The sequence below is a fragment of the Pan paniscus genome, chromosome 12 (genome assembly GCF_029289425.2).
Source record: "Pan paniscus chromosome 12, NHGRI_mPanPan1-v2.0_pri, whole genome shotgun sequence".
NCBI lineage: Eukaryota > Metazoa > Chordata > Mammalia > Primates > Hominidae > Pan > Pan paniscus.
In genome coordinates, this window is record NC_073261.2 from 92,372,677 (window position 1) to 92,516,855 (window position 144,179).

Here is a 144,179-nt window from a genome sequence, read left to right on the forward strand (position 1 = left end):
AATTTCTCTAACCTAACTGAAAACCTCATTTCTTTTACTTTAGAAGAGTTTTAGGTAACCAAAAGAGCTCCTTCATCTTTAGAGTCTCTGGTCCCTAACAATTTTCTTTCATTAATAACATTTTTTATCCCTATTCTTGTTCAACAATAAAAGTTGGAATTAAGAAGAATAGCTTTTATGTTTTATTTTCTTTTGTTTCAAGGATGAAGTAGTTATTAAGTGAAACAAAAAAATCTGCCTCTACCATTATATTTTAGTGTTCTTTTTTAAAGGAGGAAGGAAAAATTAGGTTTCTTCTGGAAAGGAGAATTGAAATATAACAATGCCCACTTCTGTGCAGTTTGTGAGAGACTGACATAAAAAAGATCATTTTTCTTTTCTTTGTATCACAGTCTTAACTTTGTTCCTAAAAAATGAAATCCCAAGATGATTTGCAAATAGAAATTTGCTTTCCAGCTATAGGGGTTGGGTCAGGTTTATCCAAATTAATGTTCCTTTAAGGTAGTGTAAATAGAAACAGCCACCTCACTGATCTTTCATGATCTCTGTCATTTCACAAATCTAGTCACTTGCTCCAATAATGGATGAATGAGCTTTGCCTAATCTATAGGCTTAGCTAGAATAGGCCAAAGGTAATCACAAAATCTATATGGAACAACCATTTTGCCCCAGTGTAGATTACAACTGAGGCTCCTGAATTTTGATTTTTTCCTAAGTTAAATAAGTGCTGATGAAAATATTGCAAGATTATGACAAAAGCAATGAAGCAGTCATGCAATGGCCTGGGCCAAATTTGAGGTAAATATTTATTCATTCCTATTCTCACAGAAATTATGCCTGGTGCCTAAACTCCCTGAGCCATGTGGGCTTGGCTGTCTGAACAAGCCTCTTCTGTCATAAGGTCAGTACTTAACCTGATTACGCCTTTAGGCTAATCTCTTTTTAACGTGGTTATAGAAGAGGCTTTTGGAAAAATTAGACTATCTACTGGCCACTGATTACAGAAGATGTGCATTGGCAGAGTTAGAAGGAGACAGGACACAGGAGTTCCAAGACTGGTTTCACCACATACTGTCTGTGACCTTGGGAAAGAAAATTTAAAAATTCATATGACTGGAGTCATTTTGTAGTATTTTATTTATTTTTAAAAGTCCAAGTATTGAACTCCACCCAATTCATTTAACTATTCAGTGTACTTGAAATGATGATTCTCACAGTAGCTATGAAAATCAAATTGAAAAGACTATATGAGAAAATGGCTGGTAAAATATACCAGGCATAAAGGCTTTGGTATGTTCATTATTTTGACCATTAACAAAAATTTCACAAGAAAAATAATTTTATCAATCTTGATAACATAGATACTCCTATTTTATGTAACCACTATAGTCCTAACTTTTGTATTTTGAGACCCACTAGGGAATTATTTTTAAAGCAAATTATCCTTCTATAGCATGCCAATTACATTCTGTCACTCGAGATGTTAAAATGAACATGTGTGGTATACACATACGCATTTCCTGCCCTTACTGTATGACTTTGTGGCACCTCCCACTAAAGCAGGCAGAGTATATTTCCCCACCCCCATTGACATTTGGGCATGTTTCCGATGGAATGTCAGTGAACATAACGGGAGCAGAGGCTTAAATATGCATTCATGGCTTGGCTTGCCCCCTTGCCTTCCTATCACTAGCCAGGAGAAGAATGTGTCCTAATATCCAGATCCAATAAGAATGAAAAACACATGCAGTAGAATGGAACCTGAAGCACAGCCTGAAATAGAGCCTCTCCAGCTGACCCACATCCCCTAAAGGAAGAAAAATAAATGTTAGTGTTATAAGCCTCAGTGATTTTGACGTCATTACACAGCAAGACTAACTAGTAAAAAATGCATGGGCCATATTCTAGAGTTTTTAAAGAACATGTAGAATATAGACCTTCCTTGCAGGGTCAGTTGGATTAACAGAGCATAGAGGAAGGGAAATCTGGCTGTGAAAAATGAAAGATATCTCTTAAGAGTCTTGTTTATTCTGTAGATACGGGGAAGGATTCTTTAGTAAGTTCAAAGCTAAAGCCTACCGTGCTTTTGAAAAACTGAGAGTATAAGGTAAAGATCAGCCCTTACTATTTCCCTAATGCAAAGAATAGCACATTGTACCAAATTACATTTCCTTCAACACTATATGTCTCCCCTATTCTTGCCAAAACTTGATATATCAAACATTAATTTTAACAAATCTGATAAATGAAAAATCATGTTACTTTGACTTACTGTTGATTTTCATATGCAATCATCCATCAGAATCCATGGGGATTGGTTCCAAGAATCCCGGAGAATACCAAAATCCACAGATGTTCAAGTCCCTGACATAAAATGGCGTAGTATTTCCGTGTAATCTATGCATATCCTTCTGTATATTTTAAATCATCTGGATTCCTTATAATACCTAATACAATGCAAATGCTATGTAAATGGTTTTTATTCTGTATTGTTTAGGGGATACTGACCAGAAAAAAATTAGTCTGTACATGTTTAGTACAGATGTGACCATCCATTTCTTTTTTTTTTTGAATGTTTTCAATCCACAGCTGGCTGAATCCACAGATGCAGAGCCCACAGATAGAGGTGAATGTACTTATTGAACATTTGTATTTATGTGTCTATCAATTATCTTCTCGTATCATTTTCTGTATATTATATTGAATGCTATAGTTTTGTTCATACCTACAAAAATTACATTTTAAAAACTTTTTACCCTAAAATTCAACTGTGAGCAATTTATCCCATAAAAATGTGTTTTAAAGAATATAAACACATATCTACAAGTAATTCACCAGGGCATAATTTAAAATAATTCACAAAAAATGTTGTAGGGAGGGGGAAGCCCTAAATTTTCTTTGAAACAGAAATGATTCCATTATCACACAGTCATTAAGTAAAATTCTAAGTGACTATTAAAAACCTGTTCCATATGTGATGGTATGAAACAATATCAAGATTTTTTGAAGAAAACCCAAGGAAATTTTAAAAGCAATTGCTCAGAAGAATTGAAATAGGAAATCCAGATGGGAGAGGTATCTGGATGGAGTATTTTTACTTTATGCCATTCTGTACTTTTTATAATGAGAACATGTTATTTTATAACAAATAAAGAAACCTTTTTATATCAAGATAAAACATATTCTTCAAAAAAATTTTAGACCTAGAAATTCAGACTGGCAAAAGAAGGAAACTAACACAATACATACAACTAGAAAAATGATTAGCAATTCCATTGTTGAATACCCTTTTGTTATTTACCTATGTATATCAATGGATTTTTATGCTGCATTGTTTTGCAATCTATGTTTTTCACTTAACAATATAATTTTCCAATATTAATAGTCTCTACAGCATTATTTTTGATATCTATAAATCTGCCCCTTGTACTGTAACATATTTTGCTAATCGTTTTCTTCTGGCATTTTTTTTTCATGTTTTCACTATAATAAATAATGCTTCAATAAAATTTATATTGCTATATCTTTGTATACTTTCCTAATGATTATACTAACACTTTCATATATATTATTTTTCACTAACAGCATCATCAAAACTTCATGTACAATACCACCAATTGTGCCGCTGGTATTTTATGCACAAAATTGAGGTCAACAGAATGAATTTTGATGCTCTGTTCACTAGAGGAACACAAATTGTGAGGAAAAGAATGATCAGTGCAAACTTGCTAGGACTGTCACCCAGATTCTCCCAAAAGAGACTTTTCAAATCAGGCAAGCAATGTTATTTTTAAATGAAAGTTCAAAAACATGTTTAAGATAATATATTGGTTGTGACCAAATTTATAACTTATCAAAATTCTGTTTTTGTGAGTTTCACATATGTTTTCTAGAACAGGTCAAACTATTAAAGAATACCATTATTTAACCATTTTGGACCAGCAAAAATGAAAATTTATTATACAATCTAATGTTCTATATTTTTTTCTAAGAATAAAAGCCACCTATTAAATATTTATGGTGATAGCTTGTTGTTCCAGATTTTATTAAAGGTTTTGGGTCATGGGTATGATTTATGGCTTACTGGGACCTAGATAAGAAATATGATTTCCATCTTTAATATTATATATGGGAAAATGTTTTACAGCATTGATTTCTAGGAACACGTTCAGCATAATTGTCACTTCTAGAAGTTATAAAAAGAAAATTATAAATAGTGGGCTATTTTCCTAATTTTGTGAAACTGTACAAAATTTAAGAATTATTGGACAAAAGATATTTAGAATCCTTTATAAAATGTGAGGGAATAGGAATGTTAAGATCAGTATACATTTAGTGATAGGACTACTATATTTTATCTATGAGTTTCCTTTTTACCGCATAGGAACAAATAGATAAAATACTGAAATATTTATCTTAATTGGGCATTCTTTGTTTCTTTCACCAGAATTCTAAGATAAGAAAACAAGCTTTTCCCTTTGGGACCCACTTAGTCATTTTGATAGAAAAGCATATTTAACTGCTGTCTTTGGAATATTCTTTAGTATATTTTTGATTTAAAAAAATCTATCCTTTACTTGCACATTACAGTTATGGAGATAAAGAGATAGCTCCTTAAGTACTAATGCGAAGAGGGGAATAAAAGGAATGGAGGCAACGTCACTTGGGTTCCCAAAGCATCGTCACCCTACAGAGACAGAGTTCTTGACTTTGCCATTAGCGACAGTTGGGGCTGTTAAAGTCAAATAAAAATATAGAAACAAATCACTATGCAAAGTGTTTCATTTGGGAATGCATATAAAAACAGAATCACTATTTAGGGCATACATACAGAATGGCATGGTCTTTGGCATGTTTGAAGAACAAAGAAAAGGTTGGAAGTTCTATTAGAAAGGGACATGTTACACATTCTTTTGAAAGGAAGCTCACTGGCACTAGTGAAGTTTTGGGGACCTGACACTCTTTAATTAGTGAATGACAGTGGTAGGTAAAACTGGTCTTAACGTCCCAGCACAAATCTAGTCCGTATCAGCAGCCACTAGGTAAAACTGATCTTAAGGTTACAGCAGGCCATTTCAGCAGCCAAGCTGGTGGATCACTCTTGGAGCAAGTGCTATGTGCACCAGACTGCTCTCTCCCCTGACCTTTCAACTCTGATTTTGTTGGGTATGACAAGAATAGCCCAGTTTGTATAATCAAATTTCACATTTCCCCATTTTGATCAAGATCTTTCTCTCAAAGTGTCACTGATTAACTATTCTGAGATTAGGCGTAATTGTCCCTCACTGCAGGGTCTGAACCCGTCCGAATTGCTTCTGTCCTACTTTTGGGGGTTAGGTATGAGAGTCCATGTCAGGGACCTGGGCCACATTTAGCAAAAGAGAGGCCAAAAGGAAAATCTTTCTCATTGCCGCTTTGCCTGGAGTTCAAAACTGAGTTTCACTGTATTAGACCCACAGGTATTAGCAGTCATCTCAAGACATGGGGCTAACATTATCTTGTTGGGAGTGCTGGCTTTGCAAAGAATGGTCAGGCAAAATTAAAAAAAAAAAAAAAGTTTAATATGAAAATGCAAAAAGTCATTAGTGACAATACAATAAATCCAGTTTGAATAGTCCTAGATTATGAATTTAAATTTTAATGCAACCAACTGAACAGATCAAAAAGTTCCGATGTATCTGGTGAGATTTGTTGGAGCCAGCTAGCTTGGGTTTTCTTTTATCTTGTATAACTGTGTTTCTACTTTCCCAGAGGAATTTATACATGCATAGCAAGCAGTGTTATCAATTATACAACCACCACCTTCTCAGCTAATAACTAATGCAGGCAATCATGTTATCCAATGCCACTTTAGCAAGAGATTCTAAGAAAGTTTATTGAGCTACAATAGCCTTAGGTATGGAATCTGCTATAGACCCAAGTTTCAAAGGTAAATTTCTGATTCATGCTCCCTCTCCCTCTCTCTCCACAGTCTCCCTCTGATGCCGAGCTGAAGCTGGACTGTACTGCTGCCATCTCGGCTCACTGCAACCTCCCTGCCTGATTCTCCTGCCTCATCCTACCAAGTGCCTGGGATCGCAGGCGCGCGCCACCACGCCTGACTGGTTTTCGTATTTTTTTGGTGGAGACGGCGTTTCGCTGTGTTGGCCGGGATGGTCTCCAGCTCCTAACCGCAAGTGATCTGCCAGCCTGCGCCTCCCCAGGTGCCGGGATTGCAGACGGAGTCTCGCTCACTCAGTGCTCAATGTTGTCCAGGCTGGAGTGCAGTGGCGTGATCTCGGCTTGCTACAACCTCCACCTCCCAGCTGCCTGCCTTGGCCTCCCAAGGTGCCTAGATTGCAGCCTCTGCCCGGCCGCCACCCATCTGGGAAGTGAGGAGCGTCTCTGCCTGGCTGCCCATCATCTGGGATGTGAGGAGCCCCTCTGCCCGGATGCCCAGTCTGGGAAGTGAGGAGCGCCTCTTCCCGGGCGCCATCCCATCTAGGAAGTGAGGAGCGTCTCTGCCTGGCCACCCATCATCTGAGATGTGGGGAGCGCCTCTGCCCCGCTGCCCCATCTGAGAAGTGAGGAGCCCCTCTGCCTGGCAGCTGCCCCGTCTGAGAAGTGAGGAGCCCCTCCACCCAGCAGCCGCCCCGTCTGGGAAGCGAGGAGCGTCTCCGCCCGGCCAGCCGCCCCGTCTGGGAGGGAGGTGGGGGAGAGCCCCCGCCCAGCCAGCCGCCCCGTCTGGGAGGGAGGTGGGGGGCACCTCCGCCCGGCCGCTGCCCCGTCTGGGAGGTGGGGGGCACCGCTGCCCGGCAGCCCCTTCTGGGAAGTGAGGAGCCCCTCTGCCCAGCCGCCACCCCATCTGGGAGGTGTACCCTACAGCTGAGAACGGGCCATGATGACGATGGCGGTTTTGTCGAATAGGAAAGGGGGAAATGTGGGGAAAAGATAGAGAAATCAGATTGTTGCTGTGTCTGTGTAGAAAGAAGCAGACATAGGAGATTCCATTTTGTTCTGTACTAAGAAAAATTCTTCTGCCTTGGGATGCTGTTAATCTATAACCTTACCCCCAACCCGGTGCTCTCTGAAACATGTGCTGTGTCCACTCAGGGTTAAATGGATTAAGGGCGGTGCAAGATTTGCTTCTTAAACAGATGCTTGAAGGCAGCATGCTCCTTAAGAGTCATCACCACTCCCCAATCTCAAGTACTCAGGGACACAAACACTGCGGAAGGCCGCAGGGTCCTCTGCCTAGGAAAACCAGAGACCCTTGTTCACTTGTTTATCTGCTGACCTTCCCTCCACTATTGTCCTATGACCCTGCCAAATCCCCCTCCGTGAGAAACACCCAAGAATGATCAATAAATACTAAAAAAAAAAAAAAAAAAAAAAAAGAATTCATCTGGGTAAGAGAGACTGCCAAATAAGCAGCCTAGAATTTTTTTCTAACAACAAAAATCACTCAGCAAAGGAAATGAGTCCATACTATCATTTACAGGTAAAATTCATAGTGACACTATACCAGCTACTAACTTCTGTATGTAATTTTAATCACTGCCTCAAAATATTGTTATAGTGCCTTAGGAGTGGTCTAATACAGTATTTTAATTTCTATTTTTGCAAAGATTACACTGATGCTGAAAAAGAGAGCTTTATCCCATATTTGCCTCTACAGAGTAGTAATAAAGCAACTCTGACCTTAAAAAAAAAAAAAAAAAAAGGATAAATTTCTGATCGTTGTTTTTAAGTGGTTAACTGCAATCCAAGAGAAAAAGTATCTAAACAGCTGAGGCCTATCCCGCTGGATTTATGTCTCCCAGTAAGGTATATCTTTTAATGGTGTTAAGTTAAAAGGTACCAACCAACGTTCAGATTTTGTTAATTTGTGTTGAATCCGGAAATATCTTAAACCACACTGGCATTTTATTTTCCATTTGTTGAGACATGATGTTGTCCATGCTTATGATTGACTGTTAAATCCTCCATAAATAAAAATGTACTTTGATGAAACATAACAGTTAATTCTATGTGGAGTACCTTGTGTATTAATTGTTACTCATAGGGAGATGTCAGTGGTATTTATCCAAGGTTCTATTATTGAGTTATTACATTGTTTGAGGTTATCAGTAATTAGAAGACCAGGATCATCAATGTTTTTGAAATCTGTCAAATTGTTTTTCTCTTGAATCTTAATACCATACCTTTTCTTTCACAATCTTAGTCTAATTCCAAAGTCTTTTTTGTAGACTGCTGGTACTGTTAGGGTGAAGCCAGGAATCTCAATATCTGGGTCCAAAAGTTTGACTTTTTACAAAGGACTGGATACAAAATTGGAACCACAGTTACATTGGGAACATTAACAAAATCTGTTATGGGGTAGACTAAAGGTTTACTTATATCATGACAGATCAAGGTTTTTGGTAACAAATCCAACAATCAGTAATGGCTCCTCCTTGTACTAGATTGGAAAGTGCAAATTAGAGCATTGTCTTTCCAGGAAAATAAAGGCATATAAGAAGAGACCAATAATAAAAGGGAAAGAATACAGTGACCTGATCTAGGCATCCTGAAATAGCAGTCTACTGTAGACATCATCTACTTCAATTCCAGGTAAATTTTAGTCTTAAATCACCTGTTGGAGAGTTGGTTCAGTCAGAAGTAGGGACCATTTTTAAAAGAGAGATGTAAATCCAAGAGTCAATGTCTTTGAGTCTGATAGCATAGGGATTGGTGAAAAGGACTGAATATGGGCCCTTCCAATGTGGCTTGAGAGAATCCTTACGTAGGTGTCTTTTTTAGTAGACAAAGTCACTAGGTTACAGATCATGGTACTGTAGGTCCTTGTCTCCCAGGAGAGTACCGTGGGAAGACTGTTCTACCAAAGTATGATTTTTATCCATCACTTTAATAATGTCTTTGCAATACTGAAGTATATCTCTTTGCTGTTAACTAAGAGTCCAAATAGAGGGAGTGAAGTATATAGGAGAGCCTGTGATTATTTCAAAAGCTAAAAGTTTCTGAGCTCTAAAGGGAGTGGCTCTAAAATTTAATATCAAAGGAAGAACTCTAGGCCAAGGAAGGTATATGGTTTCCATAAATTTGGCCAACTGTATTTTAATAGTTCCATTTGTTTGCTGTACTGAGCCAGAAGACTAGATGGTAGGCACAATGGAAATGCTGTAAAATTGGCCAAACTGAACGTACCTGCTTTATTAAAAGACTGGTAAAGTGGGTTCTCCAGTCATTGTGAAGTTCAAGGGGAGTTCCAAAAGTGGGAATAATTTTCTCTGCAAGAATTTAGGCCAGGGCTTCAATTGTATTAATGTTGAGCACCACTATTTCTTTGAGTCTGCTTTCCCGATACAAATCTGCACAATAAATTATTAGAATCACTCCTAAACAGCCTGCTGCCCTATCTGTTCGCCCCCACCACAAGATCCCACACAGCTGTTATTCTCTTTATTTAAAAAATCACCCCTATGTCCGGGTGCGGTGGCTCACGCCTGTAATCCCAGCACTTTGGGAAGCCAAGGGCAGTGGATCACCTGAGGTCGGGCGTTCAAAACCAGGCTGACCAACATGGAGAAACCCCATCTCTACCAAAAATAAAATTTCTTTAAAAAATTAGCTGGGTGTTGTGGCACATGCCTGTAAACCCAGCTACTTGGGAGGCGGAGGCAGGAGAATCGCTTGAACCCGGGAGGCGGAGGTTGCGGTGAGCCAAGATTGTGCCATTGCACTCCAGCTTGTGCAACAAGAGTGAAACTCTGTCTCAAAAAAAAAAAAAAGAAAAAAATAAATTTTAAAAAATCACCTCTATAAAACTGTTTCAGCTCCTTTGAGGGCTCATTTTAAGTGATAATAATCTCAAAATAATCTTAGGAAATGAGAGAATTTTTTAGTCAGTAGAACTTTTTAGACCACCTGACCATGGTCATTACTTTGTCCTTTTCTTTAGTAATTATCAGTGATTCAACCTTCTTTGGACTGCCTGTGATAGTGATAACCTGAAAACAGATTTCTGCATTACCAGGTCTTTTTTCCCAGTCTTGTGGAATTTTCAAAAGAAAATGAAAAAGACACGTGGAACTTTGTGTTACAATTGTATAATCATTAGCTATTTAAACTTTGGTTGTTCACAAGGTGTCATAATTGATAATTCTTTTGGAATACATCTTATGGAGATTGCTACATTATTTATCAGCAGGTTATTTATTTTATAAAGCCCACGTAACCTCTAGGAAAGCAAGGAATTGAAAGGTTATATCACTGCCAAACTAAAACTGTTCAACTTGTCAGTTTCAAACAAAAAATGTCAAAGCATATTCAAAAGAATCAGTAATAGAATTATGGAGCTTTAAAGAGCCTTGGCTGGGTGTGGTGACTCAGGCCTATAATCCCAGCACTTTTGAAGGTCGAGCAGGTGGATCACCTGAGGTTAGGAGTTCGAGACCAGCCTGGCCAACATGGCAAAACCCCATCTCTAATAAAAATAAAAAATTAGCTAGGCATGGTGAGAGGCACCTGTAATCCCAGCTACTTGGGAGGCTGAGGCAGGAGAATTGCTTGAACCTCAGAGGCGGAGGTTGCAGAGAGCCCAGATCATGCCATTGCACTCCAGCCTGGGCAACAAGAGCGAAACTCCACCTTAAAAAAAAAAAAAAAGCCTTAATTTACCTCAGGAAAGGAAAAATGTAAAAACACTTAGTAAACTGTAAAGTGCCATACAAATCTATAAAATATGTATTGTCCTCATCCAAGTAAAGCCCCTCATTTTATTAGTAATAGAACAGAGAGATGAAGAGATTAAAAAGATTCTTCAAAAGCTTTACAATGCTTTTGAAAAATCATTAGGACTATCAACAACCACCCTTAGGCTAGTTCTCACTAACTTTAATCCACAATTACTGATCGAGCTTCAGCAGTTTTTTCTAGTCATTCTTGTTTGACTCAACAGCTGCATATATCACTAAACTAGCCTAGAGACTGTAAGAACGTGCGTGTAACAAGCATTTTTCAAATTCAGTACAACTGCCTATTTTCTCATAAAAGAGATGAAACAGAATACTTGAGGATACAAGATTTTTCTTAATCTGGCTGACCAAATACTTTTAGGCTCTAATATTTTCTTTTATAGTTGATCACATTTAGCTATTTAAACATATATACCCAAGATTAACCTCTCACCCCACAAACTATTAAGAGAAGGTGAACAAAGATAGAAAAGAGAAAGCAATTTTACCTTAAGAGCTCAACAGAAGATGATGTTTGGATAATAAATAAAATTATTACAATACTCCCTGGAGGAATAGTTTCAAATGTATTTACTATGCATCTTTTATTTTTTATTTTTTGTAGAGATGAGGTCTCACTATGTTGCTCAGACTGGTCTCAAACTCCCGGCCTCAGGTGATCCTCCCAAAGTGCTGGGATTACAGGCTTGAGCCATTGTACCCCCAGCCTATTATATACTATTTTCATTTATTCACAACTAATGGATTTAGTCACTTCCAACAAGTTGTTTTTCTGCCTCCCTAAAGTTCTAATTAAAGAACTCCTGCTATTTTCATAGGGAGACCATTGCAGACAAGATTCTCATTACTGGAATGAAGAAATCCAGATCAGCAGCACTCTTAATATTGTTCACTGCTTCTACAATGCTAATTTTTGTTTGCATAGTCTATACACTAATTAGCACAGTCCTGTATACTGAGTCTTCAATAATTGCTCAGTGATAGCAGAAGAAAGATAGCTAGTAACTGATGCTGTGGGTTTAGCTTGTCAGAATGCTTAGTATTCTACATTCTCGATTTGTAAAGACTGAAACCCTGGCAGCACACACACAAAAAGATAAAATGGAAGCAAGCAGAAAGGGTCAAATTAAACAGCTACATCTGCCTTATTTTTACATAGTTTTTGTACCTATAGTGTTGATTAGAGTTCTCCCCTCCAACCTCCAAAAATGTCATTATAAACCAAGATTAGGTAAGAAATTGAAAATGTGTCATATGAAGAGAAAACAAAAAGAAAAAAATACTATCTCACACCAGTTAGAATGCCAATCATTAAAAAGTCAGGAAACAACAGGTGCTGGAGAGGATGTGGAGAAATAGGAACACTTTTACACTGTTGGTGGGACTGTAAACTAGTTCAACCATTGTAGAAGACAGTGTGGCGATTCCTCAGGGATCTAGAACTAGAAATACCATCTGACCCAGCCATCCCATTACTGGGTATATACCCAAAGGATTATAAATCATGCTGCTATAAAGACACATGCACACATATGTTTATTGCGGCACTATTCACAATAGCAAAGACTTGGAACCAACCCAAATGTCCAACAATGACAGACTGGATTAAGAAAATGTGGCACATACACACCCTGGAATACTATGCAGCCACAAAAAATGATGAGTTCATGTCCTTTGTAGGGACATGGATGAAGCTGGAAACCATTATTCTCAGCAAACTATCGCAAGGACAAAAAACCAAACACCGCATATTCTCACTCATAGGTGGGAACTGAACAATGAGAACACATGGACACAGGAAGGGGAACATCACAGACCGGGGACTGTTGTGGGGTGGGGGGAGAGGGGAGGGATAGCATTTGGAGATATACCTAATGTTAAATGATGAGTTACTGGGTGCAGCACATCAACATGGCACATGTATACATATGTAACTAACCTGCACTTTGTGCACATGTACCCTAAAACTTAAATAAAAGAAAAAGAAAAAGAAAAAAAAACCTGGCTATGCTATCTCTTCAACGACTCCTGCTGGACTTTGTCTCCTTGGACACCGGCTACTGAACAAATTGATCCCTGACATTTTTGAGCACCAGGACTGCATGGCTGATGCACGTTCACAGAGAACATTGATTTTTACCACCCACAAACCAGAAGAGTAAAGTAAATAACATTCATTTAGTTCCTCTCCTGTGCTTTTACATACACATCTCATGGGATCTTCCAATTAGTCAATTAGTCAATTAATCAACACATCTTTCCAAAGAATCATATTCTACATGTATGCTCTGCCCTAGCGTTGCTATGGTGAACAGAGAGACATACCCCCTTCTGATTACAATTTGAGTTTCTCCTAGCTGTTAAATATGAGGTAGGAAATTGGTCAAATGCAAGTATTTGGTTTTTAAACCCTGCTCTTTCTACTATATCACTCTTCTTTCTGGGCATTTCAACTCATTCTGGGTTATACAGCTCCAAAAGACCTATGTCCCTAAATAAGGGTTAAGAAATAAAGACAGAAATAAGAATATGATTTTTAGAGTAGTTCTTATTTATGCCTTAGGAATCTTGCTGCAAGAAAGTAGAATTATTCAAATGGATCCTATGTCAGTTGCCATGATCCAAAGAGCAGTGGGTAAGGAGTTTTCAAGAAGGCCCTAGGAAATCTATGAGATAAAACAGAAGGCATCAGGTCCTATAGGCTGAGAAACAGGCCTGGTGTTGACTGTGAAGGGAGACCTATTTCTCTAAGTCTTCAGCAACTTTCATGAGCCGAAAAGACTGTCTAATGCCAAAATATTAAAAATGGCAAAATTCTCCTTACATTTTTATTTTTTCTCTTACAAAGTAGTCACATAAGTCAGCAATAAGTTAACACAAAGTGTTGTACCAGGTCACTCCACTCCTTGATAAAAATTGCTATAATATGACATAATCATGGTCCAAGTGACTGAAACTAGATGACTCCCAAGTATAATTTGCTGAATCACAGCTTCAGAAAATCAAGGTACTTCTTCATGAGCACAAAATCACTAGTGATATTCCAATCTGACAAAAAGTATATGAGGCTTACCGCTGTGAAAAGCATGTGGTAAAGTTTCACAGAAGAGGAGCCGCCATCCTTAACCTTGGTGGTAAAGTTAGGATCCTCCTCCTGGTGCCTATTCCTTCCTTCAACTCATTTCAGTCTCATAACCAGTCATATGCAAAGGTTCCTTTTCAGGCTAAATGCTAACACATTTATCAATATGATGCAGCAGAGACCTGCTTTCCTGGCTACTTCGCATGTTATTTCACTTATTACGTAACACGAAAACTTCCCTGTTTACTAAGTTTATGTATTAGTCAGGGTTCTCCAGAGGGAGAGAATTATAGGATATATGTATATACGAAAGGGAGTTTATTAAGGAAAATTGATTCACACAATCACAGGGTGAAGTCCCACAACTGGCCACCTGCAAGCTTAGGAGGAAACCAGTAGTAGCTCAGTCTGAGTCCAGAAGCCTCAAAAGTAGGGAAGCCAAGAGTGCAGCCTTCAGTCTGTGGCCAAAGGCCCAACAGCCCCTGGAAAACCACTGGTGTAAGTCCAACAGTCCAAAGGCCAAAGAACCTGGAATCTGATGCTCAAGGAAGCATCCAGCATGGAAGAAAGATGAAAGCCAGAAGACTCAACAAGCCAACTGATATGGTTTGGCTGTGTTGTCCCCACCCAAATTTCACCTTGAATTGTAATAATTCCCATGTGTCAAGGGTGGGGCCAGGTGGAGATAATTGAATCACGGGGGCAGTTTCCCCAATACTGTTCACTGTTCTCATGGTAGTGAGTAAGTCTCATGAGATCTGATGGTTTTATAAATGGGAGTTCCCCTGCACAACTATTGCCTGCTGCCATGTAAGATGTAACTTTGCTCCTCCTTCACTTTCTACCATGGTTGTGAGGCCTCCCCAGCCATGTGAAACTGTGAGTCAAATAAACCTCTTTCCTTTATAAATTAATCAGTATCAGGTATGGCTTTATTAGCAGTGTGAGAACAGACTAATACACCAATGTATCCCACCTTCTTCTGTCTGATTTTTCTAGCTGCGCTGACAGCCAATGGGAGGGTGCCCAATCACATGGAGGGTGGGTCTTCTCTCCCAGTCCACTGACTCAAATGTTAATCTCCTCTGCAACACCCTCATAGACGCCCCCAGAAACAACACTTTCCCATCTATCTAGGCATTCTTCAATCCAATCAAGTCAACACCTAATATTAACCATCACACTTCTCAACCACAATTTTTATCTTTGTTATAAAATCCTTGAAGAAAGTCACAGCCTGATGAAAGAGATGTTTCTTATTTTCAAAGCAAAGGGGTTCCCCTAGGTGGCAAGATGGCCCAATGGATATTATTCTCTCACTTATCAGTAGGCCACCTCCTTTAGGGAAAAACCATTTAACATAAAGATTACTTTCTAATACTCCTCAGCTTAAAACTAATGCCTTCTAAACTATGAGCTGAGGCAGGACTTTGGAGGGGCAGAGCAGGCTAGGGCAAAGCAAGGATTACTTAAAAGGCATATAGTTTCCTCAGCCCCGAAATGCATTATCATGGAAAGAAGCAATTTTATTTAAGCATGGTCCCATTACAAAACATAGACAAGGTGAAGAGCATGGGCAATAAGATGTTGGTGTGATGACATTTTGTCCACAGGAAAAAAGAGGTCCATCTCAAAGTCACTGAATCCAATAAGTGGAAGAAAAACCTCTCCCCCACCCCACAGTTCTTCTTGGGACTGATCCTATATGCTATATGATCCTATGTGCCTGTGTGATTGATATGCCAGAAGGAGGCTTCCCTTTGAGTTGCTGCTGGCTTGTTGATAGAACTGAATGCAAAACAAGCTATAAAAATTCCTACAGAACTCAACAGAATTTCCTCACCAGCAACAGAACTTCCTCAAATAATCAGTCCCAATTTCCTGTATCTTTTCCAGGATTCGGGAAAAGTAGCAAGTTGATTTAGCCACAGACCAGCAAGCAAAGATCTGATTGCCCTCGGTTGGTTCAGATCCTACCTATGAAAGGTTGGTTGGTAGGTCCTTAAGGACATATCTGAACTAAGGCCATAATTCAGAGTTCCTTTCAGTTATCAACTAAAATACCTTCAGTAAACTACCCCACAAATGGCTGAGTTAAAAATTACCTCAGAGTGTCTCCAAAGTTACTTTAATACAAGACCCATTAAATAAAATAGTTAAGGATTCATGCCTGGATTGCCCTTTAATAAAGTTTCATTATTTCCTCATATTTATAAGGACCACAGTTACAGGGAAGGCTGACAGCTCTGGAGTTTTAACAAACTACCACTCAAGTCCTAAAGAAAATGAAGACCTCAAAGTCCTTTCCCCAGTCTCAGAGTGAATTATGAATTGCTGACCTACACTAGTACAGCCTTCAACTTAAAAAAAAAAAAATTAAAGAGGCAGAACTTGGGAATAAATCAGCCTTCCCCTGAGGGCGCAGGACAGAGATGAAAACTCTCTTGACTTCTTTGAGTTCTCCCAGTGTGACAACTAGGACGCGAAAGCTGAAAAGAACAAAGGCTACCTGAGGTAATACAAATGTCTGCTCTGAAATTTAGGCTGTCACATCACAAAGGAAAACTGAGATTTGAGAGTGATCTGGTGTGATTTTTGTCATCACAAATGTTCTGACTTGCCAAGAAGCCCTACGGAGCAATTGTTTTTAACCAGGGCGTGCACCAGAGTCAACTTTGGATCTTTTTTAAAAAGCTATTTCCTACCTCTGTACTGCTGAAGGGTCAGTGAGCCTGAAGTGAATCTGTGTAATTTTTCAGAGCTCCTTAGAGGATTGAGAACCACTGGTGGGGAGGCTGATTAATTTCTAGGACGATGGTGCTTCTCAAAATTAAATGTGCTTGTGAACAATTCCACCACTGCACTCAACTCTAAGATCTTGTTAAAATGCAGATTCTAACTCTGTGTCAGGGATGTGGCTGAGTGTCTACAATTCTAAGGAACTCTCCTGTGATATTCATGCTGCTGGTATAGGAACCACCTCTATGTGGCAAGTCAACAGGCTTTGCATCCCAACTTCAGAAGGCTGCCTTCAGGAGAATGGGCATGGGGTGGAGGCTGGGAGACCGGTGTTGCTGTTTCATGTGTGGTTTGTGGAACAACCACCCAAAAAATCACCTGAGGTATTTACTAAAAATTAAGATACCAGGGCCTCATCCTCAAACATACCCAGTAAGAGTCAGTTAAACAAGCTCCCTAGGTAATTTGTTTTCATACACACCAAAATTTGGAAACTTCTAAAAGTTAAGGAATCATCAGCAATAGATAAGTAAAGGAATTACGAGTCCCATAACCATTCAATGATACATTATAAATTAAAACTCATTATTAATTTAAGACATTGCAGTCTCCCCTGTTTCCTAGTTAAAACTGTGGAATGTAAGAGTTTGAAAACAATACAATCACCTTGATACATGATTTTTAAGTATGTACAAAAGAACAAACAACACCGCAAATATCATTAAGCTTGCTTATGACTATACTCTCATTGCTGTGGACTAAATGTTTATGTCCCCCCAGAATTCATGTGGTGAAGCCCTAATCCCCAATGCAATAGTATTTGGAGATAAAGCTTTTTGGAGACAATTAGGTCCTAAGAGTGAATACCTCATAATAGTGTTAGTGCCCTTATAAGAAGAGACACAAGAGAGATGATCTCTCTTTGTGTCATATGAAGATACATCAAGAAAGCAGCCATTTGCAAACCAGGAAGAGGGATCCCATCAGGACACAAATCAGCTCACATCTTGGTCTTGGACTTCCCAGCCTCCAGAACCATGAGAAATAAATGTTTGTGATGTAAACCACTTGATCTATGGCTTTTGGGCTTGAACTGAGACACTCATTCATGAAACTATTTCCAGAACTTAGACTTGGGGGTCACTTATGATCTACTCTAATCTGTTTTCCCAACTGCTTTTCCATTAACACCACCCCCTCCTACATACCTTCTTTGTCTTCCCTGCATACTCTATGTATTCTGTTTTCCCTGTGAGAAAAAAAAAATCACTTTTAATTTTTTCCAGAAAATATTGCTCTGTGACTGATACTCTGAACTCCAAGTCCTTGAGTGTTATCTCTGACACCAAAATATAAACTCACAAAATGGATGAAGCAAAATGCTTTTCTTCTCCATAGTACTGATCAGAAGCAAAGCCATTTTCCTGCATATGAAAAAATAGAGAAAATACACATCTGCAAAAAGTTGAATGGATAGAGAATTTTAAATTAAGGTTGTAACCTGGCATTACAAAATGAAAGCCTGGAAATTTTTAGTTTAATTGAATAATTCAGGCTTTAAAACATTTTCTTGTCCTATATACAGGATGGAACTTTTAGAAGAGTCACACATAGACAAAATTTTATTATTTTAAATGTATTAAATATATAATTATAAATACAGTTTGCAAAATGTAACGTTTAGAGCGCTATTCATATAATTGACAATTACAAATATGAAAAATATTTTTAGCAGGCCATTCCACATAAATTAATGTGAAAAAGCCATCGTACTATATCATGCTCACCTCTTCATTCCTACTTTCTTTTCAGTCAGGTTTCCTGTGTTCAAATTTCTTCTTGGTAATAATAGCAGAGATTGTTGTAATGAATGATCATGGGTCAGACAGGAGTAGGCCCACTCCACCAGGAAGCACAGCATGGTTACTGTCTGAGTTTGCCAGAGCTGCTGTAACAAATTGCCACCAACTTGGTGCCATAAAGTAATACAAACTTAATTTCTTATAGTTCTGGAAGTCAGAAGTCCAAAATGGGTCTTACCCACTAGCAGGGTTGGCAGAGCTGCATTCCTTCTGCTCTGACAGTTTCCTTGCCTTTTCTAGGTTGCTTTAGAGGCAACCTCCCATTCCTTAGCTTGTGGCTTCATGCTCCATCTTTAAACTCTATCACTCCAACTTCTGCTTCTCTCATCACATGTTCTGTCTTTCCTCTCTGCTTTCATCATCAGATCATTTTCTTTTACTTTGACTCTTTTGCCTTCTTCTTACAAGGTCCTTTCTGATTATATTACCTGAATAATCCAGGACTGATTGCCCATCTCAAGATGCTTAACTTTGTAACATCTGCAGAGTCCATTTTGCTATATAAGGTAACACATTCACAGGTTCTGGGGATTAGGACATGTACATCTTTGTGGAGAGTGGCATTACTGCACCTACCACAGTTAAAGAGGTGAGGATTGAGGAATGAGGAGTTTCTGACAGGATAACAGTTCGTGAAAAAGAACAGATGCTCTGCCACTCTACTGCTATTAACCAGATCTCATGGTTTTTGTTTTTTCTTTGCCTTCTAAATTATTTAATGATATCATACTTTGAAACTGCAGAGAAGATAATACATTTTTATAAAAACACACACCCAGCAAGTTTTGGTCTTAAAAAGGGGAACTTCTAGAAGCAGAGGGAAGTCTGGTTGGTGTAGCGCCAACTCAAGCTTTCATGGTTTCTTTGGGAAATAATCTCTTGAGGGACTGCTACCAGCACAACACAATTCTTAGAAAGTGTTACTCACCCTTTAATATTCTGATTCAAGCATGGAAATCTTCTCCCTTAAGATCCCTTAGAGCACTTTTGTCAAACTTAAAACACTAACAGTTGATTTTATTAACTGTTCATGGGTAAAAAAACAAAGAACATCTAAATGTCTACATAATCTGGTTTAGATGCCACCATTCAGTCTTCAGCTTATTAGACAAGATCTAAGAGGGGGCAAAAATTACACCTCTGATATGAACTTCAGAGATCAAAGTAGATCATCTAAACCAGATTATGTAGACATTTAGGGTTCACGTCTGGATATTCACTCTTCTCAGAGCATAAATCCCAAGGCAATGAAGCTGCTTCCCCAGCATCCCTATCAAAAGAGGGTAGTTTAAGTTTTCTGCCTAAAGCCGTGCCTTCACAAGATGATAGACACATGGAACTGTCATTCTTAGCTTCACTACCTTCTATCTACAGTGGCCCTTCTACCACTAGCATGCACATACTCACCTCCATTAAGGTCTTAGTCTTGCAAACCTACATCAAGGTCAAGGATTTAGTCTTATTCAGGTTTAGTCATGAGAGGATAATCAGGATTTCAGTGCAAAATAGATGACAGCAGTTTAGAGAAGTCTCTAAAGAGAATAGGTACATATCCAGTTTGCTCTTGGTGATTCCTTCTTCTCTTGCCTTATGTTTCCTTGGAGAAGTATCAAAATTTCGTTCAAAATATAAAATGCTGAGGTGAAACTTCCTGTCTCTCTCCAACCACTTATGCAATGATTGGAGGTGGTGGAACTCACTGGAATTGATAAGGGCCTGATATTCAAAAGGACAAATTTCCCTAATGCAGTGGATTGCTACCTTGGTTTTATATTGGAATCACCTGTGAGCTTTAAGAACTACCACTCACCACTCAATTCTGATATAATTGGCCTGGGTTGCATCTATTGGGATTTTAAGAGCTTCCTAAGTCATTCTAATATGAAACCAAGGCTGAGAGCTACCAACTTAGAGCAGGATTTCTCAAACTTTGCACTATGGACATTTTGAACTGGATAACTGTTCATCGTAGAAGGTTGTCCTATGTATTGTAGGATATGTAGCAGAATCCTTGCCTTCTACTCAGTAGACAAATGTATCATCATCTCCTCTGAGTATTGGCAATCAAAAATATCTCCTAAGGGGTAAAATTACCTCCAGTTTAGAACCACGGCGCTAGAGTGAAGAGGGCTATTTTTCAATATGGTTCAAACTCTTCAGTTTTGATTCTTGTGAGTTAAAATGCAGCCAATAAGCAACAAGTACAGGGCAAGAGCACTGTGGTGGCATCAAATGTCTAGATTTCAATCTAGGCTCTACAACTAGCCAGTTAGGTAAATTGCTCAATTTCTCTGTGTCAGTTGGGAAATCAGGCAAATAAGAGAACATATATTGTAGGATTGTTGTGGGAATTATATAAGCTTATACCTGGTAAGACCTTTAAAGAATGCCACTTGTCAAATAGTAAATGCTCATTAAATGTTAGCTTCTATTATTATTGTCTATGATCCATATCCATCAAGAAAACAGACAGACCTGAGACTTGCTCTAGGTTCTACCAGCGATTGAACAGCATAGGGCATGTCCTGGCAGGTGAATTAAAATCCAGGCCTGCTTTGTCTGATAGCCCAGATGGTGGGAGTTTTTGGCCAACTGATTCCCTGGCCAATATAATACAGATTTGCCTCTAATTGGCTATCAGTTTCTTGAGTCTAGAGAAGAATCAATGGCTCTTACACTCTGCTTACAACTTCCTCGAGTACACATGTAAGCATACGCAAACACCCACACATGTGCGCACAAACACAAAATGCTTCCAAAATATCGTATTTCTTTTTATTACTATGGCTTATGAACATTGTTAACTGATTCATATGTTTACCCTAAATATTTTGAACACCTACTCACTGCTAAGGCAGTACATAAGGCTAATCTAATCTAATCTCATGGCACCTTTTTTCTGTGAAAATTGATATTTAGGATTTAGCAAAACAACTGAAGTCTACCTCAGCACAGTAGTTAAATATCTATTGAATAACATGTGGTAATTATTATTGATCATATGCATGTAACTATCCATTTTTATCAAAGACTTTTCAGTTTTAATATCCAACTTATGCTTATGTTTACAATCTAAATAGTGAATAGCTTCAGTATACAGTTATTTGGCTATAGTAACTTCCATCCCTTACAATCACAATTCTGTACAAAATTTCACTTGCATGGAAGGAGTAAGTTCAAGACATCTACTGTGCAACAGGGTGACATAATACATAGTTAATAATAATGTATATACTTGAAAATTGCCAAGGGAGATTTTAAGTGTTCTCGCCACAAAAAATATGAGGCAACACATATGTTAATTATCTTAATTTAGCCATTCCACAATGAATATGTACTTCAAAATACATTGTACAACATACATATATACAACTTTTGTCAATAAAAATTAATTTGTAAAATCATAATTCTAAATTGATATTTAGATTGAGTACGTTACCCAAATTTTTTATTTTTTTCAAGTTTTGAAAACTTCATCCATTCAGTAGACATTTGTAACATTTATTTGTTTGGGCTAAGTTCATTTTTACTCTCTCTAATCTTATTCATCTGAAATAAATCTAAAGTCCTAAAAACAGGTAACTTCCTTTGGATCAAATCATTCTGAATGTTTCCCTTGTCTCCCCCTTCAACCTGCTGTCAGATTTGTGAGGGACAGAATCCCAGTCTCATTCTCATTTAAATTCTCATAACAGATGTGAAAATGCTTTATAACTGTAATGAATTGAACATATGTCTTAGGTGACAATTCTCCATCAATCTCTCATGTTTCTCCACATCCAGGAATTGACAGGTATTTCACGAAAGTGAAGATAAATAATGTTTCCCTCCCTGGAATATTTCAGGAAAATAAAGACCTCTCCTTCCCTTCTCTGGGGTGTGTGTGTGTGTGTGTGTGTGTGTGTCCCCATACGGGAGGATGAGCAGGCTTGCTAGAGGTGCCTTTATATGATTGAGAGTTTCTTGGGCTCACCATTCTCAGCTGTGACATAGATTCACTGTGTGTGCAGCATTCATCCGGGCCTGCCTCTGTCTCATCCCTATGCAACTTGGGAAGGGGGGGAACTGAACTTTTAGAATAAAAGCAAAATAAGGACATTCTTAGACAAAGAAAAACAAAGAATTTATCATCAAAAGCCCCTCGTTATCTGAAATTCCTCAGGTATACTTCAGACCAAAAAAAAAAAAAATCCCAGATGAAATTTAAAAGTAGAAGAAAAATAATAAACAACAGTAACAATGAAAAATAAGTGGGCAGATCTAAACAAACATTGACTGCATAAATCAACAACCGCAACAACAACCTCAACGAGTGCAACAATAATTAGCCACGGGTAGCAATAATACAGGGAAAATTAAAACACTGAACAACAACGACACATAAATAGTAAGGGTGAAGATCAGAGTTAACAAAAAAAATACTTGAAGATGCTTGTGTAATTCTGGAGGAAAAGAAAAATATTAGCTAACTCTAGACTTTCACAAATATGCATGTTAAAATAGCTAGAGTAATCACTAAAAGAATAAGATGGATCATATACTTTCCAACAAATAGAGGAGGGAAACTAGGAAAAAACTACAAGAAGCCTCACTCAACCAAGTAATGACAAAAAGGGAGAGGTAAACAAGAAACATAATGCATCATACACACATAAAGAAGATGGCCAAATGCAGCAGCTCAGGCCTGTAATCCCAGCACTTTGGGAGGCCAAGGTGGGCAGATTACTGAGGTCAGAGGTTCGGGACCAGCCTGGCCAACATGGTGAAACCTCGTCTCTACTAAAAATACAAAAATTAGCCAGGCATGGTGGTGCACACCTGTAGTCCCACCTACTTGGGAGGCTGAGCCAAGAGAATCACTTCAACCTGAGAGGTGGAGGTTGCAGTGAGCCAAGATTGTGTCACTGCCCTCCAGCCAGGGCCACAGAGCAAGACTCCGTCTCAAAAACAAAAACAAAAAAATGCATAAAGAAAACCTCAAGTAAATCAGAACTTATTATCAAAAGCCCATTTTTAAACTAAAATCAAAGAAGATTTTCAGAGAGGGTATTTATTCAGGGAAAGGATAAAGCATTACTCAGAAGAAAAATACTTCATTGTATATGCATAATCATACATGACTGAATTTATACACAAAAGCATGTGAGAGTCTCAAGGTATTTCTACAAACTACTGAAACCAAAAAAGAAACCTTTTTCTCTCATAATTTCTGAATGTTTCCAGGGAAACTTATTTGCCTGAATCAATATGCATGACTGCTATAATTTTTTACTTTACCTTGAATGTACAGATTTTGACCCTATTCAAAGAGCTTGATATCCAGCCAGAGAAATGGCCCACAGACCATAAACTCTACAAGTGATGTAATTCTGGGGAAAAAAAAATCTAACATAACCCTGAGATCAAGCAGACCTCTATGATTTTGTCTTATTTCAAATAATCCTTAAGGGTAACAGTGCATAATTTGACCTAAAGAATGTTTCTCAGCCTCCTCCAATTCCCAATCAGACACTTGAACAAGTATTTCAGAGACAAAGAGAATCTCTCTTCTGGCTCTTCTTTTCAGAGGCTGACCCTTCTGTTCCACTATGGGCAAGAAAGAAGCTGGAAGTTTAAAACTGTGATGATTTCTGTACACTGTAAATTAAAAACAGAGGTTATCTTTTCCAAATTGGCAGGCGATTTAATCTTTCTTCTTAAAGAAGGCAACAAATTCTCTCCCAGACTCCAATGCTACTGTGCTGTTTGAAATTTGCGAATAACAATGTATGTGCCATACCTATGATTCTTAAACTTCTCTTTAAGAACTTTATGTAATGTCTATTCATCATGCAGCTTTCTGATCCCCACTTTCAGAATCTCTGATGAGGGGAGACCCCCTGTGTGATTCAATGCAGATCATCCAAGGTGCCTATCAGTAGCCTTGCTTATCACCTGGCGCTTATTAGAAATGTAGAGTCTCAGCTCCATCCCAGACCTTCTGAATCAGCATTTGGATTTTACTAACATTCTCAGATGATTCAAATACATATTGAAAACTGAGAAGCAATAAATTAGGCATCCCTCTGCGTTCCTGTTGTAGTTTAAGTATGAATAAGAAAGAATTTCTATGGTCTTAACAGCTTTCAGAAGTTAATTTATTGGTAGAATAAACAGTTTAAACTAAAACTTTATACATTTTAAAACAGGATTAAAGCCATTTATTTTAACTATAAATGACACTGGAATAGTGCCCTGACTCCAGTAAAATGGTGAGTTAGGAGCTTATAATAGTAATAGGTTTGGTTGTTAGTAAGACTTGGAAAATAGAGGATTAAACAAGTCGGAAGTTTATTTCTCTCTCAAATAAAAGCTATTCACATATGCATTGACCAGAGTTGGTATTTTGGCTTCACACTGCCATCAAGAACACTGGCTCTTATCTGTCTGCCTCATTAGAATGGTTACTGTATCTTTAGCTGTCGAGTCCAAGTTCCAGCCCATAGGCAGAAGAAAAGGAGTAAAGACAAAGGGGTTGCCCCTCTTTGTAGAGTGTGTTTCTTGAAAACTCATACAACACTTTTGCTTATGTATTAGTATTCCTTACATATGCCTACAATCTATCCACAAGGAATATTAGGAAATGTAAGCCTTTTGTAGCCGCACTGCCTGTACCCCCAACATATCAGCATTCTATTAATTAAAGAAAATGAGGCCGGGCGCATGTGGCTCATACCCGTAATCCCAGCACTTTGGGAGGCTGAGGCGGGCAGATCACGAGGTCAGGAGATAGAGACCATCCTGGCTAACACGGTGAAACCCCATCTCTACTAAAAATACAAAACCAAAATTAGCTAGGCGTGGTGGTGGGCACCTGTATTCCCAACTACCAGGGAGGCTGAGGCAGAAGAATGGCGTGAACCCGGGAGGCCGAGCTTGCAGTGAGCCGAGGTTGCACCACTGCACTCCAGCCTGGACAATAGAGCTAGACTCCATCTAGAAAGAAAGAAAGAAAGAAAGAGAGAAAGAGAGAAAGAGAGAAAGAGAGAAAGAGAGAAAGAGAGAAAGAGAGAAAGAGAGAAAGAGAGAAAGAGAGAAAGAGAGAAAGAGAGAGAGAAAGAGAGAAAGAAAGAAAGAAAGAAAGAAAGAAAGGAAAGAAAGAAAGGAAGGAAGGAAGAAAGAAAGAAAGAAAGAAAGAAAGAAAGAAAGAAAGAAAGAAAGAAAGAAAGAAAGAAAGAAAGAAAGAAAGAAAGAAAATGAGAGAATGGATGTTGGGGAAGACAACTGGCAGCTTCTGACACCGGACCCACTTGAGAGTCCAAGAAGGCCTACAGACAGCCCCCATTTCAAAACATCTGGTGTGTAAACCTGTATTTACAAGTGACCTGGCTCTACCATTTGGGGAGAAACGTAATGTGAAGATGAAATAGAATAGAAGAAACTATGCAATAAAACAGAAAAAAGCAATAACATGTGTGATGGACTTTTACTCTAATAAGGCCACTGAACGACTCAGCTCTTCAGGGCACATTTCGTAACGGAAGCACTTTCTGGAAATCGGCAGAGCACAGCTTGCATGCTTAACAGTGGTCCTAACCCAGGGACCCACCTATTAGCTCATCTGTGCAAACTTCGTCCCTTTTATGGCCTGATGTTTTGGGTTTTGGTGGTTTTTTTCCTTTGCATTTTTTAGCAACAGTGTTCAACATTCCCCAATTAGCAATCCAAGCATCATCTTTTTAAAATATTAATAGCTGCAGAATGGTTATGGGCCATCAGTCATTCACGAGTGTGAATGGATTAATTACATTAATTTTCTAATGGCTGACAAAGATCAGCTGCTTTGTGGGAAAGAGACTGTAGTTTGGGGCCAGAGGAGGTCAGTTAATCATTTTAGAGGCCCAAACCTTTGTTCTGCCCTCTGTTAAAATGCTGCACAGGTGTAGCCTGAAGTCACTAGAGGCCGGGAGGAGAGGGGCCTAGGATATTGAAGAGGAGTACAGAAAGAAAGGTAAATTGATGGAAAATTAAAACTTTACTATTTAAAATTTGTTCTAAAATCATCAGAGTACCAGGAATTGTTAAGAAAAAAAAAATTCCATTTTATCTTCGGCTTCATATTATTCCTTGCCATCAGGGAATACCACAGAGTATACTTAGATTGATGTTACAAGCATGTAGTTTGGCTACATTGTGGGTTCAAAATCATTTGAAGGGTAGCTTGGGGATTAGCTAGCATGTAATATGTGTGTTTGATAGAAAATGCATAGCATTCCCAACAACCAAAGAGGAAATAAAAATTTGCTTCATCATCTCTACATAAACTAGGGATTGCCTTTATCCAGCACATTTCTAAACTAGTATATTAGTGTTGTTGTTCTTGTCATTGTTGTTGAGGAACTCTTTTATAAACACAATTGTCTGTAAGAGAATACATGTTAAACAGAAAAAGGGGAAGGCAGTTCTGGATGAATCACAACCCAGCAGCTCAACCTCCAGCCCTCTCCTTCAAGAACAGACATTGAGAAACACCTTTCTGGACAAAGAGAGACCAGTGTCTCAAAGTAATACTAGAGCTTAAGTTTCTTTAGTAAGAAACATAAGCACCCCCTCCCCTTCCTTCTGCAATAAGTATATAAGCATGTTGGATGATGGGGATCAAAGGTGTGTTTACTGGAGCTATCGATATCCAGTGTTTATTTAAGCATAAACTGCTAACACTATAGATTTGATCTAATTTTACATTTTCAAAGAATTTCACATGCATGAATCTTGTATAGCACAGCAACCCTATGAGGAAGACAGTACAGGTATGACTGTGCTCATTTTATTGATAAGAAAATTTAAGTGGCTTTAAAAAGTTAACGTTGCCACAAAGTAATAGAGATAGAGCAAGGGTTCAGATCTTTTCATTTTTCAACTTTGGCCACACTTTATAATCACCAGGGACACTTGTGAAAGAGAAATGCCAAGGATGTGGGGAAAATGGCAGCAGTGGCTCCCTGATTTTTAAACACCCAAAGTCCCTCCTCCCCCATCCAACTAAATCTAACAGAACAACTGGGCGAATAGATGCAAACACCCACAGGCAACAGCTACAACAAAACCAGTAGTATATAAGAACCCCAAAATATACACAAAAAAGTGGATACAACCACCAGTAGCAAAAACCATGCGTTGTCCACACCACGCGAGAGAAACGGCAAGAAAGCAAAGCAACTCCTAATGGCTCTGAGAACTGGAGAGCCCTCAAAGTGCTAACAAACACTTATTTTAAAAGTGTATTTCACATTGTTGGTGGGACTGTAAACTAGTTCAACCAGTGTGGAAGTCAGTGTGGTGATTCCTCAGGGATCTAGAACTAGAAATACCATTTGACCCAGCCATCCCATTACTGGGTATATACCAAAAGGATTATAAATCATGCTGCTATAAAGACACATGCACACGTATGTTTATTGTGGCACTATTCACCATAGCAAAGACTTGGAACCAACCCAAATGTCCATCAATGATAAACTGGATTAAGGAAATGTGGCACATACACACCATGGAATACTATGCAGCCATAAAAAAGGATGAGTTCATGTCCTTTGCAGGGACATGGATGAAGCTGGAAACCATCATTCTCAGCAAACTATCACAAGGACAAAAAACCAAACACCACATGTTGTCACTCATAGGTAGGAATTGAACAATGAGAACCCTTGGACACAGGAAAGGGAACATCACACACTGGGGCCTGTCATGGGGTGGGGGGAGGGGGGAGGGATAGCATTAGGAGATATACCTAATGTAAATGACGAGTTAATGGGTGCAGCACACCAACATGGCACATGTATACATATGTAATAAACCTGCACGTTGTGTACATGTACCCTAGAACTTAAAGAAAAATTTTAAAAATAATAAATAAAAAGTGTATTCCAATCTGGAAACCGCTGCAGAAGCAAGTGCAGCTTTCACTAGCCCCATACAACTGTGCGGGACAGAGACCAGTGTAAGATTAGATGTGGCACCGGCAAGCTAAGCCCTGTGAATTTTCAAAATGAATAAAGGGAAGCTACCTCCCAAGACAAAATCCCACTCTGAGGAGAATGCCATTTGAATAGGACAGGTACAATAAAGCAAAGGGAAAGAAAATTCAGATGAAAGTGGAGAAAGGGTGCACCGGAGTTAGATCTCAGAATTCACTGAAGCCATTATGATTACTACTAGTAGTCACCGCATGGAAACAACAGATTAGTGCTAAAGCCCTGAATCTAGAAAAGCTATCCTGGACCACCCTTTCTGTCTAAAATATACAGAAACTTATTTGTTTTAAGCATGAACAAAAGAAAAGGAACGTGATTAAATCCCATACAAAGGTGTTTTTTAATCAATAAGGAGCAGAATCTAATATTTCTAAAAAAGTGAAAGGATTTATAATAAAGTAATAGAAACTATTAAATAACAGCATGAAACAGAAGTAGAAACACCTGGAAATGAGGTGAATAGAAAACGGGAAGCATGAAAAGATAAGGTGACAAAATTTAAGAAAGAGCATAAAAGAAAAAACCATTTTAGAAATGAAGACTGAACTTGAAGTCACTCAAAAGTAAATGAACATAAAGAATAACGCCTTAAGAAAAATAGAAAGTGAAAGGAAGAAATGTTTTAACATCAAAAAGAAACACTGAAAAAGATCTAAACTATTCTTGAGAAAGATATAGCTATCGAAGATAAGCAAAAAGGATCAGACATTGTACTAAGAATCCCCAGAGAAAAGCAAAGCAAAGGCAGAGAACAAATACGAAGATTATCAATCAAGAAAACTTCCGTGAAGTTTAAAGATATAAAAATAAGAAGACTTGAAACTTCACATGGAAAAGGTATACCACATACGTGGGAAAATCATCATAGCACAGCCGTGGCATATTCTGATAAAATCATCAGACTTTAAATAAAAAGAAAAAATGTCTAGCACTCCTGCCTCCAAGTCACTTCTATGAAAATCAGGTTGTCATCAGATATTTCAGCATGATATCAAAAACAAAATGAGGCAACACACATAAGAAAACGTGAACTAGTGTATCATCCAGCCAAACATAACTCCAAGTAAAAAGGGCACAGTTATTAATTTACCAAGTAAGCAAACCACTACAGCCACAACCCTCGCAAAAAAGAGAAAGCACTATTTCTCTCAAGAAAGTTTCAGATAACCAAATGTCTAGAAAAAAACTGGCATAATTTCTGACAGTGAATATTAACTATATATTTATCTATAGAACTAAGATAAAATGATGGCTATAGTGGAAAAACTAACGTTTATGATGGCTACACATTGACGGTATAATAAAACAGGGACAGAGAAACAGGAACAGACATGAAAAGAGAAGGAACTTACTTATTGCCTTCTGCAATAAAGTTTTCTGCATAAATTGCCTTCTGGGAGTAAAGGACATTTCAAATACAGGCATACCTTGGAGATATTGCAGGTTTGGTTCCAGACCATTGCAATAAAGTAAATATCCAAATAAAATGAGACACACTGGATTTTTTTTGTCTCTCAGTGCATATAAAAGTTACATTTACACTATGTTGTAATCTGTTAAGTGGGCAATAGCATTATGAATAAAAAAGCAATGTATATAATTTAAAAAATTTATTGCCAAAAAATAATAATCATCTGAGCCAGTTGTAATTTTTTTTTTTTGGTGATAAGTCTTGATGTCGATGGCTGCTGACTGATTAGGGTGGTGGTTGCTGAAGGATGGGTGACTGTGGAAATTTCTTAAAATAAAACAGTGAAGTTTGCCACATCAGTTGGTTCTTCCTTTCATGAAAGATTTCTCTGTCATATGCCATGCTACTTGATAACATGTTACCCACAGTAGAACGCCTTTCAAAATTGGTGTCAATCCTCTCAAACCCTGCCACTGTTTTATCTACTAAGTTGACATAACATTCTAAATCCTTTGTTTTCATTTCAACAATGTTCACAGCATCTTCACCAGGAAGAGTTTCCATCCCAAGAAACTACTTTGCTCATCCATAAGAAACAACTTCTCATCCCTTCAAAACTGATCATGAGATTGCAGCCATTCAGTCACAGCTTTTGGCTCCCTTTCTAATCCTAGTTCTTTTGCTATTTCCACCACATCTGCAGTGACTTCCTCCACTGAAGTCTTGAATTCCTCCAAGTCATCCATGAGGACTGAAGTCAACGTTTTCCAAACTCCTGTTAATGTCATATGTTCTTAATGGCATCTACAATGCTCAAAATCCTTTCCAGAAGCTTTTCAACCTACTTTGCCCAGATCCATCAGAGAAATAATTATCTATGGGAGGTATAGCCTTATGAAGTGTATTTCTTAAATAATAAGACTTGAAAGTTGAGTTGACTCCTTGATCCGTGGGCTGCAGAATGGATGTTGTGTTAGCAGACAGAAAGACAACATTAATCTCTTTATACCCCTCCATCAGAGCTCTTGGGTGAACAGGTGCACTGTCAATGAGCAGTAATATTTTGAAAGGAAACTTTTTTTTTTCTGAGCAGTAGTTCTTAATAGTGGGTTTAAAATACTGCTGCAAACCATGATGTAAACAGATGGTGCTGTCATCCAGGTTTTGTTGTTCCATTTATAGAGCACAGCTAGAGTAGATTTAGCACAATTCTTAAGGGTTTGAAGAATTTCACAATGGTAAATGAGTACTGGCTTCGACTTAATGCCACCAACTGCATTAGCCCCTAACAAGAGTCAGCCTGTATTTTGAGGTTTGAAGTCACTGACTTCCCTCCAGCTTTGAAAGTCTTCAATGCCTTCTTCTTCCAACAGAAGGCTATTTAATCTATTAATATATAGAAAATCTACTCTATAATGTAGCCATCTTCATCAGCGATCTTTGCTGGATCTTCTGGATAACTTGCTACATGCAACTTCTATGTCGGCACTTGCTGTTTCACCTCTTTTATCTTATGGAGATGGCTTCTTTCCTTAAGTCTCATGAGCCAACCTCTGCTAGCTTTAAGTTTTCTTCTGCAGCTTCTTCACCTTTCTCAATCTTCACAGAATTGAAGAGAGTTAGGGCCTTGCTTTTGATTAGGCTTTTGCTTAAGTGAATGTTGTGGCTGGTTTGCTCTTCTATCCAGACCACTTAAACTTTCTCCATATCAGCAAAAAGGCTGTTTTGCTTTCTCATCATTTACATGCAGCACTTTAAACTTTTCCTTTGCCTTCACAACTTGGCTAATTGTTTAGCACAAGAGGCCTAGCTTTGGGCCTATCTCAGGTTTTTGGACATACCTTTCTCACTAAGCTTAATCGTTTTTAGCTTTTGATTTAAAGTAAGAGACACATGACTCTTCCTGTCAGATGAACATTTCGAGATCACTGTAGGGCTATTAATTGGCCTAATGACAATGCTGTTTTGTCTCAAGGAATAGGGAGGCCCAAGGAGAGGGAGAGAAATAAAGGAATGGCTGGTTGGTGGAGCAGTCAGAACACACACCTTTATCCATTAAGTTCACCTTCTATATGAGCAAGGCTTGTGGCATCCCAAAACAAATACAATAGTAACATCAATGATCACTGGCCACAGATCACCATAACACATATAATAATAAGTTTGAAATATTGCAAAAATTTTTTAAAATGTGACACACAGACACAAAGTGAGCACATGCTGTTGGAAAAATGGTGCTAATAAACTTGCTCCGTGCGTTGTTGCCACAAACCTTCAATCTGTTAAAAAAAAAAAAAAAAAAAACACAACATATGGGAAGCACAATAAAGTGAAATACAATAAAAGGAGGTGTGCCTGTAGATGATGGGGGCGGGCGGGGGGAACAGAAAAGAAGTTAGTACTAGGAAATTTCAAAAATTCTGGCAGGAGGGAACAAATAAAAAATAGCCAGAGAGAGGAGGAAAGAGAGAGAGAGAGAACACAAGTACATAAAATAGAATACACAGTGAAAGGGTATGTATACATAATCATTATGAAAACCAATATTACAGAACCAGAGGTCAAACATACAGATCATATCAGTAAATATAAAATGAGATTAATTTATAAAAGGAAAAACATTCACATTGGCAAACAAAGCAATCATGCTTTTGGTGATAGCGTTCGCATTGTTACTTTTAGGCAGTTGTGTGTGTGGTAAGGGATATCCTGATTCCTATGGTTGCATCATATATTACTTCAAAATGTATGGTTTTAAAACATGATGACATTGATAAAGGGCTTATATCTGGATACAAACAACTCAAAAATCAATAAGAAGGAAAAACTTCAATTTTAATAAATGTGCACTAGATTATAACAGACACTACACCACAAAAGATATACAAATGACAAATGAGCACATGAAGATATGTTCATCTCTAGATATTAGGGAAATGCCTATTAAAGCCAACATGAGCTACCATGACACATCAAACGGAATGGCTAAAATTTAAAAACAACTCAACATACGAGTGTTGGTGATGCTGTGGATTACCTAGAATTTTTTTTTTTTTTTTTTTTTTTGAGACGGAGTCTTGCTCTGTCGCCCAAGTTGGAGTGCAGTGGCGTGATCTCGGCTCACTGCAAGCTCTGCCTCCCAGGTTCAAGCCATTCTCCTGCCTCAGCCTCCCCAGTAGCTGGGACCACAGGCAGCTAATTTTTTGTATTTTTTAGTAGAGACGGGGTTTCACCATGTTGGCCAGGATGGTCTCGATCTCCTGACCTCGTGATCCACCCACCTCGGCCTCCCAAAGTGCTGCGATTACAGGCATCAGCCACAGCGCCCGGCCTGGATTACCTAGAATTCTTAAACATTCCCTGTAGCAATATAAAATATTGATAAACCGTTTTTAAAACAGTATGGTAGCTTATAAAATGTTAAGCACACACATAGCATATAATCCAGCCATTTCACCCCTAGTTACCCAAGAAAAATGAAAACAGATGTTCAGACAAATACCTGCACATGAACACACATACCAACCTTATTTGTTAAAAATAAACAAACAAACAAAAACTAGAGGCAATCTGAATGCTCATCAAGAGATGAATGGGTAAACAAATTATAGTATAGCCACACAATGGAATACTATTCAATAGTAAGAAGAAATGAACTATTGATAACTCTATAACATGGATGAATCTCAAAATAATAATGCTAAATGAAATAAGCCAGGCCAAAAAGAGTACATAATGTATGATTCAATTAATATAAAATTCTATAAAATGCAACTAATGTATAATAACAGCCAGTCAGTAGTTGCCTGGAGACAAAGAGGGGTGACAACCAGGGAGGGGCAGCAAGTAAGGATTACACAGAATACAAAGGAGAGGAAGGAAACTCTTGGACTGATTTGTTGTTTCATTATCTTGATTGCCCTGATGGGTTCACAGTGTATGTACAAGTCAAAACTTACTGAATTATGTGCTTTAAATTCCACAGTTTTTTATGTCAAATTATATCTCACTAAAGCTATATAATTAAAAAGGTAAGAGAGAGGGCTATACTTAAAAGCAACAAAGCATGAGTAATTTAATACCAACAAAATGACATTAATTTTGCTCTTGAAAAAAATACTTGGGCAGCTCTTAGTGGAAATAGCTTATTTCTGTTCCAATCCATGTCACCTGAGGAAATGGACTCATCTAAAATTTTCCTCACTTACAACTCTGGTGGTTGATCCTGTCAGCTGACATCATAGGTGGGACTGTTGGCCAGAATGTCTGCAGGTGACCCCTCTGGAACCTGGACTTCCTTAAAACATGTGGCTATTTCCAAGAGTAAGCATTCTGAGAGAAAGTCCAAAAGAAGCTGAATCACCTCCTGCCTACCATGCAGACATCATACAATGTTGTTTTTGTCTCTTTTTATTCACTGAGGCAGACAGAAAGTCATATCCAATTTCAAGGGAAGAAAACTGACTCCACATCCGGAAGCAGAAGCAACAAGATTCTGGATGCACACACAGGATTGGAAACACTTTTGTGACAATTTTTAGAAAATTCGATGTGCCACATGGGACAAATAAGTGAGTCCCTATATTAATGTAATTAGAAACTGACATTTTTGGCATGAAAGAAGGAAGATTCACAAGTAAGAGTAATAAAATTAAAGAAAAACACCATATTCCTGAGTTCTAAAGTATGTTTCTATTTTTCACAAAACTATAAAAATCCCATAACATAGGAGAAAATCTAGGTGACCTTGGGTTTGGCAATGACATTTCAGATACAATACCAAGAGCAAGAACTATCGAAGAAATAATAAGCTGGACTTCATTAAAATTAAAAACTTCTGTTCAGCAAAAGACACCGTCATAGAACGAAAACGTAAGCCACAGGTTGGGAGAAAATATTTGTAAAAAGCAAAGATATATCTAATAAAGGACTATTATTCAAAATATATAAAGAACTCTTAAACCTCAACAGTAAGAAAACAAACAACTTGATTAAAAAATGTGCCAAAGGCCTTAGCAGACTCCTCATCAAAGAAGATATACAAAAAACAAAGAAGCATATGAAAAGATGCTCCATGTCATAGGTCATCTGGGAAATGCAGATTAAAACAACAATGATATACCAATACACAACTACTAGAATGGTAAACATCCAGAAACAACAACACCACATGCCAGCAAGAATGTGGAACAACAGAAACTCATTCATTGCTGGTAGGAACGCAAAACGGTACAGCCACTTTGGAGGACAGCTTAGCAGTTTCTTACAAAACTAAATAGATTCTTACCATAGAATCTAGCAATCAAGCTCCTTGGTACTCAACAAAACGAGTGGAAAACATGTCCACACAAAAACCTGCACATGAGTGTTTATAGCAGTTTGATTTACAGTTGTCAAAACTTGGAAGCAACCAAGATGTCTTCAGTAGGTGAATAAACTGTAATATATCCAGATGGTAAAATATTATGCAACACTAAAATGAAAAGAGCTATCAAGCCATGAAAAGATAATCAGGAAACTTAAATGCGTATTACTAAGTGAAAAAAAGCCAATCTGAAAAGACTACATACTGTAGGATTCCAACCTCAGGACATTCTGGAAAAGTCAAAACTAAAGAGCCAATTAAAAGACTGGTGGTTGCCAGGGTTTGAGTGGGAAGGTGGATACATAGGCAGAACACAGAGAATTTTTAGGGCAATGAAACGACACTGTATAATACTATAATGGTGGATAATGTCATCATACGTTTGTCCAAACCTGTAGACTATATGCCAAAAGTGAACCCTAATGTAAACTATGGACTTTGGGTGATAATGATGTGTCAAGGTAGGTTCATAGATTGTAACAAATGCACTACTCTGGTGGAGAATGTTGGTAACAAGAGAGGCTGTGCACGTGTTGGGGAAGGAGGTACATGGGAAATCTCTGTATCTTCTGCTCAATATTACTGTGAACTGCTCTAAAATGAGCAATCTAGTAACAATGAGCATGTCAAGCAATCAGATCTGTGTCTCTAATTACATTTCCTCATAAAAGGAACTAGGGCTTCTTAGAGAAATGGCTGTTTTTAGGAATGTTTAAGATGAGCTTTCATACCAGAAAGCAAGAAAGCAGTGACTATTAGGATTGTGTCCAAAGGGCTGAGAATCCAAAATGAAGAGGATACCCTGGCCATTGTTGAGACAATTTAAGCACAAATAAGAAAAATATTTGCAAGTATTAAAATATATCAAATATTTAAGAATTCATGCATTCATAATATCAAATTTTAAACCTCATTGGAAGAAACTGGTATGTGGTCTCATTTGAAAACTAGCAAATAAGAGAAAAGAATCAAGGAGTTTTCCTTTCTTTACTGTATAAACTATATAATCTCAGGGTAATTAGATAGTTGATGATGGAAAACTTCATTATACAATGAACTATTGCAGCTAGTAAGTAAAAGGAAAAATTGAATTAGAATAGCATCATTTTGTAAACTAATTCAAAAATGGGTCTGGGCATTGATCATCAGAGGCTGTTAATATCTCAAAAAGAGAAACAACCAGAAATATTTTGCCTACTGATGGGTGTGCCCAATAACATTCACAAAACAATCTTTCCAAAGTGATCCAATTTAAATTCTACCAAGCTTTTAGCTCTAACTATCAATTTACAGGAAATAAAGAGAACAGAGGAACACATGAAATGAAGTAACAGAAATTAAATTATTCCTAACCCTTTGGAAAACTGCAAACAAATGACTCACTCTCTTTTTTGCAAGAAAAAGAGATGGAGACGTAGGCTATAGATTTTAAAAGATGTGAGAAACACATTAACCGATCTCAATAAATATACCTTCTTTGAATTCTGATTTGAGCCAACAAATTATAAATACATGGGACAATCTGGGAAGTGCGAACATTGGGAGGATATTTGATTATACAAAAGAAGTAAGTTAAACTTTTGGTGTCCTAATGGTATTACAAGTTTTCAATGAATTATCCTCTTTTAACTACACATACATCCACACTAAGATATTTTTCAGATGAAGTCATAGCTAGGACTTCTATCCAAATAGCCCAAAGGAAGGGGTAGTGAAAGTGGGGTTGACTATATATAAAACAAGTCTAACAATGAATCAGTCATTGTCGATGCTGAGCAATGGTTACATCATCCTGTAGATTCATTATTTTATTTTTTTCACTTCCACATATATGTTAAAGATATTCCAAAATAAAAAGTCTAAAACAAGTACTTAAGTAAATAATTATACCCTCATCCCACTGCCAGATATTCTGATGTAATTGTTCTGTTAATATCCCGCTTTTGTTTTTTTTTTAAGATTGCTAAGGAATTCTAATGAGTAGCAGTAAAGGAGAATAATCTCATTGAGCTATACACATAGACAGATATACTCATACCTCATCATAGCATGGGAAGAAACCAGGTAGCCTGTTATCTAGGTGACTGATGGATTTTAGAAGCCACAAATCATAACAGAAATGAGTACAGCTTGCATGTTTATGAGTACAGTACATACACAAATATAAATATGGTAAACATTCCTGCTTAATGGGAAGACTTGCCAAGTGCAATGAACTGTTGTCTGTGGGGTTTCACTTTTGTGCTTGGCTGAGCTGGTTGGAGTACAATGAATTACAGGGGAAATAAAGCTCAGTCATTCAATGACAAGGTGACTGAGGCATTTTCCTGGAGAAAGCATGCAGCAAGCCTGTATGTGGGCCATTTTGGTTATAAATAATTCAACTAAAGAAATCTTCCTCACCTTTCATGGTAACAGTAATTGGTAATATCATATGTGATATTTTAAAGTCCCTCTTGATTAAATGCCCGTATATATGAAATTGAGTAACATTTGAGATTTGAAACCACATCATATATCATACTCATGGAAAAAATAAACACATCCTGTTTTTCTTACTGTGCAATTGTAATACATATTAATACTGCTCTCCCTACTAACTGAAACAAATAAAACCCTGAACCTCAACAAACTGCCTTTTATTAACACTATTATTCAAAATCACTCCAGCAGGTTATAGCACAAGAGCAATTTTTCCAAAAAAAAGGCCTAAAATATAATACAGAGAAGACAGTCCTCAAAATATAGACTACCATTATACATCAGAGTCCTCAGTAAACTAGCCATAAGTTTTCTTCCCCTAAGAAATTATTTCCCTAAATTGTTCTGCTTACAGTATATCTCAGGGAAATAAAATCTTTAAAGTATTTATCAACTATTGCTGACGCATGTTTCAGAGATTGGTTGAGTACTTACTTTTTCTTTAAGGAGAAAATTCCAGAAGGCACAATTTTAATCAAAATCTCACAAGGCGGCACATATCCAGTCAGGATCCAAATGATGGAGTCAGAACATTAATAAAGCTTGGGAACAGTTTCTTTTTAGGAGCTGGAGGTGGTCATTTCATCTCAAAAGGCAGAGGGTATTCTGGTCTGACATCCAGCTCAACTAGCACTCATCATTCTCAACCTCAGTGGCCCTAGTTAATAAAAGTATTGATGTGTCCCTGCCTAACCTACAATATTCAAAGCTTCACTTGAAGACTTGAATAGGCTCTTAATTTTTCTCCAAGAACTTCTACAGGGCCCTTTCTTGAAAGCTATGTTTTCATATCGAAAGTGAAAATGTGCTATCAGCAATTTTGTTTTTGAGGGTTCTATACATGAGAGTGCACGTTAAGTAGTGCCAAGGGCCCAGACCTTGTATGTGATAGGCTACATGACTGCCTGTAGACGTTTTATTCTCTTGAACCCCAGCATCTGCATTTGCAAAATAGGAGTCAGATTATCTCTCTTCTAGGAACAGCTAAACGTTAAGAAGAGATGTTGTGCACTGTTCCATTTGTAACGAGTGCTCAATCAACGTTTATTCTCCCAATTCACCCACCCCAATTAGAAGAACTCTTCCTAGAACAAATAATTACAACCCTTGTTATTAAATGCCTTGCTAATCTATCTAGCATTCCTCAAAGTGTATTTCAGCAACTTTATTTTCTTGGATTACAATTAGATGTCCACAGAGCCACTGAGGAGGGTAAAAGTACTGTCTATGGACAAGTTAGCTGAGAAATGCCTGTTTTTATGAATGCTTAGAGTTTTTTAATTGCTAACTTAAATTGTGATCCTTTGGTGGGGTGTAGGGACAGTGCAAAGCATGCTACCTTTCCCAACATTCTATGCAACAGGAACTGGTATGGTTTGGATCTGTGTCCCCACCAAATCTCATGTCAAATCATAATTCCCTATTGTTGGAGGCGGGGCCTGGTGGGAGGTGATTGGATCATGGGGGTGGAGTTCTCATGAATGGTTTAGCACCACTCCCTTCTTGGTACTATATAGTGATAAAGTTCTCGTGAGATCTGGTTGTTTAAAAATGTGTTAGTACTTCCGCCACCCCCAGTCCCGCACCTGCCATGTAAGATGCCTGATCCTGCTTTGCCTTCTGTCATGAGTAAAACTCCCTGAGGCCTCCCCAGAAGCAGATGCTGCCATGCTTCCTGTACACCTTGTGGAACCATAAGCCAATTAAACCTCTTTTCTTTATAAATTAACCAGTCTCGGGTATTTCTTTATAGCAGTGTAAGAATGAACTAATACAGAAACCTTCTTGTCAGAAACTCCTATTAATAACCCAAGGAACTAACAATGTTTTTTGGAAAACAATGTGGCAAGACCAAATGAGTCCTGAGAACTATGGGCAATTATTGTTGTCTCAAAAGATAAGAATGCTTTTTTGGTATTGTTTCTATGCATGGGATTACTCATAAGCACCACGGGAATGAAATACCTTCAGCAACTCACTGTAGAGCTATTGGGTAATTTTATTTTGTTTAGCCTTTGGATGACAAAAAGCAAGTTGTTCACTCTTGTGAACAATACAGTGAATAATTACAGTACTTGCTATTGACAAATGAGCATGATTTCTAAAGGTACAGTGGTCACTTTAGTCAGAAATATAATTATCTAGACAAAAGCGATTTGATGTTTTTATACTTTTAATAGTTTAAAAGCAGGTTTGGGAGAGCTCAAGGTCATGGAAACTCTAATTGTGTATGTGCTGGTTCAGATACATATAAGCAACCATTCTGAAAAGGCAATTTGGTTTAACAAATATCTGCTGCATACTTGCTATATAAAAGGTACTAGTTAGTAAACTAATAATGGTAATAGAAGATATGCATTACTTTGGACGAAAAATTATAATGAATCTATATTGTGAACTTATGTATGGTGCAAAAGGTTATGCTGGCTTTTCAGGTAATCATTCACTCTGAGCTTCTGCCACCTCTGCGATTTCGACATGCTGCAACATTTTAGTTTCAACTCGGCTTAGCAATGCCATTGCAAAAACCATTTCAACTAGCGTTCAAATAGAATGGAGTATGCGTCCATTGCCAAATCAACTCACTCAGTATGTGCTCTCGTGGTTCAGTTCTAGAGCAGCTGTGGTCTACTCTGGAGGAAGGGTAAATGAGATTACTTGGATTGAAGTAGCTTCCAATCTACATACTTAAATGAGAAACATACAAATTAACCATGCCCAGATGATCCCAAGTATGTTCAGGATTCAGGAGGTTGAAGCCAACTCACCTTGGTAGGTAATTACCGTCTTTCTGGTAGGCAGAATCGTAAGGTAGTTCTCAAGATTCCCACCCCCAGTGCACATGCTCTGTATAATCTTCTCTCCCTGAATATGAGTAGGTCCGTGAATATGAGGGATCTTACTCCCATGATTAGGTTAAATTAGCTGACAAAGCTGAAGGGATTTTGCAGATTTAAGTAAAGTGCCAAGTAAATCAACATTGAGTTAATCAAAAGGGAGATTATCCTAGGTAAACCTGACCTAACCAGGTGATCCCATAAAAGGGACTGGAGCCTTCTGGAAGAAAGAGCTTTGAACCCACAGAGATTCTCCTGACAGCCTTAGGAAAGCAAATAGTCATGTTATGGAGAGGACCAGATGGCAGGTAAATTCTTTTCACAACCATTTCTGGCAGTATCCTTCCTGTCCGTGGGTTTAATGCATTCTCATCAACACACATGATGTATCCATCAGGGCCCAGGCAAGAGACAGAAACCACATCAGTTATTTGAACAGGGAAAATTTAATACAAAGATGCCTTAACTAGATAAGTAGTTAATAACTAGAAAAATGAAAGAATAAAAAGAGATCTCTAAGGTATAATGAGAATAGTACCTGCAAGAGGCAGCTATCACTCCAAAAGCCAGGGAACAAAAGGAAGAGATTGGAAGTATTAAAACCTACAAGGGATCCTGTGAAGCTGAAACTCAGCCATTTGAGAAAAAACTGCTGGCCTGCTGGTGTCTCTGAGCTTGGAGGAGGGCACCACAGAACTTGGACCCAGATTTCTAAGAAGAAGACAAAGAAGCTTTTTCCTCAGGTGCTGGAAACTTCAATCTGGGTTCAGCTGCTTCTATAGGAAGGTGCTGCTGTAGCTGGGGCAAAAAAAAAGTAAGGCTGAAGTGACATCCCCAAGAACAGCAAGCAGACAGGAAGTTCACAGGAAGCAAAGATGAAGGAGAAAATCTCATTTCTCCTGCAGCTCTGAAGTCTCCCTCTGGTATCTCCTGTTGGCAGAGCGTAACATGGACCCAGCTGGAAGCAGACATGGTTTCAGAGTTGCTCTCCAGCAACCCGAGGTGAATTTACAAGGGTGAATGTGGAGCCAAGAAAAAATAACTTAGTAGCTGACACACATGGTTTATATTATTTTTTCTATCTCTTATTCTGTCTCCCAGAATGTCTTCTAAACTTTCTGATACCTGAAAATCCACAATAAAGTTTCTCCCACATGATATGAAGCTCACACAGAGTCCATGAAGGTGCTGTAGAACACACGCTGCCATAACCAAAGCCGCTGTCTCCTTCATCTGCTACCACTAAATTCCCAAAGAATCCAAGGGCTGAAAGCCCCAGCCACTATGCCTGAGCCCTCCAGACCCAGAAACCACTCTGTGGATTCAGCTGAAATAAAGGAAGACACCTACTTCTGTGTTACACTTGGTTGCAGAGTTTGCCTCGTGCTCCCACTGTCTGAGAGAGAGCATGGAAACACTAACCCATTTTTGCTTGCAGCTTTCTATCACTAGGACCAGAATTCATTGTACTCGTCAGAGAATTATCAAGAAACAGATGCTATTATGAGACTTTATCCTTGGTTAATACTTGCGCACTCTGGCTTTCTTTCCCCTTATGGTGAATTATCTAATTGTTTAAAGCAAACCATGCCAAGATGCTACTAGTTATGAGCATCCTTAGATTTAGCCTGGATTCAAAACCTCTGCTACCTGGGATAATGTACTATACAATGTTTAAAGAGCATTTTATGAGGCAAAATAGTTACATAATTATGAGCAGACTCTAGAGCCTGGCTGCTTGCATCCAAATCTTGACTCCATTTATAACCTTAAGCAAGTTAGTCATTGTCTCAGCCTGTTCAGGTTACTACAACAAAATCTTATAAACTGCATGGCCTACAAACAACAGAAACTTATTTCTCACAATTCTGCAGACTGGGAAGTTCAAGATCAAGGTACAAGTAAATTCAGAGTCTGGTAAGGGGCCCCTTCCTTGTTCATAGATAGTGCCCTCTTGCTGTTTCCTCACATGCTGGAAGTGGGTGAGAGGTCTCTGTTGGTTCTCTTTATAAAGGCACTAATCCCATTCATGAAAGCTTTGCTTCATGACCCTAATCACCTCCCAAATCCCCTATGGCCTAATACTATTGTCTTGGGCTTTAGGATTTCTACATAATACGCAAGGGAGGGACGCAAACATTCAGACTATAGCAATTATTCTTTCTACGTTTTGGGTTCCTCAACTCTATAATGAGGGTGATAACAGTAGTACCTGCTACATAAGATTGTAGTGAGGATAAAATATGTCAATGTAGGCAGAGCACTTGGAGGAGCGGCTGCCACAGTAAGTGCTTCATAAATGGAAACTGTTATTTTGCATTCCTGTCATTTTGAAAATGTAACCAGATATCATGTTGTCATACCAGGATAATTCTCACTTCAGCACCAAGATCTCTATTTCATCCACGTGAAATCTAAATTTTGGAGTTCCTCAGAGCTCTGTGATGGATTTTCATTTTTTCCCCTGGTCATTTTCTTTTCTAAATGATCTTATGCTTTACTCTGACTATATATCATTTATGTGTCATCAACTCCAAAATTTATTTCTCACACACAGATCATTGTTCTCATCTTTAAACATACACATGTCCCATTACCTACGTGAAATATCCACTTCGATGGCTTATAGGTATCTGAAGCATAACGTGCCCACAGTTGAATACTTAGTAGTCCATCTCTCCTCGAATCTTTTTCTCCTAAGTTTTTTCCTTTCCGGTAAATTGTGTTGTAGTTCATCCAAGTGCTCAATCTAGAAATCTGGGAGTCATTCAGGATTTATTTCTCTCCATTAACATCCCGCACTCAATTGATTAATATTTTCTGCCACTTTTTTCCTCCAAACTATAACTCAATCCAATAATCATTTCTCTTCCCATACCATCATCATTTCTTACATAGACTATTGCTTCTATTCTTTCTGCTACCACAATTATTCTCCACGAATCAGCCAGAAAGATCATTTTAATGTGTGGATCAGATCATGAGGTCCTTCTTCTTAAACCCTGTGATGGCTTCCCATTGCACTGAAAATAAAATTTCTGCTTCTGATATGTGGCTCCCAGTGGATTCTTGTGATGTGACTCCTTCTTTACTCTGCAATCTTTTAAGTCTTCCTGGACATCTTTCAGTTCCTTTTACCTCCGAGGCCTCTCCTGCCTGTGGGTCTTCATGCATGCAGTTCCCTCTCCGTGGGATGCTTTTTCTACTTCCTGTAGCTGGCTCAATCTCACCCTGAGGTCTTAGCTTAAGAGTCAACTGCTTGGAAAAATCTTTTCTGATCACTGTGTCTAAAGTGGGTTCCTTCACCTACCATGTCATTCCTGCTCTATTATTCTCTACCATGGCACTTAATTCACTTTAAAGCATGTGTAGCAATCAGTACAGCTTGATACTTTTATATGCCATTGTCTGTATTCCCACACAAGACAGTTCTATATCCTTTTGTCCCCTACTAACCTATGTTCTGCTACTAGCACAGTGCCAATCTCACAATACACATTGAAAAAAAAATTTGTTGAATGAATAAACATACTATGGCCCTTCTCCATGAATGTTTTGGTGAAAACAACAGAATACCCAGAGAGAAAGTGGATACAGTCAAATTCCTCCTGTGATGGTTAATATTGAGTGTCAACTTGATTGAAGGATGCAAAGTATTGTTCCTGGGTGTCTGTGAGGGTATTGCCAAAGTAGATTAACATTTGAGTCAGTGGACTAGGAGAGGCAAACCCACTCTGAATCTGAGTGGGCACCATCTAATCAGCTGCCAGCACAGCTAGGATCAAAGCAGGCAGAGGAACGTGGAAGGACAAGACTGGCTAAGTCTTCTGGCCTCCATTTTTCTCCCATGCTGGATGCTTCCTGCCCTCAAACATCAAACTCCAAATTCTTCAGCTTTTGGACTCTTGGACTTACACCAGTGATTTCTCAAGGGCTCTTGGGCCTTCAGCCACAGACTGAAGGCTGCACTATCAGCTTCCCTACTTTTGAGGTTTTGGGACTCGGACTGGCTTCCTGTCCCCTCAACTTGCAGGCAGCCTGTTGTGGGACTTCACCTTGTGATCGTGTGCGTCAATTCTTCTAATAAACTCCCCTTCATATATTCACCTGTCCTATTGGTTCTGTCCCTTTAGAGAATTCTGACTAATGCACCTTATAATTAAATGGTACAGCAGCCAGGCGCGGTGGCTCACGCCTGTAATCCCACCACTTTGGGAGGCTGAGGCGGGCGGATCACGAGGTCAAGAAATCGAGACCATCCTGGCTAACACGGTGAAACCCCGTCTCTACTTAAAAATACAAAAAATTAGCCGGGCGTGTTGGCGGGCGCCTGTAGTCCCAACTACTCAGGAGGCTGAGGCAGGAGAATGGCGTGAACCCAGGAGGCGGAGCTTGCAGTGAGCCGAGATGGTGCCACTGCACTCCAGCCTGGGCGACAGAGCGAGGCTCCGTCTCAAAAAAAAAAAAAAAAAAGGTACAGCAACATGTTTAGAATATTAGTGTCATAAAGTTTAAAATTCATATTTCCCTACTTTCAATTCCAAATACATCCAGATTACTGATAAGCTTAACCCTGAGTCTTAATATCTGATGTAATTTCCTATCACCATACCCAGTAGCTGTTGCATCTTGAGACCTCCTCTTTTTGGGACTAGTCATACCTGCTGGTTCAAATTATACCAGATAAATTTCTAATACTTAGAGCAAAGGCACAAAATTATATTTCTGGATTAATCAATAGTCACATCTTCTGGTATGACTGTGAAGAACGATTCGAGATCCTAAAATGATTGTTCCCAATATTCTATGCCAAATACATTTCTCTTTTATCCCATATACAGACTATGACTCATGCTACCATGTTTAACCTTCCTCTTCCTCCTTTACTGAGGTAGGTCTACCAGTAAATATCTTGAAAAAGGTAGGAAGTACAATATTTAAGAGTGTAAAGTTTTAAGTCTATGTGTATCATACTTATTTATACCCAGGTCAAGAACAAAGTGGGATATACACAAAGATTGTTTTATGGTGAGATATGTTTAAAATGCCTACCTAGAAACATCTCCCCCAGTAATATTCCATGCAGCCTCTCCTCTTCAATACAACCATGCCTCAAATACTTCTATTGAAAATAAAAGTTCACTGTGGTCTACACTGCCCTCTAGCGGCCATTCTCTATCTTTCTCCTCCCTACCTAAGCCAAATGTTTAGGAAAGAGTTGTGTCCACTTCCATACATTCTACCCTGTCATCAAAATACTGCCCTTCTGAACCAGCACAAGTCCAATGACTAACTGATGTGGAATATAAAGACCTGGACCCTCATCCCAACTTGAGGCAACTCTAAAGGCTCATCTAAGTATCATGGTTCCCAGTAGGTCAGCTGAGGCCTTCACGGAGCCTGCATCACAACCCAACTTCCACCTTAGCCCAGTTGTTTCTTCTTCCTCCTACCAGTGTGGATCTCAACAATACTCCCTGATAAACATCCTAGGCATTAATTTTCATCTTAGAAGTCTGCTTCCAGGGAACCCAACCTGCAACCCAAGTCTCTAATATTATAAGCATCCTTTAACTTTTTTTGTATCAGTCTTAGCAATCATAATTTAATATAAATGTATGTGTTCTTTGATCAGTGTCTTTGTTCCCATGAAGCTCTATGCTCCTTGAAACAAGAACTGTCATTTTTTGGCTCACTACTGTTTTCTCAGTACTTAGCACAGTGTACTTGGCATATAACAGATGCTTGGTGAATAGCTCGTTGTTGCATGAGTAGGTAAATAAATTATCTGATAACTCATCATTAGAAATTTATCTCTTTGCATTGTTATTGGGTTTTTAGTTAAAATGCAATTAACTCTTATATTCAATGAATATAATATACCAGTATTCCAGGTTGAGAACACAAGAATTTCCTGAGGAGAAAAACCTTTAAGAATGGGCTCAGGCATAATGTTTTGAGGAAGAAAAGAGCTAAAGGCTAATGGAAGACTGACCATCCACAATGTAAATGAAAGATAAAAAGAATGGCTTTCAGATTCAAACATGGATTTGAAGCCAGGTTTTGTCACCTACTGTGTGATCTGCAGTAAGAATTAAAAGAATTCCAGTTGAAAAACACTAGGTATAAAGTAAACTCATGATAAATATTGGTCTCTTTTCCATATACATTGCCAATTTCCTTCACTTACTCTCTTTGTTTCAGAAAAGTGCTGCCTATGAAATTGCTTTATCTCAATATCCACAGAGGAAGAAAGCCAACATAGAGATGTAGTTTAGCCCCTTCAATTCACTTGCTCTTTCTTTTCAAATCTTTCCAGTTTCAACTTTATGTCAATGAGCTGGTACTCACACAATCCTTGGGATGGTTGCTATTGAATCCACTCACAAGTAATGAACTGAAACAAAGTATCATGGCAAAACTATGCAAATCAACCAATACCTAAATCAAACTAATAGGCAGAATTCTCATCCAACTGCTAGCTAATTTATTTCATGCTACTGGGTATTGATCCTAGTTGGAATGGTGGGAAATCTGTCATGCTTAAGATGCCATCATTGCAGCACTACTCACAATAGCAAAGACTTGGAACCAACCCAAATGTCCAACAATGATAAACTGGATTAAGAAAATGTGGCACATATACACCATGGAATACTATGCAGCCATAAAAAAGGATGAGTTCATGTCCTTTGTAGGGACATGGATGAAGCTGGAAACCATCATTCTCAGCAAACCACTGCAAGCACAAAAAACCAAACACCGCATGTTCTCACTTATAGGTGGGAATTGAACAATGAGAACACTTGGACACAGAAAGGGGAACATCACATTGGGGCCTCTCATGGGGTGGGGGGAGGGGGAGGGATAGCATTAGGAGATATACCTAATGTAAATGACGAGTTAATGGATGCAGCACACCAACATGGCACATATATACATATGTAACAAACCTGCACGTTGCCCACATGTACCCTAGAACTTAAAGTATAATAAAAAATATATATATATGTATATGTATATATATAAAGATGCCATCTGTTCCAACTGCCAATGGAAGTTATTTCTCCCTTCCAAGGTCTGTTGGCCAAGAGCTTATCCCTTATTTCCTGCAGGCTTTCAAAAGCATCATTAGGTTCACAGTCAACACTGGACAAGGAATCTATTCTACTTATTTTTACTACTTCTAACAATTGGCTAACTTTACACTTCTAGCCAGGAGATTCCCCTTTACCATGAACACAAAAATCAATGGAGGAAGGGAGACTTGTGGCAGGACATAGGAGTTTTGTGGAGAAGACATCTGAATTTGTAGACTATTCAACAACAAGAGTTAACAGATATTAGATTCCACGAGGCTATAGAGAGAGAGAGATTGTAGCAGTTATCAGTTTATTAGAGGAAGCGGCCAGAAAACTTCCAAGAAATGTATGTGTCTGCAAAAATTAGACCAAGAAAGAGTTTTCCAAGGAAAACTTTAGAAATTCTACTTCCTGTAACACTAGGGTCATCAAATTCTGTGGCTGGTAGTGTAGTAAATAAATACCCATTTGTTCGAATTCAGACAAGAGTTGGCGATGTATTTTCATATCAGATCTTATGGAACCAAATGAGCGAGAGGTCTAAATGACTTTTCTATAATAAAAATAAAATGTCTAACTCTATACAGTGACAAGTAATTTTAGTGGCTAGTGAACTTTAAAATTGTACAATTCCATTTATTTTTTCACAAAGGTACATTTCTTTGAAGTAAACTCACTTTGTTTAAAAAGTTGTTATTCTATTTAGGACATACATGCTGTTTCAACTTGGAACATCTCTGAAGACAATGCTCACTAATTCTTCAGAAGGTGAAAAAATGTAAACAAATTTCTCAGCCATGGGTTATTAGACTTTCCCACCTTCTCCTGGAATCTGTTAATCTAAAATTGACAGTACAATTAGCTGATAACACCTAGTTTAGCTGTGGTCGGTGAAGTTTTCACATAGATATATTTAGAAGTGAAAGCAATCCACGTGGTGTTAAGGCTTTGGTTTATTTGAAGCCCTGATGAAAACAGGAAGACGACTTGAGGCATGAATAATATATCCACAGTTTACACATGTCAAAAGTCTAGTCATGTATTTAAATAATTAAATTTGTAATCTTGTCAAAAGTAATTAACAAATTAATGTGGAGTGTGAATTGCTACATTTGAATGATCTTAAATTATTAAAATTACGTCCCTCTGAAAGATAGTTTGAATGATTAGACACCTAAACATAGGTTAAAAAAGAGGAGACAACTGGCCGAGCGTGGTGGCTCACGCCTGTAATCCCAGCTACTTGGGAGGCTGAGGCAGGAGAATCCCTTGAACCCGGGAAGCAGAGGTTGCAGTCAGCTGAGATCGCGCCATTGCACTCCAGCCAGGGCAACAAGAGTGAAACTCTGTCTCAAAAAAAAAAAAAAAGAGACAACTGCACATAATTTGGTGTCCTCAACCCACATTCCAGCCCCTTAAAATAAGTACATCCTCAGCAGTACACATTCCAGAATAGCTTGTCTGGAAACATATCTGCTGTTTGAAGTCCCTGAACTCAGGGCCCTATAAATATCTGTTCCTAATGCCAAACAGAAGGACTAATATAAAGAGTTCTCTCAATTAACCACCTTTTTCAGTTAATACATTTGCATTTTTATAATATTTGGGTCCATTTATAAAATAATAAACTAATTGTAGAAAGTTGAAGAAGAAAAGCAAAACCACTCATTCTTCCTCAAAGAAGTAAAATCTTGGTAAACCTATACATCCTTTTCCACACACACACACACACATATATATATATATATATATATATAATTTACTTACAAAATTGGGGACTATTCAGGGGAGCATGTATTTCTCCGAATATATATTGAAAAATTTCTCGATATTAAATGTTTTTCTCCAGCAAGTATTATATATGTTTCTATATTCATCAATAAATATTTTTTATTGTTAGATGGTGATGAAAACTGAAAAAAATATATAACAAGGTAAAGTGAAGGGAGAGCGGGGATTTGGAGGATAACACTGTAACTGTGAGTGCTCACAAAAGATATCACTGATCATATGACATTTGAGTAGAAATCTGAAGCACAGTGCTGAAACCCTGACCACAAGAGGGTCTGACATTTTCAAGGAACTGCTGAGAGTCCAATGGAGCTAAAGTAGGTCAATCAGGAAGAGTATCAGGAAATGAGTTGGAGCAGGAAATAAGATATATCAAATGCTGGATGTAGAGATGCTGAGTAGATGGGAATATTATGTTGGGTCTTTTGGACATTGTAAGGACTTTGGTTTTTACTCTAAGCAAACTGGGAAGACACAGGAAGGTTATGAGCAGAATTCCATTTCAAACAAATCAGTTTTTCTTCTCAGTGGTTAATAAGGAGTGCAGAGGTGTAGTGAAGAAAGCAAACCAACCAACATAAACCGTAGAGAAATGCACAGCAATAATTCAGGTGAGAGCAAATTGTGGTCTGGAACAGAAGATTAGCTGTAAGGATAAAGAGGAATATTTGAGTTCTGGATTCTGTTTGAAGGCAGAACCAATATATTTCCTGATAGATTTGATACAAAGTCAAGCATAATTCCATAATATCTGACTTAAGATTGACCCTGAAAGAAAGTCAGAGGTGAACTAATCTTCCTGATAGAGGACCATACAGTAAATATTTCAGGCTTACAGATCATACTGTCTCTATCACAAGCATTCAGCTCTGATGTTGTACCATCAAAGCAGCCATAGACAATAAATTAACTAACATGTAGTTGTTTTCTAACAAAATTTTAATTACAAAAACACAACCGGTTAAACTGGCCCAAAGGCCACAGTTTGCTAACCCTTCAATTGAAGTTATAAAATTTTTGAACATAGAATTGCTTATAGCATTCTTTATTGTCCAGGAAAACAGATATATCTGAGGTTTAGCCTTACCCCATTTATGTTCACTCATTAATTTTTGCTCCCTCCCCATCTGTCTACTATTGTTTACTTCCCAGCTAGAGATGGATGGGTGTGTGTGTGTGTGTGTGTGTGTGTGTGTGTGTGTGTGTGTGTTTTCCTTCCAGAATTTTTTCATTTCAGTGAGTGGGATACAGAGCTAGACTGTAGTGAACTTATTCAGTCTTGGATAAAACTAGAATCTTAATTTTTAAATATTAATCTTATTTTACATTCCTTGGATAAACTCCACTTAGTTTTAGCATATTATCATTTTTATATATTGCTGGATTTATTTTGCTAATATTATACCAAAGATATTAACATTAATGTTTGTGAGGGATATGCTTAAGTAGTTTTCTTTTCCCATAATGTCTACCTTCTGGTTTTTCATTAGGATAATACAGTAGTACCCCCTTATCTATGGAGTTGCTTTCAGCAGTTTCAGTTACTGGAGGTCGACTGTGGTCTGAAAATATTAAATCAGAAATTCCGTAAATAAAAAATGCATAACTTTTAAATTGTATGCCATTCTGAGTAATGTGATGAAACTTCTCACTATCCCACTCTGTTCCACCAGGGACAGGAAGCATCCCCTTGTGCAGCAGATCCATTCTGTAGAAACTGCCCACCTGTTAGACATCAACATCTGCTTCTGACATCCAACCATCAACATCATCATGGCTTGATGACCCAGGATCACCCAAAGCAGATGACAGCAGCCTAATGTTACATCACAATGCCTATGTCATTCATCTCACTTCATCTCATCGTGTAGGCATTTTATCAACTCACATCATTCCAAGAAGGGTGAGTACAGTATAATAAGATATTTTGAGAAAGACAGACTACAGTCACATAATTTTTATTACAAAATATTGTTATACTGTTCCATTATTATCGTTGTTAATCTCTCACTATGTCTAATTTGCAAATTAGACTTTATCATAGGTATGCCTGTATGTGAACAATCATATTACGGTAACCACATGGGTTGGTAATACCCACAGTTTTGGGCATCCACTGGCGGTCTTGGAACATACCCCTGCAGATAAGGGGGAGACTAATGCATTAGTATCATAAGATAAGTTAAGAAGCTTGTCCTTTTTAATTTTCTGAAAGAGTTTATATAAAATGAGTATAATTCATGTTTTATACCACTCACCTATGAAGCATTTGGCCCTACAGGTGTTTCTAAAATATAAACACATTTAATTTTTTTCTTGCATTAATTTTGGTAGCCTGTTCCTTTCAAGGTACTTACCAATTGTATATGTTTTTAAATATAATGAATACATTTTTATCAATATTCTTTTATTATTATTATTTATTTTTTTCTGAGATGGAGTTTCACTCAGTCAACCAGGCTGGAGTGTGGTGGCACAATCTTGGCTCACTGCAACCTCCGCCTCCTGGGTTCAACCAATTCTCCTGCCTCAGCCTCCCGAGTAGCTGGGATTACAGGCGCCCGCCACCATGCCTGGCTAATTTTTTGGATTTTCAGTAGAGACGGGGTTTCACCCTGTTGGCCAGGCTGGTCTCAAACTCCTGACCTCGGGTGATCCGCCCACTTTGGCCTCCCAAAGTGCTGGGATTACAGGTGTGAGCCACCACGCCCAGCCTCTTTTATTATTTTTAATGTATGTAGGATAAGTAGCTGCCTGTTTTATTTCAGATATGGTAACTTACGTCATCTCTTTTTTCTTGCTCAATCTAACTAGACATTTCTCAATTTTATTGCTATTTTGAGAAACCAGGTATTGGCTTCATTGATTTCTCTCATCCCTTTTTAATAATTTTAGTACTTCGTTATTTACTTTCTTGTACTTATTTTGGGTCTGGTGTTTTTCTTTTTCTCTTAAATTGAAAACTTAAATAATTGATTTTAGGCCTTTATTATTTTCTAAAATAATAAATACTGCTTTAGGTGCATTCCACAAATGTTGATGTGTTGTGTTTTCCTTTTCATTAACAAAAAATTTCATTTTCAATTTTTCTTAGATCCGTTGGTTATTTAAAACCATCTACCCTAATTTTAAAAATTTTGAGATTTTCTATATATCCTTTTGTTAGTGGCATTTAGAACTTTACATAGAATAAAGTAACTTCAATTCTATTATGGTTAGAGAATATGCTGTTTTATTTCAATACTTCTAAATTGACTGAGACTTGTTTTATGGCCAAAATGTCTCCTATCTTAATGAGCATTACATGTATAGTTCAGAAAATTAAAAACAAAGTATTCTGTTATTTGAGGACAGAAAAATCAATAAATGTGAATTGATTTAACTCATTTGATAGTGTTGTTTAAATCTACTATATCTTCACTAATTTTCTGTTTACTTGCTTTATCAATTACTGAGAAAGGAGTTTTGAAATCTCCAACTGTAATTCTGAAATTGCCTAATTCTCCTTTCAGTTCTATCAGTTTTTCCTTCATGCATTTTTATAGGTTATTGTGTACATAATATTGTATTCTTATGTATTGTTGATTAATTTTTTATATAACTTTATTATGATTAGTGTTGGTATGGAATGTCTTTCCCTATCATTTCTTTTGTATCCCGTCTGTATTTTTATATTACAGGTGGTTTTCGACCAGGCGCAGTGGCTCACGCCTGTAATCCCAAAACTTTGGGAGGCCAAGGCAGGCAGATCACTTGAGGCCAGGAATTTGAGACCAGCCTGGCTAACATGGTGAAACCCCATCTCTACTAATAATACAAAAAAATTAGCTGGGTGTGGTGGGGTGCACCTATAATCCCAGCTATTCAGGAGGCCAAAGGCACAAGAATTGTTTGAACCCAGGAGGCAGAGGTTGCAGATCACGCCACTGCATTCCAGCCTGGGGGACGGAGTGAAACTATGTCTCTAAATAAATAAATAAAAAGTGGTTTTCTTGTAGAGAGTATACAATTAAATCTTGATATTTATACACTCTAATAACCTCTGCTTTTATTTAAAATATTTAGTACAGAAACATTTACTAAAACTATTTAACATACAGTGAGACGAGTCAATATTTGCTTTTTTTTAACTATCATCAACTGAGAAATGCAGACTTATCTGAAAAAATAATTTTTATCCAGTTTCAAAATTGAAACTTTTCCAAGAAGTATGATTAATTGTGAATGGCGCAAAATACTAAGGGTATATGCAAGAAATGAATAAGGAAGGAAGGAAGAGATGAACAGGCCTTAAGGTAATGGAAACATATGAACAATGGACTATGGAACCTGATAATATGAAAACAGTATTGGAGCCCAATGCCTGGAAGGAATAAACAGCAAAGTTAAAAATAATAGTACAAGGTTTTGGAAAGAGTGTAGCTAAGAGTAAAGAAAATTTTAGACCAGGCATGTTGGCTCACGCCTGTAATCCTAGCACTTTGGGAGGCCGAGGTGGGCGGTTCACGAGTTCAGATCAAGACCATCCTGGCTAACACGGTGAAACCCCGTCTCTACTAAAAATACAAAAAAATTAGCTGGGCGTGGTGGCAGGCACCTGTAGTACCAGCTACTCCGGAGTCTGAGGCAGAAGAATGGCGTGAACCCAGGAGGCAGAGCTTGCAGTGAGCCAAGATTGTGCCACTGCACTCCAGCTTGGGTGACAGAGCGAGATGCCATCTCAAAAAAAAAAAAAAAAGAGTAAAGAAAATTTTAGATTAACATCTAATTTCTCACTGGAAGATCAAGTAAATGCTAAGAATATAATTTTCACCATGTTGTAAATATTGAAAATTTAAAACTGATATATCACTTTAACAATGTAATATATTTAATATACTTACTATAGCAATTTAATATGTGCCATCCATTATACAAATATGTGAATAAGTTCCTCTTTAAATGATTAATATTTCACATGACTCGTTTTTAACCTTAATTTGTATTTCCATTTCACTTCTCCCACAGAATTTTATCTGAGTGACATGTTTCTCCGTTTGAAAGTCTTTGATTTAACATCCTATTTACATTTCTGCAACAAGAATATGTATATAAATTAATTTTTGTAAATTTATGCTATTTTTTTCCTGGATTTAGTATTCATGCAATTGTTAGTAGTAGCCAATTGATAAAAACATTTGGCAGGTCAGTTTCCTCCCAGTTCACTACTTTCAAAAATAAGTTGGTAATTTAAAATTATTTATTTTAAATTATAGATGATGTGATTCAGATATATAATGCTGAAGTTCATGTAAATGGACAAAATTAATATAACCATCCTTCTGCTATTCCCATCTGCTTGTTAATATAAATACATGTCCTTAGTCTTTAAACTATGAAAAACAAACAAATTATTAATTTAGGAATAAATCTGATACTAAACCTTCTCCCATTCTACTAATAAACAATGCTTGCCCATGTAAACAACACTTTTTAAAAATGTATATTCATCTCATTAAGAGATGCATTGTTAATAAAATGTTACATTTAATAATTATCAAATTTTGTGAGACAACATATAAAGACTAAAAGAGTTTCTCTAAAGACTCCACCAAAAAACTTGTTAGGACTTACAAACAAATTTAGTAAAGTTGCAGCATACAGAATCAAGATACAAAAATCAGTAGCATTTCTATGCAAGTCAAAATCACAATGAAATACCATCTCATAAAAGTCAGAATGGCTACTATTAAAAAGTTAAAAAATAACAAGTGCTGGTGAGGTTGTGGAGAAAAAGCGATGCTTATACACTGCTGGTGGCAGTGTAAATTAGTTCAATCATTATGGAAAACGGTGACAACTCTTCAAAGACCTCAAATCAGAATTACCATTAGACCCTGCAATTCCTCCCAAAATTCCAATGTGGGGTATATACCCAAAGGAATGTAAATTGTTCTATTATAAAGACACATGCATGTTTATGTTCATTGCGGCCCTATTCACAATAGCAAAGACGTGGAATCAACTTAAATGCCCATCAATCGTAGAGTGGATAAAGAAAATGTGGTACATATACACCATAGGATACTTCTCAGCCATAAAAAAGAACAAAATCATGTCCTTTGCAAGAACATGGATGGAGCTGGAATCCATTATCCTTAGCAAATTAATGCAGGAACAGAGAACCAAATATCACGTGTTCTTACTTATAAGTGGGAGCTAAATGATGAGAAGACATGGACACAAAGAGGGGATCAATGGACACTTGAGGCTGTTGGAAGGTGGAGGTTGGGAGGAAGCAGAGGTTCAGGAAACACACCTAATGGGTATTAGGCTTAATAATTGGGTGATGAAATAATATGTACAACAAACCCCCATGATACAAGTTTACCTATATATCCAACCTGCACATGTTCCCCCGAACTTAAAAGTTAAAAAAAAAAAACAAAATAGCATAACATATATTCCTTGTTAAAAATGGAAAGAATACAATTCTACATAAATCTGAACATGGAATTAGCCTGTGTCCAATTTCCCATTTTCTGCATAGTCAATCAATTACATCTATGCAAAATACTTGTCATTTTTTAAGGCTTACAAAATTGCACCTTAACAGTTCGTCCATTTTTTTTTTTTTTTTTTTTTTTTTTTTTTTTTGAGACAGAATCTCGCTCTGTCACCCAGGCTGGAGTGCAGTGGTGCCATCTCGGCTCACTGCAAGCTCTGCCTCCCGGGTTCACACCATTCTCCTGCCTCAGTCTCCTGAGTAGCTGGGATTACAGGCGCCTGCCACCACACCCAGCTCATTTTTTTGTATTTTTAGTAGGGACAGGGTTTCACCATGTTAGCCAGGACGGTCTCAATCTCCTGACCTCGCGATCTGCCCGCCTCGGCTTCCCAAAGTGCTGGAATTACAGGCATGAGCCATGACGCCTGGCCAGTTCATCCACTTCCTTTGTAAAATTATATTAAAGTCATCAGTCATCTTGTTAGTATATACTGACCTGCCTTATTGTTTAGCAGCTACTCTAGTGTGTGGTTGGATTTGGACATACATTTAGGTAACTGAAAGTTTTCTGGTATTACAAGTGCTACTACAGTAAATGTCTTCGCACTCAAGTGTTCAAAAAAAAAAAAAGTAGCATTTCTATATACTAAGAGCAAACTATCTCAAAAAGAAACCAAGAAAACAATCCCATTTAGAACAGCTACAAAAAATAAAATACTTAGAAATAAATTTAACCAAAAAGGTAAAAAAATCTGCACTGAGAACTATCAAGCATTGATGAAAGAAACTGAAGATGACACAAATAGATATCAATTAATATTGTTAAAATGTCTATACTACTCAAAGTCATCTACATATTCAATGCAATTCCTATCAAAATTCTAATGATATTCTTCAGATATAGAAAAAAAATCCTCAAATTTTTTTTAAATTATACTTTAACTTCTAGGGTACATGTGCACAATGTGCAGGTTTGTTACATATGTATACATGTGCCATGTTGGTGTGCTGCACCCATTAACTCATCATTTATATTAGGTATATCTCCTAATGCTATCCCTCTCCCCTCCCCCCACCCCATGACAGGCCCCGGTGTGTGATGTTCCCCTTCTTGTGTCCAAGTGATCTCATTGTTCAATTCCCACCTATGAGTGAGAACATGTGGTGTTTGGTTTTTTGTCCTTGCGATAGTTTGCTGAGAATGATGGTTTCCAGAAAAAGATCCCAAGTAGCTAAAGCAATCTTGAACAAAAAGAGCAAATCCGGTGGCACTGCACTACCTAACTTCAAAATATACAACAAAGTTATAGTAACCAAAATAGCATGGTACTGGTATATACAAACACAAAGACCAATGGAACACAAATAAATTCATGCATTTACAGCCAACTGATTTTTGACCAACAATGAGAAAAGAAAAGTCTTGTCAATAAATAGTGTTGGAAAAACTGGATATCCACATTTAGAAAAGTAAAATTAGACCCTTACCTACCAACCTATACAGAAAACCAGCTCAAAATATATTAGTCTTAAATATAAGACCCAAAACTATGAAACTACTAGAAAAAAACAGACAGGAAAAGCCCAATCACATTGGTCTGGGCAATGATTTTCTGGGTATAATCTCACAAACACAAGCACCAAAATCAAAAATAAACAAATGGTTATATTTCAAACTAAAAAGCTTCTGCATGGCAAAGAAACAACAAAGTAAAGAAAGAAGCTACAGAATGAAAAAAATATTTACAACGTTTATATCTGATACGGTGGTAATATTCAAAACATATAAGGAACTCAACTCCATCTCAATAAAACAAATAACTTTAAAAATGGGCAAAAGACCCAAATAGACATTTCTCAAAAGAAGATATACACATAGTCAACAGATATATAAAAATACTCAACAACACTAATCATCAGGAAATTAATGCAAATCAAATATGAAATCACCTCATTGCAATTAAAATGAATATTATCAAAAAGACAAAAGATAACAAGTGTTGATGAGAGTGTGGAGAAAAGGAAACCCTTCCACACTGTTGGAAGGAAGGCAAATTAGTACATCTAATATGGGAAACAGTATGGGGTAAAAATTAAAATATAACTACCATATGATCCAGGAATCCTTCTACTGGGTATTTATCCAAAGAAATTGAAATTAGTATGGCAGAGAGATATCCACACTCCCTATGTTTATTGCAGCACTATTCACAATGGCCAAGATACAGAATCAAACTATGGTCCATCAGTGGATGACTGGATAAAGAAAATGTGGTGTATAACACACAATGGAATACTATTGGGCCATGAAAAAGAAGAAAATTCTGTTTTTATGCAACAACATGGATAAACGTAGAGACATGTTAAATGAAATTTCAGGCACAGAAAGACAAATATGACTGATCTCATTCATAGGTAGAATCTAAAAATGTTTATATTTCATTGATAAAGAGTTGAATGGTGGCTACCAGAGGCTAGAATGATTATGCAGGGTTTGCTATAGGGAGATGTTAGTAAAAGGATACATATCTACAGTTACACAAGAGGAATATGTTCGAGGGATCTACTGTACACACTGTACAGCATGGTGACTATAGCTAATGATGATATATTGAATTCTTGAGAAATGCTGAGAGTGAATAAGTGTCCTCACCACAAAAATGATAACCATGTAAGTTAATTTGTTAATTAGTTAGATTTAACCATTCCACATGTATATATACTTCAAAACGTGTTACACATGATAAATAAATACAATATCATTTAAAAAATAATAAATTTGAAAAACAATTAAAAAGAAGGCTCCTCAATTAAACCAAGCCAAGGATATTCTGCTTAGAAAGTCAGTCTACTCAGGAAACTCCTATGGATCAAAGATTTTGTAACCATAGTATCTATAAAACCTATCATCTGTGCCTTAAAACACAGGTTGCTTTTATTCACAGAAAATTTTTCCACATTGAATCCCCCACAACGGTTCAATAACCACGACTCCTAATAACTCCACACAAACATGCCCCTCTCCCCCAACAAGATACAAACTATGGAAAATCAATCAATCTTTATTCTGGATTAATGAAGCTAAAGCATAATACAAATACAAGTTCGTATTACCTCACTTAGATCATGCTGTTTATGAATAATAAGGGATCTACTCACTGCTACTCAATGCTGTTCCTCCTTGCTATCAAAAAATTCATATTTAAAACCTAAGACCTGCTGTGATAGTATTAAGAGGTTGGACTTTTGCGAAGTTATTAAGTCATGAGGCTCCACCTTCGTGAACAGAATTAATGCCCTTCTTAAAAAGGCACAAAAAACCTCCCTTCTTCCTTCTCCCATGTGAAGACACAGCAAGGCATTATCTATGAAGCAGAGAGCAAGCCCTTACCAACAATGACCCTACACCTTAACCTTAAACTTCTCATCCTCCAGACTGTAAACTAGTTCAACCATTGTGGAAGACAGTGTGGCGATTCCTCAAGGATCTAGAACTAGAAATACCATTTGACACAGCCATCCCATTACTGGGTATATACCCAAAGGATTATAAATCATGCTACTATAAAGACACATGCATACGTATGCTTATTGTGGCACTATTCACAATAGCAAGGACTTGGAACCAACCCAAATGTCCATCAATGATAGACTGGATTAAGAAAATGTGGCACATATACACCACAGAATACCATGCAGCCATAAAAAAGGATGAGTTCATGTCGTTTGTAGGGACATGGATGAAGCTGGAAACCAAACACCACATGTTCTCACTCATAGGTGGGAATTGAACAATGAGAACACTTGGACACAGGATGGGGAACAGCACACACCAGGGCCTGTCGTGGGATGGGGGAAGGGGGGAGGGATAGCATTAGGAGATATACCTAATGTAAATGACGAGTTAATGGGTGCAGCACACCAATATGGCACATGTATACATATGTGACAAACCTGCACGTTGTGCACATGTACCCTAAAACTTAAAGTATAATAAAATAAACTTCTCATCCTCCAGAACCATAAGCAATAAATTCTTCTTACTTATAAATTACTCATTCTAAGGTATTTGGTAAAAGCAGCCCAAATAGACTAAGAAACCACCCCAGAAAATACATGCCCTAAATAATAGAGAGTGAGTAAAATGTTTCAGAATAGATCACCCACAACTGATATTTGAAGAAAATTTCTGAATATTCTTCTATCCTCAAATTTTGTCCTATGGGAAATTAGAAAAATTGGCTGAATCATAGAATATCTGCCAAATATATTCTAGACCAATTCGTCCGGTCAATTATTCAGTTACATTGACAATAAGGAAGTTAATGAAATTCTGAGAGGTAACCACAATAAAAACTTATCATATTAAAATGGTGTCAGGACCAGCAATCAGGATATCCCCATTGGTAGCGAATAAGTTAAACACTCACCTTATACCATATGAAAAACTTAACTTAAAATGGATCACTGATCTAAATGTAAAAGATAAAACTATAAATTTTAAGAAAACATAGGCATAAATATTCAGAACCATGGATTTGGCAGTATTTTCTTAAATATGATACCAAAAGCACAAGTAACAACAAAAAAAAAGATAATTCGGACTTTATCAACATTAAAAACTCTTGTGCTTCAAAGGCAACTATTAAGAAAGTGAAAACACAACCCTCAAAATGGAAGATACTATCATTTAGAATTATATATCTAATAAGGTCTTGTATCTAAAATATAAGAACAACTATAACTCAATAATAAAAAGACTAACAACTATTTAAAAATTAGCAAAGGATATGAATAGACACTTCTCCAAAGAATATATACAAATGGTCAATAATCACATGAAAAGGTGGTCATCATCATTAGTTATCAGGAAAATGCAAACACACACACACACACACACACAGCATGAGATACTATTTTCTACCCACTAAGGTGGTTGTAACTGAAAAGACAAATAACAACAAATGTTGGTGAGGATGTGGAGAAATCAGAATCCTCATACACTGCTGATGAGAATGTAAAGTGCTGCCACTTTGGAAAACATCTGGGCCGTTCCTCATAAAATTAAACATAAAGGTTCCATTTGACTTAGCAACTCCACACCTAGGTATATAACTAAGAGAAATGAAAACACATGTCCATATGAAAACTTGTAAATTAATATCTATAGCAGCATTGTCCATGATTGCCAAAAGATGGAAACAATGTACATATAAACTGATAAAAATCAACTAATAGATAAACAAAATGTGACATATCTATACAATGGAATGTTATTTGGCCACAAAAAGTGATGAAGTACTGATATATACTGCAACGTTGATGAACCCTGAAAATATCATGCAAAGTGAAAGACGACAGTTACAAAAGACTACGCAAGATTCCATTCATATAAAATGTCCAGAATAGAAACATCTATAGAGACAGAGTAACTTAGTGGTTGCCTAAAGCTGAAATGGATGGAGGAATTAGGAGTTGATGGCTGAAGGGTGCAGGGTTTCTTTTTGGCGGGTTTTGAAAATGTCATAAAATTGATCCTGGTTATAGTTGCACAACTCTGTGAATATACTAAAAACTATTGAATTCTATATTTTAAATGGGTAAATTGTATACATGATGTATGAACTACACCTCAATAAAACTGTTACCAGGAAGAAAGACAGAAAAGAAAGGAAAATGCACAGGGCTAGAAATACTCTGATCTCTCAAGGAGGAACCTATGTTGTACATGGAGAGAAATGTAATAATAGCCCTGTTGGTCTGAGCACTGTCCTTACCATACCCTTAAACAAACCACTGTTCATGTAACTACACGATAATCAGACGTTGCCTACTATCTCTGCCCTATAATTACAAGTTAAAGATTGGCTAGTTAGAGAATTGTGAAGCTAACTGCAAAATTTGCATGAGTCAGTGTCTATGTTTGTGCACTGAAACTACAATTGGGCAAATCATATGTGTCTGTAACCCATCTGGAAATCAAATTAATAACCTTGAGTGAGAAAATCACAAAGCAAACTTATTTAGTCAACTCTGTATCTCAAAGGAATGAATAAGGAACTTAAAGGGGAAAAAATAAAATTTTGTGCTATGTTTCCTCAGCCTGGAAAAGCTTTGCATTTCTTAATTAAAGAGATTGGTTTCCAAGATGAGTATGAGTAAAATGACCTTCCTAATACTAGCTATGAATTACAAAGGCATCCAAAGAACAGATGCGTTTGTAATTGGGTGACAGGGAAATCTCACAAACACTGGGATTATTGCTATTATTTTATCTGCCATAGGACCAATTAGGCTATGCACATAGAAGGTGCTTAATGAGTATTTGCTCAACTGGAAAAGAATGAGATTGTAAAAACCAATTAAAAACAAGGAAATTTTTATACTTGTTTATCAAAACTCACTGTCTTCTGTCAAGTCAGGACTAAACATTACGCATCTGGAATTGGAACTGCCATGTAATTATTTTGAGTTCTAAATACCCTGTGTTGTATTTAATCATGGGCCCCTTGCATTGAAAATCCTGGCCCCCTTACATGCAAGTAAAAATTCTATTATTTCTTTTCCAAAAATTGTGTATGTATTTGCTTTAAATAAGGTCAAAGTATCAACTTCCCATTGCATTTTAAAATAAGAATATCCTACCTAAATTCTATAATTGTTATGTCAATATTGAATATTTTTCTCTTATAGTCAAACTGATATGAAAATGATGGAGAAGAATCAGAACAGGAGAAGATGATAAAACTGGAATGGGAGGAGGATTAGAGAGGATAAATTCTATTTTAAATTTTAGTTTTGGAACAAGAAGCCTTTAAAGTTGAAATACTTCAAGGAAATACAATTTTGAACTTGGTCAATAATTGCTTGTCCAAACTTCTTGATATAGCTGATGTTGTTTCATTCTTTTCCTTCTCTTTTTTGCTTTCCAAATTGCCATTTTAGCTCTCTCTTGACTGACATATTCCGTCAGTCACCGATTTTTAATGATGCCCCCCACATGGGTGCCTTCCATTTGAGCCTCACTGTTGCCATCACAGCCCAGGATCTCAGCATCACTTTAATCATCCTGTATAACATGTGTGAGTTTCATTTCCCCAATGACCTCCATAAAATCAAAGACTTTGCTGTTATTTTATTAACTGTAGACCCATATAGTCTATGCACATAGCAAGCGTTGAGTAAGTGTTTATTGAATTGGAGTGAGAGAGGTTTTGAAATTAATCAAACTAAATTTGAAAATAAAAATACTGAAAACGTAAAGAATACACTGTATGGTCACTAAGACTCAGGTCCACATTTTACAACCTATGTTTCCATCACTTAATGCCTGAGATATGTTCAATTTCAAGGTATATCAGAAACTTGGTTAATTAAAGGAGACTCATAAGTATTTGCAGTAGGCCAAGTTACTGTTTTAGTATCAATTAAAAATGTCATCTGGAAAATGAATAACATGGAAATTTTAGTCTTCATCGATCCAGACTGCCTTTCCCCAAACAATAAAACAATCATATCATTAAAAATTAAGTACTTATGTTTCATCCAATAACTGAGTAAATATTAATTACAATATTGACACAACGTAGAGTTCAAGAGCTAACTAAAACTGATATAAGCAATTGGGTAGGCATTTGTTTATTTCAACTGCTTAAGTGATGGTTATTTATGAACCCACCTCATTGGTTTTAGAGAAAACCTACATATTCAAATGCCTGCTTCATCACTCAGTAGTTGTGTGATCTTGAGCAAGTATTCTTTTTTAACCCCACAAAACCTCAGTTGTTTAATCTAAGAACCAGTGATAAAATTGCATATAGCTGTTGAAAGGATTAAATGGACTATGAATATAAATACTTAGCAGAGCACCTGGACCAAAGAAGGTTTCAGTAAATGTTAAGAAATGTTATTGAAACCTGTTTTTATTATTTGGATGATTGTTTTTCACTTTAAATTTTACTTCTTCCTTTGGCTGTCATTTAGCCTTTTCTCAAATTGCCATTCTTAGAAGTAAGCTTCTAGATAACACACTGCTCCTCACGCCCCACCCTGACTCCTGACTACCCTTTTTCCACTCTTGAGACTTATTACTGCTTAGACACTGAGACATTAATACAAAATTAAAATACAAGAGTATTGTGAAGAAGAAAAATCAGTAGGTAGAGATCCACTGCTTAGCAGGTAAGGGAAGTAGCTTGAGAAAGAAAAACCTTGAAGGAAAATTGTGTTGAATGAAGACACTTTATAGCAAGAAAGGAGCTCATGAAGACAGTAGGAGGGAAACAAGAGGATATCATGAGAGAGGAGACAAAATTTAAAATGGAAAAAATGACGATACAGTAAGGTCCCAGGAAAGATAGGAAAGAGTGGAATCAAGAGTACAGATAAATGGACCAGTTCTACAAAAAAATTATACATCTTCCGAGAAATCAGAATAAAGGAGCTAATGGATTACGATATGGAAAGAAATTTAGTTGCAGAAAGAAGTTGGGACTAGGTTGTCAGATAAAATATGAGACACCTAGTTAATTACAAATTTGAGATGAACAACAAATACATTTTTAGTATAAGTATCTTCCAAATGTTGCATGGGAAATACCTAGATTAAAATATATTTAGTTTATTTGAAATTCAAATGTAACTGGTTTCCTATATTTTTACTCGCTTAATCTGACAATTCTATGTGTTAATACAATTTATCTTTTCCTTCACTACCATATTCAGTCTCTTTTTTATATGTTTATATAAACTTTTGAGTTCATTTTTATGACCTATTTATACTCAGTAAAGCTGTATAAGAATTTACTTAGAATAAAGATTTAGGGAAGGGAGAGAGACATGTTGAGAGTGGCAAAAAATGTAACAGTAATAGTAAGAAAAGGCATAGTATGTACTCAGAATAGAACTGTAAACAGTTAGGTGAGAAATTCTGAGTGTCTAGGCCAAATGTTCATCTTCTTTATTTTAGGAAATTAATCTAAATCTTAGGGGTTGTTTGCATTTTATCTTCCAGTAGATCAACATCTAGCATTACTCTTCATTCTCATTCTCCACAGTTAACCCTCCCCATTGTTGAAACCAGAACTAGTTTCCTCAGGATCCTTGGTCCCTAAGAAAATGAAGTTCTTTTTGTCCCAATCCCAGGTCCAAGCAGTTCTACTTAATTACTCTCCATAGTATCTCAAGTCCCCATTTAAAGACCTCTAAAGATTCTTCTAAGAACCACTTTCTTCACTGTCTCTTAATGCATTGCTTTTCTCTGCCTGGAAAGGTTCCTTTTTAGCTGCCGGTCACTTTAAAATCTTTCTTAGCCACCTACTGTATTCCAGTCAATTAACAATTTCTAGTCTGGCAACACCTAGGGCAACTCTATAATCGTGAGTAGTATCTCCCACATCCTCATCCATTGCATCACATATTATGAAGACCCCAAGCTAAAACCATATCCTTTCACATCTCCACCTCCAGAATCGCCACCTGGATATCTGGCACATAGAATAAATATATTCAACATTTATTGGTGACTGACTACACTGTCACCATACTCAATGATGACAAACCACATTTTTATTCACCAGCTTTGCCATATTTTAAAACTGTTTAACCTCAAAGCAGAAATATTCAAAAGACAGATTTCAGCAACTATAGAGGCAGAATGAAAAGACATGCTCAAACTTTCAAATTGCCTCATGGATTGTCACCCTATTGGATGTACTTGTCATATAACATCCCAACTGTAAATGAAATATCTGGTAAACAGCCCTTGAGGGGTTAAATAAGATTTTTTAGAGTCCAATTTGATCTAAGAGCACCTGATTCAGCTTACCTAAGAGTTCATTTTTTATCTTCATACTTTGGATAATTTTCTATTAATGTTTATGACACTCAACTCCATAACATATAATTGAACTATTTGTGATGCATTAATCTTCTTTTTAGATTAGCAAAAAGTGATTTATCAAAGAGAAAATTTAGACTTATATTAGAACATGCTTAAAAAATCATAAGACGTTTTCAGATCACTTGAATACTGTTCTCTGAATCTTTACACTTTTCAACCGAAGACCAAACTCAGAGACATTAAAGAACACGTTTTTGGAATGCATTTTAAATCTCTTACCAGAGACCAGAATTTAATTTCCTTAAGCTTTCTGAGAGAGATTAAGGAAATTGTTTTTCAATTGCACGAAATAGATGCCAATTTTAAATATATAAAACACTAGCTATAATTTTGTTTAATCAGAGCCTTAGGAATTGTGGGTGAAAAATGGCATGAAGTGGGATAAGGTTCTCAAATTCTGCATCTGCATTCAGATAATAGTGGTATTTCTCCAGTTACACTTAGGTACTCTACCATTAACACAGCATTTTCCCAACTTGAAGGAAACAAGCATGTGGGAAAATATTGATGTTTTAAATTTCAAGTTATTTTTCTCTGTGCGTGTGTGTGTGTGTGTTTCTAACATCAGCTTATGTTCATATATTCTAGAATGTAACAAATTATTTAATTCACATGAAATTTTATTTGCATTTAAGTAAAGCAAGTTATCAGGGCATTTCATGTTTCTTTTTAAAGAGCTCCAAGAGTTCTTTGATCTCTGCAATCTGAGCACTTGTAAGAAAACTGGAAAGGGCATAGTCAGGTTGCAGGGACCTAGGCGTTACTCCCAGATCAATCATTATTTCATTATGTAAACTTAAGCAAGTTCATTTATTTTTCTGGACCTCAAACTCCTCAAATATAAAATAAGGACTTGCATTAGTTTAGTGTATTTTAAACATTTTTTAACTTCCAAACAGCTATTTTAAAACAAAATATTACCAAGAAATATAAACAAATAAAATAAAAACAAATCATCTTTGGTTTTGGTTAAACAGTACGGGTAAAAGGGGAGAGCCCCAAATCACTCCCTTTGTCTAACAATGCTCAACATCTACCCCCAGAAAATGCCATACAACATTTATTTTTATATATTATTCTTCTTTTAACCATAGGGGTAAATAAGCTCTAAAATCTTCCCCATATTTACCAAGAAATTATTTCACTAATTGCAAATATACTACAATAAACTTACTACATGACAGTCTATTAAGTTCATACAAACTTAATAATACTGGCTTCAAGACTCAATATTAGAGGTAACATAAAGCCCTGGAGACCATCTACAAGCACAAAAGCTGATCGCCACGATAGTGAAGGAAAAATCTGAGTTGGTCAAATATGATCATCAGGGGATACATAGTAAATGAACCCAAGATTTCCGCAAAGCAAAGGCTCTGTCAAGGAAACATGAGAAAACTCAGGCTTGCCCCTTGTACTTACAGGGACCAGGCAAGAATATGATTGCAGGCCCATATACTACATGTCTGAATATTTAAGAGTTAACAATTAACATTTTAAGTCAAAATTATTAAAAATAGCTACTTTTTTCCTTACTAGTGGGAATTTTCACAACAAATGCTGAAAATGGCAGTCATTTTTAATATCACCCACATCAATGGTGGTCAGTGACTGTGACCTCCTGCCTACAGCCTCTCCAACCCTCATTCCCAAAAATCTTTCTACATTTATGAAGCCCTAACCCCTATTAAACCCTTTTATTCCCATATTCCTGACAAAACTCAAACTGATATGCCTTGTTGGTATGGAAAGTGTTCTAGGGATAATAGTCTTAAGAATAAGAATCTGGAATTGGTTCTCTGACTGATTAAATTTGAAGAGAGTAATGACCGGCCGGGCGTCGTGACTCACGCCTATAATCCCAGCACTTTGGGAGGCAGAGGCAGGCAGATCACCTGAGGTCAGGAGTTCAACACCACCTGGCCAAAATGGTGAAATCCTGTCTCTAGAAAAATACAAAAAAAATTAGCCGGGCATGATGGCAGGTGCCTGTAATCTCAGCTACTCAGGTGGCCAAGGCGGGAGAATTGCTTGAACCTGGGAGGCGGAGGTTGCAGTGAGCCAAGATCAGGCCATTGCACTCCAGCCTGGGCAACAGAGCAAGACTCCACCTCTAAATAAATAAATAAATAAGAACCTTACAATGATTACACATGGTCAGAGAATTGAAAGGTCTCACAAATTCCTCAGAATACATTCACACAAATGTATATATAAGCAAAGTGAATGGTAGATGGGAAGAAAGCCAGCATAGGAAGATCCAGAGGCTCGAAGGACTTCCAGGCAGAGCTCTCCAGGTTCCTTCCTCAGTTGCACAGGATGAGCCTTACTTCAGGCTTATAAGCCATCAAGATATGTGTGAGGATTCTTAGTTTCAGGAGAGCTCGGGCAAAGGCTTCCCCTGGGGTCTTCTGTGCCCCACTCACCACAAAGCCAAAACCAGCCGGTGTAACTGGCTAAATCAGGTGTAACTCATTAATTTGCACACCCTTAAAAATGTAAAAAAGTCGGTTCTGGCTTCCATTAAGGAAATTTTGAAATTTTAATAGCACTTTCAACATTGCTACTCTACCTATCATTATCTTGCTTAGGTGTCAGTACAAGACTTCCAGATTTCCCAGAGATAAGAACAGATGTGTCCCAGTACAGCTGTAAGATAACGATAACTCTATCTTACAAAGACCCCATTGGCACTCACAGTCCATGACAAGGAGTGGCAAAACAAAAAGGAAAACTGCATTGCCAAAGGGACCATAGAGATTATGGCCACCAACAAGGATTTACAAGACAGGGCAACAGTTATTTGTTTCACATACCCATTGAACTCACCTATTCAGCCAGACAAATCTTGGAGAATTACAGGAAAATGTCATAAATTAATTGAGGAGTGACTCCAATTAACAGCTGCTACTCCAGAAAATCAACAAAAACTCTAGTACCTGATACGCAACTGCTGATCTGTGAATTATCTTTCTCCCTCTCCCTTTCCACCTCTGCATCCTTTCTTTTTTTAAACAAAGGAAGGGGCAGCAATACGCCTCTTCTCCCTTCTTTCAGGAATATATTAACTTTCCAGACTATTGTTTTAATCTAGGGTATAAGGATCTTAATAATCTGGCCATTCCACTGACCATGACAGCAGTCCATTAAATGTTGATTGCCTTGGTGAGCAGAAAGTAACAAATACTCCAGATCGGTATTAGGCAAAGTGTAGTCTGCATACTGGTGGGGATTTAAAGGTTATTTGTCACTAATCTGCAATGAATTAAGTACTGAAATTCAGACTAAGCATTTAGAAATTTTACAGCAATTTGACAGCATAACTTTATGTCTGTTAAAATTTTGTTTATATATATATATATATATATATATAATTTTTTTTTTTTTTGAGACAGAGTCTCGCTCTGTCACCCAGCCTGGAGTGCAGTGGCGCAATCTCAGCTCACTGCAAGCTCTGCCTCCTGGGTTCACACCATTCTCCTGCCTCAGCCTCCCGAGCAATTGGGACCACAGGCGCCCACCACCACGCCTGGCTAATTTTTTGTATTTTTAGTAGACGGGGTTTCACCGTGTTAGCCAGGATGGTCTTGATCTCCTGACCTCGTGACCTGCCCACTTTGGCCTCCCAAAGTGCTGGGATTACAGGGATAAGCCACCCTGCCCCACTTGTTAATATTCTAAAATTTAAACTTGTATTTTGTACATCTTTATAATTTTATTTTTCCTCATTTTCATTGTATTTTACAAAAGTGGCAGTCTGGATGGGTTGAAAATTTTAAAATTTTTTAAAAATTATATACCACAGATAATTTGAAAAATATTGCCCCAAAGTAAAGCTCTACAAACTACTCAAATTTTGCACAGCTCATTAGCTAAGAATGATTTTTACATTTTTAAAGGGTTGGAAGAAGAAAGGGAGGAAAAGGAGAAGGAGAAAGAGAGGGCACAAGAGGAGGAGGAAGGTGAAAAAGAAGAGACAGAAATTGTTAGTGATCTATAAAGCCTAAAATATTTACTAAATGGCCCTTTACAGAAAAATGTATCCAACCCCTTGCTAGACACTTTGATTGCACACATGTATGACAAAGCATGTCAAATAAACCCCTCAATAAATCAGGATACTGTAGCTTCGATAAAGTTTCCATCCTTTTAGTGGTTTAGGCATGTCAATGTATCAGCTCAGAGGTGAAGAGACAGCTGGTAAATCTGGTACCCACCACCACCAAGAAAGAAGCACAATGCCTGCGGCCTCTTTCAGTTTTGAAGGCAACATATGTCAGAGTTGGGCATGAAGGCTTCTGGGATACATTTATCAAACGACTTGTAAGATTTCTAGTTTTTAATCCAGAGTAAGGAAAGAAAAGGCTCTGTGACAGGTCCACATTGCTCTGCAAGCTGCTCAGCCATTTGTGCCATATGATATGGTGCTCCAGTACAAGAGGTATCTGACAGAGATGTGTATGAGCCTTCGGCAAGACCCTAAAGATGAATTACCATGCAGACCCCTGGGATTCTGGAGTAAATCATACCCTTTTCTGCATAAACCCATTCTCCTTTTGAATTACAGCTTCTGCTATACACTGGGCCCAGAATACATGGCATAAGCCACAGAGTTACTATGTAACCTGAACTGCTCATCATAAGTTGAGCACTCTCTGAACTACAAAGCCATAAAGATTGAAGTGGGTGACAGCAATAGATTAGCAAGCAGAAGTGCTGTATTTGAGAGTGGGTCCTGAAGACACCTCAGTTGCATGAGCAAGTGATTTAAACTCCTCTGTTGTCTACTCCTATTGCAACACCTCTTCTTCCTCACCTCACATTATGGCCTCAGGGAATCTTCTCTTCACTGGAAGGGGAAAAACAGTTGGGCATAGCTTATAAACGGTTCTAGAAGGTAATGTAAAACGACTCAAATGGATGGCAGCGGGAGTCTTGAAGGGGAACTTTTTAAAGGATATCCTTCTTGCCAGTAGACCTTTGAGCAGTTATCTGCTTTGTCTGAAAGAAGAGTGAAGATGAGTGATGAATCTCCACTTATTTGTGGGCAGTTGTTAACAACTTAGCTGAATGGCTGGGGATTTTTAAAAAGCTACATTGAAAAATTGGAAAAACTGTGAAAAGATGTGGATGAATCAGAATGAGCATAAAATGTGAGAGATATTTGTGTCTCATGTAACTCCAGCAGGGTAAACACAGCAGAACAGGCTCCTCAATGAGATGGACAAAATATTCTATTCCGTGTGTATCAACCATGGCCAGAGTTGTGGAGAGTAAGTGTAGGCTCAGAAACATGCATTTTCATTCACCATGGCTGATATGGCTACAAGTGTTGCTGAGAGAGCAACTTGTTAGCAACATAGGCACCAATTCTGAGTTCCCACTAGGCAAACTATGACTACCTGATGTACTTGCAGAGGGCAGGGATGCCCAGTCCCCAGGCCATAGACCAGTATTGAGTCAGTGGCTGTTAGGAGCTGGGGTGCACAGCAGAAGGTAAGTGGCAGCTGGGCAAGCTTTACTACCTGAGTTCTGTCTCCTGTCAAATCCGCAGTAGCATTAGATTCTCATAGAAGTGGGAACCCTATTGTGAACTGCGCACGTGAGGGAACTGGGTTGTGTGCTCCTAATGAGAATCTAATGCCTGATGATCTGAGGTGGAACAGTTCCATCCAGAAACCATCCCTTCCCCTGCCCCACAAGTTCATGGAAAAACCGTTTTCCACAAAACCCGTCCTTGCTGCCAAAAAGCTTGAGGACCACTGGTTTAGGGCAAAAAACAATTATGCACTGGGTAATGGGAGAGGGTATCCAGAATCTTTTTGCCCTAGGCCAGCGGTCCCCAACCTTTTTGGCACCAAGGACCCATTTCATGGAAGACAATTTGGTATTTTCATACCATAAATACCAACAATGGCCACGTGACAAATTGCTAGTAAAAAAGCTAGTAATTTTCTTTATTCTTTGATAGGTACATATTTGCATAAATTAACCTCCACCTCCATCCTCATACCACCAAGTATAAAATATGCTCAAAGTAGTCAACTCCATATTTTAATATTGAAATCATGAACTATCTGAGATGAATAAAGTGACATCTGAGCTTTGGCATTTTCCCTTTTGGGAAAAAGAATGTGTACACTTGAATTAAGGTTAATTGCATAGTATTAGTTGGAAGCAAGATGTTGTATTTGCCTTTATTCCGAAATTAAATATAGGGAGAAGTGTCATGCATGGTTGCTGATTTGACAAAGGAGTGCATTGTGTTCAGTTCTCTGCTGTCAACTCACCATCACCCCTTCTCTCTTCCTCATCTTGCAGAGTAGTCAGGAACTACATTTTCCAGGATCCACAACTTTGTATAGTTCTGAGTTACAGTTTTTCAATTAGAAAAACTCCTGCAGTACTTTGCAGGCAGAATGGAGGGGAGATCATTATTCTTAGGAGTTCATGGTGTCCAGATTTATGGGCAGATGAGGATGCACTGTGGCTTCCCAGGCAATTCAGAGGCACTCACATTTCTGCGGTAGCCTGACAGTTGGTAGGAAGATTCCCAGAGATACTGATACTGCAGAAGTTTCCTAATAACCTTTTAGAAATCATGTGTTTTATTGCTTCAGGGTAACTATTAGTGACCATTTCCCTGACCCTCCAGTGGAAGATTTTCCAGTGTTCACTATCTCAGCTCTTCCCCCTATTGTGTTAACTCTAATTCCTTTAATAAATGTCCTTTTTTCATAATACCTAAAGTGGTCCTAACCAAACCTACATTGATAAAAATTATTTGCCTTTTAAAAAATGTATGTGCTTTTGCCACTCAGATCCTCTCTCATTTCAAAGCACTATCCATCTGTGACATTGGCAGCAGCACAACTCACAAACTTTTATAGCATTTGGACATAATTGCCTTTTGTTTTGAAAACACAGGGCAAGACATAGAGAAGTGCTTTTTCTGAGGCCTGAACAGTGTTAATCATGAGAATGAATGTTCATGGTTTCAGATTATACTGTGCCAGTGCTAAGTTCTGGATCCCAAGTGACAGAAGTAAACATATGTTCTTTAAAAAAGTTAATAAAAATTGTATATATTTATCATGTCCAACACGTTTTGAAACGTACATAGTGGAATTATGAAGTCAAGCTAATTAATGCATTACTTCACATACTTATTTTTTGTGGTGAGAATATGAAATCTACTCTTAGTCATTCTCAAGAATATAACATGCTGTTATTAGGTATAGTGACCACGCTATACAACAGGTATCCTGAAACTCTTCCTATCTAAACTGAAATTTTGTCTCTTTTGACAAATATCTCTTCAAGCTCCCTAACCCATAGTTCCTGGTAACCACCATTCTATTCTCTACTTCTATGAGATAAACCTTTTGAGACTCCACAGGTAAGTGAGATCATACAGTAGTTGTCTTTCTGTGCTTAATGTGATGTTTTCCAGGTTCCTCCACATTGTTGCAAATAACAGGATTGCCTTCTTTTTTAAGGCTGAATAGTATTCCATTGTGTATGTATATCACATTTTCTTTATCCATGCATTCACTGATGCACTCTTAGGTTGATTCCGTATCTTGGCGATTGTGAATAATGCTGCAATAAACACAGGAGTGTAGATATATCTTTGACATACTTATGTCACATCTTTTGGATATATACCCAGTACTGGAATTGCCAGATCATATGGTAATTCTATTTTTAATAATTTTAGGAACCTCAATATCATTTTCCATAATGACTCTACTAATTTGCATTTCCATCAACAGTATCCAAGGGTTCTCTTCACATCCTCTCCAACATTTGTTATCTTTCCTCTTCATTGTAATAGTCTAACAGGTACAAGGTGATATAATATCATGTTATTTAACAAATGTAATCTCTGTGTTTTTGTGTGATACATGAGGCCTCATAAAGTGCAGGACCTGGAACAGGGGTCTGCCTTACCCCAGTCTAAAGGTAATTCTAAGAGTAAAAATCATCTGGCCAGGAAGACTATGAAAGGAAGTTGTAGAGTTGCCGTACCTTCCAGTCTGTATGTCATCATCATTTTGGAAGCTGTCACAGTCAGAAACTGAAATGTATTGTTTATATATTTCTGTAAAGCCATTGAAATGTATGTGGTGATCCATTTATGTTTGTCCATAAACAAAAGCAACCTACATGAAATTAGTCACAAGAGCAGTAAGTCACAATCTCCCTTTGTTACTCACATCAAAAGGCCCAGAGGAACCTGCCATATGCCCTCAGGGTGATTCATTGGAAGTAAAAAGGCCCATAAATTGTTTTACGCCTTATAGAATTATACATCAAAAATGCTTCAATAAATTTACTTAAACTAGCCCACTGAGAAACCAACCAAACTACTCATATACTGCACTGTGTTTGTTGGACACTTTCTACTGCATCAGTGTTATCTAAACCCATAGAGAAGACATCAATGTCTATCCCAGCAGTAAAGAAGATTTTGGGTTCCTTTCAATCCTAAAATTAAAGGGATAGAAAAAAACATGTTGAGAGATTTTCAAGCGCATCAAGATTAGCCTTAAATTGCTCCAAGGAGAACAGAATCTCTTCTAGAGAAGGGATATCCCTTCTTTCTCTGCTACCATTCTACTGTCGAGTATCATTTGAACTCTCAGATGTGACTCTAACCTAAATCATTTCTGTTGCTATTTTCTGTCCTTTGTTCCACAGTAGACAAGGACAGTTTGTATACTCTTTGTCAATGAATACTTTGAGATTGACTTATTTATATGTCCAGTTGTCCCTCTGTATCCCCTGGGAATTGGTTTCGGGACCCCTATGGATACCAAAACTCACAGATGCTAGGTACCTTGTATAAAATGGCATAGGATTTGCATAGAACCTACACACAGTTTCGTGTACTTTTTTTTTTTTTTTTGAGATGGAGTCTTGCACTGTTGCCTGGGCTGGAGTGCAATGACACCAAATTGGCTCACTGCAACCTCCCCCTCCCCGGTTCACGATTCTCCTGCCTCAGCCTCCCGAGTAGCTGGGATTACAGGCACACACCACCACACCCGGCTAATTTATTGTATCCTGTACTCTTTAAATTACATCTATATTATTTATAATACCTAATACAATCTAAATGCAACGTAAGTAGTTATTATACTTTATTATTGTATTGTTATTTTTTACTGTTCTTTTTTTCCAAGTATTTTCAATCTTGGTTAAATCTACAGATGCAGAACCCACAGATATAGAGGGCAGACTGTATGTAATAACATATATGTGACCTTGAAGCCTACATTCACTCATTCAACAACTTATAAATTCCTGTGTTACTGAGATATGCATTGTAGAAATAAACAAAACAGCTCAAATCTAAATTGTAAGCCTAAACAATGTCATCTTTTACCTCTTTAGTCTTTGAATGTAGAGAAATTGCAAAGTAACATTGTGCCCTGGCTTTCTACTTTTTGATTAAATCCCTAATGTAAATAAACTGCTGATGTTATCTTTTACTTCTTAAACAATAAGACGTAATGATGAAATAAACAATGAGGTAATAATGAAATAATGTCATCATTTCCCTCTTTAGTTTTTTACAGTTTACAAACTGCTTTCATCTTTTTAAAAATAATATTCAGGCTTTATAAAAACCTTCTAATATTTTTCAGGATTACTCTATCAGTAACATAACCTGAGATGCAACAAAGAGGTGAGGGATCGTGGATGTTAATCCATATCTTTCAATTCCTCATCCAAGGCTCTTTCTATACTGGTTTTATGAAAAAAATGTTATCAGCAAAACCCTTTCTTCAAATGAAAACTGAAGCAACAGCCTAGGATATTTGAAACCCAACTCTGGGCCCCACTGCTACATTTAGTCAAAACAGGCTTCAACCTCACCCTCTAACTTATTTGTCCTGCATATTCATTATTTTAAAAATATAAGACATTCCAAAATTTAGTAAATATTATAACTTTTCCAAGCATTTCATGGGAAAAGGAAAGTGAGGGTACAGACTGTATACTACGACCGAGTAAAAATTTCATTAGACAATTTCTCCAAGTGTTTTCATGGCCACTCAGCCAATCAGTGGTCCTTTCTCTTACCCATCTACCATTCCCACTCACTCTCCATTAGCTTCCTCTGTGAAGATGCAGCACTATGCATACCACCTGCTCTAAAATTTACACTGCCCACAGGTGTTCCTCACTATTCCATACAACTCTCTTGACAGGTATAGTCCAGTTCCAATTTTGACCCAGGTGTCTTAATTTGATTATTTGGTTGTAACAAAAAATTGCTTCAAATTCCCTTAAACAAAAATAGAAGTTATGACCACTTTATTCCCATAAGGGACTCTATCAAAAAGTAGAAAGCCAGGTCATAATGTTACTTTCAATTTCTCCATACTTATATTCAGTAACTACTGCATTACTATCACCCTCTGCAGACAGTTTTCTCTGCTTTTCCCAGCAGAATTCAGAAGCCCTGTGGGAGCCAGAGAACAACTTTCATTTTAAGCACCCACCAGAGACTAACAACAATTTCTGTATCCTGCGAGAGAAAATGTGGTTGACTCAGTACGCGCCAGCCAGGTGAGATGTCCAGTATAACATGACCAAAGCCACATAACACATTTCCTACCTAGCAGAGATGAAATGAATAAAATATCGAGAAGGGGCTTTTAATGCAGTGGTAAATTGGCTGAACATGCACATAAGTCACCACTTAAATCCTATACTTCTGAATTCATCAAAAGGTCAGTATTTATCTGTTTAGTTAATTAGCCCTCCAGTCCTCAATATAACATTCCACTCTGCAGAAGAATCCATGGAGAAGAAACACAGACCCCAAAAATGTAGCCTTTCCAAAGACAATCTGTCTAGCAGAGAATAAAGCACGTGTACAAGTATGACACACTACAGTGTTTCTGTAATGAGGATCTGTTGGTATATTCTTGTGACTCCATAAAGTTTTTTTATGACAGTTTTAAAATATTTTGTTTTTCTTGAGAATCTAAAAATAAAATTCTATTCTGGATTATCTAGATAAATACTTAGTGACCTTGTTTTGCCACCGAGTTTCATTGCTTAAGTCTGATTAGCATTTACGGTTATAAGATACGAAATGATCATCTACAGTAACCACTTTTACATTGAACTATTTAATGAAGCACTTCTTACATTGGAATCCACAGATACGTTTTGGGGGTGGGTACGTTGAGGGTTCTCAAGTTTGAGAAGCGCTGATATGAGGATAACATCAATAACATGCTGTCATTTATTGAAGTGCTTCAATGAGCTATATGTTTTTATAAAGATTTTTTAAAGTTTCACGCTTAATTCTAAAAACAATCATGTGAAGTTGGTGTTATTATCCTCACCGTGTAGATGAAGAAACTGAAGGCTAGATAAATTAAGTCATTTGTTCTAAAGTCACCGAGCTGGCCAAGTTGAAGTCATGATGATGATCAAAGTATATCTCCTGCTCTCTCATCTATATCCTTTTCTCTACATCACGTCAACTTTGCAAAAGGGGTGTTGATGCACTATGCCCTATACTTTTATTTAGGGCATCTAGGTAGTTAGGGGGTAATTCTGGCCAAATCAGAACAGCTGAAAATCATGAGGTACATATAGAGAACAAGAGAACAAAGAATTTTTTTTTTTTTTTTTTTTTTTTTGTTGAGACGTAGTCTCACCCTTTCGCCCAGGCTGGAAGGCAGTGGCGTGATCTCCACTCACTGCAACCTCAATTGCTCAAGCGATTCTCCTGCCTCAGCCTCCCCAGTAGCTGGGATTACAGACAGGCATCACTCCACCAAGATAATTTTTTGTATTTTTAGTAGAGAAGAGGTTTCACCATGTTGGCCGGGCTGGTCTCCAACTCCTGACCTCAAGTGATCCACCTGCCTCAGCCTCCCAAAATGTTAGGATTACAGGTGTGATCCAACATGCCCAGCCAAGAACGAAGATTATTTTAATCTGGTAAACATGGTAGACATGAAAGTAGGGTTGTCAGATTTAGCAAATAAATATACAGGACACCCAGTTGAGTTTAAATTTCAGATAAATAATATTTTTCCTCTGAATATTTCTCACACAATATTTGAGATATACTTATCCTAAAAAATTACCCATTTATTACATAAAATTCAAATTAAGTGGATTTCCTGTATTTTGTCTGGCCACCTTCCATGAAAGGAAGTACAGGAGCATCTCCTTTTATTGTGCTTCACTTTACTGCACTTTCGATAATAGTTTCTTGTTTTGTTTTTTTTAACAAATTAAGGGTTTGTGCCAATCTTGCATCAAGAAAGTCTATCGGCACCATTTTTACAACAGCATATGTTCACTTTGTGTCTCTGCATCACATTTTGCTAATTCTTGCAAAATTTTAAACTTTTTCATTGTTTTATGTCCTTTATGGTGCTCTGTGATCAATGATTTTGGAAGTTACTATAATAATTGGTTTGGGGTGATATAAACCATGCCCAAGCAACATGGTAAATGTAATAAATGTTGTGTGTGTTCTGACTGCTCCACCAACAGGCTGCTCCCCCATCTCTCTTTCTCTTTTGGACCTCCCTGTTCCCTGAGTCATACAAATATTTAAATTAGGCCAATTAATAACTCTACAATGGTCTCTAAGTTCTCAAGTGAAAAGAAAAGTTGCAGGTCTCTCACTTTAAATCAAAAGCTAGAAATAATTAATCTTAGTGAGGAAGGCATTTCTAAAGCCACAGTAGGCCCAAAGGTTGGCCTTTTGTGCCAAACAGCCAAGTTGTAAATGCAAAGGTAAAGTTCTTGAAGGAAATTAAAAGCGCTATTCCAATGAATATACATGGTAAGAAAGTAAAACAGCCTTCTTGCTGATATGAAAGAAGTTTTAGTGGTCTGTGAGGACTAAACTCTGATTTTTTTTTTTTTCTTTTTTTGAGACTAAGTCTCACTCTGTTGTCCAAGCTGGAGTGTAGTGGCATGATCTCAGCTCACTGCAACCTCCGCCTCCTGGGTTCAAGTGATTCTCCTGCCTCAGCCTCCCACGTAGCTGGGACTACAAGTGCACAACACCATGCCCGGCTAATTTTTGTATTTTTAGTAGAGACAGGGTTTCACTATGTGGGCCAGGCTGGTCTCCAACTCCTGACCTTGTGATCCACCCAACTAGACCTCCCAAAGTGCTGGGATTACAGGTGTGAGCCACCATGCCCGGCCAATTCTGATTTTTTTTTTTTTTTATCTTGCCCGAATGCCTATCTAAGAGGTCTGGGGAATCATGCCCTACAAATCATAAATTCTCATCAGATAGGTTTTATTGAACCTTATATATCGTGACTTACTTTCCAACCCGACTCTGGCATAACATTATGAGAGAAGGAAAAAAATCAAAATACTTCACCCCAAAACATGTTTATTTGCCTTATTTTGAAATGGCCCTGCAAAGGTGTTCTTTGGGGGGAAAATTTGCATCTATAAAGAATCTCTATTAACATAGCTAGTTCTTTTTCTTCCAGACTCTCCCAATCCTAAAGAGATTAACTAAGATCTGAATAGGAAACTTTGTCATCTATTGTCTCTAAGGGCAGCCATTATAAGACTTCGAAAGAACTTTGGTCTCCAAATCTTTTATCTTAACCTGAACTTTCCCTTTCTATGGATTCCAGGTCTTTAGACAAACGCAACCAATTGTCAACTAGAAAATGTTTAAATTTACCTATAGCCTGGAAGCCAACCCCTTCCTCCCACCCCTCCCTACTTTGAGTTGTCCCGCCTTTCTGGACCAAACCAATGTGTTTCTTAAATGTATTTGATTGGTGTCTCATGCCTCTCTAAAATGTATAAAACTAAGCTGCACCCCGACCACCTTGGGCACATGTTCTGAGGACTTCCTGAGGTCTGTGTCACGGGCCATGGTCACTCGCCATGTCGATAGAAGTTCAAACCAGCCACAACATTCCCTTAAGCCAAAGCCTAATCGAAAGCAAGACCCTAACTCTCTTCAGTTCTCTGAAGATTGAAAGAGGGGAGAAAGCTGCAGAAAAAAAGTCCGACAGTAACAGAAGTTGGTTTATGAGGTTTAAGAAAAGAAGCCCTGTTCATAACATAAAAATTCAAGATGAGGCAGGCTGATGCAGATGTAGAAGCTACAGCAAGTTATCCAGATCTAGCTAAGATCATTGATGAAGCTGGCTACACTAAACAAGTTTTTTCATGCAACTGAAACCACCTTAAAATGGAAGAATATGCCGTCTATGACTTTGATAGCTAGAGAGAAGTCAATGCCTGGCTTCAAACTTCAAAGGACAGGCTGACTCTCTTGTTAGCAAGGGTTAATGCAGCTAGTGACTTTAAGTTGAAGCATCAGGGTTTGAGAGGACTGACTCCAATTTTTAAAGAAGTTCTTCTGTGGGTAAAATGCTATCACACAGCATCACGTGCTACAGGGAAATCTTTTGTGAAAGGAAGAGTCAATTGATGCGGCAAATTTCATTGTTTTATTTTAAGAAATTGCCACAGCCACTCCAACCCTCAGCAATCATTTTCTCTGACTAGTCAGCAGCCATCAACATTAAGGCAAGACTGGCAAAAAGTTTATACTTTGCTGAAGGTTCAAATGATTGTTAGCATTTTTTAGTAATATGCTAGTTTTTATTAAATTAAGGTATATAGATTTTTTTAGACATAATTCAATTGTACCCTAATAAGCTACAATGTACATATAACTTTTATATGCACTGAGAAACCAAAACAATTGTGTGACTTGCTTTATTGAGATATTCACCTTATTGTGGTGGTTTGGAACTGAACCCATCATGTCTCTGAGGTATGCCAGTAATTGGTTATAAGCAGGAGAGGTAATGAATGGTGGAGATAAATGGAGCCGGAGCTGAGTCAACTGGCTAAGATTAGACTTTATTCTCCAGGAAAAGGGATACTATTTTGTTTCTGAGAAAAATATTGACATGATTGGATTTGTGCTTCAGGAAGATTAATCTAGCTGAGAAAGGTAAAACAAATTACACACATGAGGAGTCTAAGGTAACAGTTCAGGGGAGAGGGTCTGAATTATACTAGTAGCAGTAGGATAGAGGTGCGGGAGCAGATTTGAGACATAACAGAGGTAGCATCATCAGATTAGTGATCTGAAGTTCGCTAATGAAATTCACCTATATGGATTTATGGAATAACAAACACCTTTGAAAAAAAAATATGTACCACTGTCAATATTTTTATTTCAAAACAAATACTTGAAGTGCCTCTTGGATTGCTTCCCCCACATTTGGGTGAATTTTCCCCAGAAGCTATGTAAGCAGCTCGGACTCAATCCCGAGTTCCTTCACTAAGTTCATGAAGTAGTTTTTCATCATGACAGTAAACCCACAGCACACATTCAAGAGGTATATGATGGATTAAGGACATCTTTGAACTGCCAGTGGGAATGGAAAACAGAAGAAGACTAAAGACTGCAGCACACCAGAAGAAAACCTTACCTTTTGGTTGTTTTTTTTTTATCAAGCATGAAGTTTATCTTCTGACCCAGGACTGCAGTGTTTTCCACATGGGCACAGTGGTTTATGGCCACAAAGCAGGCACCCTCCAGAGGTTTCCTAAGTCATTCATCACGCCCAGTCTCCAGTCATCACCATGCATCTCATCTAGATACCACACACACTGAAAAAAGAAGAGAACGTGCAGGCAATTTTAGAATGTAAAAACAATCCATTTTTTTCATTTATTCAGTAAATATTTATTACCTACATACTCTGCTCTAGAAGAGTCAGCAAACTGAAGCCTCTAAGCCAAATCTAGCCCGCAGCTGGTTTTTGTAAATAAAGTTTTATTGAAACACATTCATGTCCATTTGTTTAGCTTCTTTCAAGCTTCAACTGCAAAGAGGGAAGAAAGGGAGAGCTGATGTTCTCCAGGGTTGGTAAACTTCCCTGAAGGAACAGAGAGTAAATATTTGAGACTTTGGGGATAATGTGGTCCCTGTCACAACTACTCTGTTCTGCACTGTGAAGCAAAAGCAGGTATAAACAACATGTAAATTGTCTTTAGAGTTCTATTTACAAAACAGGAGGTTAACCTGTAGCCATAATTTCTTACCTCTGGTCTAGATCTTAGAACGTCCCTGGGCGATGTCTCTAGAAAAAAACAATAATTTCTCCAAGAACTAACCAATATTTTTATTTCTCTTCACTAGTGTGGACATAGAGGATTGACAAAACATATTTTGTGTTTGATTTCTTCATTTGATGATTTATTTATCTTAGATCATACAATTTCAACAAATCACAGTTAAATCTTAAGTTCTTTTTATTCTATCTTGTTCTTATTCAAATATTTGTTTCTTTAATATGCCTGTTGCAGGAGAGAAAAAATATTTTTATACATTTTTCAAATTCATTTCACTGGAGGAATTTTATGGTGTTTGTTTTTATTTCAGCATATACTTGGGTAACAGGTTCTTGGACTAAATTTGGAGGTAGATTCTGCTGCATGACGATAAATTGCTAGTGCTTGGAAAAGAAAATATACCAACATTTAGAAGGCACACTCTGAATTTACCCAATGCTACATCTATGTGGTATCTACTATATGTACAACAATAATGTGTCTGTGAGAATCCTGTCAGAGACAGAAACCACACCAGTAATTTGATCAGGGAAACTTTAATATAAGAAACGACTAACTAGTACAAAAGGAAGTAGTATTTTAGTAGTTAAAAAGAAAAGAACAGAAAACAATACCAGAAAAGTGTCTCTAAAACCTCTCTTATGCTGTCACATACAATCAGTTGCCAAGACCCACATCTATTTGGTCTATTATAATTATTTCCTAATTGAGCTCTGTACTTTTGGTCTCTTTGTGAGGCAACATTAATCTCTCTTCACTAGTCACAACTTTCCTCAAAGTCCTTTAAAATAATACTTCAATCCGATATCCTCTTTAAATGTCTTTTAAACTAAACACTTTCTTAGTATTTAATAACTCCTTGGTTTTACTTTAAAACCTCCATAAAACTCTAACTTTTTTCCTGATTACTTTTCTACTTTCTTGCCTATGTAATTTTAGCTGAGTCCTTCCTTTCTTCTAGAATCCCCCCGAGCCTGTCTCCACTTGTTAAAATTCTCCCATTTCTTGAGAACTGGTCTCAAATACTATTTTTCCCACGAAGACTTTTCAGTTGCTCCATTAAGTACAATCATTTCCTACCCTGATCTCCTCCAACACCATTTTATATTTCCCTAATGTTAATTACCACACCCACAAGTGTTAATTTTTCTGCAATCATAAGAAAACACCAGCAGATAAGCAACCTGTAGACTATGACTATATTTTAGGGAGTTAGTATATGACAAGAGATGATGTATTAAATCTGATGGTTGGGTTTGAGACCCGGCTGCTATACTTGCCAGGCATTAACCCGTTTATGCCTGAGGTTGCAATTTTTTGAATTCTTGCAATCAGACCTTGCTGATGACTTTGAGCAGTTGGATATAAATAACTCCCACATGCTTAGCGTTCCTATAATGGAACACTAGGCATAAAGGGGTTTTAATGTCTGATTCAGTGAAATACAGAAAATATTATCAGCCTTACACATAAAGTGACTAACACAGTGTTAAGCTCAAGGTAGGTGTAAAATGAATCAGTTCTTCTTTTTCATCTTTAGAACCCTCCTGACCCCAAACACAAAGAATGTTCAATTTCTTAAATACATTTTTATGGAGATGTAGGCCAATATGAAGTTTGCCATTCTGGAAACTCAGCATTACCAGCTGAGCAATCCTATCTGAATCCCTAGTGTAGCAAAATCTTCACAGAACTTCCAGATTTCAGTTTCTCCCATGTGGGAAACAAAATGTAAATGAACCTATTGCTCCCAATTATAAACGTGTGGTAGGTAGGAGAGAGAAAAAGAGGGGCACGTTGAGCAAGGGGATCCCTTTCTTAATACTTAAATTCCAAAATCAGGCCACTATTTTGATTTTGTATTTATTTTTTCTTAGTCTATTCAGCTTCAAAGTTTTAGATGGAAACAGTAGTTCTTTTATTGTTTCATATTAACCTAATTTTTTTAACTTTTATTTGTCCCCTCATTTTGCATTATTTTTCAAGTTCAATGCAATTACAACTCTCAAATATATATATTTGGGACAAGGTTTTGTCTTACATATAGGTTTTTGTCTTAAATATATATATATATTTAAGGTTTTTGTCTTAAATATATATATATTTAAGGTTTTTGTCTTAAATATACACATATATTTAAGACAAGGTTTTGCTCTGTCACATATGGCTGGAGTGCAGCACGATCATAGCTCACTGCAACTTTGATCTCCTGGGCTGAAGCACTTCTCTCACCTCATCAAATGGAAATTTTACTTGCAGTTTCATTTAAAAAATCAAAAGTTGCTTAAATACATTAAGTTGACTTTAAGCAATAAATGAAATCCTAAAAATTGTGTATAAATTGAATTTGTTTTAATTATAAATGAATGAATGCATATCGGGTTAAATGGTCTACAGTAATATGATTCTTGAGGAATAAATTCATATTTATAAATATATGGGCAAAAATGAATAATTTAGGTTTTCATACGTCAGATTTGTTGCATGTGGGCTAAATCTGTAATCTCATTCCTTGTTCCTATTTGAAACTCATTTCTATGATGACAAAATATATATTATTTTCTGAGAAAATAAAAACCAGGCTTACTGAAACAAATAAAGGGAATAAATCATGAGCTATATTTTAATAATTTTAGCCCTCAGTTTAAAAGATACTGCCAAGTAAAGTGTCCCATATCTTATATTCATTTAGAAAACCCTTCACTGAACACAGAAAAGAAATATAACTCTATAAAAACCCCAGGCACAAGCTGCTAACCAGTCGAATATAATTTTATAGATTTTTTTATACTTGAATATAGAAAGGCTTTTGACTGTCATGTATCTTGCAAGATTTGTATAAATAAGGGATGACTGGTTGCATCATGATACACACATGTATTGCTCAATCGTCTACTTCACATTTTTTGCTGTGATGATGAAAAATTCACAATGACATTTTCCTTGACATAAATGTAGATCTATAAAAGAGAGATTTCATCTTCAGAATCACAGAATGTTTGAACTCGCAGGACCACAGAGATGACTTAGTTTAGCCTTTTCCTTTTATATTTCAAGTTGAGACTCAGAAAGATAATGACATACCCAAGATCATCCAGGTTATTGGCAGCCACATCATAAGAAATTTGGGACTCTGTTTATTCCTCTGCTGCACAGTTTGAAACAAAAAATGGAAATTACAGTGTTTCAAATCCAAAAATTTAAGCCATTTTTCCCCATGCTATTTAGCCAAGCTACACTGAAGTCATTTTTGCTTGCTCATTTTTGTTTGTTACACAAAGCATCTTATTCTCTACAAAAAATAAAAAGCTAAGGTATTGACTCTGGGAAAGTTTTGAAACTAAATTAAAATAAATGATGAAAAACAAAGTAAATATTAGATATAATTAAACACACTATTCCTGGGAAGTAAACTTCCTAGAGCTCTCATAAGTATTTTTGATTATGACAGTTGAAGAAGGACTAATCGCCAATATTCTCCAGCCACTTGCCAACACCTAAAACTGAAGGATGAATATCCAGGGCTAAAATATGTCAATTATGTTTTTAATGTCCCAACAGCTTTAGTTATAACCTATCTGAGTTCTATACAAACGGAGGCGGAGCAAGATGGCTGAATAGAAGCCTCCACTGACAGTCCTCCCTGCGGGAATGCCAAATTGAATAGTTGTCCACATATAAAAGCACCTACCTGCGAGGCAAAAACCAGGCAGGTTATCACAGTACCTGGTTTTAATTTCATATCAAGGAAAGAGGCACTGAAGAAGGTAGGAAAGACACTCTTGAATTGCTGATGCTACCCCTCTGCCATCCCCCAGCAGTGGCTGCATGGTGCTGAGACAGAATCTGTGCCCTTGGGGGAGGAAGAGTGCCATGATTGTGGGACTTTGCACTGAAACTCAGTGTTGCCCTGTTACAGTGGAAAGCAACAGAGGGCAGAACTCAGCCAGCACACACAGAGAAAGCATTTAGACCAGCCCTAGCCGGAGAGAAACTGCCCATTTCAGTGGTTGGAACCTGAGTTTCACCAAGCCTTGCCACCGTGGACCAAAGTGCTCTGGGGTCCTAAATAAACTTGAAAAGCAGTCTAGGCCACAAAGACTGAAATTCCTGGGCAAGTCCCAGTGTTATGCTCGGCTCAGAGCCAGTGGACTTGGGGAGCACGTGACCTAAGAGATACCAGCTAGGGTGGCCAAGGGGATCCTTAGGCCACCACTCCCACAACCTCAAGCAGTAAAGCTTACAGATCTGGGAGAGGGTCCTTCCCTCTGCTTAAAGAGAGGAGAGGAAGAGTAAAGAGGACTTTGTCTTGCAACTTGTCAGCTCACAGTAGGATAGGGCACCAGGCAGACTTCTGAGGTCCCCATTCCAGATCCTAGTTTCCAGATGAAATTTCTAGACACAATCTGGGCCAGAAAGGAACACACTGCCTTGAAGAGAAGGACCAAATTCTGGCAGGATTTATCACTTGCTAAATAAAGAGCCCTTGGGCCCTGAATAATCAGCATTGGTGCCCGGGCAATACTTGCCAAGGACCTTAAATAAAATTCACAGAAATGTCTGCATCAGGAGTGAATCCACACAGTCTCAGATGTGTTGGCTAAGAGGAGGGCCTTTTCCTGCTTGAGAAAAAGAGAGGGAAGAGTAAGGGGACGTTGTCTTGCAGCTTAGGTACCAGCTCAGCCATAGTAAAGAAGAGCACCAAGCAAACTCTTGGGCTCCCAGTTCTAGGCCTTGGCTCTTGGATGGCATTTCTTGACATGCCCTAGGCTGGAGAGGAGCCCACTACCCTGAAGAGTGAGTCCCAGGCCTAGCAGCGTTTACCACAAGCTGACTGAAGAGCCCTTGGGCCTTGAATAAATATCAATGGTAGCCAGGCAGTACTTACGGCAGGCCGGGGGTCGTGGTGGCCACAGGGAAAGACTTCTCTGCTTGAGGAAAGGAGAGGGAAGAGTGGAAAGGACTTTGTCTTGTGCCTGGGATGCCAATCAGCTGCAGTAGAATAGAGCACGAAATAGATTCCTAAGGTTTCTGACTCCAGGCCCTGCCTGTGGATGGCATCTTTGGACACCCCAGGCCTGTGGAAATTTTACCACCCTAAAGGGAAGGACACAAGCCTGGCTGGCTTCACCACCTACTGATTAAAGAGCCCGAGGGCCTTGAGCAAACATAAGCAGTAGCCAGGCAGTGGTTACCACAGGCCATGTGTAAGACCCCAGTGCTGTGCTGGCTTCAGCTCTGATCTAGCACAGTCCTAAGGGTGGTAATCACAGGGGTGCTTGTGTCACCCCTTCCCAAGCTCCAGGCAGCTCAGCACAGACAGAGACTTTGGCTGATTGGGAAAAAGTAAAGGAAGAGAACAAGAGTCTCTGACTGGTAATCCAGGGAATTCCGAATCTTACCCAAGACCACCAAGGTGGTACCTCCATGAGTCTGAGCCTTGGGGTGCCTCCTAATGCAGATATGGCTACAGTGACCAAAGACAGATCACAACACCCAAGTCCCTTCGAATACCTGAAAATCATACCCAAGAAGGATGCATACAAACAAACTAAACTGTGAAGAATACAATAAGTATCTAACTCTTCAGTGCCCAGAAACCAACAAACATCCACAAGCATCAACAGCATCCAGGAAAACATGGCCTTGCTATGCAAACTAAATAAGGCACCTGGAACCAATCCTGCAGAAACTGAGACAGGTAACCTTTTAGACGGAGAATTCAAAATAGCTGTTTTGAGGAAACACAACAAAATCCAAGATAGCACAGAGAAGAAATTCAGAATTCTATCTGATAAACTTAACAAATAGATTGAAATAGTTAAAAAGAATCAAGTAGAAACTCCGGAGTTGAAAAATGCAAGTGACATACTGAAAAATGATTTGGAGTCTCTTAATAGCAGAATTGATCAAACAGAAGAAAGAATTAGTGAGCTTCAAGACAGGCTATTTGAAAACACACAGAGGGGACGAAAGAAAAAATAATAAAAAAGAATTAAAGCAGACCTACAAGACCTAGAAAATAGCCTCAAATAGGCAAATCTAAGGAGGCCCTAAAGAGGATGTAGAAAGAGATAGATCTGGGTAGAAAGTGTATTCGAAGAATAACAACAGAGAGCTTCTGAAACCTAGAGAAAGTATCAATATTCAAGTACGAGGTTATAGAACAGCAAGCAGATTTAACCAAATAAGTCTACCTCAATCTATTTAATAATCAAACTCTCAAATGCCCAGGATGAAGAAAGAATTCTAAAAGAAGCAAGAGAAAAGAAACAAATAACAACATACAATGGAGCTCCAATATGTCTGGCAGCAGACTTTTCAGTGGAAACCTTACAAGTCAGTGGCATGGCATATTTAAAGGCTGAAGGAAAATAAAATTTACCCTGGAAGAGTAGATTTGGCAAAAATATCCTTTAAATATGAAGAAGAAATGAAGACTTTCTCAGACAAAATCTGAGGAATTTCATCAACACCAGACCTGCCCTACACGAAATACTAAAGGGAATTCTTCAATCTGAAAGAAAAGGATGTTAATGAGCAATAAAAAATTATCGGAAGGCACAAAACTCACTGGTAACAGTAAATACACAGAAAAACACAGAATGTTATAACATTGTAATTGTGGTATGTAAACTATTCATACATTGAGTAGAAAGATTAAATAATGACCCAATCCAAAATAATGATGTAATAATGAAAACTATTCAAGACATAGACAGTACAATAAAATATAACTGGAACAACAAAATGTTAAAAAGCAAGGGGAAAAAGTAAAAGTGTAGCGTTTTTATTAGTTTTATCTTTGCTTATTAGTTTATGTAGTGTTAAACTGTCATCAATTTATAATATGGGCAAGAACATAGTATGTACAATCCTCATGGTAACCTCAATCAAAAATCATACAATGGATACACACAAAAATATAAAAAGCAAGAAATTAAAACAGACCACCAGAGAAAATCACCTTCACTAAAATGAAAATAGAAAGGAAGGAAAGAAGGAAGCGAAGACCACAAGACAACAAGAAAACAAATAACGAAATGGCAAAAGTAAGTCCTTACTTATCAATAATAACATTGAATGCAAATAGACTAACTCTCTGATCAAAATACATAGAGTATGACTGAATACATTAAAAACAAGACCTAGTGAACTACTGCCTACAAGAAACACACTTCACCTATACCCACAAAATAGATTTCAAGACATAACTATTGAAAAAAGACAAAGAAGGTCATTATGTAATGATAAAGGGGTCAATTCAACAAAAGGATACGACAATTGTAAATATATATGCATCCAAAACTGGAGCACCCAGATATATAAAACAAATATTAGAATTAAAGAGAGAGATAGACACCATACAATAACAGATGGAGACTTCAACACCCCACTTTCGGCATTGAACAGATCTTCCAGGCAGAAAATCAACATGGAAACATTGGACTTTGCACTATAGACTAAATGTACCTGTGGATATTTACAGAATATTTCATCCAATGGCTGAAAAATACAGTCAACTCCTCATTAATGGATTATTCTCAAGGATAGACCATGTGTTAGGACACAAAATAAGTCTTAAAATATTTTAAAAAACTGAAATAATATCAAGCATTTTTTTCTGACCATAATGGAATAAAGGTACAATTCGATAACAAGATGAATTTTAGGAACTATACAAACACATGGAAATTAAACAATATGCTCCTGAATGACCAGTGGGTCAATGAAGAAATTAAGAAGGAAATTGAAAAATTCCTTGAAACAAATGGAAACACAACATACCCAAGCCTGTAGGATACAGTGAAAGCAATACAAAGAGGAAAGTTTATAGCTATAAGTGCCTACGTCAAAAAAGTACAGAAAAAAAAACTTCAAATAAACAACATAGTGATGCATCTTCTGAAAAAAGAAAAGCGCAAACCAAACCCAAAATTACTAGAGGAATATAAATAGTAAAGATCAGAGCAGAAATAAATGAAATTGAAACAAGGCAAACAATAAAAAAGATCAATGAAAATAAAAGTTGGTTTTTTGAAAAGATAAAAAACACTGACAAATCTTTAGCCAGACTAAGCAAAAGATGGGAGTTCTATACAAGACATTGAGACTCTATCCATTCATCACAACTTGAACTCAGTCATGAAGCCTGAGCATCAATTTTTTAATGCTTCCCTCTCATTTATACCTATGTAATTTTCCTCTCTGGAATCATTAAGTTATTTTATTGTCTTAGTAAAATATATACACATAGATGTACCTAATTTATTCTGTATTCATCTTCCATAAAAACTGTATAACTATCTTTTCCTGCTCTCTCCAGCAGGGACAATTTCCCCTTATCATCAGTCTATCTTTCAATTTGTGCCAATTAATTACCTGTTCAACACAGGATTAAAGGCTAACAGAGAATAGGGGATGGACCAAAGATGTAAAATATGTGGAACTGATACTTAGCTCAGAGAAAAATGGATATTCAATTAATTCTCCTGTAAACAAAAAGAATATTAAAGTCTTACTATATCCTTTATATTATTATTACTATTCTATGGCAGCAGTTCTCAACCAGAGGCAATTTTGCCCCCTATGGGACATTTGGCAATGTCTGAAGACATTTTTGATTGTCACAACTTGGGGAGTTGGCAGCTGCTAGTGGCATCAAGTAGGCAGATGCCATGGGTCCTACGACAACCCCCTAAAACGAAGAATTAACTGGCCAAAAAAGTCAATCATGTCAAAGTTGAAAAACTCTCCGAAGGCATTATTATACGCATTCTATGTATATTAGATAATTTAACCCTAGGTTACTCTCATTTAACTGGGGAGTTATACAAGTCATAGAGAAGTTAAGCAACTTGCAAAAGAGGTCGAGAAACAGCTAACAAGTGACAGAGATAAGATTTAAAACTGAGAGGTCTGGATCCTAATAGCTCTGCGTCTCTGACTGCTGAAATAATATTCATTTTTTTAAGGCCAAAATTACTAAAATTTTTCGAGTCCAGTTGACCCTTGAACAATGTGGGGGCTAAGGACTCTGATCCTCTGTGCAGCTGAAAATTTATGTATAACTTTTTACTCCCCCAAAACTTAATGACTAATAAACTACTATTGACCAGAAGCCTTACCAATAACATAAACAGTCTATTAACACATAATTTGCATGATATATGTATTATATACTACATTCGTTGAAATAAGCTAGAGAAAAGAAAATACTAAGAAATCACATGGAAGACAAAACATATTTAGTATTCATTAAGTGAAAGTGGATCATCATAAAAGTCTTCATCCTTGTTGTTTTCATGTTGGGTAGGCTGAGGAGGAGGGGGAGTTGGTCTTGCTGTCTCAAAGGTGGCAGAGATGGAAGAAAATTGGCATCTAGGCCGGGTGCAGTGGCTCACACCTGTAATCCCAGCACTTTGGGAGGCTGAGGCGGATGGATCAGGTGGTCAGGAGATCAAGACCATCCTGGCTAACATGGTGAAACCCCGTTTCTACTAAAAATACAAAAACAAAATTAGCCGTGCGTGGTAGCAGGCGCCTGTAGTGCCAGCTACTCGGGAGGCTGAGGCAGGAGAATGGCGTGAATCCGGGAGGCGGAGCTTGCAGTGAGCTGAGATTGCACCATTGCACTCCAGCCTGGGCTACAGCGTGAGACTCCGTCCCCCTACCCCACTCCCAAAAAAAAAAAGAAAAGAAAATTGGCATCTAAATGGACCCATGCAGTTCAAACTCATGCTGTTCAAAGATCAGCTGTACTTTGTAGGACCCTCTCATATGATGACCATAGCAGCTCTATGCTCTAAGTAAGATTCACAATATTTTCATATTTCATTAGCTGTCACCATTGCATGAAGATTTTCTGATTCCCTTCCCACCTACACAGTTAAAAATAATTGTTCTGGCCTTCAAATTCCCAGAGCTGTAATATCTTATCTAGAGTATGACACCATGATTTCCCAAAGCACTTAATGGACACTAGCTCTGCCAAGGATTAAAATGTATTGTGTGATAAGAATTCTGCAGTCAAATAATACATGAAAACATAAGATAAATAAAATCAAACTTTCCATTTAAACTTCCCAGAGACTGATATGCACTGTGAATGAGAGATATACTTTATATAGCATACCTCAAATTAATTTGAGCAAAAAAGCTCTTCTTTACCTATCAGTTTGAGAAATATTAGTATCATATGATCAAAAATAATAAAATAATAATAATCATGTTGTTAGGTTATAATTATCTTTTCTTATCTCTTGACCTTTTAAATAACCTACTCAATACCCTTCTCCCAAGCAAATGGGACAATATTTATAAAGCACTGGAACATAATAAACATTATGCAAAGATACTGCAGAAATTATATACAAATAATTATTTTAATGACTGTTCTTATGGGGCTTAAAATAAAAAGAAACAACTAATACGACTGTTTGTCATCTTGCAGATAGAACAACTAATGCATTTGGGTGCCCCGTAACCACAGGGTTCATACATCTCCTTAGCAAAACCTCCTAAAAGAAGCCTGTTAGAAGTAGAGAACAATGCTGTCAATGATTCAGTAACTCACACTTTATTCTCCAGTGAGCCAAGAAACAGTTTTGTCATTGTGGTTTGCAGCAGAATGTGCTCTCGAGATGGTTGCAGACAATTGGGTCAAGAATGTAGCCTCCATGGCCAGGCACAGTGGCTCATGCCTGTAATCCCAGCACTTTGGGAGGCCAAGGCAGACGGATCATGAGGTCACAGTGAAACCCCGTCTCTACTAAAAATACAAACAAATTAGCCAGGCATGGTGGTGCACGCCTGTAGTCCCAGCTACTCGGGAGGCTAAGGCAGGAGAATCGCTTGAACCTGGAAGGCGGAGGTTGCAGTGAGCCAAGACTGTGCCATTGCACTCCAGTCTGGGTGACAGAGCAAGACTCTGTCTTAAAAAAAAAAAAAAAAAAAAAGAACGTAGCCTCCAGACCCAGGTAAACTACCCACCATAATGCCAAATAAAGTGAAAAACCTGGGGGGAAATAGGCAAAGGATTTGAATGAACGTAAGTACATGGAAAGATGCTCAACATCATTCTAGAACTTCATTAATTGTTAGAGAAATGCAAATAAAATCTACACTGAGCTACAACTTCTCTTTCACTAGGATGACTAAAATGAAAACCACAGACAATAATAAATGTCAGTGAGGATATGGAGAAATTAAAACCCTCATACAATTGTTAGTAGGACTGCAAAATGGAACAGTCACTTTGGAAAACAGTTTGACAGTTTCTCAAAAAGTCAAATATAGACTTACCATAGGCTGCTCCTAGGTATACACCCACAAGAATTGCAAACCTATGTTCATACAAAAATTTGTACACAAATGTCCATGGAAGCATTATTCATAATAGAGGAAACATGGAAACAATCCGAGACTCTATAAACTGATAAAGAAGATGTGGCATGGCTAAACAATGGACTATTATTTGCTATAAAAAAAGAATGAAATACAGTGGGAAGTAACACCTACTGGGCATTTTGTTTTGTTTTGTTTTTTGAGACAGGAATCTCGCTCTGTCGCCCAGGCTGGAGTGCAGCGGGCAATCTCGGCTCACTGCAAGCTCCGCCTCCCAGGTTCATGCCATTCTCCTGCCTCAGCCTCCCGAGTAGCTGGGACTACAGGTGCCCGCCACCACGCCCAGCTAATTTTTTTTATTTTTAGTAGAGATGGGGTTTCACCACATTAGCCAGGATGGTCTCGATCTCCTGACCTTGTGATCCTCCCGCCTCAGCCTTCCAAAGTGCTGGGATTACAGGCATGAACCACTGCGCCCAGCCGGGCATGTGTTTTTTGTTTCTGTGGGGGGTGATGAAAATATTCTGGAATTAGATAGTGGTGATGGTTGCACACTCTATCAGCATACAAAAAACTATTGAATTATATACTATAAACAGGTTAGTTTTAAGCAGGTTAATGTTAGAGAAAAAAACGATGCACTGTATAAAAGGGGATCCCAGAACTCACCTTGTAAGAAGTCCTCAAGTTTTAGTACTTTAGGTTGATTTCTATTATAGAACTAAAAAGAATTTAGTATTAGTTTCTTTTCTTCTCCAGATCCACACGGATTAGAAAGAGCTCTTTCTCTTCCATATACGTTCAACAATCTCCCCAGCCCAGTTAGAGTGCCACCTCTTCAACAAGATCCCCTTCTGCTTTTTAATAAATAAACAAAAAGTCACTTTTATTCAGCTCCATCAGACATTGCTTTATGCTAATGTCTCTTAAAGGCAGGGATTCCCTTGTGCCTGTATTTTTATGACATTTAAAATAAGCATTGGTGGCAATAATGTTGATCATCCTTGTTTTCTTTGTCCTTTTCATTATTTCTGCCTTTTCCTTCTCAGGGCTTCACTACTGTCCTCCATATGTAGAGCTTAAGGTTAAGCGCTATCCTGAGCTACTCTAAAAGTTCTAGAACTTTATTCTACTGGTGGACGATGCAAACTCTCAAGATGGCCTTTGAGGCAGAGGATCACTAATGTGCTGTCAGCTGACTTCCCGCTCCTCCCACCACCTACCTCGGCTCAGCACTCTCCGGGCTTCTTAGCACAGGTACCACTTGCCTATCTGCTCTTTTGCATGCCAAAGATTTTTTTATTCTATTCTTATTGCTCCTCTGCATTTATGGCTTTTGGAAGAAAAAAAAAAACCACACTGCAATTATATTAGCAGTGTTTGGGTGGAAAGCCAGTCTACTTATTCCCTGGAATGTTCTTTGACAAACTAGAAAACGCTGGCAGGTCAGCATACTCTGAGAAGCATCAACACTGGGAAGCACTAGTCTGGCAAAAGGATATTGAGGTTTCAGGTCAGAGAAACTAGGATCTAGTGTTAGCTTTGCTATGATTTGGGGGAAAGTTAACATTTCCAAGCCCCAGTTTTCTCATCTGTTAAACGGACATAATATGCACCTTGCACGTACTTGAGAAAAAGAGATGAAACATTACCTGTACATTGCCTTGTATGTAGCCTATAGCTTTTTTGAGTTTTGACTCACAAATGTTAATTCAATTTTATTCCCTTGAAAGCAGATCCAGAGCTTTGCTACTCAAAGGATGGTTCATGGAGCAGAAGCATCTGCATCTCCCAGGTTCTTGTTCAAAATACAGAGCTTCCAGCCCCACCCCAAACCTACTGAATCAAAATCTGCATTTTATCAAGACCTTGAGGGAATCTGTATACCTATTTTTATGTATATTAAAGTCTGAGAAACTCTGCTATAGAGGCCCATGTTTATTAACTGACAGATGTTGGCGTGGGATGGAATTGGAGGTGATAGGGAAGTCTATTAATGAGATTCCAGAACATTCTGGGGAAGATTCAAAGGGCCCAGTGAGAAAATTGTAGAAAGTGTCTTTATAACTTAAAAGCATAATCTCCTTCCAGTTTTTGCTCTCTCTCATTAATACATACATTAAGACATGGTAGAGCATGCTGAGGCATTTTGGGACAGAGGTTGAATAGAGGCAGCTCCCACACTTCCCTGCCATGTAGATGATGGAGATCACTCCATGCCAGGTGAGTGATCAGCCTAATGTTGTCTCTCAAGCAGGACTTTCCTTTGGTACCTTTATAATTAAATTTTTTTTTTTGAGATGGAGTCTCACTCAGCTGCCCAGGCTGGAGTGCAGTGGCGCGATCTCGGCTCGCTGCAACTACCGTCTCCCCAGTTCAAGTGATTCTTCTGTCTCAGCCTCCTGAGTAGCTGGGATTACAGGCACGCGCCATCATGCGTGGCTAAATTTTTTTGTATTTTAGTAGAGACGTGGTTTCACCATGTTCACCAGGCTGGTCTTGAACTCCTGACCTCAGGTGATCCGATTGTGTTGGCCTCCCAAAGTGCTAGGATTACAGGCGTGAGCCACTGCGCCCAGCTATAATGAATTTTTAAACCTATAAGCAGACCATGAGTGTAACACTTCATGCCTGAGCCCAACATACAGATACAGAAGTGCTGGTTTCCTCTGTCTCCTTATACCATTTAGAAAATGCATCACTCAGCCTCTGTATTACAGCCAGAATTTATCTCTAAAGCCGCTCCTTCAATTTCTGGGTCTCGTATTGATATATTCCTACAAGCTCAAGCATTTTGAAGACCATTAGAAATATCCAATGTGGGCCGGGCGCAGTGGCTCATGCCTGTAATCCCAGCACTTTGGGAGGCCGAGGCAGGTGGATCACGAGGTCAGGAGTTCAAGACCAGCCTGGCCAAGATGGTGAAACCCTATCTCTACTAAAAATACAAAAATTAGCTGGGCGTGGTGGTGGGTGCCTGTAATCCCAGCTATTCGAGAGGCTGAGGCAGAGAATTGCTTGAACCGAGGAGGGAGAGGTTGCAGTGAGCCGAGATTGCACCACTGCACTCCAGCCTGAGCGACAGAGCGAAACTCCGTCTCAAAACAAACAAAAAAAGAAATATCCAATGTGGTTCAATCAAGAAATAATGTTAGAGAAAATAACCATATACTGTGTGTAAGAGAATCCCACAACTCACCTTGTAAAGAATTCCTCAAATTTTAGTACTTAAGCCTGCTTATTCCATTTTTAAAATAAACTAGAGAAGCAATTGACAGGTATCTTAGGGTACACTTAATTTACACCAACAGATTTTCATTTACTCTTTGGAGTCTGTGAATTCAATTCATTACCAGAAAGATTTTTGAAATGTTAGTGCCATCCTTTCTCCAACTATCCTTTAACCCAACCCCAAACAGGATACTATCTTAAGCACAGTCTTAGGTAACAAGAAAAAAATCAGGAAATGGATTATTATCCCTTAAGCTAGATAGAGCTTTATAATTGCAAAACTACTTTAGAGGAATTCCTTTCTTTCAATCACTTCGCCCAGAAACTCAATAAATGTTCATTAGAGGACTGAATAAACCAACATTTGGTGACACTGTTCCACCAGCATCTCCGGAAAAGCTTCTACTGTTAGGACGTTGTTTGGCTAACTACCCATCTAGTAGATCTTTCCAGATCTCATCAGTCATTGCAAATGCTATCTCTTGGATGAAAGAAAAACTGTGTTAGTTGTTATGTTGACAAGTGTATCCATAGGGATGTTTTGCTGCCAAGAAAAGAGGCTGACTGCGAGGAAATTTCATCATGCACACATTTCCATTAAAAAAAATTAAATGATCCGAACCATCTCTCCGAAGCACAGTCTTTAGCAACAACCTGGAATTGATTCAGTTGCTGTTTTAATGGAATTGCTTTTTTCCCCAATAAAGCCTCAATGAAATTTGTTAGCAGAAGTTTTAGTTGATGGCATTCAGCCAAAGTATTTGTCAATGGGATTTTACTTCTTAGATGTGTTTGGTAGCTTTGGAAAAGCTTTTTATTTATTTTTTAATTAGAAGTCTCCAGAGAATGTCTGGAAGCATAAGTACTAGAGAGTCTGTATTCCAAAATTTATTTTACATTAAACTTGAAATTCCCAGGACTCCTTTGGGTACTAGAATATGCAAATTTATGAGTATGACACTGCACAAATACACAGTTGAAGATTGCATGACTGAAAGAAAACACCAGTTTAAGTGGAAGAAAGATTGTTATTTTTTCTTAGGAAAAGAATAAAGAAGATAAGAAACATGGAAGTTTATTGAGTCTGACAATGATAATAATATAGTATAATTTATTGAATTAAAATTCCAATCATGGCCTGTTTCTTTTGTTAACTCACTACCTCAACAGCTCTCCACTGTTGGTCCACCGACCTTGTGCCTCAGATTTCTAATGGACTTCCATCGTAGACAGTGAAAGTCATGTCTTTCACTGTCATACCTCAACTGCTGCAGTATAGGAGAGCATCTAGTTCTCTTTAGTGAGAAAGTGAATGCATTTGCTCTGACAGAGAAGTCAAATTTTACTCAAGGAAGAAGTGTATGGTCCACAGCAACACATTGACACAAATGTGCTACTCTCTGGCTGCATAATCTTGGGGGTTTTTTTTGTTTGTTTTTTTGTTTTTGAGACGGAGTCTCTCTCTGTCACCCAGGCTGGAGTGCAGTGGTGCAATCTCGGCTCACTGCAAGCTCCGCCTCCCGGGTTCACACCATTCTCCTGCCTCAGCCTCCCGAGTAGCTGGGACTAAAGATGGCCACCACCACACCCGGCTAATTTTTTATATTTCTTTTACTAGAGACGGGGTTTCACCATTTTAGCCAGGATGGTCTCTGTCTCCTGACCTCGTGAGCTGCCCACCTCGGCCTTCCAAAGTGCTGGGATTACAGGCGTGAGCCACCACGCCCGGCCATAATCTTGGTTCTTTAACCTCTCAAAGCATCACATTCCTCATTTTGAAAATGCAGAAAATACTCAACACTGTCACAGGATTGCTGCACTCACAAGTAAAGCACCTGCACAGCATTCGTACCCAATAGACAACAAGTGCTCATTGCATTCCTTTTCCTTCCCTCTACAACCTGAAGTTATGAATAGATTACACTTGTATTGCATAGAGACTTTCTGGACTTCACTGAATCTTCTACCTTTTCAATGGCAATTCACTGTCAGCTTTACCAGCAGCAACATTCACAGGTCAGGTAGATCAGGCTTGTATCATGTATTGACTTGGTTCGTAGGCTGAGGACTCTGCTACTTATGTGGAAACAAACTGTGAATTTACAGATAAGAAAATATGAAAAACTGGGATACTTTAGGGAAATGTTCTAAAACAAAAATGAGATCCTTTCTCCAGTCTTGCTTTTATTACCAACTGGCTCTATGACTTTTACTGTTACTTTATCTTTTGAGACTCAATTTCCTACCTAAACAACATGATTGAAACGTTTGTTAACTCACAGTGTTATAAAAATCCAGTAAAATATGGAAATCTGGAACTCTTCACAATTATAAGGTAGTGAGAGTAGTAGGACCACAGAAATCTTCCTGCTACTCTGTGCAACTGTTTTATCAGCAAACACGTTAAAAAAAAAAAAAAAAAGAGAGAGAGAGAGAAGATTTTCTAGGCATATCATTGGTGACTCTGAGGTTTTTCTCATGATGAGAATGAAGACGTCAAAGTGGAAAAGTAGAGCGAGACCAGGGAAGCAGTAAGAGGGAAGGAGTTAGATCTTAGTACAACAGGTACAAGAGAGTACCAAGAAAAAGGGTGGGCCGGGCACGGTGGCTCACGCTTGTAATCCCAGCACTTTGGGAGGCCGAGGTGGGCGGATCACAAGGTCAGGAGATCGAGACCATCCTGGCTAATATGGTGAAACCCCGTCTCTACTAAATATACAAAAAATTAGCTGGGCGTGGTGGCAGATGCCTGTAGTTCCAGCTACTTGGGAGGCTGAGGCAGGAGAATGACATGAACCTGGGAGGCGGAACTTGCAGTGAGCCAAGATTGTGCCACTGCACTCCAGCCTTGGCGACAGAGCGAGACTCCGTCTCAAAAAAAAAAAAAAGGGCCAGGAGTGGTGGCTCACGCCTGTAATCCGATCACTTTGGGAGGCCAAGGCAGGCGGATCATGAGGTCAGGAGATCAAGACCATTCTGGCTAACACGGTGAAACCTCATCTCTACTAAAAATGCAAAAAATTAGCCGGGCATGGTGGCGGGCGCCTGTAGTCCCAGCTACTCGGGAGGCTGAGGCAGGAGAATGGCGTGAACCCAGGAGGCGGAGCTTGCCGTAAGCCGAGATCTCGCCACTGCACTCCAGCCTGGGTGACAGAGGAGACTCCGTTTCAAAAAAAAAAAAAAAAAGAAAAGAAAAGAAAAAGGGTGAAGGTCAGAATACAAGCACACATTATATGACATGGCAGGTCATGCCATAAAATTATATAAATAGCTAGCATATTTGTGGATACATAGAAAGAGCTTAGAAAATAAGAAAATTTAATGAGGTTGAACTTTTCCCTGATTGAGATCAGGGATTTGTTAGCTCACATAGACCAACAGGAATGCATCCCTTTTTCTGCTGTATAATGACTTCTGCGTAACCAGGACATGGCCAATTTTGGAAATGTGGTCTGAGAAGAAAGAATGTGAGAGCAACTGAGTGAAGGTGTGGAGACCATGAGCAATTCTGTTGTGATCATCCCCAGCAAACAGCAGTAGCCAGTCTCTGAACTTTCATCAGCTTATATAGAAAGGGCTTTATGCAAACCTCTCGTTCCAGATTGAACTTTTGAAGGCTTTCAAATCACCACTAACACGTAAGCATTGCTGCTTGCCAGCAATGGTCCACCAACCTTGTGCCTCAGATTTCTAATGGACTTCCATCGTTTACAGTGAAAGTCATGGTTATTATTCAGCCACAGTTTAGTTTTTTAAAGCATGATTATTTGAGGTGTTGGGAATCAACATAATTTTCATGCTTCTTCTGCTTAAACATCTGTATAGCTTTCCAGATACATATGCATACATCTCTCATATCATTGTAAAATAAGATGCTTGAGAGAATGAACTATATCCAGAGACAGAAGTAACCATAAAGGGAGTAGGGATTTTTCTTAAATAGCTTATTTTTGGGGTATAGAAAATTTTCATCTCTACTTCAATGATCACCTTTCCTTTTCTTTTTTGTATTATTTATCAAACATGTATTTTCTGGGCACTGGTTCTCTTCCCAGATTTATTGAGGCATAATTGACAAATAAAAATTATATATATTAAAGGTATACAATGTGATAAATTGACATATATATATATCTATATATATAGTGAAGTGATCACCACAGTTTAATAAACACATCCATCACCTCACATAGTTACCTTTTGTTTTGTGTGTGATTAGAACACTTAAGCTCTACTCTCTTAGCAAATTTCAAGTATACAATATGGTATAATTAACTATAGTCACTGTAATGTACATGACTTTTTTATTCTTAAAGGAATAAGGCCAAGGTCCATCCAGAACAACCTTTCCTTAATTGTGGTCATGTTCTGTGAAAGAAGAGATGATTATACCTTAGCACACTGGAAGAAAAGATGGCAGAAATCCAAGAGTGGATGCAAACAGACCCAGAATCATCTTATAATGCTAGCAGAGAGTTTGCTTGCCAAAGAAGGGTAAATCCTTTGATTACCACCTGTGAAACAAGGCTCTGATATTCTACCAAATTACATCAGAACACGAGATAGGGAGACAGGAGAACACTGAATTAAGAATCAAGATGCTTTGCTCTGTCTCTAGCTATTAGCACATCACTAGGCAAGTCACTTTCTTTACTCAGTCTGTTATCCCAACTGGTAAGTGAAAAGAATGTGTTATAGTCTCTAATGTTCCATCCAACTCTAAGTTTCTATGATGTCCATGAACCTGTGTTCAATAGTAATGAGATCAGTATAAAGGCCATGCAGGGAGAAATCAGCTTCACCTAAGTTGGAGCAATCCTCAGAGATGCCAGCTGCTTCTTTTCTGTCTAAAAACATTTATTTATTTGATTATATTTAATACATTAATCAGCACCAATGACTGTACCATCCAACCTGAATGTGAGGAACCTGACCACAACCTAAAATACATATTTTGCATTTCCCATCAAGGGTCATCTGAGACTTCACAAAGCCTAAGGGGCTTCTTTGGTCTTGCTAAGATGCACCTGTCATTCCTAACATTGTCTTGTAACAAACATTGGCCTAATACTCAGCAATCTTGAGTTGAACCCACCTGCCAATAATTTGCTTTGTGATCCTGAGCATATCCCTTCATCTGCTCAGATTCAGTTTTCTCTACATGGAGAAGAATGGAATAGATTTCACGCAGCCCAAACATTCTATGATTCCACATTTAAACAACCAATGGAGAGGGGAGACTGTAATTTGCAGTCAAGCGATACTGAATCTATGTCTTCATACTATCCTTATTTGTCTTTGCTTCTAGATCCACCTTGCAATGATGGTTGATTTGTTAAATTGTAAACATTGTCACTCAAGGAGTAATTCTCGCATCACCAAGAACAGTACCTGACACTTATTAGGCCGTCAGTATGTATTGGTTGAATGTATGAATGCAAGAAAACTACAGCTTAACAGTGAGAACCAAAAACTATTATAATAACTCCAACTACATTCTGTAAAATCTGACTAGAAATTTCTGAATTGGAAGTTCCAAGTACTAACCAGCATTCTGAGATACACAGTTACTTATGTATGTATTACTTCAGGATCATCTACAGCTAAGGCACAATTTCAACTAAATGGATTTGATTCTAATCTAAATTAATTTGTCCCTTCAAATCAAAGCAACTTAGCAGAAATTTTACATATGTTAGGTAATTAGATGAATTTCTAGTACCTCATTATTGGTTAATTATTAAAGGCAGGTCACAGCTCTAATTTAAGGATTCTATTTATGTCTGGAAATCTATGCTATGGTCTACTTTGAAGTGCTATTGCAAGGGAGGGAGGGAGAAATAGCCGTGAGTCAATGGCAGTAAGTTCAAACCCTGGTTTCTCATCTAGAACAATTTAACCCATTTCTGTTCTCAGTTTCCAAGTATAAATAATGCAATTAAATTTTCTTTTGCATACCACCTTCACAAATATTAATGTGTTACTGTTGATTTTTAACAGAGAACTATTAGAAGATATGTGTAGTCCAGAAATAGGAAGAATAAAAGATAAGAGAGGAAGTAGAATATCCAGGAAGAAAAAAGGGCCCTGTTCCTATTGGCGTCTTGGCATCATCTTTGCTTTTTCTTTTTTTTGTTTTGTTTTTTTGTTTGTTTTTTGTTCTGTCGCCCAGGCTGGAGTGCAATGGCGCAGTCTTGGCTCACTGCAACCTCCGCTTCTCAGGTTCAAGCAATTCTCCCACCTCAGCCTCCCGAGTAGCTGGGACTACAGGCACACGCCACCACACCTGGCTAATTTTTGTATTTTTAGTACAGACGGGGCTTCACCATGTTGATCAGGCTGGTCTCGAACACCTCACCTCATGATCTGTCGGCCTCGGCCTCCCAAAGTGTTGGGATAACAGGTGTGAGCCACCGTGCCTGGCCCATCTTTGCTTTTTTAAAGAGATTCCAAGCTAGTACAACAAACACACAAAAAAATGGGTGTTGGGGAAGAACCATGAAGGACTGCTTAGCAAAAGGAGAACTGACACACCACCTGTGGAATCCCCAATTATCAGAATTATTAGTGACAGTAATATTTTGACTGCTATCCACTGTGTGCACACACATGCATAGCTCTATTAAGAGCATTAATAGTTCACTCAGAAAGGAACCCAGGGATACATTTGCCGTGATTTGAATACTTTATCTGAGAAAAATATGCAGATCTTTAAGAAATGAACAATGTATTTCTAGAAGAAGTAGGTGGGGAATAAGATAAAATTGTTGAAAGGGATTTGTAGCAAATAGCCTTCGAAGTGAACTTAAAATGCGCTGGAAGAGAGTGAAGAAGGAGGGGGATGGAGGTTGTATTAAAAAAAAATAAATAAACAAATGATGACCATGCAGGGTATTGTCCTTTACTGCAGAATTTTACGTTGGCCAGGGGCAGCAGTTATACATGCAATAAATTAGGCAGCTCCTAATTTAAAGAGGGCTAACTTGAGGGACATATAGAGTCATAGCATGGGAAAGTACAGCTTGAAGCTTACTGCAGTGGAGGAGAGAGACAATACCCTTCATCACATAGAACATGTACTGAAAGGAAAGCCAAGAGGAGAATAATTACCCAGGAAAGAGTAAAATGGGAGGAATCAAGAAACCAGACTACATTTAATTTCTACCTACAGTAAGAATAATTACATATTAATTTTACTCAAATATTGACTATGAGAAAAAATATTTAATTTTAAATGTAAATTGTTTACATTAAACATAGATAAATGCTACAAATATAACACAGATTTGAATGTCAACGTTATAGGACTTTCAAAAATAAAGATATCAAAGAAGTATCTTGGCCAGGCGTTGTGGCTCACGCCTGTAATCCCAGCACTTTTGGAGGCCAAGGTGTGTGAATCACAATGTCAAGAGATCGAGACCATCCTGGCCAACATGGTGAAACCCCATCTCTATTAAAAATACAAAAATTAGCTGGGCATGGTGGCACGTGCCTGTAGTCCCAGCTACTCGGGAGGCTGAGGCAGGAGAATCGCTTGAACCCGGGAGGTGGAGGTTGCAATGAGCCGAGATCGCGCCACTGCACTTCAGCCTGGCGACAGAGCAAGACTCTGTCTCAAAAAAAAAAAAAAAAGAAAGAAATATCTTGCTTGCAATATACTAAACAATCATATGGTTTGTACCTTTTTCTTTAAGAACACTTAATTTAAAAAATTTAGAGTTAAGCAACACTTCTCTGCATTAAGTACAAAAACTTCAAACCATTTGTTATCAGAAAATATTCAGAGGCCAGGACTTCAGTAAGGATTGAGCATTCCTCATTCCCTGATAACCTCTTTGTAAAGAATAAATATTTGCCACCAAGAGCAAGAGGTCCTTCTAAGGAGTCCAAATGATGGAGGAGTGAGTGACAAAAGGTATTTACAAAAGGTAAATGTTAAGCTAATTCCCCTCTGATCTCCCCCAACACAGTCACTAAATCTAAGACAGCCCTCAACATCACTAGACAAGTCATCTTAATTTTAGAAATCACAGCTTGTTTATAAGCTGTTACTTACGCATAACAAACTCTGGGACCTCTTGGTGAGCTCACAAATCTGCTGGTGATTAAGTATTTTTAAAATGAAAATAAATAAATAAATAAAATAAATGAAAATTCAAACTCCCAGGCATTTGTGTTGGGAGGAGCTAAGTTCTCCGGTAAAATGCAGAGGGAGCTCATTTATCATTTATTTTCAGATGACAGCTACAAGAGCAAAAATGAAGATGAATGTATACCTTCCAAGAAGTCAAAGAACTTATTTCTCTCTTCTGAAAGGATTAGCTGTGTCCAGCAATATCTCCAGTGTAGCAAAGATGCATAATAAGATGCAATTATATTTAGAAATTTGAGAAGGTCAAAATTAAGTATTTTATTCTAACTCACATCTATAGAGTAAACAAGCAGGGAGAACTGTTTACCAGACTAAAGCCACAGGGAACACGGCAACACAACAGGCTCTAGCCAACAGCAGAGTTCAATGGATGGCCCCAGTGGATGGCCCCATAACGGAATTCCTAGTGGGACAATTAGAGAGGTGAAACCATCAGCCAAGCATGACTGCACATACCAAATCCATCAAGACCTATGATAGCCTTGGCAAGACAAATAGCAAGGGCACAAAGACTTAAATGGTATTTGAGAAAATTTACTATCCCCCAGCCTCCAGCAGGCCTGAGAAACAATGCCACTCAAATTCCCATCTATTTTAACAACACCATCAAAATACTCTTTTCCTTAGCCAGTTGAATTTACTGCCTAGTATTTATTTCTTTTTAACTGCATCTATGTATAGCTAAACAAAAATGTTTGTATATGTTTTTATATGTCTCTGTTACTACATCAAGCAAAATCAGCCTGACGGATTTTTATCAAATTTGGAGAGTGTGTTTTGAGCAACATGGTTTTAAATATAGGCTATGTGGCATACCTAAAATTTGCTTTGGGGTCCTCTTTGGGGGAAGCAGGCAGTCATTTACTAGAGAAGCAGAATCGGAGGTGAAATAAGAGGCCCATAAGACTGCCAAAGGGAGTAATGAGCCATAAGTATGAGGATTTTGCATTAACATGCCAAGGACAGAGAAAACAATTGGTAGTTTTAAATATGAGTCCCAAATTGATCATTAAAAACACAGGTATGGTTTGCAATCTAGCCACTCCTTGCCTGGATAACTATAGGTAAAACTGTTCAGGTTAAGTAGCATCAGTGACTTATGTAATTAACAGTAATTAATATATTTTTTTAAAATTCATCAGCTCTGGAGAGGCATTTTTGGAGAAACTCTTTAATGTGCAATGAGTCTAACTCCCAATTCCAAGTCAGAGTAGGGAAATGCTAGCCCTCGCTTCATACCGGTAAAAGAGGATTCAACAGACCACTCCAAGAGCTTGTCCCTCCTAGTAACAAGACCTTTGGAGCCTGGTATCTAACTACCTCCTGCAAACTTAATGGTCCAGAGACAAGGTGACTAGCCACTACTGACAAGTCAAAGGAATGGTGACTGAGTTGGGTTCAGACAGTACTCCCAGAGTTTATTGGCATCTTTGGCACAAAAGATGCATAAGCATTTCCCATGGACCAGATGTGGGTTAGGCATGATAAAGAGAGTGCTATTAGACCTATCCAAAGGAAGAACAGACTTGAGAAGAGGAAAATTGTGGGCAATACCTTATTTCTAGTGGCTGTGGAAAGACTAAGTTGCCAGACAGAATAGATATGTTCTATTATCAATGGAGCTACAAGTTACAGATCCCTCAAAATTTGGAGGTATGAGCGAGGTTTTCCTCCAAAGAACACTTGAATGTCTCATGAGAAGAGTCAGCCTTAAACACCTGCCATGGCCAGAGGGAAAAGCCAGCTTTTGATATGCCAATTATGGGGAACTTGCTAGAGAAGTTATAGACCACCCAGATTCTTGCCCAGAGGCAAGGGAACTAGTTCCAATGAATATTTTTAAAGGGACAGAAGAAAAATTAACGATTCTATTTCAAGTGGCACGCTTATTCAATATATCAAATATGCAACATATATGCAGAAGCAAGAATGGAAAGGTTCACCCACACAAATAGTCAAAATAGAATTAAACATTGTGATTTCAAAGCAGAAGACAATTTAAGAAACAATTGATGTCTGAGCTTTGTATTGCTTGGGGACTTCTGAGAGCTTCTTGCTGTCTAGTAAGTTATGTTTCTACCCCTTGGCCTTGTATTTGAGATTTTACATGATCCCTTGTGTCCACATCTGTCCCTGACAAGTCTATTTCCCATCACTCCCACATGCACAGCCTTTGGCACAGCCAAGCAAACTACTTGTATCACTGTCATTACTTGTATTCAATTTTCCATTCTGCCACATCCAAAGAAATACTTCTCGCTATTCAAAGAATCCTCAGGACCAGGGAAGATACAGTCACTCATTGGTTGTGCCTTAGGGTTATGTTTTCATGGCCGATTTCCTAGCCCTACTGGGGCTCAGTGTTTCTCAAAACTGACTACATATTATTATTATCCAAGGGGCTTTAAAAACAATAACACTGGCTAGGGCTGCACCCCATAATAGTTGAACCAGAGTCTCAGGGGTTTGCTGCTAGTCAAGTGTTCTCTCGGGGTTTTGGTTTTGGTTTTAAGCTCCCCAAGTAATTCCAAAGTGCAGCCAAGACTGAGTCTATACTGGGTAAGATACAGCACAGGTAATCAATTTCTTAATGTAGAAGAATGTATAGGTTGGCTAAGTTAGCTCTTCTGAGAAATTTTGATAAAAATTCAACTGGTTGTGCAGGTTTTTAGTATTCTATGACAGATAAGAGTGGAATTAAATATGACTATGAATCAAATGTGGGGTCTTGGAAAACAGAAAGTAGATTGAAAGAAGAGAAAAGGAAAAAATTACTGTGCCAGAGCAGTGGTTCTCAATGCTGAATACACAGTGGTATCATTGGGCACCTAAAATATATCTATGCAAGGGCCTCCACTCCCACAGATCATGAGTTAATTGGTTTGTGTAGGACTAGGGCATCATGCAGTTTTAAAAAGCTCCCTGGCTGACTCTAATGCACAGCTAGATTGCGAATCCCTGCCCTAGAGAAAAAATAAGGTGAGTGTTGCCTGACACTGGGTTGTCAAATGAAACAGATTCTTCTATGAAGGCTAATTCCTTAAAGAACAGAGAATGAGGAGGTTGTGTCCAACAGAATGTTGTTAGTTTAAGGGATTTCGTGTTCAAGTCAGGGCCCCATTATCTCAATTTGCTCACAGGTTGTCTAGGCTGTCCACAGAAGCATCCTGTTCATAATTAGGTGCATGTATGAAAAAGAAAAAAACAAGGAGACTTTGTATTAGGGTTCTCCAGAGAAACAGAGAGAGAGGAGGAGGAGGAGATTAATATAGGAATTGGCTCACACAATTACAGAAGCCTAGAAGTCCCATGATATGCTGTGTGCAAGCTGAAGAACCAGAAAAGTTTGGTAGTACAATTCAGTCTAAGTCTGAAGGCCTGAGAACCAGCAGACCTGATGGTATAGCGTCCACTCAGAAGCCAAAGGCCTGCAAACCAGGGGATGGGGAAGTTGGACACTGGTATAAGTCCAGTTCAAAGGCCCAGAAACCAGGAGCTCCAATATCCAAGGGCAGGAGAAGATGAATGTTCCATCTCAAGGAAAGAGAAAGAAAATCACCCTTCTTCTTCCTTTACGTTCTATACAGGCCCTCAATGGATAGGATGATGCTTATGCACATTGGTAAGGGCAGATCTTCTCTACTCAGTCTAACGTTTCCAATGGTAATCTCTTCCAGAAACATCCTCAGATACACCAGAAATATTGTTTTACCAATTATCTGGGTGTCCCTTAACCCAGTCAAGTTAACATGTAAAATTAACTATCCCAGACCTCAAGAGGTCCTTTACCTATTTCTGCAACATAGAGGTTCCTTAATAAAGATGAAGCATCATAGGACACTGTGATTTTTCTATCTGCTGTGGTCGATTCTTAGGAGATATCCACTCTTTCTCTCTAGCACCTCCACAGCCCGAGTTTACTTCTCTCTGTCTTGACTTCAGGCTTAGCTATCTGTTTTATTTTGACCAGTGAAATGTCAGCAGACAAGACCTGACAAAGGGCTTGACAAGACTTAAGAGACTGAAATGGCTCTGCCATGGATATGAGAAGTTCATGTCTCAATTTCTTGCTGGTCTGAGGAGGATGCATGACACTTCAGAGTTGCCTCAGCCAACTGCCAGACCTGAAGTGAGAAGCAGAGCCTCTCACCTCCTGCAACCTGAGGCAGAACTGCCTGGGGAAGCCCATCCTAGGGCAGATGAGTCTGGCCAATCTGCAGATGAATAAGCTAGATAAATGTTTATTTTTTATGCTGCTGTAATTTTTCAGTTGGTTTTCATTTAGCCATATTATGGCCAAGGATAACTAACACACTTGCTTTTCACACAAGGTTGTGCTTTCATCCTTGACATCTTTACCCAAATTAAATCAAAATCTACTCTTTTAAGAAGCCTTGTAACATGTGGGAGGTGAATGTATTATCTCATTTCCTCATGGTCCCTTGAAGCTAATACAGTATTAAGTTTTATCTTTTGGAGGAGGTTCTATGAAACACTTGTGTCAACAAAAAGGACTGAAGTCTACATGAGGAAGGCTATTGCATCCTTTCAATGCCTTATCTACTAATTGCTAATTTCATCATAGTGTTACTTAAATAGCTTAAGTTTAGAACCAACCTATGTGACTAGTATTAGGGAATAGCTAAGTAACATTTGGAATTTTCATAAACTGTTTTCCTACATTTTAAAAAATATGCTTATGAAACTTAAGAATGAGGTGATATCTATATAAACAAAGTAAATATAAAATTGTAAGACTTGGTTTCAATTACATAAAATAAAATGTATATAAAACGTTCAAAATAAAGTATACCAAGATGTTAATGGAAGTTGTCTTTGAGTAAAGGCATTAAGAGTGATTTCCTTTTTAAAAACCTTTCTAGTACTTCCTAAATGTTCTTCAATGATCACATTTTGCTCTTACATTCTAGAAAAAAACAACTCTAAAAATGGTAAGAAAGAAAACAGTTCCTGAGGGACTTGGAATTCTGAACACCACATGACTCAAAAGGGGCAAAGGTCTTTCCTTTTTATAATGTATTCAGCTGACAAAGTGAGATGATAATTGGCCTCTTTCCAGTTGGTGAAAGTTCTCTAATTCTAAGGAGTTCTCATTTCTTCTTGGGGATCCCCATCTGCCCACCCTCCCTTAGGAACAGTTCTGAATTTTGGTCTCAAATCCTGCACATTTCTTCTATATGTTGACTTACTTCTTCCTTATAATTAGAAGCAGTTCATACTAACAAATAGGGTTATTTAAATTTTACATTTCCAATACCACTAAATTACAGGAAGCCAAAGTTATATAGGTAGCCAATATACAATTTAAAGTCTCAATAAATGTCGAATTTGGCATTAAGCTTTGAATTTTGAAGGCCATTATTTATACTGTAATATTCACATTTTTGAATGACTGATCTTGAGCCAATGGATTGTAAGTTTCTTATATGGAAAAACTCTATCACATTCATCTTTGTTAACCTCACCACCTAGTAAAACAAGCAGCACATTGTAGGTGGATTTGAAACACTGATAGCTGGATTTGCTGAGTATCTGAGACCTAAGACAGATCCTCCTTCTCAGAGACCTTGCAGTTAGGTGGGCCAAGTGATTAGTTCAGGCCAGTAAACTATGCTGGGACATGATTTTTTTTATATATATATATTTATTATACTTTAAGTTCTAGGGTACATGTATACAACGTGCAGGTTTGTTACATATGTATACATGTGCCATGTTGGTGTGCTGCACCCATTAACTCGTCATTTACATTAGGTATATCTCCTAATGCTATCCCTCCCCGCTTCCCCCACCCCACAACAGGCCCCAGTGTGTGATGTTCCCCTTCCTGTGACCAAGTGTTCTCATTGTTCAATTCCCACTTATGAGTGAGAACATGCAGTGTTTTGTTTTTTGTCCTTGTGATAGTTTGCTGAGAATGATGGTTTCCAGCTTCATCCATGGCTGGGACATGATATCTGTCACCTGAGAGCTGAAACAGTGAGAAGTCTACAAACAACCCTCTAAATTCTCTTTTCAGCTGCAGCAACCCAGGACTCCTGTGTGGAAAAGTGGAGGGACTACAAGACAGAAGCAATCGGGAGCCCTGAATCACCACTTGGAAGGGAGGTAAAGGTGAGAACCACTGAGCCTGCAGAAGATTTTGCTTGAACAAGGAATACATTTTTATATGTTAAGCCACTGAAATAGCAAGATTTGTTTGTTCCTGTAGCATTCTTTAAAGTTGACTTGAATTTAATTGGAAGCTTTTAATAGTCCACTTTTAAAATATGTTTGCTGGCATAACCAAAAGCACCTGGGCTTATGTTTTTATCCTGAATGTTTCAGTATTTGTTAAATTTAACGAGGGGAGAAGATAGACTCTTTTGTGCTGGCTACTTAACAATCATAGCCTAGAGGCTGCAGAAAAGATGTATAATCTGCTGTGCTTATGCTCTAGGCCTCATGTCTCACTCCTGGGCTGCAGAGGAATTTCCCAGCCAAATTTCCAACCTATATTTAGATCTCTGGTCATGGCCTCCAGGCAATTTGTGGCACTGCATTAGGTACCAACCATGGGCTGTTACATAGACCATTCTTCACATATCCAGAAGTAAACTACAAGGCTTGGTACATTGTAATTGTAAAAAAAAAAAAAAAGTGTAAATTAGAACTTTAAAAGTGCTTATACTATTATAGCCTTGATAATTGTAGGAACATGGCATTTCCTTTTGGCTAGACATAACAATTCTTCCTTTTCAGGTAGTCTTTTCTGCAAAAACTGGCCTTCAGTTACTCAATCAATTTGTCCCAATATGGATCAAGATATAAAAGATTTCATACACTTGACTTAAGCCTATGATAAACACATGTTTAAATACTCTTTTCTCTAGGACACTGAGTTTCCAAGCCTTTATGTAGACATTTGACCCATTTTACTGGAGTGATAGATTTGTAAACGAATTAGTAATTAGGCTATTGACTGAATTTAATGGTTGCTAATTGATTCATTACCAATCAATCTAGACAAAATGATCAAATCACTTGTTTAGTTCAGGCTTAGTAGCAATAAAAAGTCTATTACTTCTTTAAAAACATGGTGCATGGAAGCACCCCATGTTTAGTAACTAAATTGATTACAATTATGTATTTCAGGGTCTGTCTCCAGCTGCCTTGGCATCTGTTCCAACTCTCTGCCTTCTCCTCTCCCTCAAATTTTTGAGTTCTTTGGGTAGAGGTAAGTCTCAGCAATGCCAAATCCTGTATTCACTTTTAGAAACTATAACAGCAGGAGCCTGCTGAATTTCACCTTGAGAGTGTCATAGATGTTTGCAGCTTCTCAGGTCTGTTCAGCATCTCTTCTGAAGTGTCCTCACTTAGACTGCCTGCTAAGGCTTGAGAAAGTCAGCATTTAATCTTAGCATACCACCAAAGGGATGAAAGCTACTCCCTATCATTTTTTAAACAGCTAAATGATTCAAATTAGAACTGTGAATGGTCCAGCCATATTAACAGGTGTTGCAGTATATTAATTTCAAAAAGGACAAAAAGGATTTTAAAGGAACAACCTTCTGCAAATCAAGTCTAAAACTGGGTGCAATATGAAGTAGCCTAATGCAGTGGTTTTTTGTGTGTTTTGAAGACTTTACATCTTTTTTGTGGGCAAGAGTTCAAAATTCAGGTCAGAAGGAATCAAGGCAGAAATGTCATGTTAAATGAAAAGAGAAAAAAGAGAAAAAGAACACATCTGTATAAAGGCTGGGGACGTGTGTCCTTGCCTCCTCGATGCAGATGCCCTTGCAATGAACGCAACCACATGACTGTTCAAAGGGCCACTGCCCTGTTAAAATGCCCTGCCTTTGAAATTCTGTATTATTGTCCTAAAAATTCTACTTCCAAACTCACTAATTGGTCAGATGCAGAAACTGGCCAGTTTATTATTTATTCTCCATAAATAAGACAGAAATTTTTTATATAAGGCAATGATACTGTCAGGAATACTATAGTATAATCCCAGACTGTACAATATTGATAAACAAGACTTGGTGTATAGATAATTGTCAAACTATGATTATCTAAGGATGAGCTGGTAAAGTAAGATTATCTAGCCAAAACCATCTTTGGATTTTTTTTTTTTTAAGAAAATCCAATGCTTAGGGTAACTTAATGGAGTTTGCACTACTGTTAAGCGCAAACACAGAAGTGTTATACTTCTCCAGTTCAAAAATATTTAATCTGCTATCAAGTGTGAAAGCACAATCAAATATATAGCTGTGGGATCGTTAAATTACCCCCAAAGAGGGGAGGGCATCCTTAAATTGGCTGTTCTCTGTGTATCACATATTTAGGCCTTCCATATTTGCTTGTTGATTTAAAAGCTCCGATTTCCATTCTAAGGTATTTCCATGAGAAGTATGAGGGTATATGGATGGAGCTCTTGAGGGATGACCTTATTTCCATTCCCATACCTACTGACCTATTCAGAACAAACATTTTACAGATGGAAAAACTGAGACTCCAGGAAGCTGGCTCCAAAAAAGCCAACACAGCATATTCATGGTGGAGATGGAGGTATACTCAAGTACCCCACCCATGAGGTTAGTTGTTTTTCTAGCCTTCTTACTACAGAATACATATTTGCAGATATTACCTACTTTTTTTTTTTTTTTTTTTTGGAAATGGAGTTTCATTCTTGTTACCCAGGCTGGAGTGCAATGGTGAGATCTTGGTTCACTGCAACCTCCACCTCCCAGGTTGAAGCGATTCTCCTGCCTCAGCCTCCCAAGTAGTTGGGATTACAGGCATGCGCCACCACACCCGGCTAATTTTTTATTTTTAGTAGAGACAAGGTTTCTCCATGTTGGTCAGGCTGGTCTTGAACTCCTGACCTTAGGTGATCTGCCTGCCTCAGCCTTCCAAAGTGCTGGGATTACAGGCATGAGCCAACATGCCCGGCCGATATTACCTACTCTTTTATGCTACATGTCATCTTGCTTCTCAATGCAAACTGAAGCTCCAAGACCCTTGCACAATCCCTTTGTTTCCTTTCATGACCACATGACGGAACACAAGGATGGGCACTGAACATAGAGCCAATCCAGGAATTACTGAGTTGAAACCTACTCAAACACAACACAATACAATCCATGAAAGGATAGTTGAGTACCCAAATGCAAAGGTCATGAAGACTACGTGACAAAAATGAATTATAGGCAAACAGTAGTGATTTACGGATACACAAATGATGACTGACACTTTTTTCTTGGTGACTGGTACTGTATACCAAAGGATTGATTTGAATTTCAGTTGTAAAAGTAGTTGAATAGAAGGAAGCCTGTTTAGCAAAAAATTATGAATGTAGTTACTATCTTCTTTCTATGGCCCACTGCCACAAAAAATGGTGGATAGGAGACCCCCAAGGTGTTGGCACCTCCATGCCAGGATACTCTCTCACTACCTGGAACAGGGGTTGGCAAGAAGACTCTGCTGAGTCACTTAAATGTGCTGTGATGTTCCACGTCTAGATGGATAAGTACTGCCTTGCTCCATCCAAGGTTTGGTGGGCCCAGGGGCTGAATTGAGCCCTGCCACACCCACAGCCAGTCCCTGACCTGGGGCAGAGAGCAACAGTTCTGTAGATCAGAAGTCCAGGCAGGATTAACTGGGTTTTCTGCTGAGAAAAATCAAAGTGTCTATCAAGGCTGGGCTTTTTCTTATCTGAGGCCAGAAGGAAGAATCCACATCCAAGTTCATCCAGGTTGTCACTCTTAGGTTCCTGCTTCTTGGCTTTCTCCATCTTCAATTCAGCAACAGAGCATCAGATCTTCCCCATGCTTCGAATTTATCTGATTTTCCTATCTGCTACCAACTAGAGAAAACTTTCTGTTTTTTAAGTACTCACATGATTTGATTAGGCTCAACCAGATAATATCCCTATCTTAAAGCCAACAGATGACTAATCTTTGCCATGTAATTTAATATATACCAGAGCAACACCCAGGGCAAAAGTCATGGGGCCATCCTAAAAGTCTACCTATAGCAGTTAGAAATGTATAGTTGGCATTTGAAAGTAACTCTCTTGAACTTAGGAAAATGTTAGGACTAGAAATTTAAATTTGGGTTCCATCACATTTTAGGTGATAGATTAACAAAATACAAACTTATGAGCGAATACAATACTACTGATTCCACAATATCTTTCACTATGGAATCACAACACACAAGTGGCTAGGGCAATATTTTTCATGTTAGATATCATTGACATTATCTCTAAAAGTAATATTGGGTCTTTTTTTTGGTACTTTAATGGATGCAAAAGTAATACTGGGTCACTTTGACCTTTCATTTAGAAAGCTCAATTTCAATTTCTTTAATTTATTCTAGAAGGTAGAGAATGACTAGATTAGCCTTCCTGGATTCCAATCATTTCACACAAAAAATAACTTACTTTCAGACAATAATGAAAGAGTGTGTGTGTGTGTGTGTGTGTGTGTGTGTGTGTGTGTGTGTAAGGACTAAAATGAATGTCTTCTGGTCTCAAAGAAATCAGTCGCACAAAAATAGGAAAACAGAAGTTAAAAGGTCAAGCAAAAGATATAAGCATGACATTACTTTTTACCATTTTTATTTCAATAAACGAGTGGGTTACACATCATCAGATACATACAGTTAGTGTATTTTTCCAAAATAAAAAATTCATTTTCAGTCATTATGTCTCCTTTATAAGGATTCAGGTAGTTTTCCATAAAGGAAGACAAAAAAGAATTTGCTATGTGTTTTTATTGGCTTAGAAAGCTCAGATTTTTAAGTTAAAAAAGAAAACCTTTCCAGATAAATTTTTCTCTGTGTTTGTGAGTTAAATTAAAGAAAAATATGTATCTTATTTAGTCCCTTTTCTTCTCTTCCCTAACTTTTCTTTTTGAGAAATTTATCTCTGTACCAATTCGTGGTTCACCCTCCCTTTGCAGGTGGCCTTCTCAAGTCAACAGACAAGAAGGAACAAAATTAAAGACTTAAGCCAGGTACCATAGCTCATGCCTGTAATTTCAGCACTTTGAGAGGCTGAAGCGGGAGGATCACTTGAGCCCAAGAGTTCAAGACCCACCTGGGCAACACAGTGAGACTGTCTCTATCAAAAAATAAATAAGGACTTAGAGAACTTAAGAAGAACAAAAGTACCCCCATTGTTAAAGACTGGGAATGTGAGAACTGAGGAGTCAACCAACCTCTGAGACTTCTCCCAAGGAATGCGTAGCCTCTGTTGTCTCACCATCACTCCAACACTGTCTCAGGCATACAGAGCATCTGATTCAACTCAGCAAACCTATACTGAGTGCCCACTACATGCAGTACGTGCACTATCCTTCCCACTCTTCCTTCCTAATTTAGCAGTAAAAATCTGCTTAATGAATAGAGTAGTAGTTTTGAATATATTATGTGCACAAACATATGCAAAAAAGTACATGCTAAAAAAGTTCACACTCCCACCATTCAAAATGTTCTATATTGTGTTTTTGTGTGTATCAGCCCATTTAGCAGCAAATGAAGGTATGTGCAGGAAGGAATTATACTGGGTTTCATAAGGACCTTTTTTAATCGAGTAGAAATGTACAGTCACAGGATGCTCATTTTGCTTCAGATGTCTGCACACTGTGGTTGGCTAAGATTTTAAATCAACAATGATAACTATAAGGAGGCCCTGATAATAATGGTAGCATACGTTACAGGTCATCTCACTCCATGTACAAAAGCAATCTTGTAGGAGATGAAACACAATATTGTAATTAGATATAGATGGATTCAATAAATATTAAGCAGTAAAAAATATTTTTCTCTTAGCCATTTCCTTCTTGGCAGAACCTGCAATTCTGGCTCATCCTAATATCTGACCCACGAAATTAAGATAAAAAGTTATTGAATAGGGAGAGAAGATGGAGAGAATTTAATAGGCGTGGCTTTTTGGAATTCCAGTATACATTTTGCAATTGCAAGTTGATGCTTCCTCCCTCCTCACCACGACCGACCACCTCAATGTAAACAAGAAATGGTAACCACCAGAAGGACAAAGGACACCAACACATGTGGATAGATGAGTTCTATTCCTAATTCTATGAATTACATTTTGTTATTTTGATAGAATTAGGCTTCGAGATCAGTTGTTTCAGATAACCACAACAAACACAAATTTTAAACTATTTTGCATATATTTCCTAATTATTTAAAACCTGTTTGATGCATTTGAATATTTATTTTAATTGAATCGCCAAAACTGGTCAAGTTAGTTCAGGCCCTAGGTCAAGCTAGTTCAGGGCCCACTGCCTTTTTTCTTTTAGAGAAGGCTTCCTTTCCTCCTTCCCAACCAAAGAAACTTCAATAAACCCTACCTTTAATCAAGCCCATCTAGTCTTCTCCCAGTCTCAGTTTTGCCTCCAGGCAGCCCTGAGCAGCAGGAAGTAGGCCAAACTAGCTCTCTGCTAGCTAATCTGATAAACAAATCTGACAGAGATGAATGCTTTTTAGGGAAGTTGCTGCTTTGCATTTTGGAAAATGGATACTAAAGGCAACCCAGGGATAAAACAAGGTCAGTTTTGAATATTCAAATTACTTGGTCCCTCTTACTGTGAAATGTTAGTCTTGTACAACTCACAACTATTCTTCAAATACTTTTCAATGAATAATAATAATGTATAGCTTTTTTTTATTTAACCAGAAATAGTCATTGTACGTATTCCCTAAACTAGTAAAGTCTCATCTAGCTTTTCAAAATTTTGCTGATAGACAGAAGCTAGTATTAAGCTTATAAATCATCAGAATTTTTCTCAAGGTTTGGTTTAGAGAATTGCTTCCATCTCTGAGTGGCAAACTTATTCCCTTCTAGAAAGCTCTCTTTCTTCTAAAATACTAAAAGCATCCCTGGAGTACTTTAAGAACACAGAGCTGGCCTCAGGGCCTCTAATGCTTTTTTAAGTTGTAACTCTCCACAGGAAGCCTCAGGGCCTGGTGCACCCCTGAGCCTTGCGGCCTTACTGGCCACTATTCCACCTGCTCAACACCGGGCAGGTGCAAGACACTTCTGACCTCGCTCAGCAGCCCTTCTGATTCTTTGTGTTTTAAGGCCTCACAATGTGCGTGCTCTAAAATAACAGCTTTTGGATATAGGCAAGTCCCCAGTGTCACACTAAACTCAGGACACAGCAGAGGAAGAAAATAGCTAAAAATTGGAGCAGGTGAAGTAAGGTAAAGGCCAGGTTCAAAGGAAAAGAGTAAGTCAGAGAAAGTCAGGGATTCTACCCTGGGCCAAATGTAAGTCATGAATCAAAGCTAGATATGTGACCAGGCATCATAAAGAAACTGGAAGTCAGGGCATGGGAAAAAGAAGACTGAGATGAGAAAGAAACCTGGGTTTTCATTTCACTCCACTCTGGGTCTTAATTTTCTTATCTGTAAAATGAAGTTTTAATAAGAAATTATCTTAATCACCTAAATATCATACGTCTAGAAAGACCACGTGAATAGTGTATTAGTCAGGGCTCTCCAGAGAAACAGGATCAATAGGAGATGAGAAGAAAGGAGAGGAGAGAGAGAGACATTTACCATAGGAAAAGGCTCATATAATTATGAAGACTGAGAGTTCTACAATCTGTTACCTGCGAGCTGGAGACCCGAGAAAGCCAGGGTTGTCATTCAGTCTAAGTCCAAAGGCCAGGGAAAGGATGGGGTACAGGGGTACAATGGTGTAAATCCAGGTTTGAGTCCAAAGGCCTGAAATGAATGGGGTGGTCATATAGGAAGTGTTGTACATTGCACAGAATAAATAATTCTGAAGAGAAAAAAAGGAAATGGTAGACACAGAGCCAAGATGCAATGCAGAATGCGAGATAAGAGAAATCAGCATTAACTAAGTTCCTGACTTTTAGCTCATGTTACATACTCAATTCAGGTCACCTGGGAAGCTGTGTTCATTTCACTGCATTCTTTCAGGGACTTAGGCTAGTGGGAGATTTATCTTGACACATGGTTTCTAGAACATGGAAACAGGAAAAGGAAAGGTAGAAAATTGTACACTGGCTCTAGTTTCCACCCCAACTGACAATGTCACATCTGCTTACACTTCACTAGCAATACCAAGTCACATAGCTCTAACTTCAAAGGGTGTGAGAAAGTGAAATCTTATCTGCTATGTGCCCAGAGGGTAGAAAAATTGAGTATGAATTCCACACCACCCATCGGTTCTTTACCTTCCAAATATAAATATATACAAGTTTTTTTTTTTCATCTTTAAAACCTATGCATGTGCACACAAACACAAACAAATACACAAAGAGCCCCAAAAAACTCCTTCAAAGCTCTGTCCCTCTTTTCTATCCTTTTCATATGCAGGCTTCTTAAAAGAATTGTCTCCACTTGCTGCCATTACTTTATCCTTCATATAACCATCTTGGTTTCTGGCTCTTCTTTGAAACTGTTCTTATCATGGTCACTAGTGACCTATGTGTGGTTAAATTCAATTAACACTTTTCAGTCCTTATTTTTCCTGCTCCATCTCTCTCTACAACATTTGCTACTATAAATTATTCCCTAACCTCATCATTTTCTCCAACTTTAATTTCAGTGACACCATTACTTCCCTCCAAAATCCTGATCCATTCTTTCTCCTCTCCCTTCTTCTCACTACATGCACCCATGAAAGCTCTCCTGAAGTTATCCTTTCCCTTGGCTTCACTAATTATTTGTACCTCAATGACTCCCAAATCTACATCCCTACCTTTGATTCCTCTTCCAACCTGAAAAACTGCCTGCTAGAAATCTCCATACAAGAGCCCTTTAGGTTCTTCACATGTAATAGCTCCAAAACAGAATCACATTTTCCATTAAAATCTGCTTCTCCTGATTTCCTAGTTCAGTGAATTATACCACCATTTCCTAGTCACCCAAGTCAAATATCTAGGAATCACCTGCAGCTTCTTCTTTATCTTCAATCCTTTGTTTTTGATTACAAAGTCATTGTTACAATTTCTACTTGGTTTACGACACCAGCCTCTTGAAGTTTCCTCTGCCACCAGCACTAACCCTTGAGTCTTATTCTTCACAGATGATCAGTCATCTTTGTAAACATAACTATGCCATCCTCTTGCTTAAAACCCTTCAACGTTTCTCATAGGTTTTAGTCCAATATCCTTCTTGTGGATTATAAGGTCTTCAAGATCTGCCCATGATTGCTTCACCAGTTATATTTATTGCCCTGACCCTCTCCCTCTGTGAATTTCAGCTATATTGCATTACCTATAGGTTCCAGAACGGTCTCTGATAATTCAAATTTCCATGTCTTTGAGCATGTAGCACTTAATACCTCTCTTTTCTATTATCTGCCTGGTTAACTCCTTTGGACTTAATTCACTATCATTTCTTTCAAGAAGTCTCCTCTGATCCTCCTAATCCTGATCAGGTATCCCCACTATGTGTTCTAAGAGCAACTTAAGCTTATCTCAATCTCAATAGTACTTATCACAATTATGTTTTTCTAGTCAACATTTCATTTTTCTTCCCTCCTATGAATTACATAAGGAAATACTCAGCTTTCACTCATTATTGTAGACTCAGGGTCTAATACAGTGCCTGACACATGTGAGGATCTCAATAAACACCCATTAAGTGAATTAATTAGTTAAGCCCAATTTTCCTATGAGAATAAAATTCTGGAACTGTGCTCAGGCAGACAGAAAGCATGGAGGAAAAGTATGGCATATATATATGTATTGATCCTTAGACTAATGTATGTATAATTGGCTTATATAATTAACTCCTCCAGAACAGGTCCAAGTAACTGCTGTGGTGCCCTTTACCAGATCCGTGGATATGTCATGCTATACTTGCCCTCCTGTGATACCTCTTTTACATTTAAGATTTGGTTTAAGGGATAAGTGACTTGACATACGTCTTTCGAATTATGTGTTAACTTGTTGTTAAAAAATACACACATATCTATCGAAGACCTAATGTGCTGGTTTCCCTGGAGAAGCAAAGTTCCCGTACTCAACGAGTTAAAGCCTAAGGCAAAGAGCTAAGTTTCCAGCAAATAGAGAAACCTGATCATCTCAATTTGAGTTTCAACTCCTGCCTAATTTTTTTTTTTTTTTTTTAAGACGGAGTCTCGCTATGTCTCCCAGGCTGGAGTACAGTGGCATGATCTCGGCTCACTGCAAGCTCTGCCTCTTAGGTTCACGCCATTCTCCTGCCTCAGCCTCCTGAGTAGCTGGGACTACAGGCGCCCACCACCACACCCGGCTAATTTTTTGTATTTTTAGTGGAGACGGGGTTTCACTGTGTTAGCCAGGATGGTCTCTATCTTCTGACCTCATGATCTCCCTGCCTCGGCCTCCAAAGTGCTGGGATTAGAGGTGTGAGCCACTGCACCCGGCCTAGCTCTTGCCTAATATTACTAAGGAAATGACCCTTCCTTCTGTGACTTCATTTCCTCATCTGTGAAATGTGTAAAATAAGATATTAAAATAAAATATGGGTTACAACAGTAAAGATATTACATGAAGTTTAATTGATATGAAATCACTTTATAATAATAGCTATCGTCTATGCACAATCACTTGGTAGTATTAATTTTACATTCTAGATGTTATTTCATTCTTACCACAACCCAGTGTAGCATTATAATCTCCATGATACCAATGGAGAAATAGTGGTTCATAGAGGTTAAGTAACTGACTCAATGTTACACAGCTGGTGAGTAGCAGAGCCAGGATTCAAATCAAGATTTGTATTACCCAAAGACTAGAGCTGCTAACTACTGTGCTACATTGTCCACTTTTAAGCTGTCATACAAATGCAGTTTATACACTCAGTCATTCGTATTTAAGCACTATGATGAAGTAGAGTCCACACTATAAGTGAAAGTTACCAATAAACCAAATGGCCACATTTTTCCATCTGTAAAATGAGTGAGTTGGATCACATTAAATGAGACACTGCGTATTAAGCACTCTGCACAGTCCATGACATGGAGTATTAAAAAATGCTACCTATCATTAGTATTTTATTGTTGCTAAGTCCCTTTCTACATCAACTTTCTATAATTCTGTGGCATTTCATCCACATACATTTTGTTAAAGGGCTAGGGTAACATATAATAAGATTTATATCAAAAGATACAAATAAGCTGGGTGATTATTTGTGGAGGCCATGAAGGCAGAGGTAGATCTTTGGGACCCTACGAAACACAAGTTCAGATGAAGTATGACAATTATCCAAGAACTCTGTTACCATTTTTCAGGTCTTGAGCATCTGCTCCGAACTCTTAAATAGTCCAGGCTCAGTATTCATTCGCCAGCTAATTGGGAGCACAATCTGTTCATGAAGTTCCCAGTCAATGCTACTAGAAGGATAATCTACACATTCTGTTTATCTAGTGGGAAAAGGGCCATGGAATTGGCCTGATGAGACCACTCTTTTCCATGAACATCACAGTACTTAGAAAAATACCAGACTCAAAATTCTCATTTGCTACAGGCTGGTAGCCATCATTATCCTTCTTGTTTAATAAGCTCAGCCCATGGATTGTAATAAAGGGGACAGAGATAAACAGTGTTGTTTTCCACTTGGAAAGCCAGGTAGAAAAGTCAAGAATCCAGGGAGTAACACAAGATGTTAGGGCCCTGTATACATCAAAATCTAGGGCATAAAGGATGAATCATCCAGTTAAAGCTATGCAGAAATCAGAAAAGGCAGGAATTAAAACATCACAAGGGATCCTCCCAAACACAAGCTTAGTTACTTCCATAACCTTCCAAAACCCCAGTTTATAGATGAGGAAACAACTTCAGAGAATTCAAGTGATTTTTCAGAGGTTATAAAATTAGTAATATATTCAGGAGAAGGGATATTAAATAACTAAAAGTAAATGAATATGCCACTAGATTTTAAAATTTAAACAAGGTGATATTAGGGAGTAATTGAGAGTAATATTAGCTAGATGCAGTGTCTATTAGTTATATATTAGTGCATAACAAATTACCACAAACTTAGCAGCTTAAAACAACACACATTATCTCATGTTTTCTGCAGGCCAAAAGTCTAGGCACAGCTTAGCTGGGTCCTCTTTAGGGTCTTAAAAGACAGCAATCAAGGTGTCAACTTGGCTGTATTTTCACCTGTAGGCTTGAATGGGGAAAAAAATCTACTTTCAAACTCACTCAAGTTACTGGCAGAAGTATGTATGTATGTATGTATGGATGTATGTATGTATGTATGTACGTATGTATGTACGTACGTACGTAAGTATTTGCAGCTATAAAAATGAGGGTTGGGCTTCTTGCTCGCCATTGGTGGAAGGTGGCCCTCAGCTCCTAGTAGCTGTCCATAGTTCCTTGACACAGGGGCTTTCCCAACATTGCTGATTACTTCATCAAGTCAGCAAGGAAAGTCTCTAGCAAGACAGTCTTACATAATGTAACATAATCACGGGCATATCTGATTGCCTTTACCATATTCTTTTGGTTAGAAACAAGTCACAGATCCATCAACACTCAAAGAAGGGGATTATCCAAAGGCATGAACACTGCAGGCGGGGATCATGGAGGTCACCGTAGAGTCTGCACACCAAAGCGTGTCACAGAGGACTTTAAAGGAGGTGAGAGCAGTGGCTTGAAGGAGCCAGAGATGGAAAGACCCAAAGGAGGGTGTGATAGATGGAGGGAACTGCACATGCAAAGCCCCTGAAGTGGGAAAGAGCTCAGACAGGTAGGGCAACGGAAAGGAGGCCTGGATGGCTGGAATACAGGAGAGCAGGTGGGGAGCAGGTGGGAAACAGTGCAAGTTCATCACGAAAAGATTAGAGAATTGAGCAGGAGCCAGATCACACATAAGTAAGCACCACAACTTCCCAGTGATCAGTTGAGATTTTATTCTAAGCTTATTTTGATTCTTTCATTCAGCCAACACGTATTATGTTGCCCACTATGGCCAGGCACTGTGCTTCGTGTTGAATGAAAATCTAACATTATTATTTTTTTTATTACTTTCTGGCCATGAAATCTACAAAAATAAATTCAGATAAAACACCTTCTGTTGCTTCTATGTTGACCCTAGTCAAGAATGATGTGTCTAAGTGGTAAAACCAGGAGAGCCATAAACAACATGCATGTAAAACATTAAAGCCCAGTGAAAATGAAAATCATGCAATTTAATTCTGCTTTGCTACCTTCCTGATATGTGTGAGGCCTTAAAAATAAAAAAACCCATATTTATCAGTGTTTCAGGTGGCTCTAGTATCTCAAGAAAGAATAGAGACAAGAATCTTCTCCAACATCATTTTCTCACTCACTTCATTAGTTTCTCTCCATCTAATCTGTCTCACAGTCACCACCGGATGCACTTCCAAGATGCTTTTAAATGGGCTGCAATATGAACATTCCAGTAATGTCTTTTCTTTATCAGATTAAAAACACTTCAGCATTTTGCTATAGTATTAACAATAGAAAGGAAAGCTCACTCCAAGACTTTCCTAGTAGGTTTTTTGTTTGTTTTTCCACAGAGTCTCGCTCTGTTGCCCAGGCTGGAGTACAGTGGCATGATCTCTGCTTACTGCAAGCTCTGCCTCCCGGGTTCACACCATTCTCCTGCCTCGGCCTCCTGAGTAGCTGGGACTACAGGTGCCCACCACCACACCTAGCTAATTTTTGTATTTTTAGTAGACACGGGGTTTCACCGTGTTAGCCAGGATGGTCTCAAACTCCTGACCTCGTGATCCGCCCGCCTCAGCCTCCCAAAGTGCTGGGATTACAGGCATGAGCCACTGAACTCGGCCAGACTTTCCTAGTCATTCTTTGTGCCTATGTCCGGTAAGAGGCACAAGAGTTTGTGAGTTAGTCATTAGCAGTAGGAGAAATCCACATTCAGCCCAAAGAGCAGTGTGACCTTCTCCCCAGAATGTGGGCATGTGGGAACAGTACCAAGCCTATATAAAACAGAGCTGGTGTCCATTATGAAGTTTGGAAATAAAAATCTGATCTCAAAGCAACAAAATAGATACTTCGATCTACATAGAATTTACAGCTTATACACGTTAGTTACACATTAATTCAGTTTCCGCTAAACCAGAGACCCCCAACCCTCAGGCCAATCTAGTACCAGTCTGTGGCCTGTTAGGAACTGGGCCACACAGCAAAAGGTGAGCAGCTGCAACCCAGTGAAGCTTTATCTGTATTTATAGCCACTCCCCATCACTCACATTATCGCCTGAGCTCCATCTCCTGTCAGATCAGTGGCAGCATTAGATTATCATAGGAGTGCAAACCCTATTGTGAAATGCACATGCAAGGGATCTAGCTTGCTCATTCCTTACGAAAATCTTTTAAAATTTCAATAGTTTTGGGGGAACAGGTGATGTTTTGTTACATGGATAAGTTTTTTAGAGATTTCTGACATTTTGGTGCACCCATCACTTGAACTGTGTACACACTACCCAATGTGTAGTTTTTTATCCCTCACTCCTGATCCAGTGTTTCCCCTGCATCCCAAAGTCCATTGTATCATTCTTATGCCTTTGCATGCTCATAGCTTAGCTCTCACTTATAAGTGAGAACACAGGATGTTTGGTTTTCCATTCCTGAGTTACTTCACTTAGAATAATGATCTACAACTCCATATATATGATATATATATGTTATATATATATATCTCTCATATATATAATAGCATATATATGTACATATAATAGCATATTTTCTTTATCCTCTCGTTGATTAATGGGCATTCAGGCTGGTTCCATATTTTTGCAATTGTGAATTATACTGCTATAAACATGCATGTACAAGTGTCTTTTTCATATAATGACTTCTTTTCCTCTGGGAACCCAGTAGTGGGATTGCTAGATTAAATAGTAGATCCACTTTTAATTCTGTAAGGAATCTCCATACTGTTTTCCATAGTAGCTGTACTAGTTTACATTCCCACTGGCAATGTAAAAGTGTTCCCTTTTCACCACATCCAACAACTATTTATGATTTTTTAATCATGGCCATTCTTGTAGGGGTACAGTGGTATCACATTATGGTTTTGATTTGCATTTCCCTGATAATTAGCAATATTGAACATTTTTAAATATGTTTATTGGCCATTTGTATATCTTTTGAAAATTGCCTATTCATGGCCAGGCACGGTGGCTTATGCCTGTAATCCCAGCACTTTGGCAGGCCAAGGCAGGTGGATTACCTGAGGTCAGGAGTTCAAGACCAGCCTGGCCAATGTAGTGAAACCCCATCTCTACTAAAAATACAAAAGTTAGTCAGGCATGATGATGGGCACCAGTAATCCCAGCTACTCAAGAGGCTGAGGCAGGAGAATTGCTTGAACCCGGTAGGCAGAGGTTGCGATGAGCCAAGATCATGCCATTGCACTCCATCCAGACTGGGTGACAAGAGTGAAACTCCATCTCAAAAAAAAAAAAAATTGTCTATTCATGTCCTTTGCCCACTTTTTGATGTTATTATTTGTTTTTTCCTTGCTGATTGGTTTGAGTACCTTATATATTCTAGGTATTAGTCCTTTGTTGACTGCATAGTTTGTGAGTATTTTCTTCTACTCTGTGGGTTGTCTGTTAACTCTGCTGATTATTTATTTTGCTGTGAGTTTAATTAGTCCCATGTATTTAACTTCATTTTTGTTGCATTTGTTTTTGGGTTCTTGACCATGAACTCTTTGCCTAAGCCAATGTCCAGAGGAGTTTTTCCAATGTTGTCTTCTAGAATTTTTACAGTTTCAGGCCTTAAATTTAAGTCTTTGATCCATCTCGAATTGATTTTTGTATAAGGTGAGAGAGGAGGATCCAGTTTCATTCTTGTATATGTGGTTTGCCAATTATCCCAGCACCACTTGTTGAATAGGGTGTCCTTTCCCCCACTTTGTTTTTGTTTGCTTTGTCGAAGATCAGTTGGCTGTAAATATTTGGCTTTATTTCTAGATTCTCTATTCTGTTCCATTGGTCTACATGCATATTTTTATACCAGTACCATGCTGTTTTGGTAACTATAGCTTCATAGTATAGTTTGAAGTCAGTTAATATGATGCCTCCAGATTTGTTCTTGTTGCTTAGTCTTGCTTTGGCTATGTGGCCTCTTTTAGGGTTCCATATGAATTTTAGGATTGTTTTTCTAGTTGTGTGAAGAATGATGGTATTTTGATGGGAATTGCACTGAATTTGTAGATTGCTTTTGGGAGTATGGTCATTTTCACAATGTTGATTCTACCCATCCACAGGCATGGGATATGTTTCCATTTGTTTGTGTCATCTATAATTTCTTTCAGCAGTGTTTTGTAGTATTCCTTGTAGAGGTCTTTTACTCCCTTGGTTAGGTATATTCCTAAGTATTTAAATTTTTTTGCAACTATTGTAAAAGGGGTTGTGTTATTTGATTCTCAGATTGGTCACTGTTGGTGTATAGCAGAGCTACTGATTTGTGTACATTGATTTTGTATCCTGAAACTTTACTGAATTCATTTATCTGATCTAGGAGCTTTTTGGCTAAGTCTTTAGGGTTTTCTAGGTATACAATCATATCATCAGCAAAAAGTGACAGTTTGACTTCCCCTTTACTAATTTGGATGCCCTGTATTTATTTATCTTGTCTGATTGCTCTGGCTAGGACTTCCAGTACTATGTTGAATAGAAGTGATTAAAGTGGGCATGCTTGTCTTGTTCCAGTTCTCAAGGGAAATGCTTTCAACTTTTCCCCAGCATAATGTTGGCTGTGGATTTGTCATAGATGGCTTTTAATACCTTAAGGTATATCCCTTATAATGTCTGATGATCTGTCACTGTCTCCCATCATCCCCAGAAGGGACCATCTAGTTGCCAGAAAACAAGCTCAGGGCTTCCACTGATTCTACATTATGTTGAGTTATATAACTATTTCATTATATATTATAATGTAATAATAATATAAAGTACACAATAAATGTAATGCACTTGAATCATCCTGAAACCACACCCCAATCTACCCTGGTCCATGGAAAAATTGTCTTCCACAAAACTGGTTCCTGGTACCAAAAAGGTTGTGTACTGCTGCACCAAACCATCCTTAGAGTAAAGAATTATAATCATTCCACTGTAGAAATGAAAAAGCAGAAGTTGCACGGCTCTCCCAAAGTCACATGGTTAATAAATGGTACACTAGAATTTGGATTTGCTGATCTTCATCTGACTCTTCAATTTTATCAGCTGATATTGTCATTGTTACAAAGCAAAAATTGATGTAACTTTCCTACAACCGTATAGTTTTGTTCATAAACATTAAGTGAAAGCAGCCCGCTGAGAGTTTTGCTAGGCAAGGGGTGCAAAGGTGAACAGGACACATTAAACTCATGTGCTCATACACACACAGATACACATACAGACACGCAAAGCATTTGCCTAAATTAACATTTTAAAATTAACAGAATTAACCCAAGGATTAGGTTTGAAGATTCCATCCATTAATTTTACATAGCCTTAATCTAAGCAAAATGTATCAATCTAAGCAGAGTCCTACAATGTATGCATAAAACTGCCATATCTGGGTAACTTAAGGGAAAATTCTATTGTTGGTTTCCCTGTATACAATTAAACCATTTGAAAAGTAGTTGTTTCACACACACATTCTTTTTACTTATATATTTTTATTTTCCTAAAGGCTATGTTGAGATCAGGCAGAGCATCCTAATGTGTGGTCTATGGCTACCCCAGCACTAAAATCGCTTTTGACTTTTAACCTTTTCAAGTTTTGCTGAATTCAATATTTCAATCAAACCCTGAGAAAATCAGGGTTCCACAAATGCCAGCCCTTCCTCTAGAATTATACTGGAAAATAAACTTTTAAATATGTTTAAACTGTTTTAAAATTTGTATATACCAACCAATATATTAATATGCAACTTCATAAACACTTTGAACATGTATAAATGGCTGTTTCAATTTTTCATCTCAGCTTAATATGTCATATTTATATGGTAACACGCATCAGCTCCTAAAATGAGGTGACAATTCTATGAGTAATTGAAGCTCTCAGGGTCATTTACATTTCTGCAACTGAGACTATTAGGGAATCCCTAGTCTTATAACATCTACTATTCTCATATTACCCTCAGATAATTCAATAATAAAATGATTTAAATTGTGCACCAAAGAACTCAATCTCCAAGGAAAAGATTTTCATTCCAATAAATGCATTCTAAAGAACATTGAGTAAACGAAAATAGATTTAGATAATTTGGGCTTTTGAAATATCACTGCATTGATTTTCTTCACATTTTCTAGTTACAAAAATAATCTTTAGGTAGAAGAAAATTGTCAAGGTATGAGAAATTGAGGGAGAATTTGGGATCTGAGATTGGACTCGACCTGAGATCTAACCCCAAATGTTCTGACCTTACTCAGTTTCTTTCTATGTAACATTTGGATAAATATCCACCATAGGATTTTTATGAGAATTTGTGAGATTTTTAATAGAATGTATGAAAATTAAATAATATAAACAGATATATTAAATGAACATAATAACCATAATAAATACAAAATTTATAACATCCTAAGAGACACCATGAAGGATTTTGAAAAGCCATAAATATGGCACTTTAGAGCTTGAAGCTGGATAGGGCCAGATAGCCTTGTATCTACAAATGGGGTTTTTGTCTATTCAACTGGTTATTATCCTCAACTCTAATCTTACCCATTTCTCAAAGTCTCTCATACCTGGCCTAGCTACAATCATGACTTGATCTCTCTTTCTCTTTCTTTCCATGACTCCTGATAACCTTTCCTGCCACAACTCACCCTTCTCCCTGCCGCTACTTCCAACATAGCCAAGGGATGCTTCTCTCACTTGGCCTTGTGCAAGCTCACTTGGAAAGCCCTCTGCTGCCCCCATCAGTCATCCTGAGGCAGCGCCCACAGACTCAAGCTTCTCTCCTGTCCAATAAACAATGAAAATTTGGTTTCTACTGGGTTGTATTAAAAGGAAATTTAATCTGAACTTTACAATAGCAGAGATAAAGAAAACATATTGTGTTATGTTAATTTTTATGGGTTGCCTGTGCAATATTATCCTGAAGTATGTTTCTAAGGCATTACAGGGAGTGACAGAGAACCTCCTAATTCATCCAAACTCTTTACAAAGCTGGCAAGCCCGTTTGATGAATTCCAACAACAGATTCTAGGATGGTCTTGTGACTAAGTAAGATGATAGTAAGGTGGGGCACTGAGAAGCCTTTTGAGTTTGCAGCTCAGTCCTCTACAAACAAAATAGACAGAAAGAGAAAATGAGAAAGAGGGAGAAATAAGAGCAAAGTAGTGATTAAGAATTTTGAAGTCAAACAGACCTGACTTTGCTCTCCCTGATAACTGAAACTTTGGACAAGATATTTACACTCTCCAAACTGGAGTTTCTTCTAGAAAATGGTAATAACTACCTCATAGCATTATTGTGAGTATTAAATTAGATTATGCATTGCATGACCTTCAGTAAAGTGCCAGAACATAGCACTATCGTTACTTTAAACGGTTTTCAGAAGTTTTTATCTGGCTTTTATGGAATGTGACGGATGGCAGAAATAATACAAATTTATAATTATATTAAGGCCTATCAAGATGCTACTATATTTAGAAGCTGTATCTGTACAAAGAGCAAATCAACATGAAATATGTTTTAAGAAATTACAACCTTATGTATTCTGTTTGAATTGTAAACTTATTACTCATTTAAAACACTTGCTAAGGTAATTAAAAGTCCTAAGTATAACAAACAGTATGATCTTTTTACTGTGATCATATCAAAGTTTCTGGCTTCTTTACAAAGAAACAGAATCAATTTGAGACAGATGTTTTGTGTGAGTGTTTATTATGTTTACATATATCTTAGTTATAAAGCAACAAAGCCAGGAAACCACTGTGAATAAGCAGGATGGCGGAGTTTATAGACCTAATGTAGTAATTAGAGCCACACTAACAGATTTGAGAGAGGAATTTGTTGTAGTTATGTGCTGTAAATGATTTTCCATCATACTTCTATCTCTTTATGTCAGGTTCACTCATCCTTTCACCATATCCATGCCAGATGATTTTTTTTTTTTTGAGACAGAGTCTTGCTTTGAGACAGAATACAGTGGTGCCATCTCGGCTCACTGCAACCTCTGCCTCCCAGCTTCAAACTACTTCTCCTGCCTCAGCCTCCCGAGTAGCTGGAACTACAGGCCCACCATGCCCAGCTAACTTTTGTATTTTTAGTAGAGACGGGGTTTCACCATATTGGCCAGGCTGGTCTCAAACTCCTGACCTAGTGATCCACCTGCCTCGGCCTCCCAAAGTGCAGATTTTTTTTTTTTTTAAGTTTCAAGGGGAGGGCCATCTACACCCAGTATATCTCTCAGGATATTCACAGTATTGCTTTTCTCCACTCTCTCCTTGTTCCCAGCTTCCACACTCGATTTCTTACCAAGATTTGAATCCCAGTCACTGAACTCCCTTGTATCTCTTTCTCATGACTTTCCTTTTACCATTTGGACTTTAACTTTTCTACCTGATTATTGACTTAGTTTAAACACCAGGATTACAGGCCCTCGGACTCCCACCTTCCACTCAAAATCAGACTGGTCCAGCCCTTCTTCTTATATTACAGGAATCTAGATAAAAATACAGTAAACCCTAGAGAACAGTATTAAACATCATATGATAGACACACATTTTTTAATTGCAAGTTACTCCTATGCTATCATAATTTCTTATATCAGGACATTTCTAAATTTACAGCAAATACAGTATCACAGGGAATATGCACGAGTTTAAGATGAATCCCCTTCCTGAGAGGTGATTAGATATAAACAAAGAAGTTTAAAAATGTATACAATATTGAAATCTGACTTCAGTTCATCTGAGAACTTCTAATCTGGCCAAATTCATGCTCTAGTCTGAACAACAAAAGGCAAAATATTCTTTAAAAATTATTTTCACAATGTCTTATGTCAGGACATGAAGGAAAGTGATCCCTGAAAAAACAGAAAGCAAATAATGTGATCCCTATAATTACTCAGCTTATGTCCTTTAAAGGTTTTAAATTATGGTGCAGGTAGGAGAAACCTAAGCAAAGCACAATGAACCATGTGACTTGAGGAAATGGAGCTAAAAGTCTGTGAAGGTGGCTACAGTTCTTAAGACAACGCACAAGAAAGGAGAAGACTGGACAGAGGAGGAACTCCTAACATTTGGAAAGAGACCTCCTCAGCGTTCAGCTGAGTAATGATCAGCAAATGCATTGAGGCTAAGGAAAGAAGCCCCCAAAAGGATTAGTGGTTAACTGCGCCCAACATTCACGCAAGACAGGCATAGAATAATGCCTGTTCCCACCGGGGAAAATAAATATCCTCGTGACCCACTTAGCATTGGGTAGATTATACAGAAGGATCTTGCCTCAGTAGAAATAAATAATTCTCCTTAGACTGAGCACTTCTATACTTCCACCTAGCAAATCTTAAAGGTAAAAATCTAAAGAAGCCAAATTTTTCTGAATAACTTAAGTGCATTCCAGAACAAAGGGCAATAGTTATCTAAATAAAAAAGTACACAAAAGCAAAGAAGTTAAAATTCACAACATTTGAAATCCAATAACAAATTACTAGACAAACAGATGAGAAGGAAAATACAACTTATAATAAAGAAAGAATACAATCAATCAAAATTGACTCGGAATAAAAGCAGATGTCAGAAGTAGAGGACAAGGACATTAAAATAGATGTTACCACTATATAATCATACCTTCAAAAATTAAAGTATAGAGAGGAGGATACATTTTTTGAGAGACCTAAATCAAACTTTTAGAGATGAAAGTACAATGTGTGAGTTGGAAAAAGACCTGATAAAGAGCAGTTTAGACACTGCAAAAGAAATTAATGAATTTGAATACATAGCAAGAGAACTCTCCAAAATGAAAAGATCAAAAAGAGTTTTTTTTTTAAAATGAACAGAACATCATGAAATGTGGAACAATATCAAGCAGCCCAATTATGTGTAACTGCAATCACTGGGTTGGGAGAGAATGGAGGTGGCATTAAAGAATATCTGAAAAAATCATAGTCAAAATTTTTCAAAATTTAATCAAAACTAAACTTGTATATGCAAGAAGCCAAACAAACCCCAAACACTAGCAACTGAAAAAAATAGGCCATGGCACATCTTTTCAAATGGCTCAAAATCAATGATAAAGAGAACGTATTAAAAGTAGCCAGAGGAAAAAAGTCATATCACATACAAAGAAACAAAAATGAGGATTATGGCTTATTTCTTGTCAGAAACAATGCAAACTAAAAGATAGAACAACATCTATCAATCTAAAATTCTGTGCCCTGGAAAAACACCTTTCGAAAATGAAGATGAGCCAAGCAAGCTGGCTGCACCTGTAATCGCAGCTACTTGAGAGACTTGAGGCGGGATAATCACTTGAGGACAGGAGCTTGAGCCCAGCCTGAGCAACATAGCAAGACCTGTCTCTAAAAACATAAATAAACAAAGATGAAGATGAAACAAAGGCTTTGGTAGATATACAAAAACTGAAAGAACTTATCACCAGATCTATACGACAATAAATGTCAAGAAAGTCCTTCAGGCAGAAAGAAAACAACAGCAAATGGAAATAAAGATCTATGAAAGATAAAAAGAACGCCAAAAATGGTAACAACATGGGAAAATATATATCTTATTATCAAAGTCTCTCTTTTTTTTGTTTTGTGGTTTTTTTTTTGTTGTTTTTTTTTTTTTTTTTTTTAGAGACAGAGTCTTACTCTGTCGCCCAGGCTCAATTGCAGTGGCGGGATCTCAGCTCACCACAAGCGCCGCCTCCCGGGTTCACGACATTCTCCTGCCTCAGCCTCCCGAGTAGCTGGGACCACAGGCACCCGCCACCACGCCCCGCTAATTTTTTGTATTTTTAGTACAGACGGGGTTTCACTGTGTTAGCCAGGATGGTCTTGATCTCCTAACCTTGTGATCCGCCCGCCTCGGCCTCCCAAAGTGCTGGGATTACAGGCATGAGCCACCGCACCCGGCCTATCAAAGTCTCTTTTAAAAGATAATTAAATATCTAAGCAAAAATAAGAGTCCATGGTTTATAACATATGTCAAAATAAAATACATAACAATACTACAAAAGTGGGGAGGGGAGAAAAAAATATACTGTTGAACATTTCTTGTAGTTCTCATGAAGTGGTGTAATTTTATCTGAAGGTAGAATGTGGTAAGTTAAATATGTATAATATAAAGCATAAAGCAGTGACTAAAACAGTTATAACTTATAAACCAACAATATAGATAAAATGGAATTATAAAAAATATTAATCTAAAAAAGAATAAAGAGGAAAAACTGGAACAAAAAGAGATAAGACAAATAGCAAATAGAAAGATGATCAACTGAAATGCAACCATATCAGTAATCACATTAAATGTAAATATTTTAAACATCTGAAAAAGCAGAGATCATCAAATAATTTTATTTTTTTGAGGCATGGTCTTGCTCTGTTGCCCAGGCTGAAGTATAATGGCATGATCATGGCTTACTCCAGCCTCAACCTTCTGGACTCAAGCAATTCTTCCACCTCAGCCTCCGAAGTAAACGGGATCATAAATGTGTGTCACTACATCTGGCTAATTAAAAAAAAAATAAAAATTGTAGAGATGGGTCTCATTATGTTGCCTAGGCTGTCTCAAACTTCTGGGCTTAAGTGGGCCTCCTGCCTCAGCCTCCCTAAGTGCTGGGATTACAAGAATGAGCCAGTACACCCAGCTCTGTCAGATAGATTTTTCTTTTAAAGCACAATCATATACTAATACAAGAAAAATGTATTAAATATAAAGAAACAAATAAGTGAAAAAAAAAGTACTGAAAAATATAAGCCATGCTAACATGAATGAAAAGAAAGTTGGAATGATAGTATTACTATCATACAAAGTATATTTCAGAACAAAGATGATTAGTAGGAATGAAGAAGATCTTTTTATAATTGTAAGGGGGTCAATTGAACAATAAGCATAGTATTAATAAATGTTTACGCCCCTAATGAGAGAGCTTCAAAATATATGGTGCAGAAACTGATAGAACTGCCAAGAGAAACAGAAAAATCCACAATCACAGTTAGAAAATTTAACACCTCTCTTCCAATTGTTTCTAGAAAAAGTAAACACAAAATTGGTAAGGATTTAGATTTGAATAATGCCATCAGCCAACTTGACCTAACTGACATTAATAGAGCACTCCGAAGTATGGAAAAACAAAACTCCACCAAAGGCAGAATACATATTCAAATGCACACGAGACATTTACCTATATGGATTATATTCTAGGCCACTAACAAGTCTTAATAAATGTAAAAAGATTCCAGTCAGACACAGTATGTTCATTAATCACAATGGAGTTAAATTAGAAATGAATAACAGAAATATCTCTAGGAAATCCCCAAGTATTTGGAAACTAACACATTTCTAAATTTCCTCTATATGCACAATGGAATGAAATAAAATGGAATAAATGGAATTCAGCCTTAAAAAAAAAGAAATTCTGTTACTGTGACATCATGAATGAACCTAGAGGTTCAGAAATAAGAGAAATAAGCCAGACATTGATGGACAAATACTACATAATTCCATTTATATGAGGAATCTAAAATACTCAAACCTACAGAAGTAGAGAGTACAATGGTGGTTGCCAAGTGCTAGGAGGATAAGAAAATGGGGCAGGTATTGGTTAAAGGATACAAAGTTTCAGTTACACAAGATGAGTAGTCCAACAGATCTACTGTACAGCATAGTGCCTAAAGTTAACAATACTGTATTTCATACTTTAAAATCTGCTAAGAGGGTAGATCTTACGTTAAATATTCCTAACAAACAAATAAATAAACAAACAGAGGATGGGTGGAAACTTTTGAAGGTGATGGATACATCTATGGCATTGATTGTGGTGATGGTTTCACAGGTATATATTTATCTTCAAACTCATCAAATTGCATACATTATATATGTACAGCTTTTTATAGGTCAATCATACTTAAAGTGGTTAAAAAAAGAAAAAGCACAAAGTACTATGCTAATTAGTAATGGTAATAAGAACAATAATGATAAACACTTTGGTGTTTCTCTTCTGCCTCGGCAAACTATTTTTACAGAAATAAGTGTTCTCTTGTCTTTTAAAATTAGACATTGTGTGATTAAAAGTCATTTGGCTGAGATCAGGACACCCAGGTTGTAGACCTGGCTGTGTCAATCCTCTCTTACTTTGAGAAAATCCCTAAAATCACTCTATATCTCTCTCCTGATGTGTAAATTATGGTGGTTGGATTAAAGGATCTGTATGGTGTCTTCTAGCGCTCAAATTATAGTATTCAATGAAATACTATAAGCTCCCCTCTGGCAGTAAAGTTCATTCATTACACACACACACACACACACACACACACACACACACACACACACACACCATGGGAATATATTGGCATTTCTCTTCTGAATATCAGAAGAGAAATAACCCCACATCCTAGGCCCAGGAACAAAGGGAGAGATACTGTCGAGATGAAGGGGTTGCTTCTTATATGGAATCACAGCTCTTACACACCACCTGAGTATGTCCCCATGCCCACTGATGACCGTAACCAGAAGGAAAGCAGTTAACCCCTGTCTGGGATCCATCAATCCCTCGTTAATTGCTAATACTGGAAGTGTTGAGTTCACTAACAGAGAAGGGGCACCCCCCTAGTTCTGCACAAAGGATTTAAGCAGAGCCACACAAAGACACCTAAAGAAAGAACTGAATCCATCAGGTCATCCCACGGAGAAGCCCCATCTCTGGTTCTTCTGGTTTTACATCAATTGCTAACCTCAACAAGACTGTATGGCTATGAGAGAAATGGGTATCTGTGGAGTTCCACGCAGGCATCGTAGCAATTGGGCTCTTACTTGCAGCTGACACAGCTGCGCTGCCATAACAAGTATCTTTTGGCTAAAATTAACAAAGTCTGTTATGCATTAGTAAGAGGTAGCTGGGGTATTACTTTTGCATCTATAAAACCCATAAAGAGGAAAGCAGATGCCTAAGAAGTGAAAAGAGGATAAACCCTAGCAGTTGGATATGAAGAAGAGCTTGGGTTTGAATACAGATCCCCTTAAGGGCCCTGGGTCAGTACACTGGAGTCTGGCTCTTTACATGCTGAAGATTCTTTATAGTACTGACCATGGGGCAGAGCTGTGGAACATAGATAAAAACGCTTATAGTGAGTTACTTTAAATATTTTAATCACTAAATACAGTTGAATGGGGTCAACGAACTCCACCTTGCATCAACTTATATTTTATTGCTGTGTCCCACTGTGGCTCCAGTTTGGATTGATATAATGTCATCACTGAAAAATAAACTTCAGAGAGTGATTTCCACTCCATACTCAGTGTGATTACTAGTCCTCTGTAAGAGACATTTCGTGCCTAAAGATGCCAGAGCACTAAAAGGTTCACAGATAATCTCTTCAGGCATACAGCTACTTATGCACTTAGGATGAGGGACGCGAGATCCCTCTGTCATGCCTTGTTACAGAAAGCCAAAGTGACATACACGTTCTGTGAGATTTTCCTCCCAAATATGTGTGGGTGGGGCTGCCAGAATGCACACAAAGCAAACCACTGTGCCATCCCTAATTGGCACAACACAAAAATGAATGTGGATAAAGGCTTGCTGGAAAAGGGCAGGATTCTAATAATCTCCCATTATTCGGGGATGCCTCGCCAGCTGGCCAAGCAAATCCCGGCACATTCTCAGCCAGTTTTCATCTTTGGGGCTCAGTGAGATGAAAACAAAGGGATTAACACGGATTTCAGATTCTTTCAAATTTGCAGTTCACATTCAGTGTTCCCAAACCTATCTTGGGCCTCCTCATCACTCCACAGACCCAGGACTAGTGCCTGCAAATCTAAACGGAAACCGGGAAGAAGTGGCAGGTGAACTTGTACTGCCAGAATGAAAACATTCAAAATGGAAGCAGAGACTTATGAGGATCTAACGTACAAGGGATCCTACACACAGAAGTTTTATGCAAAAGATACTTATTGCAACAATAAAATATCAAAAAATTAGAAACACGAATGCCCCCAAATTATGACTAATAAATTGATATCTGTCCCATGAAGACTTTGATAACATTTAGTTTATAATTATATAGAAAATTCTTGGATTAAAAAGGAGATACAGAATGGTCAATATACATGTATATTGACCATATATATGATACATGTGGTATACAACATGTACCACCATAAATGAAATAAGCAAAGACATTGTCAAGTTAAAAACAAAATCTGAAAATGTTAGAATGTAACAGTGTTTCTTTGGTTGGTGGGAGAGTGACTTTATTTCTTTGTTCTATTATACTTTTAAATGTTTTATAAAACATCTCGTTTTTAATGAAAAATAAAATTTTAATCGAGTTTTAAGGCAAGTTGTAAGCTAAAGACTAATTAAACTTTACATTATTATATATATATATATAAGCTGTATTTGGGCTGGCCTGAAAAGCTCCCAAGATGCCTGACACTGGGTATTGATTCCTAGCACTACAGCTTCTCCTTCAGCCACCCAATACCTTCCTGCAATAAAACAAAACAAAATAACAACAGCAACGACAAAAAACAGAAGTTTGAGAAATTCAGGTTCTTCTTCAAGGTACCAAGATAATATTCAGTTGTCTGGAGACACTTTGACCCTGTTGGTAAGCATTGGCTTTTAGGGTGTGAGCACTTTTGAAACAGCACTATTTGGGGGAGTGTGCTTTTTGATCAGAAAGCTTTTAAGAAGGGCAGCCAATGGCTGGGCTACAAGTATAGACAACCACAAGAGAACTGGAGGGAAAGATTAGCGAGCTGTGGCAATCCAAATGTACCTGCCTGCAGCTCGTGGGCTGGCTTAATGAGCCACTGCAAATCCAAACGACTGAATCCCTCAGTTGCTTTTAATTTTGCACTATTGTATTATATTGACACAGCCAGTGTGTCCGATACTGAAACCAGATCTAATCTGCTAATTAAGCCAGCTAATAAAGAGTCTGTGTTTGAATTCACTTGGTAACTCCGTAGTTGAAAAAATCCTATAGGATAAGAAAGATCAATCGAATCTGATTTTTCTCACTCTTTTTCATTAAGAAGACTCCTATCCTATGCTATCATACAGCGTATAAGTTGGTTTCCTATAGTTGCAAATAGCAGAAACCTATTTAAGTAAAATAAGTGAGTTTATTATACAGTTACAAGAATGTCACATGGAAACAAGAGAAACAGCCAGGCCTCTGGAATAAACTGGAAGCTAGAGGAAACGTACAAGATCTTCTTTCTTATTTAGTTCTGCATCTCTCTGTGCCTCTGCCCTATTTATTTTTTTCTCTCTGCTTTTCCTAATTACTGTCTAAAAACATGGCCATAAACAGCCTTATTTACAGGTCCAGCCACCCACAGAATGACTGCTCTTTCTCTCAATTTCTCTTTCTTCTTTCTTTCTTTCTTTTGCTCTCACTCCTCTCCCCAAATCTCCATAGTTGGGACTCTCATTGTCAAAACTTAGATCTGGTGCCTACCTTGGACCAATCAACTGTGGCCAAAGGATATACAGTCATCTCATAAAACCAAAGCTGCTGAGATCCCTGCCTCTATAACCAGGTAGATGGCAAGAGGCAGGCAGGAGCAAGAACAGAAGGACAAAAAGTATTCACTATCCAAAAAGCATTCATCTATCCTCACTGATATTTTAACATGTCTCTATTCAAAAACATAAAAATTAAATCTGATAATACATGGAGAACAGCAAAAACATGAAGAATATTGCTCCCATGAAGGTTTCTGTATGAATCTCCTATATACCCACCAAAGGATGACTGGAGAGAGAATGGCAGAAGTATCAGTGAGCGTTGCATCTTTGTAACTGTGGTACTAAGACTAAACAACTTTGGGGAGTTTGGTTGGCAACAGATGTTGTAACTCTTAATGTACATAACCAAAATGTTAGGAGGGAAGGTGACATAAGGATGACAAGTAATGTGTGCCCCAACTTCATCGCTTTTAGTAGTTGGGGGTTAAAATAGTCAAATCTGAAAAATCAGTACCAGAGAAAAAAACTTGCTTGATATAACAAAAGCAAATACTCAGAAATATTATTTAACAGCAAGTCCTCACTTAACTTCATCAACAGATTCTTGGAAACTGTGATTTTAAGTGAAATGACATATGGCAGGCCTCAAATAACATTGTTTCTTTCAAGTAGTTCTGTTATAACATTGATTAGAAAAATAAAATTGGTTTTGCAAAACAGCATGGTGCTGATACAAGAACAGACACATAGACCAATGGTACAGCATAGAGAACCCAGAAATAAGACTACACACCTTCAACTATCTGATCTTCAACAAACCCCACAAACACAAGCAATGGGGAAAGGATTCCCTATTTAATAAATGGTGCTGGGATAATTGGCTAGCCATATGCAGAGGATTGAAACTGGACTCCTTTCTTACACTATATATAAAAGTTAACTCAAGATGGATTAAAGACTTAAATTTAAAACTCAAAACTATAAAAACCCTGGAAGACAAGCTAGGCAATACCATTCAGGATGAAGGCACAGGCAAAGATTTTATGATGAAAATGCCAAAAGTAATTGGAATAAAAGCAAAAATTGACACATGGTATCTAAGTAAACTAAAGAGCTTCTGCACAGAAAAGGAAACCATCAGCAGAGTAAACAGACAACCTACAGAATGAGAGAAAAATTTTGCAATCTGTCCATCTGACAAAGGTCTAATACCCAGCATGTATAAGGAACATATGCAAATTTACAAGAAAAAAACAAACAACCGCATTAAGAAGGTGGGCAAAGAACATGAACAGACACTTCTCAAAAGAAGACATACATGTGGCCAAGAATCATATTTTTAAAAGTTCAGTGTCACTGATCATAGAAAAATGCAAATCAAAACTGAAAAAGGAGAGTTCCCTGACCCCACTCTCAGGGCATCTGACAGGGGTGTGGCTCATCTGTTTGGTCACTGCTGCTGCTCAACCCCCTTATGGAAGGTGGAGCATGCAGACGAACAGGTGCAGGAGCCTAAGGGGGCATAGGCTACAGTGTACTCTTTTAGCCTTGCCATCTGCTGATGGCTTAAGTGTTAACCAGCTCAGTGGACCCTCTGCCTTTTTGCAAGGGCAGAGGGCAGTTTGACAGCTTTCTGTATCCCAAGCTCTTGTTCAGCGTCCCAGAAGAATCAGGTCACATGGGGACTTGAAGGATGGCGAATGCGGGTTTTATTGGGTGGTGGAGGTGGCTCTCAGCAGGATGGACGAGGAGCTAGACAGAGGACAGAGTTGGAAGATGATCTTCCCCTGGAGTTTTGCTATCCAATGACCAATTCTCCAAATATCCCCAGCCAAACTCCTCCCAATCTTCAGATGCTCCATCTCTTCTATCCTTCTCTGCTGCACCGTTCTTCCATTTGTCTGCTTGTCTGCTCATTTTCTGGTGGATCTGAGGGTTTAGGGTTTATATGGGTACAGCAAAAGGGGACATGGCAGGCTGAAAGGCAACTTTTGGTTGTGAAAACAGGAATGCCTGTTCTCATTTAAGCCCGCAGGTTTCCAGGCTTGAGGGTGGGGCCTTTGCGGGGGAACTGCCCTCTTCTACCCAGTATTTCCCTGTCTCCTGTCCATATCAAAACCACAGTGAGATGCCATCTCACACCCGTCAGAAAGGCTATTACGAAAAGCCACAAAATAAAAAATAACAGATGCTGGTGAAGTTGTGGAGAAAAAACGATGCTTATACACTATTGATGGAATTGTAGATTATGATAGTTCAACCATAGTGGGAGACAGTGTGGTGATTCCTCAAAAACCTAAAGGCAGGACCATTACTGGGTAAATACCCAAAGGAATATAAATTGTTCTATTATAAAGACGCATGCATGCATATGTTCATTGCAACACTAATCACAATAGCAAAGACACAGAATCAACCCAAATGCCTGTCAATGATAGACTGGATAAAGAAAATACAGTACTTACACACCATGGAATATTATGCGGCTATAAAAAAGAACAAGATCATGTTGTTTGTAGGGCTATAGATGGAGCTGAAGGCCATTATCCTTAGCAAACTAATGTAGAAACAGCCAAATACCACATGTTCTCACTTATAAGTGAGAGCTAAATGATTGAGAACACATGAACACAGAGGAGAACAACACACACTGGGACCTATCAGAGGTTGGAGGGTGAGAGGAGAGGGAGGATCAGGACAAATAACAACTACTAGGCTTAATACCTGGGTGATGAAATAATCTGTACAACCAACCCCCATGACACATGTTTACCTATGTAACAAACCTGCACATGTACCCCTGAACTTAAAAGTATTAAAAAAATTGGAAAAAAAAGAAAATATTTTTTAAAATAAAAGAAATTGGTTTTGTTATGTATTGTTTTACCTTAAGTTGCAGTTTCTAAGAACCCGTAATGCCAAGGGAAGACTAAACTGTAATTAACTAAACTTAGGAGGTAGAGGCAAGGAAGGAAAGAGAAGCAAGGAAAGGAAAAAAGAAGAAAGTGTACTGTTTTCATCATTAATCAGAGTAGAAAATTAATAAATACTGTCCAAGGAAAGAAGGATATCATATAAAATTACAGGAAACAACTACAACAAAAGTATAAACCTTTCTAATTATCAAAAGAAGCACAAGCATAAATCAGAGAAAGCAGAGCAGGCCATGAAATATTTGTAAAGCTATAAAAACATAAGCATGAAATACAACAATATGACAAAACTAAGACCAAACACATTTGCCATTTCCATAAGAATAGAAGATTAAACTTGTCTATCAAAAGTCTTCCACATTCAATTACAAAGCAAAACCAAATAAATACTATAAATATAAGTAAAACCTAAAACATTAACTCAGAAAACTTGAAAACGAATTTAAGCAAGTTAAATTATTTGCTTATTAAAGAGACAAAAAGGCAGAAATCATAGTATCACATGATTAATAACAAAAAAATAAAGTAAAAAAAGAAAAAATCTGTAAAATAATAAAGGGTACCACCCAGACACAGTGGCTCACACTTTAATCCCAGCTATCATACATATCATACCTCTGAGAGGCTGAGGCAGGAGAATCACTTGAAGCCAGGAACTCGACACCAACCTAAGCAACACAGAAAGACCACCATCTCTGGAAAAAAAATGTTTAAAAAATTAGCTAGGCATGGTGGTACGAGCCTGTAGCCCTAGCTATTTAGGAGGCTGAGGTGAGAGGAACTCCAGCTCAGGAGTTTGAGGTTACAGCAAGTTAATGACTACACCACTGCACTCTAGCCTGGATGACAGAGCAAAATCTGTTTCTCTAAAACAATAATAATAATGGGCACAGGCCAGGCATGGTGGCTCACGCCTGTAATCCAGCACTTTGGGAGGCCGAGGCGGGTGGATCACGAGGTAAGGAGCTTGAGACCAGCCTGGCCAACATAGTGAAACCTCATCTCTACTAAAAATACAAAAATTAGCCAGGTGTGGTGACACACACCTATAGTCTCAGCTACTCAGGAGGCTGAGGCGGGAGAATCGCTTGAACCCGGGAGGCAGAGGTTGCAGTGAGCCGAGACCATACCATTGCACTCCAGCCTGGGTGACAGAGTGAGACTCCACCTCAAAAAATAAAAATAAAACATAAAAAATAATGGGCACAATATCAGTGAAACTATAATAGTAGAAATATCTATATATTATGAAAAATTGTATCAATATTCATAAATAAACCTGAGAATATTCAAAGAAAAACATAGAAGCATATTAGAAGCAATCTATACAACATAATGAAGAACATCTAAAGGACATATATTTTATTATCTACCATGAAAATATAGAGTAGGCTTTCTTTCAAGAGTCCATTAAAAAATTAAAATTATTAGGCCACAAAAAAAGTCAGTAAACTCAAAAAAAAAGAAATGGCCCGGACAAACTCTCTGATCATAATGTAGCAAAATTATAAACAAAACCAAAATCAAAAAGTGCATCAAATCTGAAAATGAAAAAAAACCCAATTAAATTTTGTCAAAAAAGTCAAAATTGAAATTGCATATTATCTTTATACATTATAATAAAAATACATCATACCAAAATTTGTAGGCTATATCTAAATTCATTCTTAGAGAAATATTTATAGTCCTAAATATATATCAATTTGCTATACATAAATGATATATATATTATCTTACTACAAATACAATATATAGGTATATATGCATATACACACATCTAACTCAAGAAACAAAACAAGCTGAACAACAAAATAAATCTAAGTAGAGCAAAAGAAAAGATTAATTTAAAAACACTGCATTGGGTAAATTAGAAAAATGAGTACTAATTAAAAATTACAGAGCTAGTTTTTTAGAGAAAAACAACAAAATTAAGAACAAAAATAATTCAGTGACAAAAGA